The following is a 142,579-nucleotide window of genomic DNA, read 5'->3' as shown; positions in this document are numbered from 1 at the left end:
TCTGGCCACAATGCTGGTCTCCTCTTAATCACCAATAGTGTCTCAGTGCCAACTGACGGGCATCAATTGTCCCAGTAAAGTGAAGGTCACTTCAGGGATGCTGCCCTCTTGTTAATCACAGCTGCGTCTTCAGCCCCAGCTGACCCAAGCTGCAGATTCTTCATTCAAAATAAGTGATGGCTCTGATGAGAACCTCTGCTTCCTTCTGAAGTTTCACAAGCCAGGCCTCCTTCACCTACACCGCTCTCAGCTTTATCCCCTCTCTTCCAAGTTCTCACAACGGCTCCCCAGTTTGAACACTCGAAGGCTTTTCTAGCCTGAAGTTCCAAAGTCCTTCCACAATCCTCCCCAAAGGACATTCAGGGCTGTCACAGAACAGAACCTAGTACCAGTTTCTTAGTTGGGGTTACTACTGCTGTGCTAAATACCATGATCACAAGCAACCTGGGGAGGAACAGGTTTATTTGGCTCACCTATCCTGAATCACAATCCCCTGAGGGAAGCCAGGGCAGGAACTCAACCTGAACAAGAACCTGGAGGCAGGAGCCGATGCAGAGGCCATGGAGGGGTGCTGCTTACTAGCTTGCTCCTTGTGGACGACTCAGCTTGCTTTCTTATAAAAACCCAGGACCACTTGCCCAGGATGGCACCACCCCACAATGGGCTGGGCCCTCCCCCATCAATCACTAATTAAGAAAATTCTTCACCGGCTTGCCTACAGCCGGATTGTTTTGTTTTGTTTTGTTTTGTTTTCCGAGACAGGGTTTCTCCATGTAGTTTTGTCGCCTTTCCTGGATCTCGCTCTGTAGACCAGGCTGGCCTCGAACTCACAGAGATCTGCCTGGCTCTGCTTCCCAGGTGCTGGATTAAAGGTGTGCCAGCCGGATCTTATGTATGCATTTTTCTCAGTTGAGGCTCCCTCTTCTCAGATGACTTCTCAGTCAAGTAGACATAAAACTAGGCAGCACACAAATGATATGATCCCATGCTTATGGACCGGCAGAATTAATATTGTGAAAATGACCCTACAACCAAAAGCTTTTTACAGAAGCAATGCAAACCCAATCAAAATCACCATCTCGTTCTTCATAGAAATAGAAAAACTATCCTAAAATTCATTTGGAACCATAAAAGAGCCTGGATAAGCCAAAGCAATCCTGAGGGGGGAAAAAAGCTGAGGGATTACCATTGCAAATTTCAAGATATATTATAGAGCCATAGTAATAAAAATAGTATGATACTGGCACAAAAATGGATGTGTAGACCAACAGAACAAAATAGTTCCAGTGTGAGTACACATACATAAATATAGCCATCTGATATTTCACAATGATATCCCAAAAGACAGAATCTTGAACAAATGATCCTGGGAAAACTAGATGCCCACATGTTTCAGAATAAAATTAGACCTGTATCTATCTCGCTGCATAAAAATTAATTCCTGATGGATCAAAGATCTTAATGTAAAACCTAAAACACAAACAATGCTTCTTAACCTGTGGGCTGAGACCCCTTTGGGATCACATATCAGATATCCTGCATGTCAGGCGTTTATGATTCATAGCAGTATCAGAATTACAGTTAGGAAGTAGCAATGAAATAATTTTACGGTTGGGGGTCACCATAACATGAACTGCATTAGGAAAGTTGAGAACCACTGTGTTAGAAGAAAATATAGGCTACAAGATATGGATGTGGGAAAGGGCTTTCTGACTAGGTCTCCAGGAAATCAGTCCAACAATTGACAAATGCGACCTCAGAGAACTTAGAAGTCTCTGCATAGCTAAGGAAGCAATCAGCCGATTAAAGTGGAAGCCCAAAGAGCAGAGCAAGTCCACACTGGGGCTCTGACAGAGGGCAGAAGTCCAGACTACAAAAAACTCAAAAAACAGAGTCAAGAAAACAAACTGCCCATTCAAAAAACAAACTATTGAGCTGAGCAGAGTTCTCAAAAGAAGAAATAAAAATGGCTACAAATCTCAAAAAAAAAAAAGTTCATTATCATTAGCAAATAGAAGTTCATTATTGTTAGCAAATAGAACAATACACATCAGCGAGGCTTTGACGTTCTGTCTCATCGCAGTCAGAACGGCTAAGATCAACAGAAGAACTGACAGCAGATGCTGGAGAGGACGGGGAGGAAGGGAAGACCCTCATTCACTGTTGGTGGACCTGCAAACTGATTGCAGCCACTCTGGAAAGTGCTCAAAAAACTAAAAATAAACTTACCATATGACCCAGCTATACCACTCACTCCTTAGCATGTGACCAGAGGACTCGACACCCTACTCCATAGATACTTGCTCAGCCGTGTTCACAGCCACCCTGTTTGCAATTGTTAGGAAATGGAAAGAATCTAAATGTCCTTCGACTGACGGCTAATGAAGATTGGGGACATATCCACGGTGGAAAACTCTGCAGTTATAAAGAATATGAAATCATGACATTTGCAGGTCCGTGAACAGAACTAGAGAAGATTGTCTCGGGGGAGGACACCCAGACGCGAGAGAAACATGGTGCACGTTCTCTCTCATCTGTGGTTCCTAGCTCCAAATCCTCAGATGGGAGCATACAGCCTGGAGTAACTGCAGAATCCGGGAAAGAAGAAAGGGACAATGGAGTTGGGGGAAGAATGCTAGAGGGGGGACTAGCAGGATACAGTGATATGAGGGGGAGACGGTAAAATGGTGGTGGGGGACCAATATACAAGTGGGATGGAGAAGGGAAGAATAACACTAAGGATGTTTGAAAAACCCATAAGGAGGGCTGCAGAGATGGCTCAGCGGTTAAGAGCACTGGCTGTTCTTCCAGTGGTCCTGAGTTTAATTCCCAGCAACCACATGGTGGCTCACAACCATCTGTAATGACATCTGGTGCCCTCTCCTGGCCTGCAGGGATATGTGCAGACAGAACACTGTATACATAATAAATAAATAAACCTTAAAAAAAAAAAGAAAAAGAAAAATCATAAGGAATCATATTTACTTACTTAAAATGTTACATATAAGCCAGGCGGTGGTGGCGCATGCCTTTAATCCCAGCACTTGGGAGGCAGAGGCAGGGGGATCTCTGTGAGTTTGAGACCCACCTGGGTAGGCTACAGAGTAAGTTCCAGGAAAGGCGCAAAGCTACACAAAGAAACTCTGTCTCAAAAAAAAAGTTACACATAATACATATGGATATGTACACACACACAAATATATATGTTTTAAATGAAGTTAGGCCACTTAGGCTGACAATGCTCCCCACAAGAGGCAGAGGCTATTTAGTAAAAATCTCAGCACCCAGCATGAAAGACTCCCTTTCAAGTTGTTGGCTAGGTATGTCCAAGAGACTCCCAAAACAATATGGGTTATTGCTCTTGCCTTTGGTTGCCTCCCAGAAGTTGAAGGTGAGTCCCTATTGTTGAAGACATCGTGTACTTGAGACACAGGACTTGGAGGATTCAAGCTGGATCTGACTGGAAAGCCTCCTCCCTGAGGACCAGCTCTCACAGTACCACAAGATGTTATGCCACCTGCCAAGCAGCCAATAATCCTACCCAGTTTGTGACACCAATGGACCCCGTCAGTGACCAGCCTGATATGTGACTATATCAGTGCCGAGTGGCACTCATATCTTGGTGAAAACCAATAGCCCTCTATTTGGACTTAAGGCTCACTCAACAGGAGGGAAAGCATGCCTGCTACTCAAAGGCTAGCTAGCTACCTGGGGCTAGGGAGGTCATGGATCTCAGAGGAGAACTTTCAGTCACCACTTCACGAGACCAGCACACGTCCTATCTGCATTCTAAATACCCGTCGTCCTTACACCCACAGACAAGCATAGCTCTCACCCTCATCAACGAATCATCCCTTTGTAGCAGACAGAGACCATTGCAGGAAAACACAACTGGTCAACGTGCAGAGACCTGCTCATGGGCTGCCCAGTCCCAACAACTACATCTGCAAAACAAGTCCTGGACCTCGGGCCCAAGAAACATCATGAAGGAGAGGGTGGAAAGATATTCAGAACCAGGGGAATGCCAAAGTCCGTCATGAGATTGTGTCTCCTAAACATGACAAGGAAGCCGCACCCATGCTCTATCAACAATATGGCTGCCTAAACAAGACCTGAACAAGGACAATGCCAATATGTATACTAACTTGCTTGGAAGGCAGACTCTCATGGGGCCCCAGCTCTAGACAAGGAGCTACAGGCAACTAAAGACTTCTGAGAGAGGGAGAATTTAGTCCTCCCCAGGGATGAGTCTCCTAATTGGTTATCCAATATTAAGTGGTCAGCCCTGCAGACATATACATACAAGCAACACGAAACAGTCTGAGCAGGGTGTATTTGTATATGTATGTGTTTTGATTATGTAATATATTTCCATGATATGTTATATAATAAAAACACATACATACTATATTTATGTATACACATAAATATATAAAAATTAAACATGCAATATAAGTATACAAACTACATTTATGTATTTACATATACTTTATATAGTTATATGTTATATATAAAGATAAATATTTATTTAGGAAAAAGAAGCCATGATTTTGAAAGGGGGGGGCATGAGAGGGTTGGAGGGAGGGAAGGGAAGGGGAAGTGATGCAGTTGCATTTTAATTTAAAATAAGTCTGTTCTTATTGCAGCTGTGCCTGCCAGTGTGTGTACAACAGCACTCCTCATGTCCCCCTGTGTCCTGCCCTGCTTGATTTCCCTTTCCAGCCTGCAGCCCCTGATACTACACAGTTACAGACCGTCTACCCTTCTAGTTAGAGAATGAGCCCCTTGACGCAGGGCTTTGTTTACGTCTCTTCACCACCTAACCATGCCAGGCACAGGAACTCTTGGTATCTGCTAGCTGGAGGAAGGCATGAAGGAGATTCTCATATTCCTTCTCAGTCAGCGATGCTTTATTGGCGGTTCTGGGGTTTGCTTGTTGGAGGGACATCTTATAGGAGTCATAGTTGTCAATTTTCTATAATTTGTGGGTGCCCAGAGGCTTTGGGGCTATTTAGATGTGCTCTGAGTTGCAGTCCCAGAAGCAGTTAGAAATTCTGGGAAAACGTAAGCCTGCTCTGACTGGTTTATTAACCTTAATTGCATTTTCAAATGTGGGTGCAGCTCAGGTTAGCATTTTCGTTGTTCTTGACTCAGCTGCTCCACAGTTTTCCCAGCTCCTAGGGGATGACTGACTGTACCTGTTAGGGTTGCACAATATGTCGTGACCTAGTTAAGACGGCGCAGTACAGTTTGTATCCAAGTGTCTCGTACTGTCCCTGTGCACCATCTCCTTATCACATGAGCCAAGGCCCAGATCACACGGTCAGCCAAGGGCCCTTGGCAACAGACCACCTAGGCTAGTCTTTCTAAAAGGGGACATTTCTCATGATTAAAGATGACGCGTAGGATCCTTCAATCCAGTCACAGGCAGAATCAGAACCAGGCTGGGGAAGGGGCACCAGCTGCTGATTCTCACTTCTGCTTGTCTCTTTTCAGCTAAAGGTTTCCTGATGCGGACAGCCAGCAGCAGGGGCTCTCCATAGCTCCACAGATACAATCCTTCCAGCTGTTAGAATCTTGCTGTCTATCCATCCTTCTGTCTTTTTCTTGGGGGAGGGGGAGCAGGGTGGGAGGGTAGAAGGGAAGGTCCACCTTGCCATGGCCAGGAGGCAGTTGATGTTTTCAAGAAACCATGCCCTGGGAGTTGGCTTTTGATGGGGAGAGCAAGGCAGGAGGATGGTTTGTGGCTGACTGTCACCAAATGTGCCTGTAACATACAACAGTGTGTGATGCAGCTTGGCTTCTCCTGTCTCCTACGTGCCCAGGTTGACCTCGAACTTGTGGTCCTCCTCGACTCAGGCTCCCGAGTGCTCTTTCCATTGCATGTTTAGCTGTTCTCCAGCTGGGCACACTGGGGTCCTCCAGGCATGGATGTCACTAAGTTATCTCTGTTGGGCTCATCAGGACAATGAATATCAGTTTCAGTCACAGTCCCTTGACTTTAGGGTGCATTTCAATATTAGAAACTTGATGTGTTTCACTTTTCCCTAAGAAGTTAAGTACACCAGGTAGGCAATAAGTTCCATCTGTGATGCAAAACTAGAGAATTTCAGTAATTAAGTAACCTGTCCAAGTTCTGGTGGTAGTGAAATTAAGATTCCAGGCTACCTACTTCGGTGGTACTTTTGATATTTTTCAGTTGGTTTATTTATCTATCTATCATCTATCTATCTATCTATCTATCTATCTATCTATCTATCTATCTATCTATCTATCTATCTATCTATCTATTTGTTTATTTGAACAGGATTTTATACATCCTAGGCTTGCTATGTACACAGGAGGATGACCTTGAACTTCTGAACTTCTTGCTTCTACCTCCTTAGTGCTGGGATTCCAGGTGTGCACCCTCAAATCTGGCATCAGGGCAGCCCTTTAGAAGTGAAATCCTTTTGAACTACATTAACGGGGTTTGCAGCTATCACCGAATTCTCATTTCAGGACACTTACAGTCACTCTTCAGGATGCATCCCTGAAATACCCTGGCAACCATGAGCGTACTTCCTCTCTCTGTAGATGGGTTCATTATATCTCAATGGATTCACAAAACACTTGGTCTTTGTGAGTGACTTTTAGTTAGCTGAATGTTTTCAAGGTTCATTGAGGTTATTCTTTCTTTAAATATATAATTTTTTGGTTGGGGATGGCTCAGTGGGCACAGGCACTTACTGCCAAGCCTGACGATTTGAGTTCAGTACCCAAGGATGGTGGAAGGAGAGAATTGACTCCTGTGAGTTGTCCTCTGACCTCCACACAGTCACCCTAGCATGTGTGTGCCTATACACACACACACACACACACACAAACACACACACTCTTTCTCCCTTCCCTCTCTCTCCTCTCATTCTCTCTCTCTCTCTCTCTCTCTCTCTCTCTCTCTCTCTCTCTCTCTCTCTCATTCACACACACACACACAGAAGTAAGATATGATAAAATAAATAAATGTCATTAAACTTTCTTGGTTAGAATACAAAGAAATGGGCTTCCTGGTATTTCCATGCTAAGAATCATACTTTCTCATAATCCATGCCCTTCCCCCTGTTTCCTGTTGTCTTAGTCACTGTCCCATTATTGGGAAGAAACAACATGACCATGGCAACTCTTAGAAAAGAAAGCATTTAGCTGGGGCTGCCTTACAGGTTCAGAGCATTATCAGCCTGGCAGGAAGCATGGCAGCATGGAGGCAGACATGGTGCTGGAGAAGGAGCTGAGAGTTCTACACCCGGATCCACAAGCAACAAGAAGAGAGAGCACCTCTGGGACTGGCTTGGGCTCTTGAAATCTCAAAGCCCACCCCCAGTGACACATATCCTCCAACAAGGCCACACCTACCTCAATGAGGCCACACCTCCCAATCCCTTTCAAATAGTGCCACCTCCTGGTGACCAGCCATTCAAATAGATGAGGCACTAGGGGCCATTCTTATTCAAACCACCACACCTGGCCACTCTGGCTGCTTCCCTCTTCCTCTTCCTTCCAGATACCCTGGTTTCTTATCACCTGTACTCCATTACTCTCTCGATCCCTCCCTAAGATATCCCCTTTCTAGTTTCATGGTCTACACTCATGTACAACACAAGGTTGCAGTTCTTTACATGTTACCCCTTCTATCACTGCTTCATTTCTCCCCCACCTCAAGTAACACTCCATTGTGTGGACATTATGGCTTGTTTGCCTGTTCATTACTTATATTTTCTGGCTATCATTGATGACGCTACATATATCGGTGTAGGATTTCTGTTAGAAGCGTGTGCTCAATTCTCTTGTGTATGTACTTAAGCATATCCTGTGATAACAACATTTTAGGAAATGCTACACTCTTTTTGAACATAGACTACACTGGAACAAGGGTTCCACTATCTCCCACATTCTTTCCAGCACTTACAAGTCTTTCCAACTACAGCCACTCGACTGGATCCACAACAGCAGTTCATCATGGCTTTGATTTCTACTTTCCCGGTAACTAATGAAGGTGAGAACATCCGTGCTAATCAGCCATTTGTATATAATCTTTGGGGAATGGTCTCTCTAGCTCCTTTGCTCCTCAATTGGACTGCCTTTTTATTATTATGCTTAAAAATTCATATTCTAATAACAACTCCCTTATTAAATGTATGATTTGCAAATATCCCACCCTGAGTAGGGCATCTTCCCCTAGAATGAACTGGGAAATAGCCCTTATGCTTTTGGAAGTTTGTGAAGGACTGTTATTAGTTGTTTGAACATTTATTGGAATTCCCTAGTAAGACCATCTAGACTTAGCTTTAAAAAAATCGTATGCTTATTATTTTTTTTTAATTTAGGCTGTGTGCATGCTATAGCATGTATGTGGAAATCAGAGGACAACTTTGGGGAGTTGATGTTGCCCTTCCACCATGTGGTTTTTGGGGTACTGAACTCAGGTCTTCAGGCTTGGGAGCAGCCTTTAACCTCTGAGCCATCTCAGCAGCCTGGGCCCAGCTTTTTGTGGGATGTTTTGAAACTAATTGTGAGTGGGGTAATTTGTGTGTGTGTGGTGTGTGTGTGTGTGTGTGTGTGTGTGTGTGTGTGTGATGCTAAGATAGACTCCTGACTTGGTTTGTTTCTGAGGGGGGTAGCCGATTATTCTAACAACGCTTACTAAATAATCTAGCTGTCCCTACCCATTGTAAATACCTAAACGTAATATTTTGATGTTTTGGCCTATGACTTTACTCCTGATAAGACATGAAGGCTATTTGTTTTATCAGTGGTCTGCATGTTGTAGCCTTGAGACATTCTTGGTCCTCTTGGGATGTGGTTTGGAGGCAGGGAGCTGGGGCAGGGACTGAGACTTTGCTGCTGTCGTTGCTCATGTGGTGGTGAGGTCCGAACATGGCCTGCACACACTCCCGATTCTCTGCCTGCGAAGCTGGGAGCACATCCTTGGACATTTGATGCCCACATAGCTTCGGGAGCCAAGCCGGGCCAGAAGCCACACCCGGTTCTCTGGCCTGGATTCTTACCTCCGGTGACTCTCCAGACTTTGGAGTCTCCCTTGACCCACTGGGCCTATCTGTGTTTCCTGCCTCTCCCTGAATTCATCGTGTTCTCAGACCTTGGACTTGACCTTATTTTAGAGTGTATCCCTCGGCCCTTTGAGAACAGTGAGTTCCGAACCTCACTCAGATCCAGGACATTATCCTGTCAGCAGCTCTTAGCCCTCCAGTTCATGCCTCTGCTTATCCACGAACAATATGTTCTGATCCTCCCACGGTTGCTCATGATACGGTCTGAACATGTCTCCCCTGGCCTCAACACCCAGGAGATGTGGGCCTCTGCTTGTCCCTGCAGCACCCCATTCTCGTCGTCATCGTCACTGCTAAGTAGGACAGAAGCATCCAAAGCCGTGGGAATGCTGAAAGGGGATCCGGGTAGCCACACAGGGCAGCTACGTGCAGGGACCAGAGGAGGCACAGGCTGGGGGTGTGCCTTAGAGTTCCATTCATCAAGGAATTGCCCCATCGATTTGCCTACAGGCCGATTTGATGGAGGCATTTTCTCAACTTGCCCTAGCGCATGTTATGTTGAGAAAAAACTAAGCAGAACCACACTTGACTACATGAAGACCACAATGGTGACCTTATTGAATGTCTATCCCCATGGTCGGTGGGCACGTCACTGTAGAAATCCCTCAGGGCTCCATAAGGCCCTTCAGATACAATATCTTCAGCACTGTCTGCACGCCCTGGCTCCCTCCACACATAGATAGATCCCATGTTTTTTCTAGGACCGTGTGTGTGTGTGTGTGTGTGTGTGTGTGTGTGTCCGTGCCCTCTGCCTGAGCTTCTCTCCTCTCAGGTGCCCCTTTGGCCCTTTTTCACAAGCTCAATGGCCACCTCCCTCAGGAAGTCCTCCCTGACACTCTGGGCTGGGTGGCTCCTCCCTATCTTCCCATGGCATCTTGGTGTTGGTAGAAGCTTGGACATCCCCCCCACCCCCCCTGTCCTCTGGTCCGGTCTTACTCCATTTTTCTTGCACAACTGCAAAGAAGCTAGCTGTTGCTGCATAGTTGGAGGACCCAGCCGCCCTCTGCCCACATACACAGACACTAACGAGCCAAGTGTCGAGCCATGAGCCCCGGGCATCTCTTTTGGCCTTATGTGGGCCAAGCTTGACAATACCCTGGCCTCTGCATCTCTCCTGGGGTAATCCTGTATCAGGTTCCTCCCTCGTCTCCTCTCTTGGGTACTCACACGGGGAAGGGTCACTGCGAGACAGGCTTCTCCGGTTAGATCACTAACCTCCCAAAGGCAGGCATGTGCTTTCTCCCTGGCTAGCTGATCCCGTCTCGCTGTAGTCTACTTTTTTACTGGTTTCAGGGAAAATGGGCTTTTATATTCTTAGTAACGAAGGAGACAGGCATTCCAATGTCAAAAGCTTCCAAAGCATTCTGAGTAAGGTTCTTAGGTGTGTCCAGTAACTACGCAAGACTTTAACCGCTCACACTGGACCACTCCCCTCAACCCTGAGGCTGAGTCTCCTCACTTGAAGGCCAGGCGCCCCCTCGTGGAAGAACACAGTCTCTTCTGAAAAACCAAACACCAGGCCAACTTCATGACACCCAGCACCGAAGCTCGCCTGGGAGCACAAGGCAGATAGATTATTGTTTAAACTGTGTAATGTGGTAATATATATTGTTTCATTCCTGATAATAAAACTGTGCCTACTCATGTTATAAAATCTAGCATTTTTAGTGAATTATAATAAAGGGTCAAGGAAAAAGTCACCACAATTCCCACTTTCCAAAGAGAGCCAAAGGCAGTGTTTTTGGTGTATTTTTTCCCCTAGCTCTTTCTTCCTTTCTTCTCGTGTATGTGTGTGTGTGTGTGTGTGTGTGTGTGTGTGTGTGTGTGTGTGTATGTATGTCTGCCTGTGTCTCTCTGTATATACGTGTGTGTGTATCTGTGTGTGTATGTGTATGTAGGCCATAGATGGAGGTCACATGACTTCCTTGCACTCTCCACCTGTTTTTTGTTTTTTTTTTAAAGCAGGTTCTCACTGAACCTGGAGCTTGCTCATTCGGCTAGACTGACTGACTGCAAGCCTCTGGGATCCTCCGTCTCCATCTCCTCAGCGCTGAGATGACAGACTTGTAACCTCAGGGCCTCCTGCTTACAAGGCCAGCACATTCCCGAGTTCCTATCCCACCCCTCTTGTTCTTTTTCTGTAAAAACACCGAAGTTGGCCGTACATTACTCTAGTAATTGCTGCTCACCACCCTCTTGCAAAGTCCTCAATACAATATTCTGAAAATACAGGAAATATACAAGCAATCCACATAGGCATCTGTATGCATCATATACATTAACCGACACATTGAAAGCTGACGTCACTTCTCCATGAGGTGGCTGAGCCCATGGCCTGGCAGCCTGCTGCTCTAGTTAGCCTGAAACCTGCCTGCACCTGTTTTTGTTAGGGCTTCTATTACTGTGATAAGACACCATGACCATCAACAAATCAAGGAGAAGTGTTTATTTCATTTTACAACTCTCAGGTCACACTCTATCAAGGAGGGAAGACAGGGCGGGAACCTGGAGGCAGGACCTGGAGCAGAGGCCATGGAGGGATGCTGCTTACTGACTTGCTCCTCCTAGATAGCTCAGTTGGCTTTCCTGCACTACTTAGGACCACTTTCCTAGGGTTGGCTCCACCCATACCGAGCTGGTCCCTCCCACATTAGCTATCAATCAAGAAAATTGGCTTGCCCACAGGCCAATCTAGTGGCGACATTTTCTCAGCTAAGATTTCTTCTTCCCAAATGACTCTAGCTTGTGCCAAGCAGACATAGCACCAGCCCGCAATGTGTCTGCCTCCCCACCCTGTGGCTTTTCTTTTATACGACACTAGTTGCCATCTACCTACCACCGGCCTTCCTTCCTTATTGCTTTATTTAGCTCACTGTGTCTTGGGGACAGTGGGCTAAAGGGCTAAATAAATGTTGACTGCTCTGGCTGGCAGGCTCTATATCCTGTTTTGAATCTTTATTCTAATGAAGTTGAGACCAAATGAGGGTTATTGTATTTAAGAATCTTGAAAGGCCTAGAGAGCCTGGGAACTCCACGGTGGGCCTATTACCTCAAAACAGCCAGTTGCCAGAACTCAAGAGGCCAGGTCTCTTTCCCTCTAAAGACACTGGCTGCTGATTCTACTCTGGGTCACAGATTTCCAGGGTGAGGCCAGTGTGCCTGGTCACACCAGCAATAAGGAAGCCATGGAAGGCCACCACACGGACATCGGCTCACGATCTTGCAGGAGATGCTGGGCTGCTTGTGTAGAAAATGGGAGGTGAAGGCATAAACAGTTTGAGATTGGCCAAAAATTGGCAATAATTGAAGCATGGTTGAGATGTGTGTGAAAATTCATCTTCATTTTTCATGCATTTTGTCCGTCATAAAGTCCTAAAAAATAACAAAGTGAAAAGTAGCTGTACCCATTTTCATTCTGTGCAGGGGATGAAGGGATAATAATGATCCTTAAAAACAGCAGCATGGGATCGAAGCATCCTAAGGATCCACTTCACACTACATTAAACAGTTTTAAGAAATTCTTTTTTTTTTTTTTTGTGGTTTTTTTTGAGACAGGGTTTCTCTGTGTAGCTTTGCGCCTTTCCTGGGACTCACTTGGTAGCCCAGGCTGGCCTCGAACTCACAGAGATCCTCCTGGCTCTGCCTCCCGAGTTCTGGGATTAAAGGCGTGCGCCACCACCGCCCGGCTTAAGAAATTCTTATGTAGACTGGGAGATTAAAAGGTTGAGCACGAGGAGTTTTGAGTCATAAAAAAACAAACTGCAAGGACCTATTCATATAAGTATAAATGGATAAACCTGATGCTTAATTTTCATTGTCAGCTGGATTTGGAATCACCTAGGAGACACACCTGTGGGTCTGTTATAATGGTGTTTCCACTGTGCATAGGGTGCATTATCTCACCGGCTGCAGTCCCAAATGTACTGGGTTGGCTTTTTGGTTTGAGATGGGGGTCTTACTTTGTAGCCCTGGCTGCCCGGGAACTTGCTATGTAGACCAGGCTAGCCTTGAACTCACAGAAGTTTGCCTGTCTCTGCCTTCTGAGTGCTGGGGTTAAAGATATGTGCCACCATACCCAGCCATAAATACTTTATGTGTTTGAGTGTTTCACCTGCATGTATGTCTGTGTATCATGTGTGCCTGTTGGAGGCAGAAGGGGGCATTAGATCCCCTGGAACTGGACTCACTGATGGTTTAAGTCATCATGTAGGTACTGGGAATCGAACCCTGGTCCTTTGGAAGAGCAGCCAGCACTGTTGCCTGCTGAGCTCTCTCTCCAGTTTCCCAGATGAATTAAAAAAAAGGGGGAAAAGGGGCTGGAGAGATGGCTCAGAGGTCAAGAGCACTGACTGCTCTTCCAGAGGTCCTGAGTTCAATTCCCAGCACCCACATGGTGGTTCACAACCATCTGTAATGAGATCTGGCACCCTCTTCTGTATACATAATAAATAAATAAATCTAAAAAGGGGGGGGGGCTAACAGAGCACCAGCACTCATCTCCACCGACTTTCTGATTCTGCACACAGTGTGATGAGCTGTCTTCTATTCCTTCTGCTGTGCCGGCCACACCATGATTGACTGTACCTCCTCTGAAACCGTGTGCCAGAATAAATGCTTCCTTCCTTCCTTCCTTCCTTCCTTCCTTCCTTCCTTCCTTCCTTCCTTCCTTCCTTCCAAGTTGCATCCTAGGTGGTGGGTGATTTGGCTCTGTGGTAGAGCACCTCCTGAGCACAAATCTGTGAGCTCCGTCCTCAGCACTGAAGAAAAAGTAAAAGAAACATGGATTTTAAAAGTTGCTTTCTGGGACTGGAGAGATGATTCAACAGTTAAAAGCACCTGTTGCTCTTGCAGAGAACCCAAGTTAGGTTCCCCACACCCCATGTTGGGCAGCTCACAACTGCCTATAACTCCAACTCCAGAGCATCTGACGCCCTCTCCTGGCCTCTGAAGGTACCTGTACCCGCCCCCCCACACCCCCACACCCCCCCACACTAAAAAACATTTTTAAAAAAGGTGTGTCATGCATTTTTATCAGAGATGAGAGATTATTGAGTATAATAAGTAATGAAAAATTATAGCTTCAGTAGGTCAAGAGCTAAGGCTGAGAGGGAATTTAAATTCTGGCCAGAAGAAAAGAAGCCGCAAGATCACCACCACCACCCCGCTGTCCCCCAGCAATGATAGGGCGTTCCTGCCTCGGGGTTCCCCTCTGCTAGCTTTTGGGAGCAGGTCGGAAGCAAAGCCAGTACCCACAGAACTCTCAAAACCCACATCTGTGGGGCAGAAGACGAAGGTGACCTGCCCTGCCGCCGCCACATATCCAGGCTGCTGGGGGGAGTCAGCACTTCCTTCATGCAAGGACATGCACCATGGGAGACAGTCAGCCAGGCTTGTGACCCTGCCCCAAACGAGAGAGGAGCCAGGGTCACTGAGAATTCCCACTTGGGCACTTTCCCTGAGGTCTGCAGTACCCACTGAAAGGCTGTGTGGGGGCGCGGAGAGTGTTGGGGCGGGGCAGCCTCCCTCCTCTGGCACTTACCCTGGCCTTTGCTATCTTTTGGCCCTTTCCACACCCGCTGCTTCCTCCTCAAGGGTCAGGCCCTGGGCCCCAGCAGATGAGCCTCTGCGGTCCCAGGCCTCTGAGGGGAATGGCCACTCTAGAGAGCTGCCCAGGATTACAGGAAAGCAGCTTCAAAAATAGAAATAGCTGCAGTCAAAACTGTGGTCGGAGTTGTGACACACAGCGAACTCACTTTCTCTCTTCTTGGCAACTGATTTCTGAGAAATAGTCTTCGCTGTCGGATAGCAGGTTGGCTTCTGGTGGGGGATGCTCCAATTCCCAGAGGGGTACAGAGGACACGGGGGTCCTAAGGGTGGGTAATGGCCCTGCCCTCTTTTATCTGACCTGCTTTTATTCAGCAGACTTTCCCAGCCAGCTGGGCCTTTTCTGGGTGTGCAATTGGCTAAATACACATCTTTTAAATTACATTTACTCTTGTACGAAGCCGCTTGTTTTGTGGGTGTGTGGATGGAAACATAGTATCACAGTCATGCTGAAATGCATTTCTTTCCAGAAATCTTCAGCTTCTGGTTTTTGCTGCCCCACACCACGTTTTCCTTGTCATAATTGCAACAACTCCATTCCACCAGCTAGCTCCCCAGGGAGGGGCAGGAAGGCAAACATTAAGCCGCCTTTAATCCCAGCACTCGGGAAGCAGAGCCAGGTGGATCTCTGTGAGTTCGAGGCCAGCCTGGTCTACAGAGTGATCCAGGACAGGCACCAAAACTACACAGAGAAACCCTGTCTCGAACCCCCGCCCCCCTAAAAAAAACCATAGCAAACATTAAAAGATGGAAATCTAAATACTAAAAATTATAGGAAGGAAATCAGGGGAGTGGATCAGGACAAGAGGACAACAGATGAGCCCTGATTGAAAAACTCCCTGCACCTGAATTTCAAAATCACGTTCAATAGAAGGCCCTGCTAGCTTCTGGTAGAGAACGCAGTCCCCTCTTCTCACTCCATGCACATATTGGGAAAATCCTGAAAACTGGAAGGAGATGGGAAAGTGCACTGTAAATCCTGGAAGGGAGCCATGAGCAATCTGAACTGTGCATCTGGATGGAGTGTTGATGGCAAGTAACCTAAGATGTTCAGACACGCAAGGCTGCAAGCAAGCAGTCCCTTCCCACCTCCTCCTGGTCAGGAAGCAGATGCAGGATGTGCTCCAGCAGCTGAACAAGGATGGCAGACAAAAGAGGAGTAAGGCCAGAACCAGGAGACTCCACCGGGAGGAGAGGGGGTGGGGATCCCGAGTCTGGACACCGCAGGGACACTTCGGGGTCGGGTAACTGTGTACCTGGAACGGGAGACAAGGACAGGTGTGAGCAAACTGGGAGAGCCTGCAAGATCACATATGAGAAACCCGATGGAAACGAGTTTCTCCAGAAGAGATCGCCGCAGCTGTTAGAGAACTCAAGGATGGGTCATCAAAAAAGTTTATACAAAACTAATCGAGCAAGAAAGATGAAGGCAATTATTAGCTCAAGGAAAGAAAGTGTGAGAAAGAAACAATCTTAGCTGATTACATGGTTCAGTTCGGAATAGCATGAGAACTGGTAATATGGATAATGAATAGTGATTGAAGTAAAATTATGATATAATTACATTGGGTGGGGCTGGGGATGGCAAGAGATGGGTTGGGACTGTAAAGATAAAGATAATGCCTCAAGCTGGAAATCAAGAAAAGCCCTCTATTTAAAGATACGGGAGCTGGCTGGCTTGGTGGTCGAGGACATCTGCAATCCTAGCCAGCACTGGGAGGTAGAAGCTCAAAGGAAGGCAAAGTCATCTTTGGCAACATGTCAAGTTCAAGGCCACCCTGGGTTACCTAAAGACCCCGTCTCAAAATAAAACAAAACAAAAATAAAGATTGAGGCAGAAAGTAGAATAATCCGTGAGAGGAACAAGCAGATTCCTGTGGGCCTGGGGTGCGAGGGAAGACGAGATCCTGCCATTTCTTGTAACAGACCAGATTGAACTGTTTGATTCTTTCAATTAAATTACATATAATTTTTATGAAAAAAAAAAGACCCTCAGCTAATTCACAGTGGACACCTGTAAGTGTCTTAAAATGTGACCGAAGTCTTGTCAGGGTCAGGGAAACTAACTGGTTAGGCACAAACAGGCTGGAGAGATGCCTCAGCTGGTAAGCCTGGTGCTCCTACAGAAGACGGGCGTTTGGTTCCGACACCTCACAACTGCCTATAACTCCTGGTCCAGGGGATCCAAACCCCTCTTCTCGTCCCCGTGGGCACCCACACACATATGTGTGCACAGATACAGACACATGCACACACAGGAAAATCAAGATAAAATCTTAAACAAAACTTCTAGCCATTTAATAGAGCCTGTAACAACAGCTGACTAGCTCAAGGCCAGGCATGAAGGCCTCAGGGCACGAAGTACCATGTGATGGCTTCACAGAAGCCCTACCTGGCTGCAGAGAAGGGCCGAGGACATAACACAGACCCCTGGCCTGGTCTAGGAGAAGACTCTACTCTCTGGCTGGTACCGCCAAATCAGGGCACGTGGCCGCATGGTGTCCAGGAAGCCAAGGAGAAAGAAGTCATCTGCCATCTGTATTTTAAACGCACAAGTTGTGTTTCCCCAGGTCTTGCCCAGGTCTTTCTCTCCATTTTCCCTGGGAAGCGTGGAACCATGCCTTCATGGTTCCAACCAAGGAAGGAGTTGGAACCCCAGGTTGTTCTGGTGGGAATGTTGAGTGGTAGAGCTAAGAACAGTTCAGCAGATCTGCCCCACGCTGAGCCTGGAGTTATCACAGCGCCCAGCAATCCCACCCAGGAGTGCTGAGAGTCTAAGTCTGCATAAAAAACACGTAAAAGCACGCTCAGAGCGTCACATGCACACTAGCCGACAAGCGAGAGCCACCCACATTCCGGTGAGCTGTGTGTGGTAAACACGATGTAGCATTAGCCTTGAGCAGGAGTGAAGTCCTGGCATGCTACATCGTGCAGAAGCCTAGAAAACACTTGGCTAAATAAGAAGTCAGACACACAAACCCATGAGCTGTCTGGTTCCATTTATATGCAGTGTCCAGAAGAGGCAGATCCAGAGGCAGAAGGTAGATTTGTGGTTGCTGGGGTTGGGGAGGATCAGAAGAGTGTGTTAATGGTGTGGGGTTTCTCTTTGAGTGATGGAATTAAATAACAGGTGATGGGTGCACGATACTGTAAACACACGAAAATCCACTGAAGTGCGCGCTTTAAGATGCGGAAAAGAATTGTGTATTGTGTGAATTCTCTCTCAATACAAATGCAAGGACTAGAACTGTCAGGATGTGATGTTAGAATCCAGCCTCTGCCCAGGCCACAATATTTGCAGCAGCCTCTCTGCACTCACAGTTACAGACGACAGGCACCTGCTGAGACACTGTGAATCAATCTCTAGCTAACAGACCCCCCTGGGAGTCACCCTGCTCATCACCCTCTTCCCCCGCCTACTGCCTGGCGATCAGTCTAGCCGCAGGCTTGTACCTTCCCCCATTCTTAGAAAGGTATCAAAGAGACCCCCACTTCTGCTACAGGGGCCCCGATTTCTCTTCCAGGGACTCCTCAAATTGGAACTTCCCTAGGAATCTCATGGTAGGAAGAGGAAAAGGCGACCAAAGAGCTGGCTGAGCAGGTAAAGGCGATTGCCAGCAGGCATGATGACCCGAGTTCTATCCTGGGGAGCCACGTGGCGAAAGGAGAGAACCAACTCCTTCTAAACTCCAATTTGTACTGTGGCACACGCACACCCACATGCATGCGTGCACACACGTGCACACACTATAACTAAACAAAGCATAAATGTGGTTTAGCTGATGAGATGGCTTGGTAGGTAAAGGTATTGACCACCAAGCCTAACGACCCAAATCTGATCCCCGAGACCTACATCTCCAGCCAGAAACCTCGTCCTCTCTCTCTCTCTCTCTCTCTCTCTCTCTCTCTCTCTCTCTCTCTCTCTCTCTCTCTCTCTCTCTCTCTCACACACACACACACACACACACACACACACACACACTCAGCGTAAGCAGACTCAGTTTTATGAAATGCGAGTTAACAATAGCCAGGGAGGCTTGGAGGGGCACATTCCCTACCACCCTGCATGTTTTGAGTAGACTGGAGAGGGGAAGGGGGAAAAAAGGAGTGATTTCAGAACTTACATGTAGATTAAATGTTTCAAACAAAGCATTGTTAAGGCTGGAGAGCGAGCTCTGGCTGCTCCTCCAGAGGACCCATGTTCGATTCCCAGCACCCACATGGTGCTTACAACTGTAACTCCTGTTCCAGGGACCTGACACCTTCTTCTGGCCTCATAGGCACCAGACACATATGTGGTACATGGATATACATACAAGCATAATGTGAATATACATTATATAAACTAAACCCTAGTTTTTAATCAAACGAGACAAAAGGAAAGTGTCACCAATTAGTTACCCTCAAGAAAAGAGTTTTGCTGAACTAGAGAAAAACCCAGGGTTTTTTTTTTAATGCATACATTTATTAAAAATTTGAAGTTACTTTAAAAACATGGTTACTTTACACTATAAATTCAGAAGTCCCGGGAATTGGGCACAGAAAGATTTAGGTTTCCGAGGAGTCCTTAAGGTTTCCTATTGGCATTCCTCATCGCTCTGGGGTTTTGGCGCTTTGGGAGTCTCTGCCCTGGAACCCTGGTTATTGAACAGAGGCAGCTCAGGAACCCCAGAACAGATGGGAGAGGCTCTGGCGTGCTTATAGCCAAACGCAGACAGCCGCACTTTAGTGAGTGGATGTAGTTCCTTCTGGAGTTCTTTGAAGTAAGACCATTCCCCACTTAGTGAAGAGCCACTCAGGCCCTCTCCAAATACTGGCTCCATCACAACCCCGGGACTCCACGTAGCATGCAGGTTAAAAATGTTTCTAGGCAGGAGGATTTCCTCAGTTCTTATCCAGCCATCTAAAATTGTCCCTTAGAGGATCACAGGTAGGCAGGTAAAATCGTTCTACAATTTTAAAATCTAAATTGTTTCCAGACATACAGGGTGGCTGTTGCAATGAGGCAGTACAGAAGAGTCTTGATCACCAGTCTCCAAAAACAGAGTGGAAAGGGGCTCTTGAAGAAGTCGCAAAAGCCATCCTGCAAGGGGCAGAAGAGGAGAATTAGACTGACTCCCCACGAACAAACCTGAGCTCCAAATACACAGAAGTCAGGGCTGAAGAGACGGTTCAGCAGTTGAGGGCCTGGCCGCTCTTGCAGAGGGCCGGGGTTCAGTTCCCAGCACCCACACGGTAGCTCACAATTCTGTAACTCCAGGTCCAGGGGATCTGACACCCTGTCCTGGCCTCCCCGAGCACTGCATTACATGGCACACAGAGCACATACAGGGACTTAGCCCACACACAATAAAAATATCTAAATGAAAATTCACAGGAAGGGCTAGTGTGGGGCTTGGAGGTCAAACAGGTGATCAGCACGCACAAGGCCGGGGGGCCAATCTCCAGTATGAAAAAACACTCCAAAATACATGGGGAGGTCTAGATCCTGCCATACAATGAAAGGCATGTGGTATCAGACACCTCGTAGGATCTGTTCACAGTGGTTCAACTTGCATAGAAGCAACCACCTGACTGTCCTATATGGCAGAGATGCCTCATAACACCTCATACTTTACCTCAACACCGAGGAAAGACATCTAGGAGAACTCGACTCAAGCCTCTCTTTACTTTCTGATGCCTTCCCCACAACCTCCAATACAATTGAAAATTTTAAACCTTGGGCATTCCCTTTGACAGCACCTGTCTGTCTTTAGTTGTCTCTTTAACCTTGACCTTCCCTCTACAAATCAAATTCAAACTGGTTTCCAAACTCATCAGGGACCTCCTGGGTCATACCTGGGGTTACCCCTTTAATAACGATCTTGGTTCTTACATCCGTGGCCCCCCTCTTTAGCACACTGCCCACCTCAACTCATCCAGACTGCTGTGTGGTACATCACACAGGCTCAACATCCTTCCACTGTGCCCATACAGGCATCAATCATCTCTGACTCAGATATCCCGAGATGGGAGATGTGCTGTGTCTACACCATCCCAAGTCAGTATGTAGCAACTAGAGATTGAACTCAATGCTACCCCCAAACCAAAAGGCTGGGAAGGTTCTATTTGGACTAGAGTGTATTCAAGCCATGCTCACTTGCAGAAGCTGCTTTCTCTACCTACTCAGCTTAGACAAGAGAAATAGTAGACGCTCTGTTGAAAGCCAGCCTGTGAATTTATAAGCCTCTCTTCCCCCAAAGGGTGTTTACGAACCCCAGGCTACCCGAGACCCTAAGCAATCAGGGGCTATGGGCAGCAAATCCTGTGTGATGATTACACATTAACTTAAGGACCCAGCCTTTCCCTCTTCCCCACTGCTCTGGAATCAGTGACATCCCAACTACAAGCACAGAGTCAGCACTATGTGGCATGGGACCTCTCCTTCCTCTGGAACCTTTAAGAGGGGAGTCGGGCTTTGTCTCATAGACCTAACTCTACACAGGGTCCCGGCTATCCTGTCTTTCCATGGTATTACTCTGTGAATGAATGAATCTCTTACCCCAAAGAAAATCTGCTTCCCTATTCCTCTTGAACCCACCCAAGTCTGAGAACTTGAGGGGGGGGGGGAGGAGTGAGGAGAGAAAGGAGGAGAGGAGTGAGCCAGGAGGCAGAAGGAAAAATGAATACTGTCTTATGACCTCTTCAGAGGGCTCAGAGAGGGTTCTCACAAACCCAGCTGAAGGCAGTCCTCGGGCCCAGTGGAGACCCATACATCAGGAATTGCTAACACGCCACGTCACGCCACCGTTCTTTATCAGGTGGTTTAAATGCAGACTGCTGACAGGCAGCTTTGTTTTTTTTTTTTTTTTTTTTTGTGTGTGTGTGTGTGTGTGTGTGTGTGTAACAGGTTTTAATAGTTAAGTTACATTTATCCCCTAACATGGGTCACTTCAGTTTTGATCCAACCCCAATGAGGAGGAAAGTAAAGAAACCTGAGGCCAAGCTCGGCTTGTGAGCTAAACTAGGGTAGAGCTCTTCTTTTTTCTTTTCTGGTGGTGCTGGGGATCGAACCCAGGGCCCCACAGATGTTAACAGTCTGCTATCAACCTTTATTCCCATCCTGGGCGTTTTCTTTGATTGCTAACTCTGTGTAGCTAGCTGCCCTTTTTCGCTTACACCAGAGATTCAGGACCAGCAGAAAAGCCAGGGGCCTGGAGGCTGCCCAGCAGGGAAAAGTGCTGTGGCCCAGAAGTAAAGAGCCTAGTCAGGGTTCCCACTGCTGGTCACACACATTTCACAACCCCTAGGGTTTCAGTCTCCTAAAGGATTAGAGAAAGAGGAGGAAGCTCTGGAGAGCTTGGGCAAGACCACAGCTCCCTTTATGCTCCTTGGGCATATCTGACCTAATAAGCCCTCCCTGAAAGTCCCGAGGGTAAGGGTTAGGGTAAGCCATATGTGCCTGGCCACCCCTGAATGAATTTTTATGAGAACTATGGAGCAAGGGCAGTCTGAGTGCCTGTAAAGAAATCCTTGCGCTGGGGACCTGGCTCAGTGAGTGCTTGCCTAGCATGCTCAAAGCCCTGTGGGTCCACATCCAGCACCACAGAACCGCATCATAGTGACAGAGCCAATAATCCTAATGCTCCTGGAAGCAGGAGGACCGTAGTGGCAGGAGGCTATGTAGTGAGGCCAGCCTGGGCTACATGAGACCCTGACTTTAAGAGGGAAAATAGTAAAGAAAGGAAATAAAATCGGACTGCACAGTACAGCTGAAGCGCTCGTTCCTCGTCTCTGAGAGGTGCTCAGCCCTGCACCCTCCACCTCCCCCACACACACCATCACTCCCACACTCGCTCCGTGGTCTCACCCAGCCATCCTGAGCCTCCAGCCAGGAACGATGCTGTCCCAGGATCCGACTGCATAGAAAGTCCACTATGAGCTGGCAGTCTCGGGTCACTTGGGATTGATTCCCCCGACCACGCCTCTTCTGCTTGGTAGCCTTGCAAGGGCCTTGCTTCAGAAGCGTCCCTGCGAAGGTCAAGACCAACACCAGGCGGCCCCAGTTGATGGTATCGGAGAGCACCACATCCACCATCCGTGTCACCAGCTCCAGGCGGTTGCCCTGGTAGCCCAGGAAGGAGGAGAAGAATTCCTGGTAGTTCTCTTGGACTTCACCTGCCACAGAGCGCAGCAAGGCCGCCTCGGTCGACCCGGGCGGCGGCTCGGGGGTGCCCGGCTCCCGCGCACAGAACGTCAAGTAGTCAGTCAGCAGCCTTCTGGTGCGTTCCAGCAGCGGATCACCCATCCTCTGGCCTCTGCACCCGGCCTAACCCCAGCCGGCTTTCTAGGCTCAGCGGCTTCCTGCCTCCACCCCTCCCAGACCTTTGGGAATCTCACCTGCACCTGTTGCAAGGAGAGAGGCCTGTGATGGAGCAAGCAGGAGCCACGTGAGACCCATGGATTACTGCTTACCTTCCGGATTAAGAAACAGCCAGGGTCTGGAACTTTCTAGAGCTTGGCGGGCCTTGGCATTGTCATTCTCCTGCCTCGGCCACCTGAATCACTGGGATTACAGGCTTGTTCTATCAGGCCCCGCTAGAAGCTGTATCTTAACTTGCTACTGACTGGGCTGACGTGTTTGGAAAATGAGGATGTATAAATCATTTTGCAAAGTAGCTGTCCTAGGTTGGAGGAGGCAATGTGGCCCCAGCCCCTGACTCTTGCCTGTCTCTGACCTACCAGCTGTGCTCCCTAGAACCCCCGCCGCCGCCGCCGCCGCCGCCGCCCTCCTTTGAACGAGTCTCCAGTACAGTGGTCCGCAACATTCCCAGTGCTGCGAACCTTCACGCTGGGGTGACCCCCAACAATACAATTTTTTCGTTGCTACTTCATAACTGTAGTTTTGCTACTGTTATGAATTGAAAATACCTGATATGCATGGTATCTGTTAGGCAATCCCCGAAGGAGGTCACAGGTTGAGAACCACTGCTCTAGTAGGTCACAGGTCTGCTGGGTTCTAGCCTTGTGGGCCTTCTTGGGGCTCCTCTTTGACTTGCTGTGATGCTACCCAAAGTTTCCTCTGAGGCTCTTTCCCAGAATGTCACCCGTGCCCAGCTGTCCTGGCCCTTTCTGTATGTCCACACTCTCTAGAGACCTGCTTTAATTCAGGACCATCTCCCTGAGGGGCAAAGAGAGTTCTCTAGGGTGTCAAAGTATAACCCAGAACCATCGTGTGTCCCTGAGACTCTAAGGGACGTTTCAATAATACTAAGGACATAACAAAAATATATGTGGCATTTCTTACCCTCAGTTCCAAAGGGACTGCTGAAGTGACCGTGGCACCCTGATGGCTGGAAGAATGTCCTTTCTGCATTCTGAGGGTCTTTCTGGGGAGCAAAGGGCTGGGGCTGGGCCTACAAAGGTAAAGTCAGCACTATGCAAAGAGTCAGGCAGAGAAGGATAAGACAGGGGACCAGGCAATCTGGGGATACCCTACCCCACCCTACCCCCTGCTTCTTAGGGACATCAAATCTTTGGCTGGTCAGATGCCCAAGGCCACGCACAGTGCCAGTTTTACCCAGGAATGATTACCAGGGTCCAAGGTGACCTTTGTTTTCCAGTACTCAAAAAAAAAAAATCTTTTTAAAGACGGGGTCTTGGGGCTGGGACTGTAGCTCAGTTGTAGAGTGCTGGTGAATCATGCCGGACAGTCTGGGTTTGGTCCCAGCAGTGTGCCTCCAATTTTAGTGCATCCAGTGTGTGGTGCACGTTGACAAACCCAATTTTTCAGCACCTGAGAAGCAAGGGCAGAGGGACCAGAAGTTTACCATCTTACTTGGCAATGTAGCAAGTTTGAGGGCAACCTAGGATACATGATACTTTGTCTCATAAAAACCAAACCAGGGAGCAGTGAGCTTGTTCAGCAGGTAGGGGTTCTTGTTACCAAGCCTGAGGATCTGAGTTCCATGCCCAGGCACCTTATGGTGGAAGGAGCAAACAGACTCCCACGGGCTGTACTCTGACCCTGGCATGTGCTCTGTGGCATGTGTATTCACCTACATACACACAGAAGAAATGATTCAAATGATGAACAAATTAATATTAAAAAAAGAGCAACTGCCCCCCCCCCAAAATGAAAAGATGAGGTCTCACTATCTGGCTGAGGCTAGTCTTAAACTCTTGGACTCAAGCCATCCTCCTGTCTCTGCCCCCCCAAATACCCGGACTTACAAGTGTGTACCCATTACTTCTGTTAACGTGACATGTTACTAGATAAGGTGTTCCTAAAAGAACCAACTTCTACACCTTTAAAAGAAAAAAGGAAGAAAAAGCAGGGACCTTGTAAGAAGCAGCAGCCAGCAGCATCGAGAGGGAAGTGCAGGTTCAAATAAAGACAGGATACTCCTTTGATAGCAAAGACATTATTATTCACAACCTGCCCATCAGTCTGTACAGCCGCTGTGCAGGACACTCAAATATCACTTACATGGGTAACACCCACGTTAACATAGGCATTTCTGATAACACCACTAGTAGGCTTTTAAACCAATTTAGTGTCTTGTCTTCCCATGCCAGAAGGTTCTGTTTGTTCTCAGTAGCATTTGTGCTACAAGTGGCAACCAGGATTTCCCCTCAAGTGTAGGGGAATGCCCCACCCTAGACCACCATCTATCAGAGGATCACACAGTCAGACATATGGCCTGTTTCGGCACGCGTCTGCTTCATTTCTAAAGGCTCTCCCAGACAAAAACATTTCATCTATAAAAATACAACTGAACAGGTTGGGAGAAAAAAAGATACTTTTACATAAAAAACGGTTTTAAAAAGTGGTTCTGTGTAGCCACATTTGGAACTGGAATTTTCTTCTATGACAGACCAGTGAACAGTCATTCTTACAGTCCGTGTAGCTGGCATGTCCAGAGGACGGTTCTAGAACAGTCCACACCAAGAAAAGGTGGAGTTTAAAGTGCTCTGAAGACAGACCAAATTCACGGAAGCAACGGAGAACACTTTAAATGCCAATAAACGTGGAATTCTATCTGTTGGAATAACTTCCAAAACAGACACATTTTACAAAGTGTTTGAGATGAAACAGGGACTCGAAGGGACAGTTGAAGGGCCAAGACCCACAGGAGTACATTTCCAGGAAGGGGACGGCTTTTCATGGCAACACTGGAGGGGCTGAGTGAGTGCTGAGCTGTGAAGTCGCTCCCATGAGCTAGCCCGTGAGAATCCTGGGTTCCTCTAGAAGTCGTATCTACGTGGGAGGACACATGTTCTTCACGCACACTGTGAGAGGATTATGCCCAAACCTAGAAGACAGATAGATCATTTTTAGTCATTAGCTATTCATAAAACATGAGTTTAAAAGAGGAAATCAGGCTGTGCACACACACACACACACACACACACACACACACACACACACCCCTCACTCACACACTCTACCTACAGGGCTCTCAAGAGCTTCAGCATGCTTGACACCTACCCCCCAGTTCACTGTGTGCAGGGCCTCTACAGCCTGCTTACCAGCCACTGGTGACACCCTAAGATCGAGACCTGAACCATGTGTATCTTCAAAGCTCATTGTTGTTATCAACACCTCACTACTAAACTTTGTTTTTGCAACACTGCAAAAAAAAACCTTCTTATCTATGTGTCCTGAAACCAGGCATTCAACCTGCTCCCATTAAAATAAATATAACATGAAGGCCTGCTTACTTTCTAAGTCCTTATTAAAATGTTTTTCATTCATTTATGCTTTAGTGTGTATGTGTCTAACCCTTCAACAGGTTGGAGCTGGTCTCCCACACCGATGCCCACCTCCTTTTAGCTGCAAGTCTAATCAAAGTCACGAGGCCCCTTTCCTGGAATAGTCTTCACAGGGGCCTTCACAGCCTCACAGGGGCCGGTGACCTGACACATGAAATCTGTACTGGTATGGAGACCCCTTCAGCATAGGGAGCAGAGACTAGGAACCTGTGGCTTACTCAAGGCCAGAATCTCAAAAGATCAGACATCTAGGGAAAAACAAAACAAAACATTTGGGTTATCTAGCTCCATTATTCTTTCAGCACCACGCTGATACTCTTGGTTTCTCTGAACGCCTGTGGACGAAGCCCCTAACCTCCCAGAGACACCCCCTTGGCATCTGGAGTTCTGGCCATGAGAATGCTGGCTGACAGCCTGTCTCAGGAAGGCCACCGGTCCTTCCTTTCCTCTCACAGGAACACGGGACAGCTCTCTTACTCTTAGGGTGTGATCCCATGATCCCGAGCAGAATGCTGTCCCATCAGGAGAAACTCGGAGGGTGCTGACACGGTTTTCATGTCCAAACAGGATGGAGACCCTGGAGCCCTTAAGAACGTCCCAGACGTTGATGGTATAGTCATTGTACCCAGCAAAGAGCAGGCGGCCTGGAAGCAGAAGATACAATGGTTAAACCAGGTCCTGTTTTTCCTCCCTTGACTGTCGCTCACTCACTCGCTAATGAATTTCCCTATCCATCCATCCATCCATCCATCTATCCATCCATCCATCCACCCCCCTACCCCCTCATACCCACCCACCCATCCATCCATCCATCCATCCATCCATCTATCCATCCATCCATCCACCCCCCTACCCCCTCATACCCACCCATCCATCCATCCATCCATCCATCCCCCACCCCCCATCCCCACCCCCACCCACCTACCCATCCATCCATCCATCCACCCCCCCATCCCCCCCGACACCCATCCATCCATCCATCCATCCATCCATCCATCCATCCATCCATCCCCCACCCCCCATCCCCACCCCCACCCACCTACCCATCCATCCATCCATCCACCCCCCCATCCCCCCATCCCCACACACACACCCATCCATCCATCCATCCATTCATCCATCCAATAAAACATAGATTCGTCTAGGCCCACTGTGTGGCAGGCAATGTATGTTGCCTTTCCAATTCAGGAGAAAGCTGTCACTATTCTCTGTGGAAGGCATGGGACAGAGAGGATTATCACTGTAGCAATAGGTGGTAGGAGCCACCATGCCAGGCTCACATGTGTGTAGGATGCCGCCGGGCCTTAGAGGAAGCAGGCACACTCCTGCCATTTCTAAACCTTCAACTTGAGTTTACAGAGAGGAAAGCAAAGCAGTCAATGCTTTTGAGGGCTGAGCAGCTGAGTTGGGTAGAGGTGCTGTAGAGCGGCTGCAATTCTGTGTGCAAAGGCACAAACTCAGAACAGGGGGTGTCCCATCAGCAGTGGCTTGGCTTCTGCTAGCTGCCTCCCGGCTGTGGGTGGGGCAGCAGGGAGTTTCAGAACTCACAGGGGAAGGACCAGGGGATAAGGTGAAGGGAGGGGTATCGGAAGGGTCAGATGTGGCCTGAGCATACTGCTCCACGGAAAGCTCAGTGATTCAGGTTCCTCGTGGCTTTACCCAGCAGGTCCACATAGAGAGGATGATTAGGACCACGGGCCTGAGTGCAGGTGTCTGAGATGGTCTGCACTTGGCTGTACTGGGGCAGGGGTGGGGGTGGGGGTGGGGGGTGGAGGGGCAGGTCTTTTGCTCCTCCCCTGGGCGTCTCTATAAATACCCTGGGGCAGAGACAGTCAGGGCCCGTTGAAATAGGTTCCAGGCCCTCTCGAGGCTATTTTATTTTCTATCTGTTTATCTCCACAATCTAAATCCTTCTATCTAATATCTCCTGCTGCTCACACTCAAGAAAACTCTGGGGAGCTGTGGGGTTGGTGGGTAAACACCCCACAGTGGGAAGCTAGGTAGAGGGCTGGTTTGTTTTTTAGGTTTTGTCTTTTACAGTCCCGGAGAAGTTTCTGAAAGGAAATCTTACCACTGAGGGAGAAGTCCACACTGGATGCTCCGAATATGATACTCTCCTTGGAGTAGATGGCGACCTCTCTATCTGCCCGCAGGTCATAGAGGCGACACTAGGGTGGGAAGAGACAGACAAAGGTCTTCAGTTTCTCAAAGTGCAGACCACAGAGCTACGATGCGGGCCCAGCAGCTTCTGCAGTTTGAGGCATGACAGGAGAAAAACCTCTTTACTTTCTTCTCCTATTATTTTATCCCTCAGCCCGGTTTCCTGCTAATCTCCATGGGGCAGCAGAGACTCAAACAGCAACTCTAGAAAACTTCTTCAGGTACAGAGATAAACATAGAGCCCTACTTTCTTTTCCATGATGAAGCACATACAGTCATCATGGAACATTCTGAAATACTTAGAAATTCGTACACGAGGAGATGAAAGTCCACCCCAACCCTGTCCCGTGTTTTAGAGGTATTTGCTAATGTCTGTGATGTTCTTTGTTTTTGTTTTTTGTTTTATGTGTATGTGCTGGATACTTTTATGTCAACTTGACACATGCTAAAGTCCTCTGCGAGGAGGGAACCTCAATTAAGAAAATGCCTCCATAAGGGTGGGTTGTAGGGGTTGGGGATTTAGCTTAGTGGCAGAGCACTTGCCTAGCAAGTGCAAGGTCCTGGGTTAGGTACTCAGATCTGGGAGAAGAAAAAAAAAGTGTGGGTTGTAGGCAAGGTAGTTTCTTAATTAGTGATTGATGGAGGAGAGCCCAGCCCATTGTGGGTAGGGCCACCCCTGGGCTGGTGGTCCTGGGTTCTATAAAAAAAGTAAGCTGAGCAAACCATGAGGAGCAAGACAGTAAGCAGGACCCCTCCATGGCCTCTGCACCAGCTCCTGCCTCCAGGTTCCTGACCTGTTTGAGTTCCTGTCCTGACTTCCTTTGATGATGAACAGTGTGATTTGAAAGTGTAAACCAAATAAACCATTTCCTCTCCAACTTGCTCTTTGGCCATGGTATTTCATCACAGCAATGGAAACCCTAGGACGGTGTGGAAATTGATGGGGTGGCTGTTGCATTGCCGTCTGTCAACATTATGTGGTAAGCACTTTCCAAAATTAGTCTTCCAAGAAGATGATTTACATGTCTGTCCAATATTCTCCATGTGGCTCTGTCACAATCTGTCGGGCCATGGCCAGCTAAATGTTCTTCTTATGACTAATTTTCTCTTTTATGCATAATTCTATGATGAACCTTTTTTTGTGGGAGGAAAACTGATTTCTGAATATATTACAAGGGTCAACGGGCTGAGCCGTGACAACAGTGCCCATAGCCACGTGATAAAAATGTTTACGTAAAAATCTTGATATACATGTTGATGTCTGAAATAAAATTACATTAGCTTGTTAGGAGCAGAACCCTTAGAATAGAATTATTTCCAGAAAATGGCATGGCCAAAATGTGTGTATATATACATATACGTGTGTGTGTGTGTGTGTGTGTGTGTGTGTGTGTGTGTGTGTGTGTGTATACACACACACACTGTTGACACATAAGAGTTTTTAAAAAACATTTTATTATTTATGTGAATATGGATGCGCGTGTATGTGCATGCACGTGCACATGTGAGCACACAGACATGGGTACCTGAGGCTAGAAGAGAGTCAGATTTCCCTAAAACTGGAGTTATAGGAGGTTGTGAGCCACCTGAAATGGGTGCTGGGAATCAAACTCGGTTCCTCTGGAATGGCATCCAGCTCTCTTAACCTCTGAGCCCTCTCTTCAGCCCTAAGATTTTTCATTATTACCAAAACTCAATTTCTCTTGTAATGTCTTCCACAGCAGCAGCTCAGAGTGAAGCCTATTACTTAATGGGCTATTTGATATTTTTAAGGACAACAAGAAATGGCATTATGTTTTCTCCTAAAAACATATGTTAGCATAATTTGCCACTAGCAACAAAACTGTGAGAACTGAATCTGTTTTTAGGTAAGCAACTAATGCCTGAGAGTTTTAAATAGTGCGAGGCATGAAAATATTTATTTACAGCAAAGTTTGTTCTGTAGCCCAGGCTGGCCATAGCTTGCTATGTCTATGTAGCTAAGGATGACCTTGAACTCCTGTTCCTCCTACTTCCCTTGGGCCGTGATGACAAGCACTGTACCACTATGCTGGGATTTATGGCAGTGTTCTTAATGGGTGAGGGGGAGACTTAGGAAGAGCTCTCTCCAGATCGAAGACTGAGTACATGACAACATGCCAATAATACCAAATACTGGACAATGGTTAAGAGACTACATGAGTGAAAAATGCTTGTTAGGCACAGAATGTATACGAGCTGTTGTTATGTGGAAAAGACAAATATACAAATAGATATTGTGTTGACAAAGAGAAAGCGCATTCAGGATTCATTAAACTGTGTGTGGCTTTCCTTAGGAAAGGAGAGTAATTTAATTTCCTTCATTTTTTTTTCCCTCATTGACTACCTATGACTTCTGTGACCAGAAAAGAAGTTGTTTAAAAAATAAAATAAAGCACCAGGTAGTGGAGGTGGCTCACGCCTTTAATTCCAGCACTTGGAAGGCAGAGGCAGGCAGATTCAAGGCCAGCTTGGTCTACAAAGTGAGTTCCAAGACAGTCTGGGCTGCTCCACAGAGAAACCCTGATTCCGAAACCAAAACCAAAACCAAACAAACAAATAAAGATAAAGGGCTGAAGAGATGGCCCCACTGTTAAGATCACTGGCTGCTAATCCAGAGGATCAGGGTTTACGCACCCAGATGGCTGCTCACATTTGTAACTCCAGTCTCAGGGCATCCCAGTGCCCTCTTCTGGCCTCCAAGGGCACCACACATGCATGTGGTGTGTAGATGTACATACAGCAAAACAAAACATCCATACACATAAAAATACTTAAATAAAATTTGAAAAAAAATTAAAGCCTGATGCTTTCCTGTGGTGTTTTCTAGTTCCTTTTTTTTTTTTTTTTTGCTTTGCTTTAAATAAAATTTCCTTGTTACTTTTGCAAATAAATAAAAACAAGCTATTGTCATCTTTCCCCTTTGCCTTGAAAGGGCTCTCAGTAACCCAGAAACCTACCGTCGCATCATCTGACCCAGAAGCAAAGGCGTCTCCACTGGGGTAATATCTGCAGAGAGAGTTGGTAGAAAGCCTGTTAAGGGGGAACAGTCATCCCTAGCCACTGACACCCTCGCTCCCAGAACCCCTGGGATGTCGTCCTGGCTCAGGGTCTCAGACCCAGAAGCTCCACTTCTGGGATGCAGGACTTTTGCACAGGCCAGAGGGGAGTCTCATGTGGTCTGACCACCGGCCTCTCATGTTCCTCTGGTAAACCCGGGACAGCGGCACTACCTTGCAGAGAGGCAGGCTGAGAACCAAATGTCATAACTCACATTCACCCTAGGCACCTAACAAAGCAGGATTTGTACCTATCGCGTACCTAATTCCCAAAGTGCAGCTCAGAGCGCAGGGACAACAGAGTCAGACGGACAGAGCCACATCAGCTATTGGCACTGTCACGACAAGCAGCACTTTGGGCAATGACATCAGCTTTCCCAGCCTGGTTTCCTCTTCGGAAAAGTGAGGGTAATAAAGCCTGTCCTCACAGTGAAGATCTAATAGGGCAGTGAGTCCCAAGAATCCCGCATGCTGCCAAATAAAAAGCAAGCAATGAACGGTGGCTGTTCCCGCCGTCAGCTTCAGTAGGAAGTATGGATGTTAGATTATGAACCAGAAGCATGGGTGGAGCGTGGGTGTTCATTTATTTATTACAGATGGGGTCTCATGTAGCCCATGCTAGCCTTGAACTTCTGACCGTCCTGCCTCCACCTCCTCTGTTCTGAGTCCAGGAGTGAGCCACAACACCTGGTTTTATGCCATGTTAGAGAGAATTCTGCGTTCCGTGTGCATTAGTTAAGTACTCTACTAGTCGAGCTACATCCCCTGAATAAGTGTCTTTAATCCCTTCACTTTGCCCACACTCAAATGCATCCCATTCCTTTCAAGGCGTCTTCTTTCTCCACCCTACAGCTTGTCCTAGGGAGATGATAGTAAAAAAAAAAAAATGCTAATGAATAGGAAAGTTTATTTTTGTAATGCATGCATTTGTGGAGGTGTGCGTGCATCTAGAAGGTGGAGGGCAGCCTCAGGTGTCAATCTCAGGACCATGTCCCCCTCCTTTGAATCCGGTGCTCTCACTGACCTGGAGTTCACCAATCAGTCAGCCCCAGGGTATCCTCTTAGTTCTGCCTCCTCAGGGCTGGGGTTACAACCACTTGCCACCATGCATTTTTATGTGGATGATAGAGATTGAAGTTGGATCCTCTAATGCTTTACCAGATGAGCTAACAACCCCTCAGCCCCAGCAAGCTTGGTTCTGTGTAACTAACTACCTTAAAAATGTCTGATGGAAAGGGATGAGGACAGAAAGGTTGGAAGAAAAATGCCCGCAACGTTGAGCTCTGTCTGCCCCACACCATGGTATGGACGTGTGTGTGTGTGTGTGTGTGTGTGTGTGTGTGTGTGTGTGTATGTGTGTGTGTGTGTGTGTTAGGTTATGTTCATGTGAGTGCAGGGGTCCTGAGGAGGCCAGAAGAGGGTGTTGGATCTCCTGGAGCTGGAATTAGAGGCAGTTGTGAGTCATCTGATGTGGGTGCTGGGAACGGAACTCAGAGGAGCATGTCTAGTGTTTTCTCATCAAGAGCGATGGATTTCTTAGGACCCTGAGCAGAAAGATGTTTTATATTTAGCCATGGCCGTGGCTCCTTCTGAACAAGTGAAGTCCCAACCCTTTTCTGGAACCTCACACCCAGAGCTTGCTACCGACCGAACATCTCCACCAGGCTGCCGAGGGTTTTCTCAACTGAAGTAGCCCCGTGTGGGTTCAATGCCCAGCTCCCCTCTATACTTCCCCTAGCCTTCCCTGTCTAAACAAATGGGCTACTGCTTACTGTTCAGATTACTGCTTACTGTTCAGATTCGAGACTGGGGCTTCCTGAGCACGGAGCTCTTACAGTGGCCCATCTCACCTCAGTGCCCTTCCTTGTTAATTTGCAAGCCTGGTTCTTCACCCTCCTGGCTTCAGTCTCAAGGTCCGTCGGCCTCGAAGGAGCAGCCCGTCCATTCGCGCCTCTCTTCTCCCCTCCCCCACCGTACATGCATCTTTTGTATCTGGTTTGTTTCCTGAAGGGCAGTGGCAGCCTTGTATACTTACCATGCTGTAACCCTACTTCTGAGGAGATCCTTGGCATGTGTACACTCAGTAAGTATGTGAAGAATGGCCAAGAAATACTGGCTTGCTTAGGGAGGACATGGCTTGTCCTAAAGCAAGTAGATTAAGAGCTCCTGGGACCTGGAGTCTTTCCTGTTGAGGAGCGCTTTCTCCTCAGGTATCCTCTGGCGTGTGTGCGTGTGCGTGTGCGTGTGCGTGTGCGTGTGCGTGTGCGTGTGCGTGCGTGCGTGCGTGCGTGCGTGCGTGCGTGCGTGTGTGTGTGTGTGTGTGTGTGTGTGTGTGTGATCGAAGCCCGGTAAAGCCCCCCGGACAGAGGATCTCAAGCACATGACTCACTGACCGGACACTGTTGACATCAGATTCGTGAGTTTCAAAGGCTTGCACGCACTGGCCGGAGCGCATGTCCCACACCATAGCCCTCTTGTCACAGCTCTGAAAACAGAAAGCCGTCTGGTTACACACTGCAAGGACTATGTTCAGTCGGGGACGAACCTTCATACACGACTCTCCTCCACCCGCTAAGCCCGAGGAGGCAGACCCGACTGATCTCAGGGTAGAAGCGCAGGCAGGTTTCTCTACACTCCCCCCTTTAGCGTGCTCCCTTCTTTTGGGTGTCTCTGACCTCCGGTGTTTCCTCCCCACTTCCTCCTGGGCATTTCACTTTCCTTCACCCCTCTTCCGTTTCCTCCCGACTGCCCACTCACACGTGCGCACACACGCACATGCACACCAAAGGCAAGCAGATCTTGGTGCACGTGGAGGGGGTGGGGGTGCCCAGACCGGTGACACTAAGGGATGGGTTGGGGGCGCCCAAAAGCCTCGGCTTTGCTGGAGTTGTAGAGCCAGCCCTCAGAAGAGTTAGGAACGTGTGTGTGTGTGTGTGTGTGTGTGTGTGTGTGTGCTCCTTTGGGCCACCTGCACCTCAGCAGCGTGCCAACCTGGGAAACAGCTGTCCCAGGGCCTCTTTATAGGCCTGCCATTGAGCAACTGGGGGAGAGGGTGGAAAGTCACCCCCGACCCCTCAACCCTGAAAACTGCATGCTCTGTCTGAGTCATTCACAAGCCAGAGGCTTTCACTGTAAGTGAAAGATTTTCCATACCATGCTCTCAAGATTCTAGGAGCTTTTTGATAAATTCCCACAGAGCTTGACTACAAAAGGCATTCTCTCGGCAGTTAGATGAATTGATGGCATAAAGCATTCAAGTTTGTCGGCTTCAAAGGTGTGAAGAGGTACGGTGCCATCTTAGGTACAGGCACCTGTCATGGCGTACAGCCCCCTGAGAGTTTCACTGAGGTCAAAGACAATCCAATCCAAGTATCTCCAGCCTCCTAGTGGACGCTAAAGTGAATGGAGCTCGTGTATGCAAAGAGACAATAACCCACAGAGAGAATGGTCATTTCAAGAGAGCAGTGTGGTTGAGCAGGGAGGATGCAGTTATGCAAAGGCACAGAGACGAGAAGAAAACCAGGGTCTCTCCCAGTGAGCAATGGGAGGCTCCCAGGGGCTCGACTCCAGGGCTGAGGCCTGGGCAGCTTGCAGTAGAGAGCTACAGAAATCACCACCATCTCCTGAACATGGGAGGCAGGTTTGGGGGTTGGTACAGCCAGTCTAGCTGTATTATTCCAAATCTGCCCAGAAACACCCCTCCCAACTACACAACGCACGCTACAAACTCTTTCATCTACTGTGGGCATTATCTTGGGGGGACAGCGGGTGGGTGCTAGTGTGAAGTAAGTTAAGCTTCTAGATGAAGTCAGTTAGGGTCCAAGTATGCTGATTCCTGTAGTTCCTCTTCCGTTTCCTGCACCCAAGAGTGAGAGAGGAGGATGGTGGCCAAGAGATGTGGGAAGGGTGTGTTCCTCCCCTCCCCCACCTCCCCCCTACCGCTTGCCCAGTGATATCCCAGCACTGACTGGCTCATCTTAGCATGCATTGCGCATGCCCAGCGGCCTCTGGTTGAGCTAAGGTGCAAACTTTATTTGAGGAATCTTAGATACACGGTGACAGACACGCACCCCGAGTTGTAGCGTTCAAACAGAACATTCCAGATCTCTATAGAGACTTCTGGATGTCAGTGACAGAAGGGAGGGAGCCTGGAGACAGTGCTGGCATGGCCGCAGGAACTGGGGTTTCCAGCTGCAGGGAGCTGAAGACGAGAGAGACAGGACCAGACCCGAGGACAGAAAAGGCCTGACAGAGTCTATCTCCCTAGTGGACAAAACACCCCAGAGATTTTCCTTGTCTTTACCCCAGACACGAAGGTGTTTCCAGTTTCTGAGGGGGCCAGGTCCAAGCAGAGGACATCAGCCCCATGTCCATGGAAACTCTGCAATAGCTGCCCACTCTCTACGTCCCACAGGGCGCACGTCCCATCACCACTGGCTGTCAGGATCTGCGTGAAGAAGGAGAGTGTCGGGGAAGGTTAGCTAAAGGCTTACCCTTCCAGAGTACAGCAGGCCATGCACACGCATCGCACGCACATATACATGCACACACACACACACACAGACACACACACACACACACACACACACACACACACACAACTGAGGACAAGCACAGAAAAGTCTCTCCTACAGCTTGGAAGGCCAGCATGTGCGGTTTCTCTGTGTAGCTCTGGCTGTCCTGGAACTCACTCTGTAGACCAGGTTGGCCTTGAACTCAGAGAGATCCACCGGCCTCTGACTCTGTCTCTGCCTCATGAGTGCTGGGATTAAAGGCGTGCACCAATAGGGCCGCGTCCAGCGTGCTTTTAACATCCCCCAGTCCCTAAGTCATGGGTCAAACACTTTCCGCAGAGCTGAAATCCCAGTGGTCTCGCTGGTGTGCTTCCAGGGCACCGTGCCTGCCTTGCCGGTAGGAGATGCTCCCACTGTGGTGCAAACACTCGAGTGTTCTCAGGCATCAGTTTGCGCACAAACTGCAGGGCTTTTGTGGATGTCACACATCTGGGTGGGACCTGAGCATCTGCTTGTCCCTGAACTCCATGATGAGGCTGCTGAGGGTCACTGAGCATGGAGGATGGAGGAGGCCTTGGTTACACACTCCTGTGGCTGCTTTTCTCTGAGCAGAGCACTGTTCTGGGGCTCCCTGTCCGCAGCCTCATGTAACCTCTGCCTTCTGCTGCTGTCCAGCCTTTGCTAAGGTGTTCGAGTCTGCAGGAAGACTATGTGTTGGTCTCTGTTCTCCTGAAATGCTTAGAGGCAGTGAGAATAAATGCAACGTAACTTGCTGTCACTGTGCCAAGTGATCCTGGGACTCAACAGGCTTTCCTGTTACTATCTCTTACAACACAGGCCGAGCAAAGAGGCACCTAGCTGCAGGCTGGAGGTAAGGCTCATTGCTTAGCAGGCATGAAGCCTAGGTTCGAGCCCAGGGTTGGCTTGTTTAGGGCTGGGGCCATCACTGAGTTGGTAAAGCGCCTGCCGTGCAAACACGGGGGACCTGAACTGGAGCCGTGTGAAAAGCTAGGCATGGTGGTACACACTTGTAATCCTGTGTGGGGAGGCGAAGACCGGTGGGGCCCACGGTCTTGCTGGATGGCCATCCTACCCTCACTGGGGAGCCCCGAGGCCTAGTGAGAGACCCAGTCTCAAAAATAAGATAGCTGGCTGGGCGGTGGTGGCGCATGTCTTTAATCCCAGCACTCGGGAGGCAGAGGCAGGTGGATCTCTGTGAGTTCGAGGCCAGCCTGGTCTACAGAGTGAGGTCCAGGACAGGCACCAAAACTACACAGAGAAACCCTGTCTCGAAAAACCAAAAGAAAAAAAAAAAGATATCTGGCTCATAAGGATCAACATCTGACTCTAACCTCGGGTCTCCACGTGTATGCATGTGTACACATGCATGAACACACACACACACACACACACACACACACACACAAACACACACACACACACAAACACACACACACACACACACACACAAACACACACACAAACACACACACACACACACACACACACACACACACACACACACACACACACACATGCCCTAGCTGCTTGCTCTAGGAAATACTGTACCTGGAAGAAAAGAGGAGGCCAGCCATACAACTGAATTACCTAGGTCAACAGCTTGAACACCACGTCTCACTTCATGACCCTCAGCTCGCTGGGCTTCCAGTCCAGCACTGTCAGGTCCTAAAGCAGGTTCCTGCCTGCCTTGCAGGTCTGTATGACTGAACCAACTGTGGGAGCAGTCACAACCCGCCAGAGAAGCGCAGTGGCAGTGTTGACCTGCGCTTGCTGTGGCAGATGCAAAGCAGGGCACAGACTTAACGCCCGCAACATGTTGTCCTTGCTTTTTTAAATTAAAAGACTTTTTTATGTATGTGAGTGTGTGTGTGTGTGTGTGTGTGTGTGTGTGAAGGTGTGTGCATCTGTGTCTTTGAGTGCTGAAGTCAAAATAAAGTGTCAGATCTCTCGCAGCTGGAGTAATAGGCATCTTTTGGGATGCCCAGCTTCTTGTGCACCATCTCTCCAGCCCCAATTTTTATTTTTATTTTTTAGGATTAGAATGTAAGGGCTGGAGAGATGGCTCAGAGATGAAGAGCACTGGCTGCTCTTGCAGAGGACCAGGGTTTGGTTTCCTGCACCCACATGGCTTACAATTATCTATAACTCCAGGGGATCTGATGCCCTCTTCTGGCCTCTGTGGGCACTGCATGCACGTGCTACATACGTGCGGGCAAACCCTTAATACACATAAAATAAATCAATCTAAAATGAAATTTCAAAATTAAAGTGTAAAACACGGACAGGGAGATGCATGCAGAGCACAGCCCCGAAGCCCAGCAGCTGAAGTGAAGTGTTAGGCTCCTGCCTTACAGGCTGCACTCTGCCCTGCACCCAACCAAAGCAGAGCGCTGACCACAACACCCAGAGCCCACCTTAACTCTACCTCAGTGCTCCTGGTTTTCCTCTTTCTGATTTTACTAAGAACAGTGAGCAAGGAGAGACGACCTCTGGAGCCTGCACCACACCGGGCATGACTTACTGTGCAGTTCCCGGATGTGCTGTGCAGGGGAGTGCCCCAGGGTGATACGAGCGCTCACCTGCATGTCGGAATTGGTGAAGCTGCAGGCTGACAGGTAGTTGGTGTGCATAGCGACCGACTTTTTCTTGGCAGCCATGTTCTCGTTTTTGTCAAATGTCAGAGGATACACGGAACACTTATTATCCAGACCCCTAGCACAGAAGACAGAGGGACCGAAGCTTGACGCCGAAGGATGAGAGACATGCAGCCTTTCTCATTGTTACCGACTCTGCCAAGGCTTTTCTTCAGCAGTGTCTTACATTAAAACCTCTCCCTCTGGACTCTGAAGTCCTTCTGATCTACAGTCAAACCCACACATATGAAACTGGAAATTCCTTTCCTTGGATTCACAGACAAGTGTGCAGGAGCAAATGCAGAACCATCTAAGTGCAAGCATGGTTATTTTATGTCTACATAGATCAAGGTGCACATGTACGTCTCCCCCAAATAAGAACATTCCTTATGTATCTCCTGCATCTTTATCACAGCTGAGAGATTAACAAGGGTTCCCTATCAGCTAATAAGGAGCTGAGGAGCTAAGGACCTAATGGCTGGAGAGATGGCTCAGTGGTTAAGAGGACTAGAGGACCCGGGTTCAATCCCAGCAACCACAGGGCAGGTCACAACCATCTGTAACTCTAATTATAGGGGCTTCAAAGCTCTCTTCTGGCCTCTGAGGGCACCAGGTACACATATGATGTATAGACTATACAAATACTCATAATAAAATTAAAGAGGCAAAAATTAGCAAATGCAAAATATCAACAAAACTGTTAGAAAATGGATATCTATCTATCTATCTATCTATCTATCTATCTATCTATCTATCTATCTATCTATCTATCCATTTATTTTAAAGAGGAGTGCTTGTTGCTTTTGCAGAGGATCCGGGTTCATTTCTCAGCACCCACATATTGGCTCACAATCATCGGTAACATCAGTTCCAGAGGATCCAATACCCTCTTCTAACCTGTGTGGGGGGCACTGGGCATGCACATGGTGCACACAGATACATGCAGGTAAACACTTACACAGAATAAAATCAATAAATCTAAATTTTTTAATTGAAAAAGTATTATTAGTGTGTGTGTGTGTGTGTGTGTGTGTGTGTGTGTGTGTGTGTAAGAGAGAGAGAGAGGCAGAGAAAGAGAGAAGGGGGATGCACCACAGCACACATGTGGAGGTCAGAGGACAACTTCCAAGAGTCAGTTCTCTCCTTCCGCAGCGGGATCCAGGGACTGGACTCAGGTCATCAGCTTGCACAGCAAACACATTTTCTCTCTGAGCCGTCTCGTGGGCCTCTGTCCAGTGTTTCATGTGGGTGATGGGGTCTGAATTCCGGTCCTCATATTCATTTATCCCCTGAACCACTACACCTGGGCCTCTGTCTGGTTTCGTTGTTCAGAACAGCTCTTGGCCAGCCATTTCTAAGGGCCACTCACTCTGGACTTAATTGTTTTTCATGGTTAGAAAGTACAGGGATCTCTGAGTTCGAGGCCAGCCTGGTTTACAGAGTGAGTTCCAGGACAGCCAGGGCTACACAGAGAAACCCTCTTAAAAAGAAAAGAAAAGAAAAGGAAATAAAAGAAAAGAAAAAGAGAAAAGAAAAGAAAAGAAAGCACAAGCCTGTGTCAGAAATGTTTCGGATCGTTTGGATTTTGGAATATTTGCCTATACAAAGCAAAACAGTATTTTGTGGCTAATGGGACATTTGAAAAACTTACCCACAAGCGATGGCACATCCCGATGGAGCATAAGCACACGCCATCACCCACGTGCAGGGCATGGTGACCGCATGCTCCTGAAACATTAGCACCAAGCAGGAGTGAACAACAGGCACTTCCTCACGGGCCTTACTGTCTGAGCTCTTACAAAATAACCAACACCGAGTCGCCACCGATTTGTCACTGTTTACACGGCAGTGGCACCGGATGAAAGTGGACTTCACACTGATGGGGGGCTCAGCCTGCCTGTACAAACCAGGTCTCAGCTAGTAAGAAACGGCAAGGCTTTACTTCGTTATTTTTTACCATTTGCCAGGGGCCTGACCATGAGGGACTCTGCCCTGGAAAACGGCCCTCACTTGACCATGGCATGCCCCTGCTGCTGACCACGCCTACTAACATGTTTAATAATGTAGACTATGCGCTAGGTTCCCCTTCCTACAGTGAGAAACAAGCCTTTCTTTCCAGACAGATGTTGACGCCCATACTTAGCACACGGCACTATCTTGTACGGATGCTGGTGGGCTCCGGCCGGCAACCATACCCGCGTTTAGAGTTTTGGTCTTTATCTCATGGAAACGGTCTAACCTTAGATCTACCTGAGGTGTGTGTGCCCAGAGTACCCCTGCCTTGGACTCAGACTGCTCCACCCCACAGTGTGTGGGTCTGATCCGGCTGCAGTCTCCTTCCTCACCAATGTGTGCTCATTTCTACAGTTTTATGGGCTCTGGCCAGAGGTAGAGACCGGAGAGAAGACAGAATTTGGATCCTTTTCATGATCACTCAGAGGAAAAATTCAACGCACAGATGAATGCGGGGGTTTAACAGGTTTCTCTCGCTGTGCCCGATCTGGTCGGGGGGTGGACCTATGTGGTCCTCTGGGGGTCAGGCTCGGGGCGCTGGCAGAGGTGCTGTTTCCATGGTCATTCACAGGGGTCCCAGAGGGCAGTCAGGCTGAGAATCCCAGGATGTGGCTAGGAGGAACGCCTCACCTTGTTAGTCGTGAAGGAGTCCCACACAATCACCTTCCCGTCCTGCGGAGAGAAGAAACGGACAGTTCAGTGATGGCCTGGAAGTCCTCAGAGTTGTGTCCCGATAGGCAAGCCAGGGAGGCAGCCGAAATCAGGATGATCAAGCCCCTCCCACTTATGTGAATGAAGGGGGTGAGGAAGTGGGGGCCGGGTTTTCCAGAGAGCTTTATGAAGGCGTGGCTCTCTGTTTCACACTTTTTTTTTTTTTTCCTGGATGGCATGAGAGAAAGCAAGACTCTGATACTTTCTTTCCTGTTGGACAGAGGCTCATGCGGCCGGAGCTGGCTTAGACCTTGACCGGATGACCTTGAACATTGGATCTGCCTGCTCTCTGAGTGCCGGGTTTACAGGCATGCACCACCATGCCGGCTCAGGCTCAGGTTGGTAATCCCTCAAACCATTTGCAAGTACAGGTGGTGAAGGAGGCTGGGGGCGGGGGGTGGGGGTAGGGGGTAGGGTGGGGGGGTGGGGGAATGACCTGGGAAATCCCCCAGAGGCAGAAGCAAGGTCTGCTGTCAAAGTGACAGAATCTCTCCGGACCACATCTGGTGGGAGGAGTCAGGGTAATGAGAGGAGAGGCTGAGGTCAAAGGGCATAGTTTTATGCAGCCCTTTAAGATCCCTGAGCTCACGTGTCTCTGGAGCTAATTTTTGGCTAAATGGCCAAACAGGATGCACAGGATGGTTTAGGAGAGCCACACACTCTGGAAACAGGAACACTGATTCAGTGTGGCGATTTCCTCTGCCTGCCATTTCCCTCCGCCTACCCACGGTGCACTCCGAAGTCTCGTTAAACTAAATGTGCTCTTCCACAAGCTGATGTACTTGCCAGGCGCCCACATACCTGGAGAGAATGTACCTCCACCCCCAAACCCTGTTCCCACGCACCAGGGTGATCAATCTCCTTTGTGACAGCGAGAAGGTTGCTGGGGATCCGAAGATTGTTCCAGAGTCGTCGGTGTTTCCAGCCTCCATCCAACACTTCCACGCATACCCCCCTACCTCGCTTGAGCAGCGGTGGATGCGTGGAGGGTACTCAGAAGAGGCCATGTGGCCTTGCTTCCCCTCCCTTCTCCAGTAAGAGAGGCACACGAGGCCTGGGGTTTGTAAGTGAGTCCCTAGACTGCTTGTCTGGCATGCATGAAGCCCCGGGTTCAGTTCTCAGCACTTCACAAACTGGGTGTGGGGGTGCACACCTGTGACCCTAGCACTTGGGAGGTGGAGGCCGGAGGGTCAGAAGTTCGAGGTTATCCAAGGTAACAGTGCTTCTGAGGCCAGCCTGGGAAACAGGAGACCCTGTCTTTAAAAGGGAGGCAGGTGAGTGACAGGAAATCCCCCACACTTGGATGCTTGCAAAGATTTAAAAGTCAAATAGCTGAGTAGCAACCACTTTATGTAAGTAAAGACGAGACAGAAATGCACTCAAGTGGTAAGCTGGATATGGCAACATGAATCAGCACCTGAGAGGCTGAGGCAGGGGAATTGCACATGTGAGGACAGTTTAGCCTACAAAGCAAGACCTTGTCTAACAAAACTGAACAATAAATAAAATTGAGTTAAGATAATGGTTGAAACAGAGGAGTGAAAACTCTGCTCCACTTTCTGGTGTTTTTAATATGGATGGGGGATAAATTGGTTATGGATATAAAATAAAAAGCAAGTGCAACATGACATGTTAGATCTACAGGTCACACAGCAAATTAATAACACTTGTCCTATCCAGCATGACCCTGATAGAGACATTAGACCAGGGGTCATCCAGAGCATGTACATTGTCTTTTTAAAAAGATTTTTGTTTTTACGTGTGTGTGTGTGTGTGTGTGTGTGTGTGTGTGTGTGTGTGTGTGTGTGTGAGAGAGAGAGAGAGAGAGAGAGAGAGAGAGAGAGAGAGAGAGAGTATGTGCATGTGAGTGTAGTGTCCACAGAGGCCAAAGGAGGTTGCTACATCTCCTGGAGCTGGTGTTATAGAGCATTGTGAGCTACCTGAAGTGGATGATGGGAACTGAACCTAGGTCCTCTGCAAAAGCAATACAAATCTCTTCATCCCAGAACACGTACACTTTCATACTTACAAAGGTTATTAAGAAAAGATGAACCCTTGTTTGAAAGACCTGATCCACAGGCAGATGTGTGGGAAAGCCTATACTGATCATAAGAGTCTGATCTACAGACTATATTAGTTCACAGGTTCCTGTTTGTTTGAGACAAGGTCATAGGTAACCCAGGCTGCTCTTAACTCATGTAACCAAGGATGACCTTGAACTCCTGACCCTCCTGCCTCCACCTCTCAGGTGCTGGTATTGTGTGCTACCATACCTGGTGGCAATTAATAAGAGACCAGCACCACTGAAACAGAACTTTCTGGAAGTGTTTCCTGAGGGTTAGCACATGGAGGCTGTGGTCCAGAGGCAGCCAAGGTTGCACCTCATGCTGGCAGCTGAACTTGGTAATGTGTAAGAGTCACTCAGGTGGTACTGGTTTTGAAGGCACTAAGGGGTCATGGAGAGCAGCTGAGGCCTGACACTATGTGGCAAGGCTGGAGTCCTGGAAGGAGAGGCCATCAGAAAGGTTCAGCCTCCTTAGCAGAGAAAGGCCCAGGATCGAAGGGGTCATAAAGAGAAGTTAAGGCATGCCACCATGCAGCACGTGGCAGTGTTCTAGGCCCTGAAGAAAGCCTAGAAGAGGCTACTGGTGAAGGTACAGCCAAGTGGCAGAGGAGAAACCAACATTTTGGAGATGCCAGTACCATGAGACAACCACCAAGGACAGCAGCTGTGGCGTGGAGCTGGCTTGAGTCTAGGAGCAAGCCAGGAAACCATGATTCTTCGTTGCCTGTTTCAGCTCCTGCCTCCAGGCTCATGTCGTGAGTTCCTGCCTTGCCTTCCCTTAGTAGACTGTGACTGGAGCAGGTAAGCTGAAATACCCTTTCCTCCCAAATTGCTTTTTGGTCCTGGTGTTTTATCATAGCAATAGAAACCCAACTAAGACAATAGCTAACCTAAAAATACATTAAAAAAAATATATATGGCTGAGGGAGTCAGTTTCCCTCCTTACTTTATCAGGGACATTCCATGTGCCCAATACAACATAACAGAAAAATGGAATGCCAGTTCCAAGGCTAGGTCACAAAACAGCACTGCTCTGCTTCTGTGTCCCTCTCCTAGGTCACCTGCTGGAAGGGAGGTCAGCTACCGAGTTGTGAGCAGAAACTATGGGAAGGTTCACACGTCCAGAAACAAAGAGCAGGGCATCCTGGGAGCTGTCACACAGTCAGCCAACTGTAACCACACCTACATCCTTAGCAACCTCGCGGTGGAGTAAGAACCAATGCCCAGGTGTCCAACTCTCAGAATCCTGTGATATCTGACGTCCTTGTGCTAGGCTGTTTAATTTGGGGGTAATTTATTTCAGTGCTGGAGATGGAACCCAGGGCTTTGTGCTTGTCAGGCACAGGCTGGACCTCAGAGCTAAATCTTCTATCTCAGTTTTGGGGTGATGTGTTATGTAGCAATGAACATAAGATACAAAGAGAAACTGCATAAGGTATACAAGAAATTATACATTCCAAAGAATTATGTTAAATTTCTTATTATTAAGCACAATAAGAATTAATAAACCACTGGGTGTGGTGGTGAATCCCAGCACTCAGGAGGCAGATGCAGGTGGACCTAAGTTCAAGGAATGAACAGAGTGAGTTCCAGGACAGCCAGGGCTACGTACTGAGACCCTGTTAAAAAAATACACTGTTGCCAGGCGGTGGTGGTACATGCCTATAATCCCAGCACTTGGGAGGCAGAGTCAGGTGGATCTTTGAGTTTGAGGCCAGCCTGGGCTACAGAGTGGGTTCCAGGAAAGGCGCAAAGCTATACAGAGAAACCCTGTCTCGAAAAACCAAACAAACAAACAACCAAACAAATAAATATACAAATAAATAAAGTAAAACCAAACAGCAACAAAAAATATACACTGTTATATTTTAAAAAGCCATTAGCAGGATCTCAATCGTTTATGGCCCCCTCAAGGTAGGGAAAGACTTTTAAAAATGGCTTCACTCACAAATGAGACCTTGTTATATGCTTAAGGAGAAATAATTTTTCATGCTTCATCAAAGGAGTTGGGCACAGTCTGGAGTGTTTCTTCTATCACTGATTCAAAATCAGTGGTATCTCCAGGGTGCCAGAGCACCTGTCTGTCCAGTGCTGGGGATCAACCCCAAGGCACAGCGCATGTCAGACAGGGGCGCTAACACTGACATACACTCTCAACGCTGCAGGGGGATGCTCTTGACTCACATCCCTTGGAGAGTAAGCAAAGTCCTAAAGAGGAGACGGGCCGTGGACTGGACGGCTCTTTCTTCCTGAGCTGTGTGACTGGAAACCCACTCACACCGAGTGCAATGTGGTAGCCTCGCGCAGTACCTGTGAGGAGCTCACGATCCTCCGCTTGTCCTTGCACCAGTCCATGCAGAGGACTTTGTTTCCATGGCCTTTGAGGGTCCTTCTGGTCTTCATGACAAACTGGCCCAGGGCTTCCACCCGCTCTGCCACCTGGTGCACTGTAATGACAATGCCACAGTCAGTTCTGTCCCCCAGGTTAGAGAGTAGAGGTGCCATGGGGCTCTCTTCTGTTCCCAGAGTATTTCTGCATGCATGGCTCCCAAGACTAACAAGACTACTTCACATTTCTAGAGCACTATGTAGACTTTCTTCTTGGCCCGGAGAGATGGGCAGAGCAGACAGCAGAGTCAGGCCGCTATCTCCGTGTAACAGGTGGACACCAAGGCTCACGCAGACTCTTTGGATAATACAAGTCCATACAACTTGCTGGGAGCCAGGCTGCAACTTGAGGATTTTACCTTTCGGTGTGCATGTGCATGTGTGTGAGTGCTTGTGTTTGCCAGAAGACAACCTCGGGTGTCATCCTCAGGAATAATATCTACATCTTTGAGACAGGGTCTTTCACTTGGCCTGGAATTCACCAATTAGGCTAGATGGGCTGCCAGGGCTCTTCCTGTCTCTGCCTCCTCAGCACTGGGATTAAAAGCACATGCTACCACACCAGGCAGGTTTATAGGGATGCTGGGGACTGAACTCAGGTTTTAGTGCTTCCGTGGCAAGCACTTTGTGGAAGGAACCACCCATTCCCAGACCCTACCTTTTTCTACTCACAAGGAAAGCTGACTTGATTAAAAACCCGCCCACACTGTGCACCTTGCTGCCTGGCAGTAAGCTGCATCCAACTGTCCCTGTGCCTAGCCAAGGCCCGGGGCATAATGGGAGCTGCAGGAATCACCAAACAAGCGCTGAGCAATGATGACCATGCGAGGCTGCTGAAGTTCATAGTTCACAGAAATTGACACTGTCCTGAAAGTCTGGACAGAATCCGTTCATGACATCACTCTACCAAGGCAGAGCTCCATACAGCAGTCTCTCGGGGGCTAGGACCTGTGTCCTTTTCCTGAGGCCAAGAAACAGCTCATGGGCCTAGAGAGGTATGGCTGATGCTAGTCAAGTAACGGCAAGGAAATGAACAGTCCATCATGAAGCTGACGGGAGACAGAGTTTGGCCGGGTTCAGGGGCTCCCCTCCACGGGAGGCAGCTGAGGGGTACCACTCTCTTGTTGGTTAGTGGTTGAACCAGGATGGGCCTGGGCTCCTGAGCCTGTCTGCAAGCAGGGGGAAGATGGGACCGCTCAGGGAAGGCCTGGTTCCTTCTGTCAGGGCAGTGGGATGTTGAGCGCTCCTCCATGGGAGGAAGCTGGGGCAGGCTGATGGGGACCGCCCCCTTCCTGTAGCCAGGGCTATGACAACTGTGCTCCTCATGGACATCCCCCCTGCCTCCCTTCCTGTGTTCTTACCTCCCCGCTGAGTCCAAAGAGCTGTCTTATAGAACCATAGTCTAGTGGGTCACATCAGGAAGTAATGCTGGCTAACCTACAGGCCTTGCTGAGCTGAACTACCCGAACAGCACCCTTCACAACAAAGGTAAGCTTAAGGTCACTCCCTGCATCCCTTGGGGCCCTTCGGTCCCTGTCTGGTGCTCACCCATGATGAGATTCGGCCCAGGTACTCTTGTCAGGAACCCCACAGGGAGACAGACAATTGACTTTCTAGAGGGACATGCTACCGTCTGTCCCTCTGCTGTGGACGGTGACTTTGACCAGTTGGTGAAGGTGGTCCACCAGTTACCTTTCCCACCTTCTAGCATGAAAAAGTACCTTATGGGGATGGGTTCTGAGACTATCTAAATAGGGTGCTTCTCCTCCAACTTTTGGGGGAGTGCTTCTTAGAGAGAGTCTCGCTTAACTCAGGCTGGTCTCAAATTTGCTGCGCAGCTGAAGAGGGTCTTGACCTTCTGATGTTCCCGCTTCCACTTCCCCACTTCTGGGGTGACAGACATGTGCCCCCATGCCTGGTTTATGTGGTGCCTTGTACATGGAGGCAAGCGCCCTGCCCACTGAGCTTTACCCCCAGACCTCTGCTTCTCCAGCTCCAGCGCCCTCATGGCACCACGCACTAACAGCTGTCACCACACTGCTGGTTGACAGCTGGTGATTTCCCTAAGCCCTTCATTCCTTCTACACCCACTGGCTGCTTTCCCCACCTGGCCCAATGATTCATTATTGACAGTAGTGTGGACTCGATGGATTCCACTGTGTTCACCAAGTCATAACCAGTTTCTATTACTTCTTTTCCCCATGCTGGGAATGAGTCTAAAAGCACTCTACCACTGGGCCATATCCTCAACCTTGGGTGTGCCAGGAAAGTACTCTACTACTGAGTGACTTTCTTGACTTTTCTGTGCTGGGCTCCAATGCCCACATTGTCCTCGTGACCCAGGAGAGGGCCCATCAGGCAGGCACTTAGGACTCCCTGCCACATTTCATTATCTCTGGGAGCTCCCAATCCAGGCGTCTTGCACTATGCCAACCATGAAATTAGTCATTTCTCCAAGAAAGCCCGATCCCTGTGAGTGTCCCTTGAGAAGAAGGAGCAAAGGCGTGCAAAGAGGTCCCTATGAAAACACCAAGTGTTTCAGCATAGTGGTTCACGCCTGTAATGCCAGCAGTCACGAGGCCCAGACAGGTGGATCTCTGTGAGTTTGAAGCCAGCCAGAGTTAGATAGTGAGAACCTGGCCCCCAAACAAAACAAACACACAAAGCAAAGATACTGAAATAAAAGAAAACCTCAATGGTAAAAGCTCTTGCACATTACAAAATACTGTGACGGTGCTCAATGCTTATGCTGAAGAACCCACCGAAATGCTGAGAGCCTGTTCCACAAACAGCACACCAGCAGCCTCCTGCAGACACAGGCCTTTCAAGACATACTGGAAAAGTTAAAAAACAGATTCAACTTTCTGAATTCTTACAGGCCTTTTACACAAGCCTCCACTGTTAGGGAGCATGTCCTATTTAATTCCTTTTAAAGATTTATTTATCTTTATGTGTATGAGTGTCTGCCTACATCAATGTATATGCACCAAGTATATGCAGTGCCGGCAGAAGCCACAAGGGGGCATCAGATCCCCTGAAGCTGGAGTTGCAGACTGTGGTGAGCTGCTGTGTGGGTGCTGGGAACTGATTTGGGATGCTGTGGAGGAGCAGTCAGTGTTCTTAACTCTTGAGTCATTTCTGTAGTTCTGTTTAGTATTTTTTGTTTGTTTGTTTTGTTTTTTGAGACAGGGTTTCTCTGTGCAGCTTTGCGCCTTTCCTAGAACTCGATGGCCAACCAGGCTGGCCTCAAACTCACAGAGATCCACCTGGCTCTACCTCCTGAGTGCTGGGATTAAAGGTGTGCTCCACCACGGCCCGGCCTGTTTAGTATTTTATATTGAAACCCCTACCCAAACTCCCGCAGCCTCCCTTGCTTCAGGATGAGGGGAAGCCTAGCTTTCCAACATCCCTCCGCAAAAACAAGACGTCTCACCAACTAAAAGAGGGCCCTCGTTATATAACTCCAATTTTAACACATCCCAACTATCAATTATCCTTTCTCTTCACGTCTTCCCTTCCCACACGGATTCACTCCCAACCCACTCCATCCTGCTTCTATCTGCCAAATCTTGCAAGCATTGAATTAAAGAATTACAAAAAAATTAAAGATCAGGAAAATAAAAGAAAATCTGGAAATGAGCTAAATATGTATTTGTGGGGCTGGGCTGGAGGCAGGGATGATTTCTACTTTGCCTTCTGACAGATTGTTCCTCCAGGATGATATATATATATATTTTAAGAAGTGTTGAACACTCTGGTTTCTACAATAGGAATGCTAACTGCTTAGGGAATCTGGCTGGCAGGTAAGCTTCAGGAAGCCAGCAGTGGGCTCTGCTTGAGGCATCTGGGACTAAGAACCCTCTCTTGGCCACACACACACACACACACACACACACACACACACACACACAGCCATCTGCCTTCCGGCAAGTCACCTCTCCTCTTGATGGCTTGGCCCCTTATCAGTCCCTCTTGAGAGCTGCTCAAGCCTGGCGCAGAGGGGACTCTTGCTAACCCAGAAATCAGGACCCAGAGTCACCAGGGGCTGTTGGGGGATGTCTGACTCAGAGACTGAGACCATGTAAGGGGCTCTCAGCGGGCCTTCTCAGCTACGGAAAGCAAAAGCCCAAAGCCGTGACGCAGTCAGGGACAGCAAAGAGACTCATCACAGAGGGCAGAGAGATGCAATGTCTGCACCCCCGTGATGGCTGTTATCCGCTGACCGTGGCCACTGTCGCCAGAGCGGCGCAGATCTATCTCTTTGTGCCTATCCCTGGCTGCAGCATGGAATAGTGAGGACACTGAGGAGGGAACCCAGCCAGGGGACTGCTCTCTTTGGTAGAGCTCTCTGCAGAGACCACGTGCTGTGTCACGCTCCTGTGGTCCCTCTCAGACATGCCTGCCACAGCCTAGATGCTGATCCACAGGAACCTGTTCCCTGAGCGCCACGTCCAGGGTGTCCGCTACCTTCACTGCCTGCCTGCTCGGCTGGAGCCCAAGAAGCTTACACTGCTGAATATTCGGGACAAGCGTAGTCAGAACCAGAAGCCGCGGCTGAGACTCCGAAAGAGGGAGACAGACGTGATCAGCTGGTGTTAAGGACCATGCCAAACACCTCGGGAGGAGAAGAAGAAGAAGAAGAAGAAGAAGAAGAAGAAGAAGAAGAAGAAGAAGAAGAAGAAGAAGAAGAAGAAGAAGAAGAAGAAGAAGGAGGGTCCCTGCTCTAAGGAGGCTTACAGCCTGGAACTAACAGGCAGGGCAACACCCAGGCATCAAGCACTCTGTAGTGTGACGGTGACTAACAGGTTGTCATATGCGGTCAGGGAGCCACAGGGTGGTCCGCATCACTTGCTGGCAGGCTGTCAAAGGTAATGCCATTAAGAGCATGGATTTAAAGGGGGTATAAAAAGTGGGATAAGGGAAGGACAGGTAGGAAGCTCCCTCCCTCCCTCCCTCTCTCCCTCAGACATGTGCCACCACACCAAGGCTTTTGGTGTATTTGGACAATATCCCCCGTTTATGGCATTGGGGTTGGGCAGAGGGCTTTATAACAGCTTGAGAATACAGTCTTAAAGTTCTATTTCTACAGGCGAGAAGCCAAAACTCAGAGGTGCTGAGGACTTTCTGCACACATACTTCGGCCCTTGAGAACAGGTATACACCTTCAACAGTGGGATCAACTTTATGCAGTGTCTGGGAGTTCTTGGAAAATCAAGGACGATGGCACTCAGGCATGGGAGACACCCTAACCGTGAATTCCCATAGGGGAGCCAGATCAGTGGGGTCACAGGGTTAGCCAAGAGATTGCTTGGTCCTAGCTTGACCTCTGTCTGGTTATGGGAAGTTAGATCAGAATGCCACAGTATGCACAATACACAGCTCCTGTAGTAACCAAGCTCTGTGCTGAGCTCCAGGTCGGCGGGGCTGAACGTGAGGGAGAGTCCCAGCGGCATGGAACCTGAGATCTGGTGAATACGGGACACACGCAAGGAAGAGTGGTTTGCAAACTTCCATTTCAGCTGCAGAAGTCTCCCTCCACTTTCTCTGAGAGGTGAAAACTTACTAGACGATAGTGTAGACGACACAAAAGGGAAACTGGGCTGCGAAATCACGAGGGAGGGTGGTGGGATCCAAGGCTAGCCACGCCAGCAAGGGGGAAGGCCATTGAGCTACACCGGCTCTCTTACTTCTCAGGGGAGGGCGGGGCTAATGGAACGGCATCATTTTCAATTCCATGGAAGCAATAGGCTCCTTTAAGCCTCGGCTGCCCACTCTGAAATGAAAGCATTTGAGTTATCAAGCTGGGCTCGTGGGAATAATCTCTCACCCTGGGAGACTAATCTCCCATCAGGGCAGAACTGCCTCTCAGCTTCCAGGCAACACTGAATAACTGGCCGTGGGGGTGCACACCTGGAATCCTGGCATTTTGGGAGGTGGAGGCATTAGAATCAGAAGTTCAAGGTCATCCTCAGCTACCTAGCGTACTTAGAGACCAGAATGGGATACGTGAGATCCCATCTCTCAGCTTTCTCCCCAGAATAGTCTCTCTTGTACAGAACAGGAGCAACTATTGGGTTAAATGTAAAACGTGTCTCAAATACATTTAATACGATCTCCTAAGAGCTTACCAAGTTATAAGCATAAAAGCAAGCCACGGTGTGCATCCAAACATGGACAGCGGTGCCGGCAGGCGGGGCTTGCAAGGACTCGCCTCCTTTGCTTTACCCGGCTGCCCCACAGGGAGTGTGGATGCTGGGAGGATCCATTAGAAAGACTTCCCTGGTGAGCTCCCTCCAAGCTATGACTGCACAGCAGTGAAGGGAAGAGGACCGGAAATGAAAGGCAGGCTGGCATCCTGCTCCCTCTCCAGGCCCCAGAGGGCGGGCGGATCAGTAGGCAGGAAGCCGTCTGCAGGGCACTGGCTTTCTCTCAGCCTGGGTGCTGGGGCTGTATTTCCTCAGCACATAGAAAAGCGACGGACATGTTTGCTTCAGGTCTGTCTAGAGTATGGCTTCCCCTAGATCTCCCTTTGATCCGTGAGATCGGGGCTCCAGCTATGGAGTGAGAGGAAAACCTTTCCCCAAACCACATTTAGAAAACAGACCGAAGAGTCAGTGGCCCTCACTGGTAAATCCTGGGATTAACCCAAATGGAGTCTGGATTTGTACACTGAAAAAAATCACATAAATTGGCTTTCGCAGCTTTGGTCCTTAACAAAATTCATAGCTGTCTCAAGAGCAGCTGGGACTCTGGAAAAAGCTCCCACAGCCCAGGATGCTGTGACCCGCCAGCATTTCCCGCTGTCAGCCTGCCTTCCAGATCATTCCTCACTCCAGTGGTGAGACTCTAATGTTGAGCTGTGACCTCCTCCCATTGTCCTTGACACTGTCTGTCCCCAAACTCAGTCCTTCCTACAGCACAAGAGGGAGGGCTCTTAACGTGAAGAGCACCTCCACACCCCAGAGACCTCTCAAGGGAACAATGCATCCTCACAGACATTCTGTGCTGACTAGACCACGGTGCACATACTGACCAGTACTCGGTCTTTATTCATTTTGCTATTTTAACAAAAAGCATCTCTGCACTCAAGAACACTACCAGAAATCTTCCTTGGCTTTCCTCCAGAAGCTTTGGCAATGCCAGCCTGAATGTTACCCCTCTGCCCTCCTGGGCCTCACGTGTGTTCTCATCTAGAATGGGTGGTAGAAGAATAATGCTCTTTGTATCTGGGGCCTGAGGCTGGAGAAGGTGATCCTTCCTGATCTAAGGGCCATTGGTAGGCCAAACCCATGGCTCCCGATGAGGCTCATCATATCCTTAGGAACTGTGAAGGCGCCACCTTATGAGGCAAAGGGGCTTTGCAGATGGGAAGATGTCGAAGATTTTGAGATGGGACTGTGATCTGGGTGGACCCAGTGTAACCCCCGGGGGGTCCTTCTAATAGGGGACAACAAAGCGAGTCAGAGAGAGTGATGTCAGAAGCAGTGGTCAGACTAAAGTGACCTGCGAGCCAGGAACAGCCTCTAGAAACTGAGAACAAAGCCGGGCGGTGGTGGCGCACGCCTTTAATCCCAGCACTCGAGAGGCAGAGCCAGGCGGATCTCTGTGAGTTCGAGGCCAGCCTGGGCTACCAAGTGAGTTCCAGGAAAGGTGCAAAGCTACACAGAGAAACCCTGTCTCGAAAAACCAAAAAAAAAAAAAAAAAAAAAGAAAGAAAGAAAGAAAGAAAAAAGAAAAAAAGAAAAAGAAAGAAAAAAGAAAAAAAAAAAAAAGAAACTGAGAACATAAACTCTAAGCCCAAGAGCAGGATGTCCCCAGGCTGTGGATGTAGGGACTGCCTCTCCCCAGAGCCTCTGAACCCACTGACCCATTTAGACTTCTGACTGCCTGAGCTCACACCTGCCAGACTGTGGGACTCTGCAGCATGGGGTAAATAGACAATTAACACAAGCTGTGGCTGCGTGACTGTAAAACGAAGCAAGCAACCCTCATTCTCAGCAGATGGGGGTGAGCTGGGGGGCTCTGGGGAGAAGGACTCAGCAGGAGGTTAAGGGAGCAGGAGCTCCTGGCTGGGCAACTGAGGCAGGCTACTCCCTGTTCTACAAGCCATCTGAGTTACTTCAGGCATGTCACGTTGGCCAAGGATCTGGCTGGGGATGAAGTCCACAGAGAAGACACGGGTCTGAGTGTTGAAGTTACGGGACTGAGGAGAGTTTGATTCAGGAATCGCTCATTCCCTTCCCGTTTCTCGTCTCCGTCTGTTACTTGGACTTACAAAATATTTATTTACGTATCTGTTTGTTTTTGAACAGGGTCTCACGCAGCCCAGGCTGGCCTCAAACTCATCATGTAGTTAAGGATCACCCTGACCTTCTGATCCTTTTGCCTCGACCTACCTCCCAAGCGCTAGGATCGTAGGCCTGCATTGTCGTGCCTGGTTTACGTGGTGCAGAGAATGGAACCCAGGGCCTTATGCATGGGAGGCACACCCTCCACCAACTGAGCTCCAGCTCCTGATTGATTTTCCATTCGTCTTTAAATTTCCTTTAAAATTACACTGATTTCTCTCTCTCTCTCTCTCTCTCTCTCTCTCTCTCTCTCTCTCTCTCTCTCTCTCTCTCTCTCTCTCTGTGTGATATGTGGACCTCAGAGGACAACTCTCGAGAGTTGGTCTTTCCTTCACCACACAGGTCCTAGGGATACAAGGGTCCTCAGACTCGGCCCAAACCTGTTGAGCCATCTCATGGCCCCACTGGAGGGGTTTAAAACAAGTCTGACTTAAAAAGGACCACCGAGCCTTCTCTGTTCTGTGGGAGTGTACACCCACAAGTGAACAAGTCTGACTTAAAATGGACCACCGAGCCTTCTCTGTTCTGTGGGAGTGTACACCCACAAGTGAAGATTTGAAAAGTGACTTAAAGACTAAGAAACAAACATCCCAGTGGTTCACTGACTCAGGCTTTTTAAAAGCCCAAGTCCTAGGTCTGAGGAGATGGCACACATGTGAGGACCTGAGTGTAAATAAAGTTGGCACAGTGGCGGGTGCTTGTCATCCCAACGCTGGGGAGGCAGAGACAGGAGGATCCCCGGAGGGCACTGACCCGCCTAGCCTACTTGGCAAGCTCAAGGTAAAGGGGAGAGACCTGTTTAAAAAGCATGGCGGGGGCTGGAGAGATGGCTCAGAGGTTAAGAGCACCGACTGCTCTTCCAGAGGTCCTGAGTTCAATTCCCAGCACCCACACGGTGGCTCACAACCATCTGTAATGAGATCTGGCGCCCTCTTCCGTATACCTAATAAATAGATCTTTTAAAAAAAAAAAACATGGCGGACAGCATTCTGAACAAGGAAAGCTGAGGCTGGCCTCAGGCCTCTATACGCGCACACACACACACACACACACACACACACACACACACACACACACACACGCGTGCGTGCGCACACACACGCACACACACAGCACCCAAGACCTCACGGTGTCCCACCAGGCTCCAACAGCCTCCCCACTGTACCCCACGGCCTACTCTACCCCTGTGTATGTCTCTCCAGACAGGGCCCCAGCTTCCCCTCAGTACAGCAAACATACTCCCCTGCCTCAGCTTTGGCTCGCTACAGCAAACACCCATCCCCTACACACAGCCTTGCACTGCTGTTTTGTTTCAAACCCTCTTCCCTGTGACAGCCTATGCTTTATACAGGTAAGGAATCGGCATTCAGATGTCTTTTCCAGGAGCCACCCTGGGTCACGGTCTCTGGGGGGAGTTTTTTTGAGCTCCCCCACGGCTCATTTCCCACTTCCTTCCTCTCTTCCTCCCTTCTCTCCAGAGCACATATCCAGCCTACCATTTTATTTTACCTATTGAATGCATGACGCCCACCCGGCTTTGCACCAAAGCCCTCTGAGGGAACATTCTCGGCTTGTTCACTGCAGCGTCACTAAGGTCAAGCACACCCTGACACACCAGGAGCTGGCACACTGTGTGAGTGAAGGAAAGGTGCGTGTGCATGTGTGTGTGTGTGTGTGTGTGTGAGAGAGAGAGAGAGAGAGAGAGAGAGAGAGAGAGAGAGAGAGAGAGAGAGAGAGTGAGAGAGAGAAAGAGAGAGAGAGGCTCTTGACATAGAGGCAGGGGACAGAGATGGAGGGAAAACTCAAGGCAAGGTGGGCAGATCCTAAGACCTGACCCTAGACAGGAGGGGCCGGGTGTGCAAGAGGGTTTGGATCTATAAACTCAGGGGCCAGCTTTCTGCCTTCCATTTTCTGAGGGGGAGGAAGTAAGAGGGTCAGAGACCTTCACAGAATGGTAAATGGCTGGCAGTTGCCAGGACAGAGAGCTGTCTGAAGACACTGCAGGGTGACCTAGCCACCGGCCACAAGGGCCTCCTGGTGCCTCCTCTTCAGCAGCCTCAGGAGTTCAGCAGCAGGAGGAGGGGGAGGGGGACCAGGAGGGGGGGAGGGGAGTGGGAGTGGGGTGGGGTGGGGGAGTGGAGCCGTCCTGGGCTGAGGAGGCGGCAGGAGGGCCAGAGTCAGGGTCTCTTGGCAAGACTTTCAGAAGTTGATCAAAGTATCTGCTGATGCCAGGGAAGGGATGGAAGACAGGGCAGGGCTCCTGAGGACCCCGGAGAGTCTATGTCAGAGGTGGGACCCTAAGTAAGGCACGGAGAGGATGCAAGTCAAGATTCCCCGTGTGGGGGCAGGGCTGGGCTAGAGTGAGGGGCTCATGGCACAAGGGCCACCCCTGTAGGACTTCAAAAAGAGCACCCAAGCCTCAGGGCTAAGAAATGTCTCCATTTCCTCGGCTGTCAAAAGGAGCAGTCTGGGGTATTAAACCCAGCTTGGGGCAACATCACCACCTGCAGCATATAAAGCCCTGAAAAGGGAAGGGAGACCCCAGTCACACGCCTCTGATACCCACCTCCCACCTCTCAACTTTGGGGTGGCAATGTGCCTAGCCTGGCCCCCCTTTTCCCAAATTCCCTGGCAGGGGCCACAGGGCCTAGTTCTGGCCAATGAAGTCCACACAGAGGGATTCTGGGAATTTTTTTGCTTTCTCCCTAAGAAGGAAAAGAGCCCGGGGGAAGCCACATTCTCCCTTCTTCCTGCTTTGGATACAGAGGCAAAGTGTGGAGCCGTGGCAGCCATCATGGAGTCACTGGGTCAATGCCAATGGTCGAAGGTGTGGAAAGGCCTGGGTCCCTCAGAGCACCAAGCAGCTGCACCAGACCTGATCTTGTTACCAGAAAAACGACTCACAGTTTAGCTAATTACATCTGGACACATTTCTAAACCACACAGGAGTGTGCTGCCCTTCTAACAAGAGAAGGCCCCTGGAAGGCACAACCAGGGTTCTGTACTTCCAGCAAGTCTCAAAGAAACTAGATGCTCAAGGCCCCATCCGGAACCCCAGTTCCCTTCTGCAAATGGAACTTAAAGGCTGTGGCCGATAGGAAGGCGGGGACACCGCACTTAAGTGTGTGCGGGTGTGTGTGTATGGGGGGGGGGGGGGCTGGCAAGCCTTGCTCAGTTAAGGGAGGGTGAGCGGATAAGACCACTGCCCAAGCCGGGTCCCCACCCTGAGCTCTGCGGAGGACCAGGCCTCTCTGAGAAGGGGGACCCTCCTCTAGCCGAGAGTCCCTGGCCCTGTTTGTGAACCGGGATGCGGGCACGCTGGCCGGTTTATTTACACCGCGCTGGCCCTTTTCTGTCAACCGCGGCATCCATCAAACGCTTCTCAGGGGCCTGTGGATGCAGAACGCGTCTCTGCGTCCCTCCGCCATCAGGCTCCCTGCCCTGCCCGGGGACAGAGGAGCCACGGGAAAGGGACCTAACCGGGGGGGGGGGGGGCAGAGTCCCCACGAGGATCAGCCCAGCGGTCCCGCCCCGGCACACCTGCTGGCTGTGCCTCTCCACCCGCCCCCTGGGAGGGGCTCGGCATCCTCCCATCCCGGGCGATGGAGCCGGTCCCACGCGGGTCCGCCAGCCCCATCGGAGGGTCGGGCCCACCAGAGCTTCCCTTCCACCCCCCCCACCCCCCCCACCCCCCCACCCCGGCTCGCACTCACGCTCCACGTCATGCAGCTTGGCCCGCTCCTCCTCCAGTTTGCCCTTGAGGCTCTCGGCCTCGCTCTTCAACGACGCCAGCGTCTCGTTCTCGTGCAGCCCATCGGTTGCCATCTTCGTCGGGATGCAGCCGGGAGAGAAACGCAAAGCCGGAGATGGAGAGCCGACGCTGGGGGCTGGCTGGCCGAGAGGGCGGGCGCAGCAGCAGCCACCGTGACCCCGAACGCCTGTCCGGGTCCGCCCCCTCGGCGGTGACGCGACCGCTGCGGGGACAGACTCCCCTGGCTCCGCCCTCCGCGCCCTCCCTGAGAACCAGGCGGGGCTATGCCCGGGATGCGGGGTGGGGATGGGGAGTAGGGAGGGCTGGGGGGGGGGAGGCTGCGGGGGGGGACGACGACACGACTGAGGCTCAGAGGACAAGCTGTGATCCCAACTCTGGTTTCCTCGCTCCAGGAGAGCCTAGTGAAGTCGGAATGATACAATCCAGCCCTCTGCATCCCCGGGGCCTTCCTTGGGGCAGGATGCTTTCAGAAACCTGTCCCACAACTCACTAACCAGAAACATTCTTTTAAAAATGAGTTCTGGCTGCCCGGGTCCCGGGATGGGGCAGCAAAAGCAGGGGTCGGTGGCACACCCTGCTGGGGTCAGGGGCGTCCTTTTCTCCGGAATGAGGTCTTGCTTATGTTTCCTTAAACTTAAGAATTTGGTCCCTCTTTACCTACGCTTCCCTGGGCTCAGGTTCCTTGGTGAATCTTTTGATGCCCACCGGAGTCGCTCTGAAAGGAATCTTAGACATCCCCCCCCCACACACACACACCGCGCGCCTCAGATTCAAAATAGTCACAAAAGGCAGCGATCATTAGGCTTTCACACTTCCAGAAAGAGGGGAAGGTAGGGTTTGGACCCAGGCGGTCTGGGTTCAACAAAAGGCTCTGTACTTAGGCCTCCTTCCTTTCCTCTGTGACCTTTAGGATGGGAAGGAAGATCAAGTTTGAAAATTCTGGAAGGAACAGTGCCAAAGCCGTCTCCAGTGTGGCCTTCTGAATCGGAGAAGGAATTTGTATTAATGGATACATTGTTACCTTTTAGGTAAGATTCTGAGAGCCTCCATGTCCTTATCTGGAAAATCTATTTCCCAGCATCTACATCCCAGGGCTTTTATGAGAATTATATATTGTGTAGGATACTCTAGGCGACGTCTCCAGATGTGGCTGCCAGCTCCCTTCTCCTTCAATACATGGTTATCCCCTGTCCCTCTTTATTCTGTCTCTGTTTCTCTCTGTTCCTGGCTCTGTCTCTTTCTTTGTGTATGCTTATAATGTGTACATATAGAGAGAGTAAGGGGCTGGGGTGATGGCTCAGTGGTTAAGAGCACTGACTGTTCTTCCAGAGGTCCTGAGTTCAATTCCCAGCAACCACATGGTGGCTCACAACCATCTGTAATGAGATCTGGTGCCCTCTTCTGACCTGTAGTCATACATGCTGCATACAAAATAAATAAATGAATCTTTAAAAACAACAACAACAACAACAACACTTGATGCTCTTCCAGAGGTCCCAGGTTCGATTCCCAACACCCATATGATGGCTCACAACCCTCTGTAATGCCAGTTCCAGGGAACCCAGTGCCTTATTCACTGACCTCAGTTATGTTCCGTGGTGCACAGACATACGTGCAGGCAAACCTCCAATACACATTAAATAAACACACCTTTTGAATTAAAAATTTAAAGATTTATTTATTTTTGTTTTATGTAAGTGAGTGTTTCGTCTACATGTATGTCTGTGTACCACGTGTGTGCACAGCATTTACTCCTGTTGGATCAGGAGACAGTGCAATACCACCTGTCACCAAAAGGGGGCTCTAGTGAGCCACAGTTTTGAGCGCAGCCTGGTGGATCTTCTGAGACAGTGACCGATTCCCAGGGCTGAGGACATTTTTTGGGGGTGATCTGAAGCCTGAGAATAGCCACCTCTGGCAAGGACAGGATTCGATGTACTTTGAAAAAAGAAGTCAGGATTTCTGTCCAGTTCCTACCCAGCCCAGCAGGCTTGGGCTCAGGAACACTGGAGTTTAGTTTTGCTAAGGCTGGGCAAGATCAGCCAGGCTGTCTAAACAGCTAAGACAGGTCCCCTGGGACTGTTTATATACCAGAATTTCTTCAAGCTTGGTGGCTTGCTGGACAGACCGGGAGGCGACAGAAGCCAAACTCATCATCCCCAGGAATAACAGCTTGTTAGGAGTGCGTTGGATGCCTTGCCATAACCTCGCATGACCCTCACAGAGTCCTAGGGTACAAAGCATTCTTATTTCATAGGCCTCTGGAGATGGGTGACGACCGGTGCCCCCACTGCCTAGGATAACAAGCAGGCCGGGACCCAGGAGCCTGGGGACACAGCCTCTGAACCTACTCTAGGTAACTCGTCTGCCACGGGCTTGCATTAGACGTGGTTTGAAGGCAGGAAACCCGAAAGAACAACACGAAGAAAACCGCACTCACAATCTCCGCGCACGTGGAGCAGTAGTTGAGCTGCTGAGATTTCTTGAACACGGGCCTGAGGGCTCTTTGTTTGAAGCATTTGTCGCAGGAGCCGAACACGTTCACCAGGAAGGTCTGGTCGCACATCTCGCCCGAGATGGGGCTGAAGGACAGGAGAAAAAAAAGAGCCGGGTGTGGGAAAGAAAGACAGCGACCCAAGCCTCTTCCGCACGCCGCCCCCGTCCACACCTCCACGTCGGGGCAGAGCTCACGGTGAGTGCTGACCTCTGGTTTACTGCAACACTGATCGACCAGAGTCAGGCAGCCAGCTTTCAGAAGTACCCAGGGTTAGCTGGTGGTTTGGGCAGCTGGCCTACACCCTTACAACTGATCTGTGGAGCACAGTGGAAAACATTGTGATGCCTAATGCAGGTAATGTCTTAACATTATCTATCTTTTTTTTTTTTTCATTTTTATATGTTTTCATTGGTGTGTGTGCACGCACACTCTCACGCGCCACGGCACAGGAGGTGAAGGTCGAGGACAACTTGAGGGAATCAGGGACTAGATTTCAGGTCATCAGACTTGATGGCCGGCACCTTTGCCCACTGAACAATCTTGTCAGCCTTTTCTTATTTTTGATACAAGGTTTCATGTAACCCAGGATGGCCTTGAACTTGCTAAGTATCAGAGGGTAACCTTGACCTTCTTGACCCTCTTTCCTCTAACTCCGGAGTGTCGGGGTTACAGACATGCGCCACCCCACCTGGTTTAGGCAGGCGCTAAGAATGGAACCCAGGGCTTTGGGTGCGCTAGGCAAGCACTCTGCCTACCCGGCTATCCCCGGCCTGGAGAGCCATTTTAAAACTTTTATCAATGTTCCTCCCCTTGGTGTAACATTTTGGATTAAAGACAAATCAGAAAATGGGCCCGAGCCCAGCCCAGAGGGAAGAGGCCATTTGTGTGGTATTGGCTTCCTGCAAAGTAGGCGTTTGTAGCTATTAAACATGGCAGCCAAATCCTCAGGGCCCCAGCCTGTGGCTGCATGAGCAGACTGGCTGAGACCTAAGAGGACAGGGTCTTGGGTAAACAGCTCCACCAGGGGGCTATAGACCTGGGCTCCTGGCTGCCCAGGTGTGGGTCCCTTGCTGAGGCCAGTAGGCATGGCTCCCCTGAAGCTTTGTTCACTGATATATCAAATAGATATCTTTAAACCAACCCCTGTAGCGTTGGCATGGGACTCATAAGATGCAGTACTGTAAGTTGCACTCAGCTCCAGGCTGGAAGCTGTGAACCATTCAAAACCCTGCTGGCCTGTGGGTGGGAACAACGGCAGGGGTCGCAGCAGCCTTAGGAAGGAAGAGGGAAGAGCCAGAGGAGGCTGTGGCCAGACATGAAGGCTGGCTAAGACTCTGGACAGTGTAGGGAAGACGGGGAGCCGGGCTTGAAGGGGAGCCAGCTTGGAGACCGCTGCAGTTTCTTTTGGGAGGGGCTGTGGTGCATTGCTGGACATGGAGGACTGGGAGGTTAACAGGCAAGGGAGCACACAGCTCAGCAGTCCTGCTGATTTAATAGCTGTCCCAAAGACAGCCCCACCTTAAGAGTCAAGGAAATTACCCATGAGCACGTTGCGGGGGCACTGGACCGAACGTGCCCACAGAGGAGAATTTGAGAGAGGTGTGTTTTGGGTGGAGGTGACACTGGGGACACTTGGGAGGGAGCGTGCTATACAGATGTCACCACAGAGCCAGAGAAGGAACCAGAAGCTGTGGGGTTGGGCAGAGGTGTGGCCACCACAGCACCTGAAGATGAGGGGACAAGGGGGTGGAAGGCAGACCCTCAGGGACAGAGATCACAGGGACCAGACACCGACTGCCACAGAGGGCCTAACTGACACCTCCCACAGCCTCTTCGGGAGGGCAGCCATGCTGTGGAAGCCGAGGGAACAGAGGGATCGCAGAAAAAGAGACCTTGACAGATTGCTAACAGCCCAAGTTTGAATAGAGACCATGCTACTTTTCTTAGTCTAAGTTCCAAGCCATGGGAGGTGTTTATAATGTTCATTATAAATAACTGGAGACAGAAGGACAGGGGAATAACTAGGCCTCTGCCCTGTAACTGCAGGGCCTGGGCCCGGCCCCTTCACGTTCTCTTGCTGGGTCTTCATGAGCATAGCCCGTTTAAACAACTGGGGTGTGGACGGGCTGGTGAAATGGCTGAGCAGGCAGGTGGGGCAGGTGCCAAGCCCGAGTTTGATTCCCAGAACCCACTCGGTGGAACTGACCCCCAAAAGTTGTCCTGTCCTCCACACGTGTGGCATGCTCATGTCCACACACACACATACACGCAGAAGAAAATGTAAATGTCAGAAAAGAAGGGGAGGTGAGGCTGGGGCGTATCCATTGATGGAACGCTTGCCGTGCGTGTGTGTGTGTGTGTGTGTGTGTGTGTGTGTGTGTGTGTGCGTGCGCGTGCGTGCATGTGACCCAGAGTGTCATTTCCCATACCCCTCCCCCTCCCCGACCTGTTCCCCTGTGGCTTTTGTCCCTAGAGATGCTCTCAGCCGTCAGTCCTTGAGTCACTTCCTCTTAGAACATAAGCTCTTCCTCTGGGTCGTCTCTCTGTGGCAGTTCTCTCCCCGACCTACTTCTGGGAGAACAAATCCTAGATGATGAGCTTGAGTAGTAACTTTGCTCCCTAATGCTATTACCTGATGTCTCAGCTTGACCTTGAGACAGGGCAGGAGCCCCTGCAGGGCTGGGAAGTAGAAAACATTCACCAAGCCCCGAGCTCTTTGTGTGTGTGTGTGTGTGTGTGTGTGTGTGTGTTCATGGGTGCATGCGTCATGGGTGGGGGGGTGTGCTCATGGGTACACATGTGTATGCATATATGTGGACATCCTTAGGCACCCTTCCTCAGATACCATCCACCTGTTTTTGAAATAGGCTCCCTCTCTGGCCTGTGACTAGGCTGGCTGGGCAGTGAGCGTCAGAGGTATGCCTCTCTCTGCCTCCTCGGCCCTGAGGTAACAAGTACCACACTGGCCCTGCTTGGATTCTGGGGATGGAGGTGAAGCCGTCATGCTCACACAGGAAGAGCTTCCCTGACGGGCCTATCATCCCAGCCCCCTTTTGTTTTCTGTGACTCGCTCTTCGTGACAAGCCTCACGGTTTAACCGTGGTAGCTCTGTGGGCGGTGCTACCATTCAGACTCAGCCTCTCTCTCTCTCTGACTTTGAGACCACTGCTCAGTCCTTCTGTTCCCTGGGCTTCCACAGCATGGCTGCCCCCCGGGAAGAGGCTGTGGGAGGTGTCAGTTAGGCCCTCTGTGGCAGTCAGTGTCTGGTCCCTGTGGTCTCTGTCCCTGAGGGTCCGCCTTCCACCCCCTTGTCCCCTCATCTTCAGGTGCTGTGGTGGCCACACCTTTGCCCAACCCCACAGCTTCTGGTTCCTTCTCTGGCTCTGTGGTGGCAGCTGTATAGCACACTCCCTCCCAAGTGTCCCCAGTGTCACCTCCACCCAAAACACACCTCTCCCAAATTCTCCTCTGTTGGCACGTTCGGTCCAGTGCCCCCCGCAACGTGCTCACGGGTAATTTCCTTGACTCTTAAGGTGGGGCCGTCTTTGGGACAGCTATTAAATCAGCAGGACTGCTGAGCTGTGTGCTCCCTTGCCTGTTAACCTCCCAGTCCTCCATGTCCAGCAATGCACCACAGCCCCTCCCAAAAGAAACTGCAGCGGTCTCCAAGCCGGCTCCCCTTCAAGCCCGGTTCCCCGTCTTCCTTAACACTCTGTCCCCAGCACTGAAAAAAAAAAATGCAGAACAAAAATAAAATGTCACATAGAAGAGTGTTTGAGCCAGGCGTTGGTGGCGCACGCCTTTAATCCCAGCACTCGGGAGGCAGAGCCAGGCGGATCTCTGTGAGTTCGAGGCCAGCCTGGGCTACCAAGTGAGCTCCAGGAAAGGCACAAAGCTACACAGAGAAACCCTGTCTCGGAAAAAAAAAAAAAAAAAAAAAAAAAAAAGAAGAGTGTTTGAAGCAGCATTATTTTCAGGTAAACAATGCGAACAACTCAAACGTCCAGCAAGGGAAGAAGAGGCAAACAAACCATGGTTTGTCCGGGAAGCAGTTATGTGGCAGTAATAAAAAGTGAGGCTCTGAATCTCCCTACAGTGATGAACACCGGAAACGTCTAGGTGTGAAAGGAGCTGGACACAAAGTCCACGTGGTACCATTACATGAGTGTCCAGGACACACAAGACCATCAAAAGTCCAGCTGTGGGTGATGGGGCTTGGTGAACGGAGAACTCTTAGTGATTGATTGCTCAGAGACTATGGGATTAGGGGTAATGGGGTACTTGGAGTCAAATTACAGCCAAGGCATCATGCACATCCTTGCACACAGGTGAAAACCCACCCAAACATTTTACATTGATGACTTTTATGTTTGGGGCAGTACAGCTCAATAAAAATTATTTTTAAAATGTGCAGGATACTGCATAAAATGTGCAGTACTCCTCAAATGAGGCTAGTCAGGTAAAATCTGGTGCAAAAAGATGATACATAGAATCATTTGTCAAAGACACAAATTAAATCCATAATGTGACACTATTAGCGATACATGAGAATTCCTAAAATTGAATATATTTAGTGTGTGTAGAGGTGGAAGGACAACTTTTGGTAGTCAGTTTTCTCCTTTTACATGTGGGTCTTCGATATCAAACTCTGGTTCTCGGGTTTGGTGGCAAGTGTCTTTACCTGCTGAGCCATCTGGCTGGCTAGGTTAGAATACCAAAAATTTAAAAAACCGATATACAGGGCCTGGAAAGATGACTCAGTAGTTAAGAGCGCGTGTTGCTTTTCCAGAGGACCCAAGTCCTGTTGCGGACACTCATACTGGAGGTGGGCCAATGCTGTAGCTCCTGCTCCAGGGGACCTAACAACCTCTTCTGGTCTCTGCAGGCAAATGTAGTATTGTGCCCACTCACCCCTGGGCAGATGCCTAATTAAAAATAAATCTAGAACAAAACCCCCCTGCTACACAAAGTGTGGGCGAGGATGTAGGAACATCTTTCACTGCCAGTGTGGGTCACAAAGTGGTGCAACTACTTTGGAGAACTGTCTGGTAGGACTTCTTAATGGTAAGCAAACATTGTGTGTGTGCGCGCACGCGTGCATGTGTGTGTGCGTGTGTGTGTGTGTGTGTGTGTGTGTGTGTGTGTGTGTGTGTGTGTGGTGCATGACTCAGCATGTGTTCAACAGAAATGCACACTTATTTCTTTGAAAAAAAGGTAAGACTGTCATAACAGCTTTGCTCACAAATAGCCCCAAACTGGAAAAATCCCCATGTTCACCAGGAGTGGACTGGAGTCAAGCAATAGAATGTAATGAACGGGGGTTAAGGCAGGAGGTGGATCCCGGGGACCCGTTGCGGTGGCTCATCTGTTCCATCAGTTGCACTTGGGGGCTTTGGTTGTTATACTGCGCCTGTACCAATTTTGAAGACCAATTAGATTATTTTAAAGACCAATTAAATTATTTTAAATTAGATTATTTTAAGTTAGATGCTTAATTTTTTTACTGATGCCAACACTAACCTATTTAAAATCTCTTTATGATTTTGAAATAAAGTCATGAAGGCTGTAAAAAATTAAAGTATACACACACAGAGTAACCAAAACACAAACACTCCCCACTGGGCACCCTCCACAGAGAGATTCCCATGACCTTCCCATGGTCTGTAGGAATCCAGACATGGCTGCATTATTGAGAGCCCAAGTTCCCTGAGGTTGGAGAGTACATACCTTACAGAGTAAGAGATTCCTGGGACGGTCGGGCGGGAAGGAGGGAGGTTACTGTGTGGTGTGAAGGTTTAAGCCACTGATCACCTAATCTCTTTATCTGGACTTCGCAGCTCAGAGACTTCCCATCTGCACACCTACGCTCACTTTGGGCCACTCACTGGCACACACTCCCTCTGCCTCTCCACATGGTTTGGACTTCTCTGAACTCCGATAGATTTCTTCCTGAGAGACAGAATTCAATTCATTTGACCTTGTGAATCTGCCTCTTCTCCATGGAGCCAGCCTGCCATCCCTACCTTTTGTGTTGAGATCATGTCTCAGCACTGCTCTTCCTTCCCACCTTTACAGTGATCGAGGCCATGGGGTAAGCGCCTTCCTCTTTCTCCTCTGTAAAACTTATCAGCATCCTTAAGTCTCTTGTCCTCAAGCAAGGTCCCCACATTGACTCCTCCTACACTCTAACCTTTGCCATCTCCAGGGGACCTTGCCAATTCACTTGTCTCCCAGCACCCTAGCATACAGATGAAATGTAGAATAAGATGGGGTCCCGCCCTCTAGGAACTCACAGGTCAGCAGAAGGCATGGCCAAGGTCATTGGTGTACAACCCAGGTAAATACTAGAAAGTGCGTGTGAATCCCGAGGCTGAATGTAAGCCGAGAGGGACAGGAGTGGGCACTGAGGTCATGAGTGAGATGCAGAAACCCAGCCAACTCCATCCTGCAGCCTCCCACTCGATAGCCAGGGAGCCCCAGACACAGCCAGTAGACAGCCTGCCCCCAGTGTCTATTTACTTCAAGTGACACACTGTGCATTGGAGGATTCTCCCATCTTTCTCTATAACCCTCAAGGAAGGGCACAGAACCGCAAGGTGAGAAGATATGTAATCTGCAATGGCGGAAATAACTGCATGCGATTTGCTCAATAATTTATTTTATTGAAGTATTGTAACATCCTATTGTCGTCGTTTGGGGACTGTTTGGAAAGGCATCACGCGTCAGTAGGGTGGCCCACATTGTGGCACTGCTTCTTAGTCCCCCAGTCTCCCCAGAGATGACCCTACTGTGGGGTCACAGCTACTGCCTGAGACCATCAGACTGGAGGGTGGTCAGGTGGCATAGGGTGACGGAAGTGTTGGGTCTCAGCTATGGGGCAGGGTGCTCATCAAAGGCCTGTATTCTGAAGGGAAGGGAAATAGTTTGGAGAAAGGGACAGCCAGTTCTCACAAGATGAGGGAAGATTAGATTTCTCCAAAGGGAGAACTTGCCCAAATCTTCAGTTTCTTTCATGAGAATATTTAAAAAGCATATTAGAATACTGATTAGATAGAGAAAAACCCTCACAAGTTGTATGTGTGTGCATGTGTGCAAATGTGTGTGCCTGGGTGTGTGGTACTTGGGTTAACTGCTCCATCACTGAGCTCCAACCCTACAACTAAATCTAGTTTTAAAAGAAGTAGTTGCATTTTAAAAAATTAAATGAGATTATAAAAATTATGTTGGCTGGGCAGTGACCATACTGAGGTGTCCCAGCACTCAGGAGGCAGAGGCTGGTGGATCTCGGTGAGTTCGAGGCCAGCCTGCTCTACAAAGCAAGTTCTAGGACAGCCAGAACTGCTGCACAGAGAAACCCTGTCTCGAACCCCTCCTCCCTCCCCCAAATTATGTTGGGGCTGGTACGGTTTTTTAAAATTTCAGAAAAGATGATTAATGGCATAAAAGTAAGCTTTGGTAGTCAATTTGTTTTAAATAGATATTTACATAAAACATTTTTTCTTCTGAGATGGGTTCTTACTCTGTAGCACAGGCTGACACTGAACTCAAGGTAATCCTCCTGTCTCACCTTTCTGAGTGCTGGGATTACAGGTGTGTGCTCCCATGCCCATCTCTCAGATGAACACTCACTTAGAAATGAGATAGTCCAAAGTGAACAGGACAGGAAGACTTTGTTCCAGGGGCCAAGTGGGATTCTTTTCTGGAAGGTGTAGGCAGGGAACTCACCTGTGGCTTTGGAACTAGCTCTTGACTTCACAGGAAACTTAAAAACCTGGGGAACCACAGTGCCCCTAGATTTCACCCTGTCTGTGTGGGTGGGGGAGGTCCCCAATAAACAAAGGCACTGGGACAATAATGGAGCCTTCGGGAGTTGCAGCAACAGCCACTGAGATCAGGAGCAAGAGCCCTTTCCAGCCCAGCTGGCCACATGGCATCTCTGGAGACAGGTGGGCGTGGGCTTTCCTTCTTAACTGGCAGTCCATCACAAGCCCAACATCCCTCCCTCCGCTGGACCTTCACTCGGGGATCCAGGGGGACCGATATCCATCTTTTCTCCTGCTACAGTCTCCGGAGAAAGCCGAGCTTGAAGCTGCTGGGGATCTGGGTCATCTCCAGGGCGTGCGGCGAGGCGGTGAAAGGAAATGTCACTTGAAAAAGGTACTTGGTGTCCAGCATCAGCTGGGATGAGTCACCCCGGTTATTCAGAAGAGCCTGAGGTCAGAACCAAGGGGAGGGAGTCAGGGAACAGGGGCTTTCTGGTTTGCCACTAGCCACTACTCGGAGGTCCAGAGGCAGGGAAACGCAACAGCTCTGTCTCCTTGAGAGAACTCTAGCAATCAGAGGAGAGGGCGCCCTGGGCAGTTGAACACACAGCTCCAGGGCGAGAAGCCTATTCGGGCCTCCCGGTGCAGTTAGTGCCCAGGAAGTCACTCAATGTTTCACTCCACAAGTTCATTCCCCATAGGACAGGCTGACTGTAAAGGTTTTTACCCTTCAAAAAAATTACATTTAACCACATGTATGTGTTGGGAGGTGGTGGTTGGACATCAGAGAACAACTTATGGAAGTCTGTTCTCTCCTGCCACAAAGGTCCTGGGGATCAAACTCAGGTCTTTAGTCTTGGCAGCAAGCACTTTTACCTGTGGAGGCATCTTGCTGGTATGTTTTATTCTTATGTATTTATGTACATATCAAGGTTTAATTCTAAGCTCAGACATGACTGGATCTCAAGTTTTATGTTTGTTTATTTTTTAAATCTATTTATGTCTTTATTATTTGTAAATTTTGGTGTCAGGATTGCTTTCTACTCTTTAAATTTTTAAAAATTTCTGGGTGGGTGGCACATGCCTCTAATCCCAGTACTCAGGAGGCAGAAGCAGGCAGATCTCTGAGTTCGAGGCCAGCCTGGTCTACAGAGTGAGTTTTAGGACAGCCAGGGCTACACAGAGAAACCCTGTCTGGAAAAAAAACAAATAAATAAATACATTTTTAAAAATAAAAAAATTGCATGTGTATATGTGTCTATGTGTGTACACCCCATGTGTGCAGTGCCCACAGAGGCCAAAAGGGGGCATCAGATTCCCTGGAACTGGAGTTACAGGCAATTGTGAGACTCATGACGTGGGTGCTAGGAACTGAACTTGTGTCCTTTGTAAGAGCAGCAAGTGCTCTTAACTACTGAGCCATCTCTCTAGCCTTATGTTATATTCTTAATAATTATGAGGACTCCAAAGAGCTTTTGTATATGTGGGTATAACTAGTGGTATTTACCATATTAGTAATTAAAACAATATTTAGATATTAATAAATTCATTAAACTGAACGTAGCATTTTTTTTGTTGAAACACAGCTAAATTTTCAGAATGAAAAACAAAACCCAAAAGACAACACAGTGGGAGCAGGCAGTTTTCTGTTCTATGAAGCTCTTGATGTCTGAGCAGGCTTGAGACTTGTGTGCGCCACCTGCTTCTGTATTCAGTGTGTTGAGATAAGTTGGTCTGGATTGAGTATGAGGAAACTTTACCTCATCCAGGCACAGCTCTGGCAAAAAGCAAGGGTTTTGTGGACTCCTGAAAGGGTCTATAGGATCCCCAAAGTCCCTGGGGACCTTGTTCTCTGGGACAGAAACTTTGGGGATGGTCACAGAAAAATGGGTCCATAGGTCTGTTTCCACTGGTTTCTGCTCATTTACACTACTTCTCAAAACAGCCCAATGGGTGAGAGGGCTCCATGGGTAAAAGGAGCTTGCTGCCAAGCCTTGACAACCTGAGTTCAATCCCAGGAACCCGCAAGATGGATGACGATAACTGACTCCTGTCAGCTGTCCTACGACCTCTATTCACACATTGTGGAATGCATGTACACACACTGTGGTATATATGTACACACACACACACACACACACACACACACACACACACTAATTTTTTTAAAGAGGGCTGAAGGTCATGGCACTGGGGTCTCGCTTTATGTGTTTCCATTCTCTCTTCTCATCAGGATTGGAACGGGTCAAAAGACACCAGCTCTCTGTGAGCTGGTGTTTCACACGCTTGCCCACCGTGCTTTAATCTTGGGCTGCATCATTTTAATGGGGTCCCAATGTCTGATAGAGTGTACTGGGGTCAGATTAACACGCGCAACCCCTGAGGGTCTCACCTGTACTTTGCGAACAAAGGACGGAGCAACTCTTTTCTCGAAGTCATCTATAGGTGTGTACGAATTAAGGATCTTTATGATCTGTGAACATTACAGAACATGGGGTCAGACCAAGAAGACAAGAGCAAACAGTCCTGGACATTAAGAACCTTCCAGAAGCACAGGTGGTCCTCCTGTACTAGAATTTGTCTCTGGAGCCCTGTGCTGTCTGTTCCCAAGAGAACGGACTGCTGAGTGCACACGGACCAACCGCACAGTCAGATGGCGGCAGTGAGGGACTCTCCCCTCCCAGCCTCCCAGCTCCCACTAGTTTAGTGCCCAGGAAGATTGCATATACACAGTTACGCCCTGAAGCCTGCAGGCAGTAGCCACCAAATAGTTACCAGGTGAAAGAGAAGCCACTTAGGGGTCAGGTGCACCACACAACCAGCTAGGCCGGCAAATGCCTCAGGATCTGTCCTTCCAGGTCCCGAGAGAGGCTAGACTGTCCTGCTCACCTGCACAGCAGACAGGGAGGTGCAGCATTCAGAGATCTCCTTGGCGTCACTCTCCGTGGTCTTCTTGACCTGGAGCAACCAGGCTGCCTGGGAGAGGGGCTCCAGCGTCTCCTTGGCTGCGCTGTTCTGCAAATTCTTATCTTTAAGCCATTCTTCTAAGTAGCTGATGTTGCACCTGGAGAAAGTCAGCGGGACACTTCAGGGAAGAGCGTCAAATCCATCGGCATGTCCTAGAGGCTGGTAGAGCTCACGGCGTGCCCAGGAGCCAAGTCCAGCAGTCTCACTCACAACAGGAGGGGAGGGCTTGGGAGATGGCTGTCCAGATCACCGCCGTCATCTGTACGACAGCTGGGACATAATGGGACCGTGTCAAGAGCCCTGTGTGGTGGAAGATGCTGAACACACCACCGGACCCAGTGATGTTGACTCTATATAGGTTGTGAAAGAGGTAAGTATGTAGACTTTGGTCCCCAGAGCACCCAGCAAAAAAACAACACAATTAGTAAATTAGAAAGATAACAGAACGTTCTAGTGTCACCAGAAAGGCAGACAAAGGAAATCAGAGGAACAAAGTAGAATAATTCGGCAGGGGCTGGAAAGATGGCCAGGGCTGCTGCCCTTGCAGAGGACCCCATGCATGATGGGAGTTCCCAGCATGTGGAGGCTTACAACTCTCTAATTCCGACTCCAGGGGCATCATTGCCTCCGGCCTCTGTGGGCACTACACTTGCACACACAGACCCCCAACACGGACACACACACACACATACACATAATTAAAAAAGCAGTAAAAATAAATTGTAAGGAAGAAAATAACACGGTAGAAAAAAACTAAATATATCATCAATTACATTAAATTAAAATGGTCTAAATTCCTTAATTAAGAAGCACACTGGTCTGATTGGATTGAAAAAGAAAACATGACCTGGGCTGGGGAAACAGCTCAGCAGTTAAGGGTGATAACTGCTCTACAGAAAAATCTGTGTTTGGTTCCCAGCACCCACACCAGGCTGCTCACAATTGCCTGGGACTCCTAGAGCAGCAATTCTCAACTTTAATACACTTCCTCATGTGGTGGTGTCCCCCAACCATAAAATCATTCCGTTGCTACTTCATAACTGTAATTTTGCTACTGTTATTAATCGTAATGTGAATATCTGATACGTGACTTTAAGAGGGTCACGGGCCCACAGATTGAGAACCACCATCTAGAGGAATCTGATGCCCTCTTCTGGTCTCTGTGGGTACTGCATCGCACGTACAAACTACCCACCCCCCAATGCATGTAATTTAAAAACCAAGTCTTACAAACACCAAGACATTTGTGTGTCTATCTACAAGAAATACAAATATGATGTAAGAATGTTAAAAGTAAATGTATAGAAAAGATATGCTGTGAAAATACTAAACAGATAAATCTGGAATGGCTCCAATCATTTTAAAGAAGACTTTAGAGAAAGTGACCAGGAAGGGATAAGCAGGACACTACATAATGACAAGAGGGCCAGTTCACCCAGAGCTCTGATGCTGTGATCGAGCCCCTTGGTCCCTGGGAAACAGTCCAATTTATTTCTAAGTGCTTAACGAAGTATGATCTAAGACAACAATGGAATTAAACTAAAAACAACAGAAAGGTGAGCACAAGATTCCATGGTGCTGGGAAGGAACCCAGAGCTTTGTCTACGCCGGGCAGGCACTCTACCAGCCCAGCCACATCCCAGCCCTCTGCCTTGCCTTTCGGTAGAAGCTTGTTCAGGCTCACAGCCTGAACTTAAATGTGAAATGCTTAGAGCTTCTTTTCCCTTTCTCAGTGAAGAGCAAAAGATGTGTAAAGGCTGGTCCCCGCAAGTGCCCCTTTGCATCTAAAAACTGCAATATGGTGTCATGGGATTTTGTCCATGCGGTTTATTTGAAGTCCAACTCCAACATTCACGAGTGCTAAGAAGGCATGGTGGATTCTTTACAGGTATTTCTTGGCATAAGATAATTTATCTTCTCCCTCAAATCATAGCACACACCTATAGTCACCTCCCCAGTCCCTTATAGCACACACAGGTGCCAATTGCCTGAAAAACACACACACACACACACACACACACACACACACACACACACACACACACACTATCTTAAGCATCTCTCCTATGCTATGTGTTTCCTAATCACAGGCTCCGTGGCTCCTCAATTTAAGATAGGGTCTACGGTCCTTAAAACTGTGTGTTGTCTTCAAGATGAAGCCTGAATGCTTTCACTGTATTCTAGATGCTCCTGGTCTGGGTCCAACCGCTCCTCTCTACAGCAGTCCTGTTGGGTCCTGCCAAACAGATGGACCGCTGCTGCTTACTCCAGGCAGAGCCGGAGACGGACCGCTGCTGCTTACTCCAGGCAGAGCCGGAGATGGACCGCTCCTTTGCCTTCATCCATCTCCTGCTTGGAGTGCTTCTCATTCTCAACCTTGTCACCTAAGGCTCCTCTCTCTGGTGTCCTCAGTACATCTGTCCTTAGTCTCATTTGTCCCTGAGCATCCCTGTACCACCTGCTTGGGACTAACCGTTTGGTCTCTTGGACCACTACTCAGCTGTTCTGAGCCTCTCCACACTTTGCTGGGTTCTCTGCCTGACTGGGCCCGTCACCAAGCAAGCGACTGGTAGAGTACATGATAACCTTGGAAAATCAGAATCTACACCATATGAAGGCTATTCTCATAGGCCAGAGCAGTAGAGTACGAGGGGGTTGGTGTGGAGCCACCAAAAAGCCACACTCAAGAGGCTCGGCAGGGGTTGGGGGGTGGGGGATAGGAGTGTGAGGCTGGAGTGGGGGGATGGGGAGTTGCAGTGTACATAGGATGGCAGTGAGGGCTGAGCATCAGCACACTGGATGGCTGAGGGTCCAGTATTCCTTCCTGCTGGCCTCTCCGGGAGCTGGGAGGTGTGGCGTGTGGGTTTTACCTGATCTGCATCCCTTTCCTGCAGGAGCACATGTCCTTCCGCAGGAGGAGGCTGTTGAGGGTCACCGCCCCAATCAGGTAGAACAGCTGTTTCACCGCCTGCCTCACGAGCTCGGGGTCCAGGCCGTTCTGACACATGGTACTGTAGAAGTAGCTCAGCTGCTGCAGGACAGACGTCATGGTGTAGGCATCTGTGTCATCGATACTGGATGAGCGCTTCCGGAAACCAGTGGGCTTCAGGCCGGAAATGCCCTGCAGACTCTCGTACTCCAGCATGCCTGGCACTGCCGGACGGGTGGGAGGCTCGTTACACAGGGGTCGCATTAGGACGCACACCCCATCACCTCAATGTCTGTTTTTTGTAGTTGATAAACATAGTTGTGATAGAGCGCAGTGGTTAATCTTGGTTGTCAGCTGGATGGGATTTAGAACCACCTAGGAAACAAACTTCTGAGCTTCTAGTGGGATTCTCTCAAATTAGGTAAATGGAGGTGGGAAATCCCACCCTACGTGTAGGGCAGCGGCATTCATGCACTGGGGTCCTGGACCAAATAAAAGGGAGGAAGCCATCTGATGACCCATGATCGTCTCTCTTTGCTTCCTCACTGTGGATGCAAGATGGCCCGTTGTCTCATGGTCCTGCCAATGGCCATTTTTGCCTTGGTGGAATGTGTTCCCTGAAACTCTGAGCCAAAGTAAACTAGTCCTTAAGTTGCTTTTGGCATAGAAACAAACAAACAAAAAAGTCCTAATACTTGAAAAAAAAGAACTGAGTATATTGGGGTACCATAAGATGCCAGGGCATGGACCATGGCTTACAGAAGGGCAGAAGTACCTCCTGGAGGCTTGAAACAGTGGTCTCCACGGGAAAGAGATCAGCAAGTAGCTCAGAGTCTGGAATTATCAAAGCTTGAGGTATTTAAGTTTCAGAGAGCTGAGTAAAGTCTACACAAATATGAGTGGGATTTGAGGATTTCAGAAACACTCGGTACAGCCAAACAAGAACCCAGAGCAGCACATAAAATAAATAGCGTAACTTCTCCACAGGGTTCCCTCGGGAAAAGGCATCCTTACCCAAAGAAAATGGCCAACTGTGTGCTATTATTTATGGAGCTGCTTTAAGCACACTAAGAATTAAAAGGTAGACATTTATGGTGATTGTGTTTTCCTAGCTTTTCAAGCTATGTTATTCACAATCACATACACCACATACAAAATTTCTATTTTAAAAAGTCCCTTGGGCTGGAATTGTAGCTCAGTTGGGAGAATGTTTGCCTAGTATGCATGAAGCCTTGGTTGGATTCTCAACCAGGCATGGTGGCCCATACCTATAATCCTAGCACTCAGGAGGTACAGGCAGAAGGATTATGAGTTCAAGACCTGCCTTGGCTATAGTTACATATCAAGTTCAAGGCCTGCCTGGGCTACAGGAGACTCTGACTCAAAACGAATAAACAAACAGCTTTGATGTTGCTCTAAGTGTCTCCTGGCCTTAATTACTTCTCTCCTTACCTATTATTGGCTGGATGTTGTTTTCCATTACCACGATGAACTGGTGATAAATCCGAATAGCCACATCACTCAGAATTTGTCTGTATTCTGTAAGATCAAAATTGTTCAAGCAGTTCTTATTCTGCTGTGGGCTGTTATACTTCATGAATTCCTGAAACCAATGTGAGCATAAACATGAGAGCGCTGTAGACAGGGAGGAAACTGAAACGCTATCCATACTAAGGATGCTATCATCCGCACCTAGGGTAACTTTCACAGTTTAAAACTTAATGTCTGCTTTTAAAGGAGTTCTTCAAGTTTATTTTATATGACAAAACCCCAGCAATTTATTGTCTACCCTCAGTCAGTCACAGCTAGAATCACAGCATTGGCCCCAAAGCAGAGAGCTACAGAGGCTCACGCTCAGTGTCCCACTCTGGCCTCTGCACGTGGAGTAAAAACAGCCCCAAAGCCACTTGGTTGTTCTAGCTCAGTGAAAAATGCCCCAGTGAGGCTTGAAGGACACCTTCGTGGTGTCGCTTCCTGGAGGGATTGTTGGGGTATAGAGGTCATCTACTTATGGACTATGGAAGAATAATCAGAGTCCTCTACAGAGTACACTTAGCAAAATGAACCAGAGGTTGCATTTTGGGTCCTCGTACTGAAATCCACAGAACATCACCATCAGAAGGAAACAAGACCAGCACATCTTCCATTGGTTCAAAAGCTGAGGAGAGTGACGCTTCCCACTAAGCTCTAGGTCTGAACTGCTCGGACATACCACCCAGGCACGTGGCAGGTGACACACAAACAGATCAGCGAGCCAGCCGGCCCAGAGGCTGTGTGGAGCAGGGAGTCACAGATGAAGGGCTCCCAGGATGCCATCAGCAGGACAGACGTGCATCCCTACCTCTTCTCCGCTGTATTGCTTCAGGCAGTTGAGGAAATGGCAAGTGTTGGACAGCCAGAAGGAGAGCATCTCCAAATCTTCAAAATGTTCCTTAGACAAGAGAAGATAATGCTGGGTGGGCGTGGGGGCACATACCTTTAATCCCGGCACTCGGGAGGCAGAGGCTGGGAGATCTCCAAGCCTGAGGCCAGCCTGGGCTACACAGGGAAGCCCTCACTCAAAACAAAGAAACGAACAACAAACAAACATTAAAAACCAGCTTAGCTGGTAACTTCTGATCTGTGGGCCACACCCATGCGGGTCCCTAGTCACGGAGCAGACAACTATGGGCTGTCTAGCTGTCCGGTAATTCTGATGAGCACAGCTAGGGAGCGGCATTCGGCAGGCTGAGCGGAGCCTGGGGCCCCATGTAACCGTGTGGGGGCAGAGCCACCCTCCAACCTGGATGAGTTCATTATGGGAAGGTTAGGAGCACAGGAAGGATCTCCCTCTTCTTCAACACACTGCATAGGAGTGGGGGAGGGGCGGGGCGGGAGGGGTCTCAGCTACAGTATTTTAACCGTACGAAGTCACTGGCCTAATGAACACCTGGTTCTTCTTTTCTAGACCAGGAAAAGCAGTAACACTAGGTTTCCGTTTAGAATTTTATTTTAGGCATATGGGTGTTTCGTTTGCATGTGTGTCTATGTACCATGTGTGTGCACAGTGTCCACGGAGGTCAAAAGAGGGCCTTGGATCCCCTGGAACTGGAGTTATGGAAGGTTGTGAGCTATCATGTGGGTTCTAGGAATCAAACCCAGGTCTTCTGCAAGAGCGCCCAATGCTTTTAACTGCTGAGCCATCTCTCCAGCCCCAATAATAATGTTTTAGGCAGGATAATCATATATGTGGCAATGGAAGAGATCAACAATCGTCCAGTTTTCCATTTCCCTTACTGCTACGTGGGTGGAGCGCACATATCCCTCACACATGAGGGGGTGCAGTGGTGAGGCTGGTGGCTACCAGGCTGGAGCCTCTCCACAAGTCTTTGGGGATCACTGGTGGAGCCTCGCCCATTTGTCCTTCCTTAGTAGCTTTGCTTCTCAGAGGCCAAGGGTGGACAAACACTGGGTGTCTGCGCATTTCCCAGAGCTGTTTCCGAATCAGACACCATGCCAAGGACCAGCCTCAAAGGCGACGCCTACCTTAACCACGTGCTTGATGCCGCTAATGGCACTGTTCATGAGGGACTTGAGCATGTTGGCATCGTTCAGGGAGTCCGCGTACCGCACACACATGAACAGGATGTGAGCTGGCAGTCCGGGGATCATGTTGACCACCACGCCTCGGGGCTTCAGGTCTGTAGCAGAAAGAAACATGCTCTCAGCTGCTGGTGAATCTCTCCGCCTATGACGGCTGCTGGGAGGGCTGGGGTGGGCTTCCTGGCCTTTCTGTGCTCGGGTGGAGTCTGAGAGCACAGTGTCTCTTCTCTCTGAGAAACTCAATCTGGGTTCTTACTTAGCAAAAGTGAACGGGGTGGGGGGGTGGGGTGGGGGTGGGGTGGGGGGGGGTGGGAGTCACCAGCTCGCCTCACACCCCATTTGTAAAGTGCTCTCTCTGTTAAGAGGCCAGATAGGAGAAAGAAGTTGTAATTTTCCCTGGTGAAGAGGCTCTAGACATTGGATCCCCAGTGTAAGAAAGGAACCCAAGGCCCAGGTACCTCACCCCCAATCTCTTTGGTAAGGATGGGAGCAATCTCAAGCCACAGGAAGCTGTCTTGAACACTAGTGACCAGCAGTACTGTAGAGGAGACAAGCTAGCCTCAGGATAAGAGATATCAGAGTGGGACCAGAGAGATGCTCAGAGGTTAAGAGCACTGACTGTTCTTGCAGAGGACTCAATTCAGTTCCCAGCTTCCATGGGGTGGCTGACAACCATCTGTTAACTCCAGTTCTATGGGACCTGACATCCTTTTCTGCTCTCCATGAACACCAAGAATGCTCAGGGTGCGCATACATACATACATGCATACATGCAGGGAGACACTCACACACATTAAATAAGTAGTCTTAAAGAGAGAGAGGTGAGAGACAGAGCAGGGGTGAAGAGAGAAACCTCACAGGGAAGCGTATGAATGGAAAACAGGACCCTCCGGTGGCCAAGTTAAGACAGCCCCAGAGAAGAGGTCCCTTTGTGTCGATACAGATACAGGTAGGGCTGTGTTAGGGTTTGAATCTGAAATGACCCTTAGAAGCTTATGCTTTGAACACTTATTCTCTAGCTAATGGTGCTACTTGGGGAGGCTGGTACCTAACTGGTGAAATTAGGTCATTACAATCCCTGCCGCCATCTCTGTTTCCAGCTGCTGTGATGTGAACAGGTTTTACCTCACTCTCTTACCACCATGAACTCAACAGGCCCGCCATGCCAAAAGAAATCTTTCCTCCTGCTGTTTCCATCGGGCATTTTGTTAACAGTGATTGAAAAGTAATCAACAGCCTGATCCTCTTGTTCTCTTGGGGGGAGGGGTCATTGCAAAGCAGAGGAATCAAGGCAGCATCTTTTTCTTTAAGGGTCTTGGGGAGGATGGAGAGAGAGAGTTGCAGCCAAGAGCACACAATTCTTTTGCAGAAGACCAGAGTTTAACTCCTAGCACCCACACTGGGCAGTGAACAACTCCCTGTAACTCCAGCTCCAGGGCATCTGGTACCCTCTCTGGCCTCTGGGGGTATGTGTATGCCTGTGCACTCACACAAACACATACACACATGCATTAACATTTTTCCCCTAAAGGTCTTGGAACCAGCCATCTGCAAGGCAGTCTTCACTTCCCTTGGAAGAGTCATGGTGAAGACGGGGTAGTAAGATTGGTTCCGAGACCACTGACATCTGAGGAAGCACTTTAGGACATTTCTGTATCTAGGGTATAACTGGGAAGCCCATTTGATGGCTGCAAATGGATTTCTCAGCAGAAGTCAAACAGAGCACAGGGCCACCGTTACCTCTAGCATGGAGTTTCTGCTGAGAAATAAGGATGATCAAACGTGCCTTGGATTTTTTCCCCTTCTTTCCAGTGCTGATGATCAAACTCAGTCCTTGTGCACACTGAGTGCTCAACCACTGAACTACATTTCTGGCCATTGGTTTTGTATGAGAGAGTCTCGTATGTAGTTCAGGCTGGTCTGGGACTCATAATATTTCTGCCTGACTGCTGGGATTACAGGTGTTCCCCACTATGCCCAGGGCCAAGAGCTCTGTCTTCCATCCTGACCCCATGATTAGACTTGGGAGAAGGTTGGGGCAGTGATTTTTAGCTGAGGACTATCTTGGTTCCCCAAAGGACACCGGCAGTGTCTGTGAACCCTGGAACTTGACACCAGCTTCTAGTGTATGCAGAAGTGAGTGATATGGTGCTGTGGTTCATAGTGCACAGACCCTTCCCTCAACCAAGAATCGCCTGGTCAGGGCTGAAGCTGGGAAGCTTCAAGCTAGGGAAGAAACCATGAAGGAAGAGAGAGAGAAAGAAAGAACTGCCCCTCCCCAGGGCTTTTGAACAGACTGATATTCAAGTTCTCAAAGAGAAGCATAACCCAGGGGTATGACTTTGACTACCAAGAATGAGGTTTTGGATGATCTTGGCCTCATCTTCTTTCTTGTATTCCAGCATCCCGAGGTACTCCTTGGGTCCTGAGGGCAGGTGCACATTGTTGGCTGCAGACAAAGGCAAACAGTCAACGACATACACTAAACCACACTCCCCGATTTCACAGTGAGGCTAGTGTCTGAGTTTACCCTGTTCACAAGCTGCTGCAGCTTTCAGCTATGCTAGGACCGTTGGGTGCTTCGGATTTCTCCCTATAGTGATTTCTGCCTGTGAGTACGGCCACGCTGAAAAGGCCAAGATGTCCTTGAATGAGGCCTCATTCATCTCCAGTACAGTGGGGAGGGAAAGAAGCCCAAGATAGTGCCCGGATGTTATCTACAGTGAAGGGTGCAAGACTCGGGGAACAGAGTGCTGAGACACGTGTCTTGACCACAGGGGGGCATCTGCCCATCTCCTATGGCCCCTGTGATAAACCACCACAAACTCAGTGGTATTACTGTTGGGTTGCTAAGTTTGGGGTAATACATTATGTAATGATGGATAACTGATTCAGGCAGAAAAGAGTTCTGATTTAAATGTGTTGAGCTGGAAGGAAGTAGTGAAAGACAAAATGAATCTGGGGCTCAGGAAAAGAAGATTAAATATGGGTTTGGGTAGACATTATATAGAGAAGTTAGCTCATTATTTTGTTCATCTACCCCTTTTTGTCCATCTGTCCATCATCCATCCTCCATTGATATATCCATACACCTATCATCCATCTGTCATCTACCCATCCACCTATCATCTACCCATCCACCTATCATCCATCCATCCACCTATCATCCATCCATCCACCTATCATCCATCCATCCACTTATTGTCTATCATCTATCTATTCATGAATCATCCATCCATCCATCAATCCATTATCTAGCCACACATCTGTCCATCCAGCAATTCTAATAGAGACATAAAGGACAGGATATCTAGACCTGCCCCTTGCTCCCATGATGCAGATTGGCACATAACATCTATTATTGACTGGGCAGTGGTGGTGTATGCCTTTAGTCCCAGTATTTGGGAGGCAGAGGCAGACAGATCTCCGAATTCGAGGCCAGTATTACTACATAGAAAGTTCCAGGACAGTCACTACTACACAGAGAAGCCATGTCTTGAAAGACAATGACAAACTCCCCACCCCCCAAGAACCCCCAAAACCAAAACCAAAACAGACATCTATTACTGAAGAGAAAAGAGCCTCAATTTGGCTGAAGATATTTCAAATTTAAGTTGAAAATGGAGTACCTAAGAATAAAGGAGGTCTTCAAAGGAATGAGCACAGAAAGAGAAAGGGATGCCTGACAGGTACCGCCTGTGCAAGCAGAGATGGGACGAAGAGGGAAAGTGAGAAACGCGGCAGGAGCCGAAGACTGGCATGGGCATGGACTCCGAAGCAGAGGGAAGAAATGTGGTGCTTCCTTCCCATGGGCCTCATGGGGCCAGGCTAGACATGCCATTCAGCTGAGGTCAGGAGGCCATGTCTGTCTTCTTCTCCTCTACTTCTCTCCATTAGTAGAAAATGGATACTCACGGATCCAGTATCTGCGTGTGAGAGGTGGCCTTCAAAATGATTAATTGGATGCTCCTTCACAATATCATTTTGAAAGTGAGGCACTAACAGAGGAAGGGGATAACGTATTTGTTTCTGGGTGTCTCTTGAAACAACGTCAGTGTTCTTGCTATGTGGTGCAAAAAGCTGCTCTAGACCTCAAAGCTTCTCTAGCCTGCGCCTGGATCCTCACCTGACCAGCTGAGCATCATTCCTTTGGCTTTGTGTACTTTGGACACAGGACTGGACGCACACTTCAGAACACAGTACCTTAACCTGAAAGCTCGGAAGAATAAGGACATACCCCTCCTACCTTTTTCAATCGTCTTGGTCAAAGTCTTGACTTGATCCTGTAGCCTTTTAATCATTCTGTCCTTCATGTCTAACTCCTCCTCAAGGTCCTTCAGAAACCCAGAAACAAGGACTCTTCTTAGAAATAGCTTCTTTGGCTTTGATTTTTGTTAATGGCTTTATGGCTGTGTATTCCCCATACTGTAAAATTCACTCACACACATGATTTGCACAGCAGCTGCTTTCTGTATTATCCAGTTCCAGATATCTTCAATGTTCCCCTACATCTGGGCTGCCTCAGAGGGTCAAGGGGCTTGCCTCCAAGCCTGTGCTCTGAGTTCAATCCCCAATACCACATGGTGGGTCCTGCATGCTGTACACACACACACACACACACACACACACACACACACACACACACAAACACTGTCCTAGTTAGTTTAATTTTTTTTGCTAGCATAACATGAGCTAGAGTCACTGGGAGGAGAGAACCTCAATTCAGAAAATGCCCCCAGCAGATTGGCCTGTGGGGAGTTTTCTTGATTACTGATTGATGTACCCCATTGTGGGTGGTACCATCCCTGGTCAGGTGGTCCTGGATGATAGAAGAAGGCAGGCTGAGCAAACCATGAGCAATAAGCCGGTAAGCAATGTTCCTTTACGGCCTCTGCTTCAGTTTCTGCCTTGCGTTCCTGCCCTGACTTCCCTCCATGGTGGACTGTGATGTGTAACTGTACGCTGAAATAAACCCCTTCTTCCCCAAGTTCCTTTTAGACATGTTGTTTTATCTCATCAATAGGAACCTTAAATAAGACACATACAAATGTAATTTAAAAAAATTAAAAACCCTGAAGCCATTAGCTTTCACTCTCTAGTCTATTTCTGTGGTCACCAATTGACTGTCCCTGTGGGTTTTCCTATTCTAGCTATTCTGTACTACAGAAATTACACAAGATGTGACATTTGATTTCTGATCCTTCCACGTATCACCCATTTCATATGATTAATATCTTTTTGCAACCTCCTACTTTATGGATGTAGTACATCTTGATCTATTTCTTTGATTATAAATTAACGTCCAATTCAGACTTTAAAAATCAGAGCAGGGAAATGGGCTCTTTGGCTGTCAGAAGAGGGCGCCAGAGAGACTGTTCAGGTTTGGGCATCGCTTTCCCTTTCCTGTAGAGTGTTCCGGTTCTTCTGAAAGTGACTACTGTTATTTTTTTCCCCTTCTCTTTATGACTGGGTCTCACACATACCAGGATGTTCTCAAACTCCCTTCAAGGATGACCTTTAACTTCTTCTGATTCTCCTGCCTCCACCCCCGAGTGCCGGGATTACAGGCGTTCACCACCAGGTCCGGACTGTGCGGTTGTGCAGATGGTGAGCACTCTACTCTGAGTTTTATAACCACCGGTCTTTGAGATAAGGACCCAGATGCTCTGAGGAAAGCCTGTGAGGTGGCACACTTCCCTGCTCAGCAACGTCGCCACCCAGGAGCCAATCATCCGTACTCCTCACCCTGTTTTCCAAAGACAGCCCGGACGACGCCTCTTGGTGGAGGATACACCTGACTTCCCCTTCAGCTTCTGGTTGCTTCTTCAGGAACTCACTGGCCTCCTGCAGTTCTGGGATCTTATCCCTCAGCCTCTCTTTTCCTGGAGCCGCCACCGCCCTGAGGAAGGGACAAGGGGCTCTGGGCGTCGGTGTGACCACCCTAGTGTTGGTGTCTGCACAGATGGGCGAGGCTCCTGGTCAGTCCCCACCAGAACACTCACTTGGCCTGCGTTCCTTCATCTTCTCGGGCTTGATTTGGGTGACCAAACGGCTCTTCCAGTTTTCCTATCATGAGAAACCTGTCAGTGCTGTCGGTGGTCATCCGTGCCACTGAGCTCTACTCTGGGGCTGTCATTATTTTCCCAGCTCTAAGGTCCTAATCCACCCACATCCAGTCAGAGATTAGGTTTTACTTGGTCTGAGCAAGGCTTAGGGCTTTTGTTTGTTTGTTTGTTTGTTTGTAAAGTGTTATTTAAGAGTGACATTTTATTTGAACATCTAGGTTTCTGGATTCTCTTTAAAAATAGTAATAGCAGGACCAGGGGCTACATTCCCACTGTGCCAGACACCCACGGAACTTAAAGGAAGCCGCCCCTTTAATACTGTACCCATTCTTGTCCTCCACACAGCGATCCTCTGACCCCTGTGTTACCTGCCTGGCCCCGGACCACAGCTTAACACCCCCAAAGCCGTGGCTTCCCATGCATTTCCTAGATGCTGGAGTCTAAGAGTAGGACAGGATGATTCCATTACCTTCCATCTTCTCCGTCTGCTCCTTCAGGCGGGATTCAAGATCCTGCTTCTGCCGCTCCAGCTCTGAAATCTGCTGCTTGAAGTCTGGGATCATCTTCAGAGAAGAGTAATAATTATTAGAATAACCAATGCTTGAGTCTGGACTTTACACTCTCCCAAACAAACACTCACCTGTCTCCCTGTTCCGTTTGTAGAATACACAGTTGTGTAAAGAGGCCAGCGGAGGCACTGGGATTTATTGACATTATGTCCCCCCCCCCTTCATCTAAAGACCGACACAGTGGTCTCCAAAAATCCCAGCATGCTCAGAGAGAACAGTTCTCACATGGCTATCCTGGGAAGGAAAGAGGTGCCAAACTGCACCCATGCCTAGCAATGCCTTCTCACCTGGAACAGGACATGCACTACTATCTGGGAACATTCTGTAGCGGGAACCATCCAGGGCTCTCCATAATCCCTTCTCCTTTGTTGTGTTTCTGTTCTCTAAGTTTATACAGACACCCAGGCCTCTGAAGCCCAAGCAAAGAATACCTCGGAGCGTATCTCACTGTGGGTTCCTCATTAAAGTTTATCCTAGGGATACACAAGCCTATGAAGCCCCTTAACTACTCCTGTATCCTCCCTGGGGGTGCTGGCCTGAGAGTCCCAAGTTATAGTCTGGCCAGAGAAGGAGGGAAGAAGCAAAGAATCAGTGGCTTGTGAGGTAGTGATCCCCTGGAATCCCGGAAGCAGGGGAGCAGCCGGCATCACCACACATTGCTGAGGGGCACATGACAGAATGGGGTGGCTGCAGAGAAAAATGAAGGATGTGTGGGAGAAGGATGGTTAATGAGCTTTGAGAAGACCCATCAGCTCACAAAGAAGTGAGATTGTGACCGAAGGATAAGGATCAGGATGTGTGTGTGTGTGTGTGTAGATCTTGAAAGTGTTGTGTGTATATGTATGCATGTTTGTCTGTGTGTATCTTTTGTTTGTTTGTTTGAGACAGGGTTTCTCTGTGTAGTTTTGGTGCCTGTCCTGGATCTCACTCTGTAGACCAGGCTGGCCTCGAACTCCCAGAGATCCTCCTGGCTCTGCCTCCCGAGTGCTGGGATTAAAGGCGTGTGCCACCACCGCCCGGCTCTGTGTGTATCTTAAAAGCACTCGGCGTGTATCTTGAAAGCATTATGTGTCTCTGTATGTGTGTGTCTGTGTATCTTAAAAACATTCTCTCTCTCTCTCTCTCTCTCTCTCTCTCTCTCTCTCTCTCTCTCTCTCTCTCTGTGTGTGTGTGTGTATGTGTGTGTGTGTGTGTGTGTGTGTGTGTGTGTGTGTGTGTCTATAGATCCTGAAAGCATTCAGCAGTTGCAAATGAGAAAAAAGGACCAGATAAACACAAAAAGGAGAAGATCCAGGGGAGATATAGGGGATGAACAGATGGACTGACATAACATATACCCTTCTCAAGAGCCACACTTTTGCCTTGGTCTGTTTTGGGTTTCTTTGCAGGGATTTGGGGTTAGAATTAAATCTATGAACATTCACAGAATTTGAACCCATTATGTGGTAATCAAACACATGGTAAGTCTAATCTGAGTGTTCTCCAGCCTGGGGACATTGTATAGATTTATCTTCTAACTTAGTTATTTACCACTAGAGAACTAGTTGAAACCAATTGTTTGGCTGCAAAGAACTGATTTTTGCTCCACCAGAGAATAACGTCTGGGACAATGGACAGTGGCTGCATGCCATGGCCAGGCCTACCATGTTCTCTGATGTCAGCCTGGTGACTTCGTGACGGATGCTTTCATTGATGCCCGTCTCCTCTCTGAACAGCTTCTGCAGGTGGTTGATTTCCTGGCTCAGATGCACGACCTTGAAGTTCAGGCCTTCAATCTCTTTTTCGTAGCAGTCCTTCTGAGACTGGAAATGGCTCTCCAGAACGCTGTTGGAGGAAGGGGAGAGGAATGAGCCCATGGTCTCCGTGTTGCTGGGCTGACCGCAGAGGGGCCACCGTGCCACAGCCAAGAAAGAAGGGTCAGTGCTTCACCCTCAGGACTAAAGCTGACAGTGCCTTCCCAGAGAGGAGGGAGGGAGTCGGGAACTGTAACCAGAGGACCCTGCCCACTGTTATAAAACAGTGTGTGTGGGTAACACGCAGTGAATGACAAAGACATTTCATTTCAGTAATTCAGCTGTGCTTTTAGTTAATAGTTTAAAACCTCTGCTCTGCATGATTCAGTTGGAATGATGTGTCCTGTACACTTGTGAGGATTTACTGAGTGTACAAGATGAATCCTTAATGTGAGCCTTTTGTGGGGGGAGGGCCCTGCTAGGTCACCACACACGGTCATATGAGCCAGTGGGGAGGCTGCACATGATATTGAGGTATATATAAGAACTCTTTTTTTTTTGTTTTTTCAAGACAGGGTTTCCCTGTGTAGCTTTGTACCTTTCCTGGAACTCACTTGGTAGCCCAGGCTGGCCTTGAACTCACAGAGATCCACCTGACTCTGCCTCCTGAATGCTGGGATTAAAGTGTTCATTCTCATATTCTCTCTCTCTCTCTCTCTCTCTCTCTCTCTCTCTCTCTCTCTCTCTCTCTCTCTCTCTCTTCTCTCTCTTCTCCTCCTCCTCCTCCTCCTCCTCCTCCTCCTCCTCCTCCTCCTCTTCTTCTTCTTCTTCTTCTCTCTCTCTCTCTCTCTCTCTCTCTCTCTCTCTCTCTCTCTCTCTCTCTCTCTCTCACTATGTAGCTCTGGTTGTCCTAGAACTCCATATCTAGACCATGCTGGCTTTGAACTCAAAGAGATCCAACCGCCTCTGCCTCCCTAATGCTGGAATTAAAGGCATGTGCCATCATGCCTGGTGAGAAATCTATTTTCAACTCAGTTTGCCGTGGACCTAAAGCTTCTGTAAGACAACAAAGTTCATTAATTTAAAGAAATGCAGAAGCGTCCTCAGTTCAATCAGCTGCTTATATAACAAGGTTTTGTTTTCCCTTTAAACATTTTCATGCATTTTTATTTTGTGTGTGTTTGCCTGCATGTATGTATGCATGTATACCATGTGTGTGCACTGCCTGTGGAGGACAGAAGAGGGCATCTGATCTCCTGGAGCTGGAGTTATAGATGGTTGTGAGCTGCCGTGTGGGTGCTGGAAATCTAACGGACCTGGGTCCTTTCCAAGAGCAGTCAATGTTCTTAACTGCTGAGCCATCTCTGCAGTACAAATTTTCTTTGCTTTTTGAGGTAGGGTCTCTAGCCCAGGCTAGCCCCCAACTTTTTTGGTAGTTTACAACGACCTTGCATTTCCCCATTTTGATTTCCAAGTGCTGGGGTTACAGGTGAGCTCTGTCACGCCCCATTTATTCAGTACAAGGGATGGAAACCAGAGTTTTATGCACGCCAGGCAAGCACTCTCCTAACTGAGCTACATGCCCAGCCCTGTAACCAGTTTTTAGCAAACAGACTACAGGTTTGATCATTAGGTCTGCTCACCAGGCAAATGGCTGAATTCTTAGAAAAGTCTTTCTAGGGGTTACCAGATAATTTTACCATAAGCATTTCATTCACATGTCAAATCTAGGTAAGATGACCTTCCCAACATTGTATAGTCTCTGGAAAACAACAACAACAATAACAAACAGAGCCCAAAGGGAACATCTAACCGAGTTGCTTTCTTTAGTCCTTCATAGGCAAACCAAAGTTCTCCGTCCTCATTTAAGTGTTCCAGATCTTCCACAGAGAGCCTGGAAAATAAAACAAAGAAGGCACACATGTCCAACCTTGCTCATGCATTCATTACATGGTCTGTGTGTGTCATTCCTACAGAACTATTCACCTTGCTTTTTAAAAGATGTGTGTGTGTGTGTGTGTGTGTGTGTGTGTGTGTGTGTGTGTGCTGGTGGAGACCAGAAGAGGGCGTCATATTCTCCCATGGAGCTGGAGTTACAGGTGGTTGTGAGTCATTTGACATGGGTACTGGGAACTGCTGATCCCTGGTCCTCTGCAGGGGCAGCAAACGCTCTTAACCACTGAACCATCTGTCCCTCCAACTTCTAATACCATTTTTTTGTTGAGGCAGGTCTTTTCACTGGCCTGGAGCTCATTGATTAGACTAGACTAGCTGGTCAGTAAGCCCAGGGATCCGTCTGTTTCTACTGTCCCAGTGGTTGGGACATCACAAGCATGTAACACCTTGCTTAGCTTTTCTCTTTCTTTCTTTCTTTCTTTCTTTCTTTCTTTCTTTCTTTCTTTCTTTCTTTCTTTCTTTCTTTCTTTCTTTCTTTTAAAAAGCATAGGTTGTATGGATCAAATTCACATGCTAACACTTTGCTAAGACCACCTCTCCAACCTGTTTTTTGTTTGTTTGTTTTGTTTTGTTTTGTTTTCTTCCAAGACAGGGTTTCTCAGTAGCTTTGGAGTCTGTTCTGAATCTCACTCTATAGACCAGGCTGGCCTCGAACTCACAGAGATCCGCCTGCCTCTGCCTCCCAAGTGCTGGGATTAAAGGTGTGCGCCACCACTGCCCAGCTTCTACAACCTGTTTTATGTTTGTAAATGTCTGATAATGTAAAACTGATTACCTGCTTCTGACATCTTCAATGTCATAGCTCTCCAGAAGCTGTTTGGTGACCTCTGACATCCGTTCTGGAAGGAAAGGGAGAGCGCATAAATCGAATTTGACCATGACTTTCTTCCCCATGGCCTCTCCAGAGTGGTTTCTTATAGTCTGCTGCTGAATAACCAAACAGCTGGCTACCAACCCATTAGACTACCCTCCATACCTCCCACTAGCCAGCCCATGTCCCGTACCTCTCCCCTGCCCACTAACCAGCCCATGTCCCCGTACCTCTCCCCTGCCCACTAGCCAGCCCGTGCCCCGGTACCTCTCATCTCCCGTTTCTGTGACTGCACGTGTTTTTCCACGTCTATCTTCTGCGCCTGCAGCAGCTCTATCTCCTTCTCAAACTCAGAGATGGTCTAAACCAGAGGCACGAACAAACCAAGGGCAGAGAAAACAGCCGTTACACTTTTCATCAGACAAGGGCACATCCTTGTCCCGGGACATACGGAGCCCAGCGGCCGGCCTCCGTGCAGTTTCCCGGCTGGAATCTTAGCCAGCTCTCACAGCCTCACAGCCTGCCCTGAAGCAGCTCAACTGCTCCGAATGCGACTGTTCCCCAGCTCTACTAGGTTGCCGAAATCAGCTTCCCTACTGTCAAGGGAGAAAACAATTACGGGTTTGCCATGAGAAGGGCTGGGGCCAAGCTGAGGTGAATAGGTACTAAGATTGTCTTTCAGTGGACAGTGAGCCTGAAGAGACAGTGGGTGGTGGGGAGGGATAGAGGTGTGGGGGCGTGGAGGTAAGGGTGCCGCCTTCCTAGGAAGCTTTTGTCTTCAGCTAGGCTGAGAGGAGAAGCAACTGGGGGTGGCGGTGGGGGGGGGGGCGCTCAGCACCCTGGGAGGGCCACTTGGGGACAGTTTCCTACAAGCATCTCTGCTGGTCAAAAGGCTGCACCTGCTGCTGTTCACACTGCAAGCTTAGCTCAAGGAAGACTATGGGTTTGTGTGTGTGTGTGTGTGTGGGGGGGGGGTTGTAGACAGAAACATTCTCGGGGATAGCAGAGGTGAAAAGCCCTCTTAGAATACTCTAGTACTCCTGAGTATTGACAGGCCGCAGCTCCTGACTCCACAGAGGAAGGGGATCAAACATTGAGAGCTCAACCTGGACACCTAACTGTCCTAACAGGCCTTGAGGTGAGGAGAAGAAGCCGAGCCCTCATTGACTAGAAAATGAATCTACACTAATTGAAGGCCAAATGACACCTTTGGGGTCATGTGCCAAGGACATGGGAAGCCAAGACTGTCCAATCTAAGGCCTCCGCTCTCTGTGATTCTTTACATATTTTAAGGTAATATTTGCATTTACTGGCAATCTTCAGACTGCCTGTAACACAGAGAGCTTGATGATGATGGTTAAGATCTTTGTAAGCCGGACCTCTCAGTGCATTAGAAGAAGTGAGTGACATCTACTGGCATCTCACGCTAAGTGCAGGCTCACAATTCCTCCAATTGAGATTAGCCTGGAGAGATGACTCAGAGGTTAAGAGCACTGGTTGCTCTTCCAGAAGACCTGAGTTTAATTTCCAGCACCACATGGCAGCACACAACTGTCCGTAACTCTGGTTCCAGGGGATCTGATGCCCTCAGGCAAAAACACCAATGCCCATAAGATTATCCAGTTGGTATTGAAACCCAGCAGTCACGGAATTGACTTCCCAGAATAGACAAGTTAAAGGATTATGATCATGTGATCCACTCTCCCCAAGTTCCCCACATTTAAACAACAGGAGACCAGTAGACTACTGGCTAGAGCAAGGTACTTCTATAAAAAGATGGAAACCCAGAGGAACGTAGACGGACAGTTCTGATGGAAGAAGCTCTTACAGAGCACACATGTCTGCCCCACAGTCACACAGGACATAGCAGGGCTTTCTAACATGTGTTTTACATGTTTAGTAGAAGCTTGACATCTTTCTGACTTTAGAGTGAAATTCTCTGCATTTGAGAACAGGAAGCAGCTGGGCGTGGCTCTATGATTATTCCCTGTAAAGAACAGGTGTGCTCTTCCTGTCCTCTGCACACATCGGAGATCTGCATTCTGAAACAATACTCTGTACTGAACGATCAGACGATCAGACGGGCACTACCATTAGCACTTGGGAGGCTGAGGCAAGAGGATCCTGAGTTCAGGGCCAGCCAGGGTGACATATGGAGAACTTATTTCAAAATAAACAAATCCTCAAGACAACAGGGAGACATTTGGTTATGATTTCTAGTAAGGAGTCATTGTCTATACACAGCTCACACATGGCTTATTGTTGTTTTTAAATTTTATTTCTCTCAAGAACTTTTTATTAAATTTCTATGAATGTTTATGTATTTTATGAAAATATAGACAGCACCAGTATTTTAATGTTTGGTAAGTTATTAAAATATTCTTCTAAGTGATTTTTCTTTCTCAGCTTGTAAATTTCATTTTTTAACTTTTATTATAGATTGACAAAGTATAACCATATATGTATATATATGTTATATGGGTAACAAAGTGAGGTTGTGATTTATGAATGTAATATGGGAAATTAAGTCAAGATAACCAGCACATCTCTCTCTCTCAAACATTTTGTAGTTGAGAATATTGAAAGTTATTTTCTTAACAATTTTAAAGTGTGTAATACTCTACTATTAACTGTACTTATTACCACTCTGGAACAGATTTCTTGAGACAGGGCCTCATACAGTCTAGTATGGCCTCTAGCTCCCTCTGCAATTGAGGATAGCTTGAGCATCTCCTGCTTCTCCTGCCTGTCTCCCCAGGGCTGGGATTACAGGAGTGAAACACTACACCTGAACTCTACTGACTGGGCTATCCCCAGGCCTGGGCCATGACTCGTGTGAATGTTCTGATCAGTGGAAGATCCTAACAATTTCACGTTAGTACAGGTATTCATAAGTTTATAATGTGATAAATAATAAGGGTGCACCTGATTTTATAATTTAAATTGGAAGTATTCTTTTAGTCAGCCTATTCAAATAACTGTATAATTACAACCTGAAAGTCAGAAACTGGCTTTTCAAACATGAAATACGGTTTCAGACAGCCCAGAGGCTGGGACGTTGGGGAACAGAACCCTCGGGTTCGGTGTGCCTTCGGTCTGTGTGGCTGTTCCGGTTGACTGATGTCTTGGGAACACAGAGATGCTGTAAGACTGAGCTGGGAGCTGCTAGGGCCACACTCAACCTGCATCAGCCCTTTTCACTCTCTCAGCTGCTGTAGAAGAGAGGGCACACACACACACACACACACACACACACACACACACACACACACACACACACCCGTGACCATGACTCTGACTCTGACTTCCCCAAAGATGTTCCCAAGCACCCTAAGCGAGCAGAGGCTGCAGGGGCACCTCCTGGATGATGGACACACCCTACTTAGATGAAGGGCTGGACCATTGCCACGGCCCCTGCCACCCAGGAATCTGAGATAACCTGACTACAAGCATATAGTGCTGGCTCCTCATCTACACAGCACGGAATCTCCTCAAGCTGCCCGAATCCGTAAGAAGGGTACCCCCCAAAAACACACACCATGCCTCATCTGAGCTCTCTTCAGAACACCCCCACCATGCTGTCTATGATACTATAAATATCTTGCCAAAAGGACAGCCCACCTGGGGTCCCTCTTGAACCCCAAATCTGAGGCCTTTCCACTATCTCCGTGCAGATCCAGGGCATCACCAGAGGTCCTAAAGCCAGCACACCCCACCTTTGCCTGCTTGCTCAGGCGGGCCACCTCCCCCTTCAGGCTGTCAGCGGTGACCCGTCCCTCCTCCAGTTGATGATGGAGCTGCGTCTTCTCGTCCTTGAGGGCTTTAATTTCTTCTCTCAGAGACTCTATCTGTTTCTCATAGGCTTGCGTTTTCAGCTCAAAACTCTTTTCAAGAAGTCTAGACAGCAAAAGAAGAAAAGGAAAACTAGCTTAGATTTGCTTATATAGTCTTTGAATAAAATATATAATATTCTGGAAATATTGAGAGGAGACACCTCCACGCCAAAGGAGGAGACAGGTTTGTCAGGGCCTCACACCCAGAGTCTCACACTGCTGGGATGCCGACCCAGAACCTTGATCAATTTGCTTTGATAGCACCAAGGAAGAGGCTCTGAGGAAGAGCCATGCTCCACAACAATTTTAGTCTCATCTCCTTTTGTAGATATTAATAAACCTTTAAACTTTGTAAATTCCTGCGCCCCCAAGCCCCCCAAATCCACTACAGTATTTTCAAGAGGCCAGAAAACAGACAAACAAGAAAACCCTGCAGCCTGAACCGGTTGGGTCTGTCAGTAGTTTGTGCCTCTGAGGACTGTGACAGGTCAAGCATACACAGGCAGGGGACCAGTGGCCAAAGGAACCTGCAAGGAGGACTAAGACGGATACAGTTTTGCTCACTTCTGAGGAGCTCAGGGTGACCTGTGCAGCTGGCTCCTCCGTCTTTGGAAGGCTCCTTACTCACCTCCTTACCTAGACCGTGATTATTCCGCTAACTGTATAGGGAAGTGGAACCTCGTCATCCCAGGCTGCCCTGAGATCTTGTCTCCCTAGGAACATGACAAGAATCTCCCACATCTCCCCATCACTCCATCATGCCCCTCACTTAGATCTATAAACCACTGACTCCTTCAGAGAAGAGGAGCCCAGACTGGAATCTCGGGGAATTAGCAGATGGTTTATAATTGAGATGGGAAGGAGGCTGGTCCAACCCAAGGCCATGGGGACCAGTGAGGGTCCATCAGCGTGGGAGTATGGACAACTCCAGAGCATGGGCATCATTTGAGGCTGTACTCTGTAGAGCTGAAGCCCTCAAGACTAAAATCCCCACTTTTTAAAAATATCCACACCCTGCCCGCCTGGATCTGGATTATGCTAGCTGCAAGCTGAGAAGCCAAACAGAAAGCAGCAGAGAGCGGATGGGGATGTAGCCCCGTTGGAGGGCTGGCCAGCAGTGGTGGGGCACAGCTGTAATCCCAGCGCTGCTGAGGGAGGGCTATGAGGGTCAGAGGTTCAAGGACATCCTTGGCTAATGGAGGAGGCTCAAGGCCAGCTAGTGATACCTGAGACCATGTCAGAAAGAAAGGAAGGAGAGAAGGAAGGGAGAGGAGAGAAGGGAGGGAGAGAAAAGGAGAAAGGGAAGGGAAGGACAGCTCAGTGGGTGGCGGCATTGAGGCAAGGGTCTCTTACAGTTTCTGCTGTTCCTCTTTTTGCACGTCATCGAACAGCTGCCTGGTGAGCTTGTCCATTTTTTCTGTGGACAGAGAACACTCTTTGAAACAAATCTGCCAAGACAATGTCTTCATTGTTTCATGCTTCAGAATCACCGTGGAGGGTTGGTTCAGCTCAGACTCAGAGTGAGGGCGTCTGCCCTTCGTAAACCAGATACGTAGGTGAGGGGGCTTCAAAATAGCAGCTCTATTGAAATTCCCCACCCAAACGTGCTACTGGCACCACCAAATAGGCAATTCTCCAGCTACACTTCTTAGAACTTAATTATTCTTGTGGCAACCTTCACGTAAAGAAGTTAGGACCCCCCCCCAACAACTACTCAAGGGTAGTGCAACAAAAAGCACGTAAGGAGGTGAGCCCCTCCCTACTCAGGCTCCAGCTACTCCTTGGCCTCTCTGCTCCTCACTGCCTCAGTGGGCCCCAAGGCTGGGCCACAGTCAGGGTGTGCCTTCTTGCTGGAACCCCACAATCCTGTCCTAACCTGGAGGCACTGACTGACTTCCTCTCCATCTTGGGCTGCTCCTCCACTCTGCCCTGTACCCCAGGCCTGGTGCCCTTTGGTCCACATGCTGGGCAGAGCGTGTGCAAGGTCCCGCAGGCCACTCACAAGGCTCTTAACACACGTACATACACTCCTATGTTCACAGACACTCTTAAACACACTCATACACACATCTCCACATACACACTCATGAAGGCTCATGAATACTCCTTCATATTCACTCTCTTACACACACACTCATCCACTCACACTCTTATACACTCCATATATTTATGGATACTCTTAAACACACACATTTATACACCTCAAACTACACACTCACACTTATACACACTCACACCCTTACCACACTTGTGTCCCCACACTTACATTTATCTACTCATACACATGTTCATACTTTTATGTACACACATCCTCACACTCATACACAACTGCAAGCTCTTAAACACATACATACCCCACACACTTACACTCATGAACACCCATAAACTCTTGTACACGCGCTCTCTCACAAACATGTGCACACTCACTATTGCATTCATACTCTTCTGCACACTGATATACTCACATCCATTCATACTCTTACACACACACTCATACACAAATTCTCATATACTCACACACTCTTACACACACACTCATACACAAATTCTCATACTCACACACTCTTACAAATACACTCTCACACGCACACTCTCACCACTCACACACACAAAAACAACACAGTACACACACGCATACCAGGCACCACACATTCACATGCTCTTCCCTGGGTAAAACCTCAGGGCTGCTGGCTGTGAGGCGCAGACAGGGTGAAGCAAGCGCCTTTTAAATGCACTCATCCCCTTGATGTGTGATGCACCAAGGACACACAGAGGCCCCGCCACACCCACACCGCTGAGTGACACCCAGTGCCGGCGGCTACCTTTCAGCTCCTCGGTCTTCTCCTGCAGCGTCAGCTCTGCCTGCTCTCTCTGCAACTCCAGCTCTGCATTGTGCTTCTGCAGCTTTGACAACCTCTAGCAAATGGAAGGGACATAAGGAGACCTTGGTAAAGTCCCTGCCACAGGCCCTTGTGACGAGCCCTGCACAAGGCTCTTCAGTCACGTGTGCTTGCTCCGTCTATGTCCGGAGGGAAGAGCCTGCACCGGTGGCCGAATCAGGGGCCCGAGGGGACTTCAAAGCAGACACCAGGCCCACCTACCTCCCCAGCCACGACTGACAGCTGACACCTGGGAAAAGAGCCCAAGTCCGAGGACTGTCTCAGGCCTCTCCTGAGCTCTGGATACCCGGGGCAGTTTATTAATTAACTGTGGTGACAACGGCTTAGTGCACAGCACACACGGGATTCACTTTTTCAGACTGCTGTGACTCAGAAGGGAGGGGGCAGGGCGGAATCTGCTATTGCGGTCTCTCTTGATGAGAGAGGCCTGCGGGGCTGCAAGTGTGGGCACCTTGATGGTGATGGCCATGACTGGCAGAGCTGGCAAGGGCGGCGGCAGCAGTGTGGGCACCCCCCCCCCAGCACTAGGTCACAGGGAGGGCAAAAGGGAGCCCTCTGGGTGCTCATGGCTACCAAAGGTGGGACGCCTTTGGAACGCACGGGAGAACAGACAGTCATGAAAGAGACTCAGAATATGCTAGAACGCCCCTGCTCGTGCCTGTGTGGGGCCCATGCTGGGCACGGGCTAAATGATGTCCCGTGAAAACGTCACTATAAATCTTTTTCTGACTCCCTTTTGTCATCTCTATTTTAAACATGAGGAAGCTAACGTTCAGCTAAGGGTCAGTGACCTGGCCAAGCTGCACACTAGCCAGCAGCAAAGCCAAGATATGAATCTAGGATGTCGAGATTCCTCACTAGACCACAGAGATAAAATCTTCCCCAACTTCTGCAGCACAGGTCAGGGACGGGTGGCCTCCAGGGCCCGTGCGGGTGGACAAGGGACAGAGGGAAGAGAGGAAGCCGCCAGCCGTGTTCTTCGGGCCTCGTGTCTGCTTGGAAAGGTGGACAGGGAGAGCAGCTGATCCTGTCCCTAAGCACATGATTCTCCCCAGAGTCCGGGCCTCTGGGCTCCCTTTGTCGGGGCTGTGAAGTCCTGCTTTATTCAGCACGAGCAACATTTGCCTCCCCTGCAGAGGCAGGGACGTGGACTCCCCCTTGTGGACTCCCCCGTGTTGACTCCCTCGTGTGGACTCCCCCCCCCCCCGCCCCCCCCCCCGTGTGGACTCCCCCGTGTGGACTCCTCTATGTGGACTCCCACCGTGTGGACTCCTCTATGTGGACTCCCCCCCCCTGGTGTGGACTCCCCCGCCCCGTGGACTCCCCCCCCCCGTGTGGACTCCCCCCGTGTGGATTCCCCCCGTGCGGACTCCCCCGTGTGGACTCCTCTATGTGGACTCCCCTGTGTGGACTCCTCTATGTGGACTCCCACCGTGTGGACTCCTCTATGTGGACTCCCCCCCCCTGGTGTGGACTCCCCCGCCCCGTGGACTCCCCCCCCCCCCCCCGTGTGGACTCCCCCCGTGTGGATTCCCCCTGTGCGGACTCCCCCGTGTGGACTCCTCTATGTGGACTCCCCTGTGTGGACTCCTCTATGTGGACTCCCCCGTGTGGACTCCCCCGTGTGGACTCCCCCGTGTGGACTCCTCTATGTGGACTCCTCTATGTGGACTCCTCTATGTGGACTCCTCTATGTGGACTCCCCCATGTGGACTCCTCTATGTGGACTCCCCTGTGTGGACTCCCCTGTGTGGACTCCCCCGTGTGGACTCCCCTGTGTGGACTCCCCGGTGTGGACTCCCCCGTGTGGACTCCCCCATGTGGACTCCCCCGGGTGGACTCCTCTATGTGGACTCCTTTATGTGGATTCCCCCATGTGGACTCCCCCATGTGGACTCCCCCTGGTGTACACTTCTGACCTCCTTCACCGTGTCCCTGTATCGCCTGCCCTTCTCTTCGTAGCTGAGTCGGTGGGTGGCTGCCTTTTCCAGCTCGGCTTCCAGCTTCTGAACCTTCTCCAGGTCGCCAGCCCGCAGTGCGGCCAGGCTGGTCAGCTTCTCCACCAGTCCGTGGTTCTCTCTGCTCTAGAGAAAGACTCAGAGGTTTGCTCAGAGCGAAGCAGCTGCTGCCTTCATGCCTCACGCTTCCACGCGGACCACAGTCACACTGACCACAAGTGACGTTTATTAGCATCTTCCCACGGAGCTGAGTGAGGTGGAATCTCTCTGAGCCAGTGACTCTCGTCACGTGGGTCCCATCCGCTACCTGGGACTCTGCAACAACTCTAATACTAGAGGTTGAATTGTGTTTACCTCAAAAGTCATATGCTGGACCCTCCTCCATGGGCCTGGGAGATGACTATTTGAAAAAAGGACTTCTAAAGAGGGAACTGGGGATCTCTGGAGGCCACTGGGTGGGCCCTGGGCAACACAGCTGGCGCACTCAATGGGTCAGGACGGACTCACAGAAGGCAGGTAAAGGCAGGTGGCAGAGGCCTGGGGAGGTGGCTCCAGGTTAAAATGCTTGCCTCCGGAGCCAGAGTGCTAGAGTTTGGGTTCCCAGGACCCACAAAATGCCAGATAGTCACGGTGGCCTGCTTGTAATTCCAGCCTTGGATGGTACAAACAGGGGATTCCCAAAGGAAATTGGCTAGTAGACGCCACGAGCCACATGGGTGGGCTCTGGGTTTGACTGACAGTCCTTACTTCAAAAAGAATAAGGCAGAGAGTGATCAGACATGCACACTCACATGTACATTTACACAGTGAACACACGTAAACACACACGCGTACATTTACACATACGAACATGCATAAACACACACACACACACACACACACACACACACACACACACACACACACACACACACACACCCCTACCTGGTCCTCCAGCTTCTTCTGCAAACGCTGGACCCTGTAAGTCAGCTGAATGTTGAGCACAAATCTGCGGATGTTCTGGAATCTGCGCCGGGCCAGCCATGCCCTCGCGTACTTCTGAAGGATCACGGCCTTGTGCTCCTGCAGCAACTGGAGACGGAGCTTCGTGAAATGTCAGCCAGACCTCTTGTCTCTCTCTCTCTCTCTCCGGGTCCTTCATCACCAGGAGAGCCAGCCCAGGAGCATTCCCACAGTGCAGAACAGGAGTCTCCCACCATTGACCCACGGAGCCCTTCATCCCAGACTTCTGAAGCAACGCCTCAGGCAACCCTCAGGGCAGTGAGGACGCCTCTCTCACCAGAACCCCTGCACTGAGGAAGGCACAGTGAGGAACAGCAGCCTGAGTCCACTCCATACCTTCCGGTACTGCCTCCTGGCCAGGAAGCCCCTGGTGTGGGCCTGGATGGTGATGGTGGCCACACGGATCAGCTGGTACAGGTTGCGGACCAGGTACCCTCGGCAGTGTTTCTGGAGGATGATGGCTGCCCAGGCCTCCTTCAAAGCGGTGGCAGTGATGGCCTTCCTTGGGTGAAGAGATGGCATTGTGAGTGGGTGGCCAGAGTCTCAGCCTTCACCGTGAACCAAAACTATGGGCAGCATCTTTCAGTGAGGGGAGTTCTCAGGTAATTACTTCTCTACCATTTAGTGGTTCATTCAGATGCAACTTCGGGCCTATCTGCGCATAACCTGATCTCAGTGTGGGTCACTCTGGCACGGAGCAGCCAGTGAGATCTCCCACATGAGCCAGCTAATCCACAGGCACACCCATATACCGGTACACAGCACACGTCCGTCCAGGCTGTGAGGATGACCCTGCCCTGGAACCCCATTTGCTCATTCATCCATTCGTGGAGAGATGGGTTGGAAGTTGCGGATCTGGAGCTGGCAGACTATGATCTAAGGGTCAACTCTGCGGAGACCATCCAGCCTCCGTTGAACACACTTGTGACTGCTCTATACACACTACCAACAGCAGCTGATGTAGCCGGAGCTGGCCTTCTTCTGTGAGTCCCCGCAGAGTTCATATGCTGGACACCTGGCCCTAGTTGTGATATAAGGGGTAGCCTGGTGGAAGGTGGGTCACTGAAGACGTGGCCTCTGAATGGCTAAATATGAGTCAGAGCTAAGGGGAGGTTTTTATCCTTATTATTTTTTATTTTAAAATTTACTTTATTTTTGTGTGTATGTGTGAGTGTGATGCCACGTGCACAGGTACGTGCCCACGTGCACATGGAAGCCAGAGGAGAATGTCACATTCATGCTCACTTTCTGCTATAGACAAGGTCTACTTGTTGAACCTGGAGCCGGGTTGGTGGCCGGCGAGCCCCAGCAATTCTGTCTTCATGGATCCATGTGTGGACAAGCCCAGCTGTTACCATGGGGTGCTTGGACACAAACTTAGCTGCTATACTTTGCAGCGAGTCCCATCTCTTGAGCCCTTGTTTACTTATTTATTTGGAGACAGGGGCATTGCCACGAACTCTTGACTGGTCTAGTACTCATCATCGCCTCACTTGGCCTCAGACCCTCAGCGTTCTCCTGACTCCGCCTCCTGAGTGCCGGGATTCCAGGGACACAGCACCACACTTAATGCGAGTGAGTTTATATACAGAGAGGGAGTTCCATGAACCTGGCCCCTTTCCCACACGGCTGTTTCTGGCTACTTCTTCTGTGGGAACTGTATCACAGCAATGGAGGCCATTATCAGAGGCCAAAACAATTCATACTCCCACACTGTGAGCTGAAGAAACCTTTTCTTTATAAAGTGTCAAGCCTCAGGCCCTCCCTTACAGCAAAAGAAAACAGATGAATGTGTCTGCATTCAGGCTACAGCAGCAGAAGCTGCACCAAAGATCACGAACTGTTGAAGCCTCCAAGAGTTATTATCTGGTTCGGTACAGGAAAGTTTAACATCAACCTAAAGGTCTGGAGGTGAATGCAGAACCTTCAGAATGTATAAGCCCATGGAGGAGGTGGATTTGTGAAAGGCCAAGAAATATAAGTAAAACAATTATGAAATAATCGCTATATTAGATGATATGAAAAAGAACAGTCATCCTGCCTGGGAAGAGCTGGCACACGGGACAGGCCCTTTTCATATCCAGGCTCATGTTCATTGGTGGGGACCCCCCCACTCACACCTTTGTCCAAGGAGCAAGAGAAAGATCTTGTCCTTAGCTGCCCCTCCTTCTGGGTCTATCAGCTAGAAAGCCGTATGATCTAGCTGTTCTCCATGGATCCAGCATACCCCTCTGTTGACCCGGGACATGATCAGTATGACCCACTTACCTCACTGTTTGCTGACCCCGGAAGTACTGCTGGATTGTCAGGGCAGCTTGTCTCTCTCGGAGGAACTTCCTTCTCTGCAGCCAGCCCCGCACATGCTTTTGAATCACAATACAACCCTGCCTCAGTTTATCCAAGCGGAGTTTCTCTAAATAAGCCACCTGTCCTGCTCTGAAGAAAATCTTGGTTCTACCAAACTGGTACTGGTTAGAATCCTGGAGGAGAAGAAAGAGATAACTTAGAAATAGGGCCTTTTTGACCCTGAGAGAGTCGAAAGATTTTTACACCATTGCTATTACCTAGGCACAAGACAGAAAACCCAGAATCACAATCTAGAAACTTCTACTTCAAGGTGCATATTGTTTTCTGTCTTGGTTTTGGGTTCACATCTCTATCCCATTTCCTGGCCATCATGACTTGCCATCTTAATGTCCCTGTCCCATTTCCTGGCCATCATGACTTGCCATCTTAATGTCCCTGTCCCATTTCCTGGCCGTCATAGCTTGCCATCTCTTTCCACCCTAACTCATCCCCTCAGCAATAACCTCAATCCGTGCTGAGTGACGTGACCACTAGGCTTGGTTACCACCTCATCTGGCCATGTCTTAAGACCCAGGTCCATGGAGGATGGTATTGGAACTAGGGAGAATGAGGCAGGGGGTGAGGGAGATGGCAGTGGAATCCAGCGATGCCCGCTGTTGAGTGAGCATGGCTGCTGCTGACTCACTAGCATGTGAAGGGACAGGTTTGAGAGTCACCTGCTGGAAAGAGCCCGGGACCCCAGCAGGCGAGACCAACCTGGATGAATCTGTGCAAAGCCGCCTTGCACACCTCCTTCTTATCGCTGAGGGACAGCTCCTGCTGGGTCATGAGGATGCCATAGCGGCTGTAGAACTCGAGGTATGTCCACCTGCAACGTCAGAGAGACCTGGGGGAGTGTGTCAGGGGGGAGGCTCTCCATGCAGTCACCTGTGTCCCCCCACACACACAATGGGGGAGGTGGTAGAGTCTGCTCTGGTGTCCTCCCCCTGTGTCAGTGCCCGAAGCACCCAGCATGTGCACCTTCTATGGGAACCGATTCAACCAACCCTCTGTCCCTCTGTCCTTGATCAGCTCCTGTCCTGTCCTGACAAGGCAGCTGGGACCATCACCAGCACCTGAGACGGGGGCCTGGGGTGCTTCTGAGATACCCACAGCACCTCTGTCACAGTTCAGACATTACATGTTTCCTAAAGGCTTAGATGTGGAAGGCTAGGTCCTCACTGCAGTGTTCGGGGGTGAGGCTCTTGAAAGGGATTGGATCCTGAGAGTTCTGGCCTAATTCATGGATTAATCCATGGATGGAGTCCATTGGAGGGGTCGGGAACCACGAAGGACATGGGGCTGATTTGGAGGATGTAGTTCACTGTGGGTCTGGCTTTGTCCCCGACCCCTTCTTGTCCCTCTATCTGCCTCCTGCCTACAGCGAAGTGAGCCACTGTGGTCCACATGTGCCCCTTGGCATGAGGCTGTGCCCGGAAACAACAAAGCCAAATGGCCACGGGCCAAAACCTTCGAAACCATGAGCCAGAACAACCGTGGTATTTTGTCACAGTGATGAAAGGTGGGTATTTCTCCCCCGGCCTCCCTCTAGGATAACGCATCTTACAAAATGCAAAGCATGTTTAAAAAATATTGCCACAGTACCCTCCATTCTCAGCAAACACTTGAATGAGGACAACGATTAGGTCCAAAGTGAACCCCTGCCCCCAAAATGGCAGTGCCTTAGGATGCCATTTAGATGGCAGCAGGCTGGACTCTGATTGGATAAACAGAAGGACTACTATTGAGTAAACAAAAACCTAAACAGCCTTCCTCAGAAATCTTGTGAAGCAAGTTTCTGTTTGTCAGGAAAAAGCCTTTGCTTTCCTAATCTGTTCCGACAGCCAACCACCTCTGGCAAAGGGCATCCAGTTCCTGTTTAACCCGAACAAGTCCACAACAGGTCAAAGTCCACACCCTAGCCCCCAGGCTGGACCCACACCCCATCTCCCATCTCCCCTGTATCTTTCCTCTACCTGCCCCCATAAAACTGACAAGGCTTCCCCCCACCCCACCCGGTCCTGTTCTACACACACACACACACACACACACACACACACACACACACACACACACACACACCAGTAAACTTTCTACCAATGACGTGGTCCCCTTTGGAGACTTCACTGTGTTCTCGCTCACAACAACCTACCTGGAAGGGTAGCTCTGGGCACTGATGCGGATGGTTTCTAAAACGCCACAGGCTCGCAGCTGCTGGACAATTCGTTTGGAGTCAAACCTTGAAGCAGTTTTACAATGTGTTCAGTCAGGCCTCATAGCTACTGAATGTCCCAGAACATGTGCAGCAGCAGGGAGGCTTGGACTTGAGGGTCCTGGACAGCAGGATCCAACCCTGTTGTCCCTTCACCCTCAGCACATACACAGAGTGCCAGGCACACTGCAGATCTGCAGGAACATCTACAGAATGTTCTGGAACAGCCTCTCCGTGAAACAGTCTAGAAGCTGGGGGTGTAGGTGGGTGTGGGAACGAGCTCTGACTGAGGGAGGTGAAGGGGAAAAGGCCACCTTGTGGGGGAGACACCTGGACTGAACTTCCAGGTAAAAAGAGATGCACAGGTAGTTACATTCCAGTGCCCATCTAATGGAGGAATGCCATTGACCAAACATCTTACAGAGGCTGAGGGCACAGGTCTAACACTGTTGGTAGCCCACAGACACACTTAATACCTCCAATGACAGCCAGTGGGCTAAAAAGGACATCATGATTTACATTCTTGGCTAGGGGCTTTTACCCCAGGGCCCCGGAGAACATCTGATGTCTCATGCTACATATCAGGGTGCTTCTGACCCTCAGCCACCCTCCTTCCTATGCACGCATGCCCCCTGTACAGGCAGAGGGGCTTGGGTCCCGGGTGTCTAACTCACTTGGAGACAATCATTTCAAACTCAGCTCCTTTGCTTAGCCCTGGAGTTGAGGTGGTTTAACCAGCGAAGTTCCGCTAACTCATTAAAGGCAACACAGTTTCAATCATCACAGAACTCAGAAACAGGGTAAGGTTCATGAAGAATCTCAGCAAACTCCAAAATCCTGGTCATTTGAATGCGAAAAGCCTCCCCCAGGCTCAGATCAGGGTGGAGCCTGTTTGGGAAGGTCATGGGATCTCTCCAAGCTGGAACCTTGCAGGAGGAAGCACAGGGGTGGAGGCAGGCTTTGAGAGTTTATAGCCTTGGCCCATCTCCAATTCACTTTCTCTGCTTCCTGCATGTGAAGGGAGACATGAGGTCTCAGCTTCTTGCTCTGGCTGCCTGCTGCCAGGCCTTCGTCCCCCTCCAGAGTCCCCCTCAGGAAGCCTTAGCTCAAAGGAATTCTTTCTCCCTTGAGCTACCACTGGTCATGGTAGGATGGAGCCTTGGCAGGGCATCCTCGACAGGAATACTTACTCGAAGGGCAGCTTCCCGTCATTGGGCTTGATGCACCTGACGTAGTGGGGTGTGGTGGCATTGAGAGTTTCCATGAGCAAGTACAGGGAGCTGCGGAACTAGGAAGCAGGGCCAGAGGTCAGAGGCCGCTCTGCTATGATCTGATGCTTAGATCAAGGCAAATAAAACTGATCAGTAAGAAGAGGTAATTTTAGGGCAGGGCTCTACAGGAAGACCCGAGTTTTGTTAGCAGCACCCACAGTAGGTGGTTCACAGATGCCTTTGTAACTCTAGCTCCAGGGGATCCAACACCCTTTCCTGGCCTCTGTGAGTACCTGTGTACCCCTCCCCCCACCACACCCCTACACCCTGACAAGCTCCCCTGCAGCAGAGGACTAATGAACTATTTGACTACGCACAGATGGGGAGGGGGCTGGGATGTGCTGAACTGGAGTTGGGAGTGTAACAGAAGGGCTGGAAGAGGCCTGTCGTCTGCAGCCAGGCCTGGACTGTGGGTCCCACAGGTGTCTGGCTCCCCAGAGCCCGGCCCTACCGGTGACCACCTCCCACCCTGCTCCCCTGTACCTTGCTGCCTACTGTGGTCCGGAAGTGCTTGCTGTTTGGTTTGATGACCTGCTTTGCAGATTTAACTGTGATCATTGCCCCAAAGGGAGAAGACGGAACAGGGTTTTCTTGAAAAAAGGTGGCGCAGAGATGAAACTGGAAGGAACAGAGAAGGTTTAAATGTCCCCAAGCGTTGACCGACAGTCCTCCCCAGCACAGACCAAATTCACAATCACAACAGCCATCCTAATGAGAGGCCCCAGAGTGATAGCCCCAGCCACCTCTACGGCCAGAGCTCCATTGAATAGGCAGAGCCTTCTTGATGGTGACAGCCATGGCTTCCTTCCTGGGACTGGGAGAAAGGACAGATGTGCAGGTGTTTACATGTATGCACTGCTCCATCAGGCAGAAGAGACATCTACTACCCCTACCGAGCCCGTTGGCTCAGCTAGACTTTTCTCAGCCCACTAACTTCCCCTACAGATCCAAGCCCTGCTCCAGAATCAAGGCTGTGACAGTGTCTTCCAGCCACGCCCTCCCTACTCACAGTGCTGAACCCACACCCCTACCTCAGTGTTTATATGTGGATGTGTTTTGTGTATTATTGTGTGTGTTTGTGTGTTTGAAGGTGCATGCACACATGATAGACATGCATATGGAACCTTAGGTTTGGGGCTTACGCAAATCAGAAAACAGGAAGACCAGAAAATGCGTTCCCACCTCCCCACCTGCTGGGGTTATGGACGTGTGTGTAGCGCTGTCCCTGACTTTTTTTTTTTTACATGGGTTCTGGATCCGTCTCAGGTTCTCATTATTGTATGGTGAGCACTTACTGAGCTACCTCCTCAGACCCGTTCGTTTTTGAGGCAGGGTCTCACTATGTAGCCCAGGCTATCCTAGACCTTGTTATTAATATACAGCCCAGGCTGGCCTTCGTCCTGCCTCTGTTCTCTTATCTTTATTTGCTCCTCTTTTGAGGCATCCGTATTCTGCTGTCCATCAGCTGTGTCAAGTGTCTGTCTTCTGTCATCATTTCTTCTTTTAAAGTGGACCCTGGCATCCTCCTGTGCCTCTGGGCAGGGACTGCGTCTGGAGTTCCCACCTGTCAGCTCAGGAGACTGACCTCCTGCTGCTTCTGTATCTTCTGGATAGGACCTGAGGGAAGCTTGGGACTGAGTAAATAATGAACAAGTCAACTAACTCTATCACAAGACGCAGTCCATCTCAACACTGAATGCTCGCTCTTTCGTGAGCCACTTGGAAGAGAGTGGTTGTCTCCAAGGGGCATTTGGTTATGATCATTGGTGCAATGGCCTGGCCTCGTTTAGGAACCTGTCAAAAGACTTGAGCATTTTTTTAAGCAGTGGATTGGATCTTCTAGAAGAAGGAAATAAATATAGGTCAAATTATTATAAGATGAAGGCCTATCTATGAGATACCGTCTTCTCAAAGTGTTATAAGGAAATGTTTGAGCCACGAGTCATTCAGGTGGAGCTAGTGTTCATCACACAGAGCAGTGGGGTCTAGGACCTAGTGTCCCAGGTCACACTTTCTGCAGCCATCCCCACACTTGGTTTGATCTTTTTTCTTTCTTTTGGTGTGTGTGTGTGTGTGTGTGTGTGTGTGTGTGTGTGTGTGTGTTGATGCTGGGTATGTTCTCTAGTCATTCTTTGCCTTATATTTTGGGACAAGATTTCTCACTGAACCTGGATCTTACCAACTTGGCTACTCTGGCTGGTCAGCCAGCCCCAGAGCTCTGCCTGCCTGCCTGCCTCCCCAGGGCTGGGGCTACAGGAGCACAGCGCCATGGTGACAGGTGCACAGCGCTACAGTGGCTATTTGCCGTCTGACATCGGTGCTGAGGATTGAACTTAAGCCCTCAGGCTTGTGGTCAGCCCTTGTACTGACTGACATCTCCCCAGCTCCTTTGTTTCTGTTTCCTGGAGTGCTGTGGGTACCTCTCACACTGCTTGTTTGTGTGTTGAGGGACATGGCTTCCTCTAGAATGTGGGTGCCCCTGGAAAGACTTGTTCGTCTGTCATGTTCACTGTGGTGTCCCCAGAAGTGAGGATAGGGCCTTACCCATAATCCTTTGTGTGAATGAAGGAGCCAAATGTGAACTGTGCTTTCTCAACCAGCCGTGATTAGCGGTCCTCCTTCTCTGTCACCTGCCTGTCCCACCTCATGTATACAGTTTACAAAGCTTTTAGATACTACAATGTACTTTACCTCCAGCTCTAAGACAAACACAATGTGGTATGTGCACACACTGGAATCCTATTCAGCCGTGAAAAAGAATGCAATGAAAAGAGCTGCTGTGAGCCGCTGTTACCCAGGGGCTCCTCTCTCTCTCCAGCCCCCACTTCCTGTGTTGTCTGCTGCACAATGAGCCGCAGCCTGTGCCTCGGGGTGGGGGTGGGGGGCCCTGCCAACCTTGCTTGCTCTGAGGGTTTCAACCAGCATGTCATAGACAGTGTCTCTGTTCTTCTCCAGGAACCCTTCACACTGGTACTCCACCTGTGCAGAGAGAAGCCAGGGCCCACAGCATCAGCTACAAGCTCACCTCTTCCTTTACATGCCCCTGAGCTATATTCCCAGCCCCGCCCCCCAGGCTTCCCTCCCCGAGCTGTTCTCTACTATCTCTTCTCTTGCTCTCACTCTTCCCGTTCTCTTGCTACTCTATTGCTTTCTCCACTCCTTTCTCCTGCTCTTCTCCCTTCTCCGGAAGTTAGCTCTGGCCCCTTGTCCAGTCTGCTTCTTTCGCTCCCTGCTCTGGACTTCTCCAGATGCCTCTGAGCCCCAGGGGATCCATCGGTCCCTAATTCCCTAGGGTTGATGGGATTGCAGCTATGCGGCACCACGCCTGCATTTGAACAAAACAAAACAAAACAGGGTTCTGGGGATTGAACTGGGGTCCTCAGGCTCATAGGGCGAGCACTTCACTGCCTTCTCTCCCCAGTCCCCCTCAGTGGGGCTTGAACCCAACCCCAGCAGAGACACCCCATCCTGGATAGGGAGCATTGCTCTTCACTGTACCTTGTCAGCGAAGTGCTGGATGACAAAGGATGTGTTGGACATTCTAGGCTTTTCGAATAGAGCGTTCTTGTTGACAAAATTGTTGTACAGCTTCTGAAGCCAGTTTTCATCGGTTCCATGAGGCAACTGGAGGAGGAGGCAGAGAACAACTCACGTGAGGACACAAGGTGATAGATTACTGGAGGGGGGAAGAGGCTGACTTTGGGGTACCAAGGCCGTCCGCTCCCTCAGGGAGCCCCTCCAAGTCAGAGGCGCTTCTCCCTCTGAGCGTTCATCTGACCTTAAACTTTATAGACAGCTAGCTACCTTTTATTATGGACAGGTAATAATTGTGGTAATACATGGAATATTTGCTACAGTATTTAAATGGCTATGCCGGTGTCCCTTTAGAAGGGAAATGGTCATGTCATGACTTAGGAATAAAGGCGTGTGTAACACAGAATAGGCAGCATTTTATTCTTCTTCTCACAGAAGCCTCACAGTTCAAGGAGAGAGGGAGCCTGACTCGACTCTGAGTGATGGGAAGGACAGAACCAGGTGTGTGTCTTCCCTACCCCATCCCAGGGAATGAATATATATATATATATATATATATATATATATATATATATATACACATACATATATATACATACATACATATATATACATACACACACACACACACACACACACACATATATATATATATATATATATATATATATATATATATATATGCTTTTCTGCCTCCCAGAACCAAGATCCAGCTAAGCTCCTGGAAACCCTGTTTTTAATGCTGGCATTTAAACCCTACTGGTTAAATTCAACCCAAACAGAGTGAATTCTATACCCCATGGAGTCTCAATGACATCTAGGCCACCTTAGGAGAGACTTCAGTATTTACAAAAACTTAGAGTCTACCTTGTCCTCTACACTCTTGCCTCTAGAACACTCCAGAACACCAGCTGGATGCCTGCCACAGCTGGTGCACAGATGGTACTTGGGAAACGATCAGGAAGAACCGTGGAACCAAGAATTCCAGGAAGGAGCCACCCAGAAGCAGTACAGAAATGCAGACACGATGGATCCAAGGCACAGTTGAGGGGAAGGTTTTTTATTGTAGCTCTGAGGGAGAGAACAGCCAGAGGCAGCTGGAAGAGTCCAGAGCAGCGGGGAGAAAGTAGTGGACTGAACACAGCCAGCAGACGGAACCTGGCCATGAGAGGAGCGGGGGGGGGGGGGGGGGGGGGGTGGGGGGGGGGGTGGGGGGGGGGAAGGAAGCCAAAGGAGGCCTAAGGGAGAGGGGGCCATGAGAGCTGGCAGGGTAATAAGGGAAGGAGAAGCTGGGGGAAGGGCAGCCCCCCCCCCCCCAGCTGGAGAGGTTTAGGCCAGAGGACAGGATGAGAGGAGCTGAGAGCCTGGAGGCCCGAATGCCGCTTGCTAATAGGCAGGCACCGCTGTTAGCTCTTTCTTTTGGACCTGACATATTGTATCATTATTTTTAAGCAAATAAGTCTTTGCAGGGGGGGGGAATGGCTGCTCCAGTGTCAGAAGTTACTGTCCGAAGCCCATTCACGCTGTCCTGGGGGTTATCTGTTCTTGGGGCAGGCACACTGCTGGCTGGATCTCCTTCCGGTTGCTCCTCCCAACGGACAAAAATAACAAGACAACTCCTAGAGACTCTCTGGAATCGATGGTGTTGACTGTTCACTCCCTCTCCTGGTGACTCACAAGAACCAGGAAGAAGGAAACTATGTCATGGGTTAGCAGTTAACACAGGGTGGAGCCCTTCACTGTGTGCCCGGACACCCCACTACATGCTGGCCTCAGAGACACCTGACTGCTGGATGTGACCCTGGGGATTGTGCATGAGACCCTGTGAGGTCTCAGACTCAGGGCAGACGGCTAACGGAGGTGTCTATTTACCGTATCAGTGTGGACTCTGCTCAGCAGTCTCCCTCAGTCTCTACTCACTAGCATCTGTTACAGCGTCATCCTGGCTGGCATACCCTCCCCCTCTCCAGCCCCCCCCCCCGCCCCCCCCCCCTGCTCTTCTCTATATAACTCAGCCATGCTGGTCACGTGGTCTTGGCCTCTAAGCCTTTTGGTCCTTGGCTCCTTTCTTGCCCGACTCTCTCTTCTTTTCCCCTCTTGCCCCCCTCCCCACTCTTCCTCCCACGACCCAATTCAGTCTGGACCCTTCCAGAAGCCTCTGGCTGTTCTCTCCCTCACATCTACAATAAACCTTCTCTCCACCACGCCTAGGAGTGACATCTCCTCACGTGTTTTTTCATTCATACTCAAGGGCAAAAGTGTGCTAAGGGACCAGGGTGCCAGGTCCACATTAGTATCTCAGAGTTAATAGCCAACCAAATGGGTAAGCTATCCCGACTTTACTCTGCGGTGTTTGTGTGAAGCTGGTTGTTTTGAACGTTACCAAGCATTCTTCGTCCAGCAACTCCAAAATGCCCATTTTTGCTTCAATCAGGTCAATAACAGGTTGATTGTCATAGAAGTCTATCAGAGTCCAAGGGATGTCTTCCTTCATGTATTCTTCTTGCTCAAGTTTAAAGACGTGCTGGGGATCCCAGAGATAAATCGGAAATTAAATAACATCAAAGAGAGTATATATGAAGGGCAGGACCAAGCCTGAAAGATGCAGATGGAGGTCTGACCCTGGAAGACTGGCCCGCCCTTCCCAGAGATAAGGCCACCAAGCTTCTCCCGTGGGCCTGGCTGTCACCCCAACACCAGCCTGAGTGGATTCTCTACTCCTGGTGTGTCAGGCCTGGGCCACCCTGGGCCACCACCAACACAGCTCCCTGAGTCTTTTTTGCTGTGGCTGTGGGCTGCTCTCTGGGAACAGAACCAGCCTCCTCAGCCTGGAGCAGCTCAGCCAGGGCAGGGCAACCACAGAGCATACTGGCTATGTAGTCAGTGGGCAAAACCTATATTAGAGTTCAGGGTGTCAAGGAGGCTTCCCTGGGACCTGGTTCAGGCTCCTCCCAGAGGATGAAGGAAACAGGTTACAGATGGGGAGGAAAAAGGTCCTAAGTTGGCTCAAAAAAGAAGCCGAAGATGGGGCTGCAGTTTCAAGAAACAACCACTGGGTGGCACAGGAACTCCCTGTACAGCTCTATCTATCTCTCCAGGGATGCATGCAGCCTTGAGTCAGGGATCAGGACCGCGCCTGCCTCCACCCCCCACCCCCACCCCCAAGACAACACGTCACCTACCAGGTTAAACTGCTGCTGCAGCTTTTCGTTAGCATAATTGATGCAGAACTGTTCAAAGCTGTTGACATCAAAGGTCTCAAAACTGAAACACAGTGGAACAAATTAAAATGAAAGCAAGCACAGGACCCAGACGTTCATTATAGCTTAGCAGTTTTTTTTTTTTTTTTTAACGATTCCATAGCTTAAGAGGCTTGCTATGCTGTCGGCAAGTTTAAACCACTTCAAAGTGACTGGTCCCTGCTAAACTGGCAGTCAGAGTCAGCTGACAAACTGCCCTTCCCCACCCTGCTTGTTCCCTGGAAGGAATCTGACTGTACATGATTCACCTTCCCTAAGCCAGGCATTACGGTAGGCCTGACACATGGGATGTATCGGTTAATCCGGGGAACACGGGTGTCAGCATTACTGGCCTTGCTCTGCAGAAAGGGAAATACCCGAGAGTAAGTAAACTGAGCCTGGCTGGCAGTGACGCCTGAGCTTTGCATCGGAGACCCGGAGACACATCTCTCCCTTCTCCCTGCCCATGGAGGGGACACGCAGGCCAATTCTGCTTTCCCAAGGCTGGCTTTCAGAGTTCCTGGAACAAAACTCCGAGGTCACTTCACACCTCAGCCCAGCAGGAAGCCACACACACATCCCCGCCTTGTTTTCAGGCTTTAATAGCGGTCTCCAGGGTTACCAGGGAGTTGTAAACTCCAGAGCCTGGAGCAGCCCGGCAGGAGACAGCAATGGGGGATTGGCTGGTTATTATTGCACAGCAGTGAACCCCTTGGGTCCTGTGACAAACAGGATTGTCTTAAGAACAGCCTCACTTAGCTCTTGCCAGCTGTGGCCACGGATGGAGCCAGGCCAGGGTTTCCCAAGAGCTGATTCTCAAGAGGACGCAGCAGTGTGTGCTTTGCTATGGTGAACACTAAGTCCTTTGCCTGGCCAGGTGAGCGCCCTGCTGGGAGGAAGCCTGAAGCCATGCCTGCCATTGTACACCCCACCTCTCTTTGCTCTAACTCTGCCTCAGGTGGAGGATGAGTGTGACTTCATTGTTACACATGAGGGTCAGCGTTCCAGAGGCGGCAACAGAGGCAGCAAATGGTGCCCCAAAGGCCGCTTGAGTCCCCGTCCTCCACCCTCTTCCCCCTGCTCAAGGCTTTCCCCCCATGGCTCTGGTCCTCTGGGGTCACTGCCAACCCCACCAGAGGTTCCTGGACGGTCCAGGGAGACTGAAAGCTGACTGTACCAGCTTTTTGCATCATTTTTAGAGCGCCTGAAGTGGAGTCTGGCTTAGACCTGGAGGCACCTCAGGCCAGGGCCTAGAGCATGGCTTCCCATAACAGGGCAGAGTGTCAGATGATGATACTTTTGGGGCACTGTGGGCTGAAGTCTGTGACAATGGCTTGCATCGGGACCAGGACCTAAGACTCAAAGTGCCTCAGGGACTTCTTCCAAATGACTTTCCCGACAGTCCTGCAGGAGAGGTCCTCAGAGCTCTAAAAACTGTGTAGCTGGAGTGCTGGAGAGCTTAGCCCAGAGGTCTAACCTCAGACCCAGACACTTCCAACCCTGGTCCAAAGAACATAAACACAGGGCAGGCCAGGGCATCAGAAATCATCCTTCACTTTGAACCTCAAAGCTCCCAGCTGTAGTTTTAGCTATGTTCAAGGGTGTTAGCTTTCCCGCCAGCCATTGCCATTCCGGTTAAGCTGAGCTCAGTTCCCTCAGGAGCCACAGGATATGTTAGGACCCGGATGAACACAGAGGCCAGAGACTGGAGAAGGAGTCACCCTTGGCACAAACCTGCCACTTAGAGGGGAGCCATGAATCCATGCACCATTTTTATAACCGCTGTAGAAGAGTTTAGTGTAGAAATTTTAATGGACTCTAACAAGTTTTTCAATCTGCGGATACTCTTATCATGTAATAGGCCACTTAGCTGCAAAATCCAAATTCTTCTTTACAGTTCTTTTCTGGAACTCTGTGGATCTGAACCCCTCTTCTATCCTGCTACTCACCCATTTTTCTTCCTGTCTTTACCCCTACTTACGCTACACACAGACACACACATACACACACACACACACACATAGACACACATATAGACAGACACACACATACACATATACACACATAGACAAACACACAGATACATACACACACACATAGACAGACGCACACACATATACATATACACACATACACACATAGACAAACACACACAGATACATACACACAGACACAGACAGACAGACAGACACATACACACACACACACACACACACACACACACACACCCTTTATTCTTCTCACAAGAGGCACCCTGCCTCCTTCACCAGTAAAATGAAGTCGCAGAGGTCAAGGACCTTTTATCACACAGTACCTGGCAAATACTTATTTGTTAGGTAAAAGTATAAAATAAGGGGCCAGGGAGATGGCTCTGCAGTTAAGACTGCACTGTTCTTGCAGGGGACAGAGCTCAGTCCCTGGGGCCCATGTCGGGTGGCTCACAACTGCCTGTAACTCCACGCCAGGGGATCTGACGCCCTCTTCTGGTCCCAATGGGCATCAGCACTCACACATGCACAAACCTACACACACACACACACACACACACACACACACACACACACACACACACACACAAATTATAAAAATAACATACATCTTTAAAAATATGAAGAAATATACTCCTCAAGTAAAAAGTCTGTTATTTTTAAAGGCAAGTTCAAGAAAATACAACAATCACTTCCCACCTCAATGTAAGAATTTTAAACCAGGCTGCTAATTTTTTTTTTCAATTTTTTTCACTGGTTACTCAAATTGTTTCTTGGGCTAAGGTAGGGTAAATAATTTACTAGCCTATCCCAGTAATGTGTCAGCACTTTCAAACTATTGGTATGTTTTCATTGTGAGCCATGAGTCGTCACTAAAGACCTACATTAAATAGCCACTCCCTTGAATATCTCATTTTACCTGGAACAGGTGTAGGAACAGCTGCGGGCTTTCTACCTGGGTGAAATTTCAAGGACAAAGTGCTGCCCCGCATCCCTCTGCCCTCTGCTCTTTCTCTCTGTGGGCAGCGGCAGGCGTGTGAAGGCCCAGGCCCTTCCCTCTGTGTGGGGAAGACCCCAGCTGGTGGAAACCACGATGCCTTTCACGGACCCAGTCTTCCGTGTTCCCCCGAGAAGCCAGGTGTGGTCCTGGAGACTGGCAGAAACTGGGACGTGAGAGGCCAGTTGCTAACAGCCAGAAAGCTCCTTGGGGTCCCTCCGCAGCAGGACGGGGCAGGGAGAGGGATGAAACCACTCCAAGGTGGCCCAAGCGTCGTGTTGTATGAAGGAGGGGTGGAGCAATTGAAGGAGGGGTGGGGTGAACCAGAGCCCTGATCACCCAGGAGAGGACAGGAATGTCGGTGTGGGAGGGCAGGAGGCGGCAGGCCAGGCAGACTGGGAGGATGCTATGCTACCCTACCCTAACTGGCATTTCCCTGGGGAACGGGAAGGGATTACAGGACTCTGCAGCTCACAGGGCTGCAGGGGATGGAAGGAGAGACCACAGCCTCCTGCCACAGGACCAGCTGTGAAGAGCTTAATTTCCCAAACCTTGGTTGTTACATCTCTAAAGTGGGGGTGCTTCCAGGAGGACTGAGAAACCACTTACCACAGGAACGGTTTACCCAGTGAGGTTTGCTGGCCATCATCACGTTAGCATTTATTGTATATGTGTGCTCATGTATGTGTATGTATGTGCTCATCTGTGTGCACACATGGAGGACGTAGGCTGATGTTAGGTATCTCCCTCTGTGGCTCGCAACCTATTTTTTTGAGACAGGGTCTTTAGCTGAATGCAGAACCCATATGTTGAGCTAGGCCGGCCTTCCTCTGCCTTCCCCGTGCTCTGCTGAGCCTGGCCTTTTATGTGGGTGTTGGGATCCGAATGCATGTTCCTATAGCAAGGGCTTTACCCGCTGAGAAAGCGCCCTACCTAGCCCTTGTTCGTCATTTATTTAACTCTCTACAGAAAGGACACTATGACCCAAGAGTTGTACTTAACATCTCTACGTGAAACACAGAAGAAAAAAAAAAAACATCTTCAAATCACACAAAACAAGTGGAAAGAAGCAACCTAAAAAATAACAGGGCATTTGACATTTCAATGAAGAAAGGCGGGCACACAGAAGAGAATCTTACCCATAAATGTCCAAAACACCAATAAAAGTGTGCTGCTTGCCTGAGAAGTCCAGTGCCTGGTTGATTCTCTCTACAATGAAGTCGAACAGGTGAGCGTAGATCTTTTTGGCCAGTGCATCCCTGGCATTGATGGCCTGAGGCCTGGTCATGGGCTTGACCACCGTCTCCGAGGCGGTCACAATTTTTCTATTGCACAGCCACTGCGCCACTTTGCTCGTCTCCAGGCCCAAGAGCTCACAGAACACCATCAGGTGCCTGTCATCCTCCTTCAAGAGACAAACACAAACCCCGTCAGAACCACCCAGCCACCCATAGTTAATACTGCCCCATCCAGCCAAGGCCCCTGTGCAAGAGAGGAGAAGGCGTGTGAGATATCCATGCTGGCCCCTCCATTCTTCAGCCACACTCTGGTCAGCAAAGGATTGTGTACCAACCCTACCCCACCTAATGTGGCCCCTAAGTGATCGTCCCTGAAAGATGCCTAGGTATTGCCACCAGACGGACTTGGTGGGAGTCCCCAGCCTCAGGGCTGGTGGGAGACTCTCCTGACACACAAAACGACTTTTTTCTCTTGAGTCTGGACATGAGAGATACCCTACTGGCCTGCAGCGGGCGTCAGGGGATGGTATTTGCCTTTAGCCAGCATGCACTGCCTCCGGCTCTTGTCACTTGGCCAGGGAGTGTGAGTCCATGTGACTGAACGACAACCTTCCTCCCAAGGCAGGCAGAATCTCACACCGTGAGTGCCCTTTAAATGCCCAGAGAGTGGAGGAAAAAAAAGAAATCTAAACCCCAAACGGTCCTGCCATCTCCTCCCTGCTCCCCCCCCCCCCCCCACACACACACACATACCCTTTCGACAGCTACCACACCAATACTCAATACTTCCTTCTGGCCTAGCCTGACCTCCTCTCTGGGGAAGGGGTTGGCAGAGCCCTTGTCTAAGAAGGGACCAAAGCCTTGCAGTAAAAAGCTTCATCAGAGGGGCGGCTGGGCAGGAGATGCTGGGCAGGAGATGCGCAGAGGCGGCAGCCTGCTGACTTCAGAGGGGAGCTTCACCCAAGCTCAGCTTGTCTGGTGTTCTAAGCTCCTGAGATAAACGAGTTGTACGTTGTACCAAAGCCAGGACCAATCATTATAAGCTTCACCTTTTCTAAAGTCTCAACTGGGGCTTGAGAAAAGGCACAGCGGTTAAGAGCACTGGTTGCTCTTCCCGAGAATCCAGGTCTGAGCCCCAGCACCCACACGGCAACTCGTAACTGTCTGTAACTCCAGTTCCAGGGGATCTGACACCCTTACTGGTCTCCCGGGGCACCGGGCATGCAAAGCGTACACAGACATACATGCAAGCAAAACACTCATGCACATAAAATAAAAGTAAATCTTTTTTAAAAAAGTCTTAGAATTCTTCCTTCTCCAAGATACCGCCTCCATGGCACACCTGGTACGACAGAGCTCAGTGTGACCGTGTCTGTGGGGTGGGAACCATGTTTACTCTGTGGGAGTTTGAGAGGAAAAGGTCAGAGGCCAGCTTCTTTGAGGGAGTCGTAACGACATTATAGACAGCTCTCCCAATATCCGAGTCATCTGAGGACTGGCAAACTCTGTGAGGTCTGGACACTGGTGGGAGGGGCAGAGAGTGTGAGAGGTGGGGGACGGGGAGAAGTACATCCTGGTCACCTGGTCACCAGGAGAACGGCAGAGCTGTGAGGAGGGAAACTGGCTACCTACCCTCAGCCTATGGTAGGCTTCCTTACTCTCTGCACATCACACCTCCTGCAAGGTCAGGGCTTCTTTGGTTTGATGTTGCTTCACAGAGCTTACAACAACCCCTGGCACACGGCAGGCTCCATGGATAGTTGTCGAATAAAAGAACATATAGCGTGTGCACACACACACACACACACACACACACACACACACACACACACACGCACTGTGACAACCGAGTAAGCTTTCTTCCTCGTTCCTGCTAAACCAGTCTGCCTAGCATGGCCAACCATGGCTGGTGCTGGTCCATGAAGGCCAGTGAGCCATGAGCTGTACCCCTGACCTTCGCACCCAGGAAGAGCAAAGCGAACATGGCTCTTACACTGACTGAAGACCTCTCGTTGCCCATGGTGGTGACCTGCACATTACCCAGATGTAGGATGGCAGCGAGGACCTTGAAAACATCCATCTGGAAATCTTCCTTGAAACCTGAAAGCAAACGTTCTCCGAGTCAGGGCACTGCTATTCTTCTGTGCTTTGCAATACAGCACCTGGATTCTTCCAAGACTCTCCAGTTCCAGTGCCAGGACTGGGACAGGGGTGTGAAGTGGGCTTGTCATGGGGCAGGGGTGTGAAGTGGGCTTGTCATGGGGCAGGGGTGTGAGGTGGACTTGTCATGGGATGTGGTGTGAAGTAGACTTGTCAAGGGGCAGGGGTGTGAGGTGGGCTTGTCACGGGGCAGGGGTGTGAGGTGGACTTGTCATGGGATGGGGTGTGAGGTGGACTTGTCATGGGATGGGGTGTGAGGCGGGCTTAGTGACAAGCTGTTCCCAGTTCCTCCCTTACAAAGAATGCTGCAGTGCGGCCTCCCCTCTCCTGGGCTGCTGGCGAGTTCAATGTATCTCTCAGGCTAAGGGTATAGCTTAGTTGGTAGAGTGATTGCCTGGCACACAGGGAGGGGGCCCTGGACTTGATTCCCAGCATCCCACAGGCCAGGTGTAGTAGAATATTCCTGTAATTCAGGAGGTGGGGGCGGGAGGGTTAGAAGTTCAAGACCATCCTACACAGCAAGTTTGAGGCCAGACTAGGTTACCTAAGACCCCATCTCAAAGAAAAACAACAAACCCCAGAGCAAAACAACAACAACAATGAAAACAAAAACAACGATCTAAGCAGCTATTTTAAGTCAGGTTCCAAGGAGTCTAGGCTCTGGTGTAGTTTCTACACTTCATTTTAAAGATTTTCCTTTCTCTTTGCTCATGAGCTCCCAGAATCCTTCTTAAGATGAAATGATGCAAAGATTCCATCATTTGCCCCCAGGCCCCACAGACAAACCACTGTGGACCAAGGCAATGGGCTCTTGTGTCCTTGGGTCTCTGGCTGGGTCTGCTCAGTGGAGAGCTTTGGAAGGAGATCAAGGAGGAGGAGAAGGGGCAGGAAGAGGAGGAAGAGGAGGAGGACCAATAGGAAGAGCAGAATGAGAGGAAAGAAGGATGAGCAGAAGGCAGAGCCAGAGAAGGAAGCTCTGAGCATGTCCTCCCTGGCTCTTTGGAGCAGTGTGGCCTCCCAGACAGAGGTCTCTGTTCCTGGCCTGGCACTGAGTTTACCTAAGTCTCCTCTCAGGCTCACAGAACAACAATGAGTCTGAACAGGCAGAAGCAAAGAACAGTTCTGCCACTCTTCCTGGGTCCCTGCTGTCTGTGGAAGCTTCTCTGGACCTCAGTCACATTCTCTGTGTTGGTTCTTTCATAAACTCTCCCTCTCTGGTCCTGTCTTGACGTTGCCATATAATACCCCTGGGATCTTGACTGATACATGTGGCATACACAGAGAGGGAATTGGCCCGTTTTCTGGTGCCGAAAATAAACCAAGCCAGCTGCTAGGAGGACCATGTGTCTAGCTGCCAGCCGTGAAGTGGGCTGTGCTGATCGGGATGCAGCCATGCGTGATTGTGGCAATCTGTGAGCATGAAGAGATGCTAGGGCCCTCCCATCACTGTCCACGTTCCGTGGTCCATGCTGGAGGGAGAGCAGAATGGAGGCCAGCACCATCCCTGCTACCCAGCAAAACATAGGCCCTGAGTGCCAGAGAAGGGCAGCTGATGCCACCTAAGCTTTCTGTGGAGGGAACCTTGGAGTGCTGGATCATCAAGGTCCGATTCCTAAAGGATCCCAAGACCCTGCAAATCTTCCCTGCTTTGCTACCCAGGCCCAGAACCAGGGCTATGAGTTGACTCACCCCAACATCCATCCCATCTAGGATCTGCTGGAGCAGTGAAGGGGCCGGTCCTGCAGACCCAAAGCTACAGAATCTCCATGACACAGGACAGCAACAGGATATCCAGGAGGAGCCCCAGCGAGGACCCAGCATGGATGGTGTAGCAGAAACCAGAGGCCTCGAACCAGACCAATGACTCTTGGCAGTGAACACTCGCAAGTAAAGATGTGTGGACTAAAGGGTTTACTGTGTGACCCACTGTGTCACACTACAGCTTCTACGATGAGATTTTTCTTTTCTTTTCTCTCTTTTTCTATTTTCTTAAATTTTATTTTGTTTTATTTGGGGGCGGGGGTGGAAGGGGCAGAGGGCAGATACAAACGGACAGGGAGAGGGATGGGATCAAGATGCATGATATGAACGGCACAAAGAATAAACAAAATTAAAAAACAAAACAAAAAAAACCTTCGCTGTTCCCAAGATGAAAGATACCAGCCCATAAACACATAGAGGATTTCAGTTCAGGAGTCTGGGAGCTGAAGGACAGGTGAGCCTGGAGAACCTGCAGGTGGTTGATTTGACAAGTGACACATAAATGACCGAGAAAAGGAAAGGAACCGCAGAGCCTGGAGTCCCCCGCTGGCATGCTGTGGTCTTTAGGCGAATCTCTTGGCCACCAGGCCTTTCAGAGACAAAACATGCAGCCTCACCAGCACTGAATGTGGACGAATTTTAAACCTCGGTAGGTCACGAGGTTTCCCGAGACAAAGTCACCCCAATATCAGACGCCAGGGAATGAGCGTGCCAGGTCTCGTCCCTGGAGCCTGAGGTGTGGACTTGTTGACAGAGACCAAGGGTCACAGTGGCCGGTTCATGGCAGGGAGGGAAGGGAAGGGCGGCAGATGGCAGGAACGGGGGCAACCATCTATCTCTGTGTGTCTAACATGGCGGTGCCCAGGCAATGCGAGGAAAGAGCAACCAGCAGGCAACAGCCTTGAGTAGCAAGCTCATTGGAAACAGCAGATTCCATCCCTGTCACTGGCTGCGGCATTTGACACCTCACACACGACAGTGGTGGCCCTGGCCATTAGCAGCCCTAGTAGGTGGCAGATCAATGGTCTTTGCTTCTCTGTATAATGCTGGGAACCGTGTCTATGACTCTAGGATTGTGTGCAGGGCTGGCGCTGGAGAGAGCCAGGTCAGTGTCCCCTGATCATGTTCTTTATCTTAAAATTTGACTTATTTTATGTGTACGAGTGTTGGCCGTGCCCTCGGAGTTCAGGAGACAACTCTGATTCTCTGGAACCGGAGTTAGAAGTGGCTGTGAGCTGCCACCTGGGTGCTGGGCATCAAACCTCGGTCCTCTGGAAGAACAGCCAGTGCTCTTAAGCACTGAGCCAGCTCTCCAGCTCCCCAGCCATGTTCTTACATGCCCCGGGTGTGTGCACTTCCTTGGTTGGCATGATGTCGCTTACCCAGTAGTGTGAAGGTCTTTCGCGTCTCCAGCATGTCATCCCTGTCATTTACACCTTCAATGACAGTGCTACCTCCCATTCTCGTGTAGTTGAACTCTTCAGCGCTCCCTGGGGCAGAAAAGACAATTAATTCCACCCACAGCTCAGAAGTCTGGACATACATGGCCATCAGAAATTAGAAAAGGCCAGGCATGGTGGCTTTCCTCTACTTCCCAGAACTAAGTTCAAGGCTAGCCTCTCGGACTACATCATAAAATCCTGTCCGAGAGAGGGAGAAAGCTGGGGGTGGGGAGAAGGAAGGAGCAGGAAAGTAAGTTCATATTTAATGGGCACTATCAAACATTTTACAATCTGAGAATCAGGAAATCGAAGGCCTCACTTACGGTCCCACATTTGACAGCAGAGCGGGGTTTAAAAGCAGGACTGGGCGAAAGCTCTGGTTTTCGTTCCTAACACTCCTGTTTCCACCTCTCCTGGGATTACAGGCATGTACACCATGCCTGGTATTTGCAGGGCAGGGAACTGAACCTGGGGCTGCATGCATGCTGGGTGGGCACTCGACTGAGATATATTGGCTGCTCTTCCAGAGGACCCGGGTTCAATTCCCAGCACCCACATGGCAGCTCACACCTGTCTGTAACTCAAGTTTCAGGGCTTCTGACACCCTTACACAGACATACATGCAGGCAAAACACTAATGAACATAAAATAAAAATAAATTATTAAGAAAAAAAAATATATATATATTCCTAGTCCTTTCTCTTTTCTTTCTTTCCTTTTTTCCCCCTGACAGTATTATATTCTGTAGTCCTAGGTAGCCTTGAACTTGTGGTGATCCTTGTGCCTCTGCTTTCTGAGTGTTAAGACTATCAATGTACGTGCCACAGCTGGCCCAATTGATTTTCCCAATGCATTCCTTTCAGCTCTAAAGCCCATTCTATGTTTTTAGAGAAAATAGTTCTTTAATTTGTGTTATAATAAACTAAAAATTTAAAGGCCTTCAGAAAAGAACCCTTTCATCCGCACCCCCCCACCCCCGCCACATACCTAGTTTCAGGTGTTTCAATTCTGACTGCTGTGCGCATGCACACAGCTGATAGAAGATGTGGTAGTTCCGCTCATTTTCTGACTGCAAAAGGAAGAAAAGGTCCAGATTACACCAACCCTTTAACCAATGAAATGCCAGGGTTTCAACTTGAGGCCAGCCGCTAGATGCCAGTCTGGATGGCTGATTCCCTGGGGATGGACCCGGCTTCCTCTGGCCAGCTCACAGCTGCCTATCCTTGTCACCGAGTAAGAACTGGGGGTGGGACATGATCTTCAAGCAGAAGGCCCAGAAAACCTTATTAAATGATAATATCCCGTGCAGAGGAATGGTGTGATTTTCATGAGCAGAAACTTCTGAGATGTCATTGGGCTGCTCAAGGCTTCCCGTTGCTCTGGCCAGTGTGTTTAAGGAGTTTCTCCCTTTTAATCACAGAAAAGTCTCCCTCCCTCCCCATCCCCTCCCGTCAGCTCTAATCCTCCCACAGGAAAGCCAGGCTGGCCGCTCTGCTTGCTTCAGTGTATGTGTTCGAAAAAGATACACTTGATTTTTAAACTGAAGACTTTTCTTTTCTCCCCAATTAAAAAACAGTAACCTTTATTCTTAATTCTTCAACACACGAGATTGCATCTATGTATCAATCTTTGCTTAAAAAAAAAAAAACAAAAAACCCAAAAAACAAAAAAACAAGCTTGGCAGTGGTGGCGCACTTCTTTAATTCTCAACACTTGAGAGGCAGAAGCAGGGGAATCTCTATGAGTTCGAGGCCAGCCTGGTCTACAGAGTGAGATCCAGGACAGCTAGGGCTCTATGGAGAAACCTTGTCTCAAAAACCAAAGGAACAAATAAAGAGCCCAAAGGGCAAAGGACAGCCAGCCAAACTTGATTGTTCAGGACCTTGTGGGTTGTCTCATGAGTCTATGCACGCGTTTAGCGCTGGCAACAGGGGACCTGACACTCGTCCTTACCTGAAAGACCACTCTGGACTTCTCCAGGAGGTAGGTTCTCATATTGGCACCAAGGATCTGATTTCTCTCGTCAAAGCTGATTTCTGTGTATTTCCCAAACCGACTGCTATTGTCATTTCTGGTTGTCTTGGCATTTCCAACAGCCTAGAACACAGCATTGAGCATCACTGGAGCGCTGATCAGGGACAGTCCTATCTCAAGCAGGGGGGCTGGCCAGCCTGGGGAAGGGCAGCCTGGCTCCCCTGAGTCTGAAGGAACATGGATTCTGGGCTTCAAGGCCCTGAGGTCCGTTTCTGCTTTCCAAAGAATGCCATAAAAGTTGACTTCCTTTTCCACATCTTTCCCTCCTTGTAATACGAGAACTAATGCATCTTGCAGTTGTGGACTGCATGTGCCCCCCACATCCACGTGATTCTTTTAAAAATTATTTTGTGTATGTGTAAGGTACATGCACATGAAGGAAACTTCGTCCTAATCTTCTTCCTCCTCCTCTTCCTCTTCTTCCTTTCTCTCTCTTTTTCTTTTTCTTTTCTTTTTTCTTTTTTGAGACAGGATTTCTCTGTGTAGCTTTGTGCCTTTCCTGGAACTCACTTGGTAGCCCAGGCTGGCCTTGAACTCACAGAGATCCGCCTGGCTCTGCCTCCCGAGTGCTGGGATTAAAGGCGTGCGCCACCACCACCCAGCTCTCTTTTTCTTTTTTTTTTTTTTTTTTTTTTTTTGGTTTTTCGAGACAGGGTTTCTCTGTGTAGCTTTGCGCCTTTCCTGGGACTCACTTGGTAGTCCAGGCTGGCCTCGAACTCATAGAGATCCACCTGGCTCTGCCTCCCGAGTGCTGGGATTAAAGGCGTGCGCCACCACCGCCCGGCTAGCTCTCTTTTTCTTAAAAGCAAGTTTTCATTATGACCGGGCTGGCCTCAAACTTACCATCCTACTGCCTCGGTCTTCCAAGTGCTAGGATTACAGGCGGGTGGGAGGCCTTTCTTGTGTACACACACTACCCTTCTTGCCCAGATCATTATGGCTTCTGTTGGCCTATATCTGCTGTGTACCTACTATAAGTCACAGGTTTGGTCAATAAGAGTGATCCTAACCCACGTGGTCCCATTTTCATGGCGTTTATAGTCTGGTGGGAACACAAACCTTAAATAGCTCTACAGTCATTCACTAGGCAGGTCACATGACACTTCCTCTGGACCACCTTCCTGTTACTCTCTTGGATGGGTAATCTATGTTCCCATGTGCCAGCCTGTGCCTCTACTGTGCACTTAAGGCTTGCTCAGTTCCCTCTCTGTCTGTGTGGTTATTCCGTTTAAAAACATGCTTCCGTTAGCACAGAGTCCTGATCTTAAAGACTGGGTCTTACTTATTTCCATTATGTTGGATATTGCCCCACAATGGTCTAAACAAAGCAGGCAGTGGAGGTCTCTGAAGGTTCTGATTTGAAGACCAGGGAGCATGCTCTGGGGTCACAGGCTGCACTCTCGGCCCTTTCTCCACAGTCCTCTTCTCATTTTTTGAGGTATGCAGAGTTGGCCTGGGGGGTCCCTTGTAGTGGGTAGCTGTCCTGTCTATGACCTTGAAGCACCGCCCCTAGAGATGCAGGAGGTGACTGCTCCATCTGCTTATGACCTTGAAGTACAGCCCCTGGGGTGTGGCCTCGTGGACCCTTAAGACCTGGGATGCTCGTAGGCAGCTGGCTCTCCTTCATGGTTTTGGATGCTGAGACGGACCAGGCAGAAGAACAGCATGGACCATAGCTCAGCTTTCCAGGACCCCATGCTGTAGTGAGTTTTTATCCCCCAATAAATTCCTTGCCCTTTAAGCGGACTCTGTGGATTTCTCCCCATATCTGGCATCCAGTGTGGGTGGGCCCTGGCCGTTTTTCATGCAGATAAACTTCCATTGGCTCAGATCCTGCCCACAGACTCGGTTTCCAAGCCACGCGCCGGGTCCCTCCCTCCCAAGCTGTAGGTAGAGAACACTTTGGCAGTCACCACTCTGCCTCACCTCCTCCAGTCTTACCGCAGAACTCGTATCCCTGATCTCCCCACACTCGCTTCTTTGGTCTTTAAAGGCAGGAAGTTCCATGACAAGCACAGTTCATGCACAGGGCCACCCCGAGCCGCCAACCCTCAGCATCTCCTGCAGTGGTGCATTGCCCACCTCAGTAATGGGATTGGATGCCAGGACTTTGTCCTCCACGTGGGCGTTGCTGCTGGATTTGCTGACAGTGGCAAAGTACCTCATGGCGTAGCGTGCAGAAACAGTCTTCCCAGCTCCTGACTCCCCACTCACGATTATGGATTGATTTCTATTGTTCCTAAAACCAACACACAAGAGATGCATTAAGATATGCCGAGACACGTTAACTTTTCTCCATGGAAAGGCAGCAGAGTTCAAGGCCAGTCTGGGCAACGTAGCAAGACCTGTCTCTGGAAAAGAATTGATTAGGGGTGGAGATGTGGCTCAGCCAGTACAGCATTTGCCTAGCGTCTATGAAGCCCTGGGTTTGACTGTCAGCTTCCTATAAGCCAGGCATGGTGGTGCACCCAGGAAGCAGAAGCAGGAGAATTTCAAGTTCAAGGTTATCTTCAGCTATACAGGATGTTAGAGGCCAATCTGGACTACATGAGACCTTGTCTCAAACAAAGAAACAATAAGAACAAAAACAAACCAAAGCAAAACAAAAGGCCCTATCATCTATCTATCTATCTATCTATCTATCTATCTATCTATCTATCTATCTATCTATCTATCTATCTATCATTCATCCATCTATCATCCATCTATCTATCTATCTATCTATCTATCTATCTATCTATCTATCTATCTATCTATCTATCTATCTATCATCCATCTATCTAATCTACCTAATTTATAAAAAGGTCTGGCAAACTGGAAGGGAACTGTCTCACGGGTTCAAACAGTGAGCTTCCTAGTTTTTTCTTATATGTGGTCACAGAGAACACACACTGTTCCTGCTATATCCCTTGTTCCTTTGTGTTGAGGTTCCCAAGGCCAAGGTCAGCACTCACTAGAAGGATGAGGCTTCACAGTCAAAACCATAGCTAGGATTGACCACACCAAAGGATTCCGAGCAAGATCAGCCAAGGGAGAAGACAAGGTGTGAAGACAGGAAACCAGGTGTAGACTTCCCAGGAGCCTTCCAGCATTGTGTTACAATGGCCACGTTCCTGCCTCGGGGAATGGATTTCATGGCATGTGTGAAGTTCTGTTTACCTGGAACCCATACATCCGGGGCTCTGTGCTTCCCAGAGGACTGGGAATTCAGCAGGTTCCCAGTATCAAACACACTGCTTATATAAAGTGTAAGCTTAGGCATAGAGAGTCATGTTTATATGAGAGAGTGAACTGTCCCAAAATTAGTCAGCCTCAGACCAGCTTTCCAAGGGGGCTCTAAGGACAGTTCCCTCAAGCCCTGTTAGCAACTTCTGCACATCCTACTGACATTATTTTAGGAGCAACGATTCAAAATATATTTGGGGACATATGTGCTCTATAAGCCTACACACTGTTACATAATGTAGCTACTTTAAAAATAATACCGTAAGCTTCTCAAGCCACAGGACTATGGTGATATAATGTTGCCATGGCGTTAGCACTCCTTACGTGGTAGACACTGGGTGGACACTTCACATATGTTCCCAGTTTTGCTTCTCAAAAGGCATAATTATCATAATTTCACAGTTGTGTGAGACAGGAACTCGGGGGTCACATGAGTTGACCTGGGGCACGCTACATACAAATCCCGTGGTGACACTGGAGTCCCTGGTCCCGTCCTTTCATTTCAGAAGAGAGGAAAGAATCTAGAAAGGTACCACACATGCATCTCTCAAGACAGGCAGATGGCTGTGCCCAGCACCGAGCTGGTGTACCATGAGCCTGCTTGTCTTCAGTCCATTCATCCCAGTGACACAGATTCAAGCTGGGCCTGGCATGGTCCTTCCGTGTCCTTGACCTCACGCTGTTCATGACCAGACTGTGACCTCGGATGCTGGTCATCAGACTGTGCTTTCGGGGTTTCTGAAAGGCCTTCAGCAGACAGAAAGTTCCAGAGGCAGGGTGTGCTATGGTTGGAAGCAGTCTTGGTGCAGCACAGACATCCATCCTTCCCTCCTTGTTGGGAACGTGACCCCCATTGTTAGAGGCTGAGCGACTGCCCGAGTGGAAGGGTATGCCAGCCTTATCTGGCCATGTGGGTATGTCCCATGAGTGGTGTTGCTCCGTGAGGGCTCTGTCAACTGGAGAACAACTCCTTCTCTTGATCCCTGAGACTTAGAGACTCCTCCTCCATAGGAGATGGCCAGGCACTGGCTTGGCCCTGTGGATAAGGCTCTCACTGAAGGAACAGGGGAATGGGGTATCATTCAGTCTCTGACGACTTGAAAGAGGTGAAATTTAGGCTCAGACTGTCCACCAGGCTTCCCTGTAGGGAAGAACCATGCCTCGTTTATGTCACGGCTTCCTTTGTCAAAAGCCCACAAGAGAAATGAGCCTGCTAGAGAGTCTGGCTCACAGATGAGGACCATGCAGCTGCTATACCTGGAATTATGAGGCACACAGCAGAGCCCATCCCTCAGTTTCTCATGCTAGATGGGGGTAATGATGGCAGGACAATGGACTACAGTGTGGGAATACCCTAAGGAGACCACTGTGTGTGAAGACTCCTCTGCCAACTGTCAAGTGTCTGACAAAGTTATGATGGTGTTTTGATTCTCCAGAATCTTACAGACAAGGGAAATGGAACCATAAGAAGACAGTCAAGGGAATCAAGGATATCTGGGCCCAAATCCCAGCTCTGCCCTTAGCCCACTGCCTACTCGGAGGCAGAGAGCACTCTGGGAGTTAGATTACATGGATCTCTCGGGCTGTCTCAAGGGTACGGAGATGATGCTGGAAATATGAACCTGGTGTTTCTGTTACAGGAGGATTTATGTAAATGTTCAGTAGCAAAATCGGAATTCTACAGGATCATGAAAAGCAAAGTGAGGATAATCAGTTTAAAATCCAAACCTGTGGCTAGAACCTGTGCTTCTCTGGCAGTGGATTCTGCCTCCCTAAGTAGATAAAACCCAAACCATACACCATAAACATCTCACAGTGCCGAGTCAGTTGGTCCTCCCCCAGCCAAACATGATGCAGGGAAACATAAATGAAAGCCTGACTCGTGACCACCAAGAAACAAAACCAGAAAGTCTCTGGACTTGCCAGCCACCCTGTGCCTGTCACCTGCATCTATCCAGCAAAGCGCCCACCTGGCCTCACAGTCCCTATTAGTGAGGTGAACTCAAAACATCATCCTTTCACTATGAGGGCTGAGCAAATGCAGGGAATTCTGGGAGAGCGGAGGAGGGCCAGTCTGGAAGCAAACTACCTGGCCATCTGCTTGTAGGCCTCCTCTGCAACTGCAAAGATGTGTGGGTCCATGTCACCCATGTTCTGTCCACTGTAGGCATGAATGATGGCATCCCCGTATATCGGCAGCTGTTTGTAAGGATTCATGGCCACCAAGATGATTCCTGAGGAAAGAGGTGAGGCATGGTCACCAGACTCTCACGGGGTTCACCCCATCTGCTTCCTTTGTGGGAGACCCTCCTTGAATACACTTCTTTTTAGATCAGACTCTTGATGCTTATGCAAGCCTTTGGCTTTACTGCCCTCCCCTGTCCACTTTTGTCCCCCCCCCAGAAGTCAGTGGGTTGGAAACTTAACCCCCTTCACATATATATATATATATATATACACACACACATATATATATATATACATACACACACATATATGTATATAATATAACACTTCTTAAACATTTCACACCAAGTCACCTTCATCTCTGGGCTGTTCTGATGGCTGGATGGGGTAACACATGGGAAATGAACTGCATTTTTGCAATTCCCAATGTAAATGCAACAATAATAACAATGTCCCAGGAAGTAATACATGTGTGGGATCTAGTGAGAAACTTAAACACAAGCCCATGGTGTTCACTTTCTTCATAATCTATCTTCGTTCCCATGAGAGATTCTCCCCACGCAAATGGCTCTTTTTACACACACTCTCAGTGCTCAGCATAAACACGGTACCCGGCATGCTCGCGACACTCAGACAGCCAGCCTTGGGGTCACGTGAACTCCTTACCACTATAGGTGTAGATGAGTTTGGACTCTGCAAAGCGGATTCTGAGATTATGCAGCACCGCTGGCTCATGGAGGTAGCTGAGGGCGGTGAGGTCATTCTCACCCACAAGGATGTCCGGGTTCCGGAGTGGAGGCAGCGACCCTGGGTCAACAGGGTAATCCAGTTCCTGGGAACAAAGATCGCTCTAAACTCCTGGAAAGAGAGGACCTTTGGTGTGTCCACTAAACAGTCTCCTTTCTCCTATCCAGCTCCCATAGAGACATTCCTCACACAAAAACCAAACCCAAACAACACAATATTGCATAACTTTTTCAGAGGTTTTTTATGTGTGTGGGGTGCTGCTACTGCTGCTGCTGTTGGTGGTGGTGTTTGCCTGCTTGTGTGCATATGCATGACATTTATGCAGTGTCTGCGGAAGCCACAAGAGGGTGTTGGATCCGACAGGAGTTACAGATGGTTGTGAGCCACCATGTGGGGGCCTGGCTTGAAGCTGGATCCTCTGCAAGAGCAGCGGGTACTCTTAGCCACTGAGACATCTCTCCAACCCCCACAACTTGTTTTTGAGACAAGTTCTCCATAGCTCTCCCAAACTGACCTTAAACCCTCGATCCTCCTGCCTCAGCACTACTGGTGAGTGTCAGCACACCCGTCTTAGAAACGTTAAGTAGAGAAAAAAAAGAAATTACCCTCCTAGGTGACTCTGGGTAATGAAAAACTGGGAGCCAGGAACCAAAGCACTGACTGTGTGTCTTAGAGCAAGTCTAACTGTGTATCATGCAACAAGTTCCCCCACCCCCTGACTTTCCTCCTCTGTGAAGGGGTCCTCAGAGCTGGAGAGGCTGTAATGAAGGGTGATAAGAAGCCAATGAGCAGGTACCCAGCGGCCCCACCCTATGCCCACCGTAGGGGCCATGGGAATGTCCATCTGGAAGGATGCTGCTGCTGAGACAACCCAGGCTAAGGTGCCTCATGGCTTCGGAGCTGCCAAGCGTCTCCTCAGCTGACACACCGGGGGATGAGAAGTGTCTGAAGGAGCCCTTGTATGGGGCAGTCTGTGCCAGGGCTACCCCCTGTGACCCTCAACTGTGGATGAATGACTTCCCCAGTCAGGAGGTAAACCTCGAATTCCCCGAAGCATCTGCTGAGCAGAGGAAGGTGATGTTGGGGTCCCTCATGGTATCCAGACTAGGGAAGAATGGACCCCACAGTAACAACAGCTTGTCGATGCCTCCACCCACCGTTTTACTATCAGGGGAAGCTCAGGCCAGAGAGTTTCTGGGCCTTGAGGGAGGTTGGACAGCTGGCCCGTCTACCTTCTCATTCTCAAGCTTCCACCCTGGATGCCTAGTCCTGGACCAGCTGCCTCCTGGGAAATGCTAGGCCTTCATCCCTGATGGTCTATGTATGCTTCCATCCTGCCTTCTGAGGAAGGCATGGCTGGCAAGGTGAACACTGAACAAGACAGGCCAAGAAGACAGGTACACTCTCTGAGAACCTCACATCATCCGCAGGGCTTGGCCCACACTCTCTCCATACCTCACATCACCCGCAGGGCTTGGCCCTGTAGGTTGGTCAGTTTCCCATCAGGAGAGAAGCTAGGGGAGATCAGGACACTGACCAAGAGTCCCTGGACCAGATCTTGATGACCCTCATCGAGGTAAATCTGCCCTGCCAGCATGCACCCTAATCCCATGCTGTGTTTGTAATATGAGGAGAGAGAGAGAGAGAGAGAGAGAGAGAGAGAGAGAGAGAGAGAGAGAGAGAGAGATGCATTTCTGGAGGAGGAGAAAAGAGGAGATCATCAAGTAGAGGCAGAGGTGACATTCTCCACACAAAGCAAGCTTTGTCCTCTGGTACAAGGAAGGGTTAAGGTAAGAGGCCCTGGCTGCTTGCCATTCTCTCTGCCTCCCCGGCCAGGGGCACAGCCACCTGGAGCCTGCTAATCGCACAAGCAGCTGCTGTCCCAAGACTTCCCTCCCTGGGCCCAGGCACCTGTTTGATGCCCAGTCAGCGGCCCGAGGTGCTAAGCAGCCTGTGTGGCACGCGGTAAGGGCTACAGGGAGCTACTGAGGAGCGAGATGCCCTGCACTGCAACGCCCTGGTTGTGCTCTTATGTCTGTATGGGCTCACAAGGACGGTCCCTGGCCTTCAGGGCCTGTGACAGCATGGTCATCAGCTCCTTTCCTGTCTGTATGTGGAAAGGAAGGGATACAGACTTAGCAAGTGGTGTGCCTGACCCCAGAGCACGGGCCCTTCCTCCTCTGCAACTTCTGAGATCTCAGGAAATGCCTGGTATCCAGGACCAGATGCCTGGAAGCAGCATGTGGTGTCTCTAAGTATATTTTGTAAATTCCAGCATTTAGCGTTTATAAGCAGTTCCCAGATTACCACCCCTGATCCAACGGAGCGCACATCGCTGGCCCAGCTCTGCATCTAACACTTGAGTCTGGAAGTACAAAGTCAGCCTTGGCTATGAACCCAGAGGGGTGACTTCTTAAAGCCCATACAAAATCTCCAGCTGCTGTATCATCAAAAGACTGGGGTGGCCTCTGGCCGTAGCTCCGCGGCAGCACATCCCACTGGAGCCTTGGCCGAAGCCTGAGCTGCCTCCTTTCTCGCCGTTGCCGGTTCTGTCTCTGTGCCCTCCTCACACCCTCCCAACCCTTGTATGGTCTGTACATCCCAGACTGGCTTTCTAGCTCTCCAGTCTCCTTCCGCACCTCCTCCCTCTCCCAACGTCTCCCTCTCGCCATCTTGATTGTGCCTTGGGATCCAACCACTTCCCTGCAAGTTCCTCCCCTGCCTAGTCTCTACTGAGTGAGACCCAGGAACCGAAACAGCGGATGGCTTTTCACTAAACACACTGGGCACTTGGAACACAGCAAGGGCACGTATCGGGTGACTAACATGGAAGCCCTTAGAGATGGGCCGCTGGTGGGGGGCAGCAGGAGGGCGCGCACGCACGCACGCGCGCGCGCACACACACACACACACACACACACACACACACACACACACACACACACCCAGGGGATCCTCAGCACTGGCTGGCCTTCCTGGATATGGTGTCTGTTACACTGCTTTGCCTGCACGGTCCCTCAGGACTCTTCTGCCCCTGTGATGAATACATCACTCTATGCCCTGGGCAGCGGAGACCCTTACCGTTCCATCCTCCAGCAGGAGTTGGAGGACTCGGTCACCAGCTCTGTAGTCCTTGGCAATTTCAGCAGACTTCCAAACTTCTTCAGGATCAGGGATCCAAACCCTGTTGTACTGACCACAGGATAAGACAGGTTTAATCTCAACACGTGAAAACCCCGAACGCAAATCATCAGATTATCCAGACCCAGAAAGCTTTCATTCTGCCAACTGGTTCAAGTCCCACATGAAGAAGACACTCAGAGCTAGGGGATATTCCGTGGGTAAGGTGCTTGCCATGTTAACACAGGGACCTGTCTAATCCCGGCAAGCACGTAAGAAACCAGGCGAGGTGTTTATAACTGCGGTGAATCCCTAAGGCAGGCTGGTCAGCCACCCCAGCCGAACAGTGGGCTCTAGATTCCAGTGAGACCTAGTCTCCATAAACAAGGTGACAGCTCCAGAGGAATGATAGGTACCCCTCTGGCCTCTACATGCTCATGCGCGCGCGCACACACACACACACACACACACACACACACACACACACACACCTTCTCCTCAGAATCCTTTCACCTCCTTTCTTGCCATGAGGAGGTGGTGTATCTACAATGCATCACCAGGCTCACAGTCTGGTTTCATAGGCAGCAGAACTCAAAATTTCCTAAATACACCATGAAAACTGCAGCTTGGGGTGGGAAGGAAAGCGAGAGATCGATCCCTGGTAGGAGCTGGGGCTTTCTGCGAGACTCAGGCAGAGGGATTTGGTTGGCATCCATCAATAGACTACTTATTTAATTTCTTGTACCCCTCTTTTTACTCATAAAATGGTACAAAATCCACTCCACAGGGGTGCTAAGTAAGAATATGAACTGGAAAGCATTTGGGGGCTGGACATTTGACTCAGAGTGGAGTGCTTGCCTAGCATGAATGAAACCTTGGGTTCTGTTCTCAGTACCGGATAAACAAGACACGGTGGTTCACGCATGTAATCATAACACTCAGGAGGTGGAGGTCGGGGGATCAGGAATTTAGGCCCACTCTTGGCTACATAGTGAGTTCGAGGCCAGCCTGGGACCCACGAGGCCCTGTTTCTAAAACAAAACAAGCAAATAAATGCATACTAGGAAGCATTGTTACAGCAGCATTATCTTGGACTGTTCTTATTTTGAGACAAGGTCTCAAGCATGTTTTCCAGGCTGGCCTGAAACTGGTAATCCTCCTGCCTCAGCCTTCTGGGGCAAGGATTGTAGGCACAACCATCACACTTGGCTATCGCTCAGCTATCGCCGGTTACATCACAGCAGCCAAGGATTCCCACCTTGGGAAAGGCAAAGACCCTAGGCAGCTGCTCAGCTCTCTTCCCAGCAGGCTACTGGTGCACATGTCTCAGCTCTGTGGAGCAGATCCTACTGTGTTTTATTGAACCGTGACATTCCAGAACTCATGCATCAAAGTCCCGATCCCTGATGTGACTGAAGATTGGAGCCTGAGAGGGTAAATGGAGTCCTAAGGGAGAGCCCTGACCTAATGGGACTGTAGGAACAGCCCTTATAAGAAGAGATACAGTAGGGCTGGCAGGATGGCTCAGTGGATAAAGGTGTTTGCCACCAGGCCTGGCAAACTGAGTTCGATCTCCAGGATCCACATGATAAAGGGAGAGAACCGATTCTGAAAATTTCTTCTGACTTGCACATATGCGTCATGGCACACACGCATCCCCTAACAATTAAATGAATGTCATATGAGAGAGAGAGAGAGAGAGAGAGAGAGAGAGAGAGAGAGAGAGAGAGAGAGAGAGAGAGAGAGAATGAATGAGAATAAAGGACTACCCAGAAGCAACCAGGCAACGACCCAGACCTGTACCTGTACGGAGCCTGAATGGAGCCTTCGGCACACAGACACGCCTCTTAGGTATACACACACCCACCACATACATCTTTGTCGCCATGACCACACATTTCCTACCTCAGATCAGCTATTAGAAATGTTTTTTTAATAATCTGATAGATCACAAATTATTAAAGTACAATATCACAACATATCAAGAACTGGTCATTATAAAAAAAATGTTCAGGGCTGTAAGTATCCTCGGGATGATCTACTGCAAGTTGTCTGTCAAGCTGAGAGTTCCAGACAGCTTATTTCAGATGCTGTGTGAGGCAGGAGAGAGTTGAGGTTCTGAGAGGGGAGCCCTGCTGGTCCAAACTTCCAGAGGAACATGGGGCCCTGGGAGCTTCTGAATGATCCCTGAGCTGGCCAGTTCTTTCATTTTACTGATGTTCCACCTCAAACCCAGAGAATCCAAGAGCGCACCAGAAAGAATCTTAAAGGACCACCATGCCAGCAGGGCCTATGACTCCTGCCTTGAACTGGCTAATTAACTGAGTGTGGCCCGGAGGATGACCCTGACACACTGTCTGCCTGACAAACTTTCCAGACTCTCCTAGGGACTTCTGGATTCATCCCAGCTACAAGTATCATCCAGTGGCAGGCAGCGTTAAAATGCACGTGACCACGCTCCTCTTCTTTGCCGCCCCTCAGTATCCTAGGTAACCATACCTGCTGGTCCTTGTGTCCCTGTCAATTCAACTGAGATCTAGAATCCTGCACCTGAAACCCAGCCTGCTAAGCAAACACTCCAGTTCACGCAGTTCCATGGACAATCTATTGCCTCTCCTCCCTCACATTCCTCTACCCACAAGGCAACACGTTAAACCATAATGAGAGTTAACTGAAGCGTTTAGGTAAATACACACAAGCTGTGCAAACAGAGTGACCAGCTCTCACATGACTCCTGCGAGCTTCTGGCCTGTGAGACAGAAGTCTCCATCCTGGAATGGCCAGCCAAGCTCGCTGCAGGGCCAAGAGCCAAAAGGCTGTCTCTGCTGGGCTTCTTCACCAAGGGGCCTAGAGAATGGAGCAAAGCTAGGACCAGAGGTCGAGGAAGCAATATGGGCTCAAGAATATGGCAGCTCCTCCCACGTCACATGCACAGGTGAGCTGTGGCCCACCTGTCTGAGGGGTCTTTTGGCATTTGTCATGCACGTGGCCTGAAGGCTGACATGGGATGTGGAGTGACGGAGCTTTCTCCTGCCCCTACTTCCTGGGTTGGAATCTCCATGCCCAGGGCACCTGAACCAGACAGGGGACACCATAACTCCTTTTCCTTCCTCCCCACTCTCCTTGTAGGCCCTTCCCCGGAATCGCCGTCCCTTCCATGTGACTACCCATAGAGCAGACAATGGTGGCTGAATCTGGCTTCCTAGACTAAATGAGAAAAGGGAAGACAGTTAGAAAGGCTAAATTGTTTCTGGAGAGTTCCAGCTACTTTCTCAACTGCCCCAGAACCTGCATCTTTGAGACCACAGCCAAGGGCTTTTTGTTTTGTTTTGTCTTGTTTTGAGACAGGGTTACTCTGTGTCACTTTGGCTGGCCTGGAACTCACTCATTCTGTAGACCAGGCTGGCCTCAAACTCACAGAGATCTGCTCGTCTCTGCCTCACAAGTGCTGGGATTAAAGGCGAGTGCCACCATGTCTGGCTTCACAGCCAAGATCTTACAATGGATCCCTAATGTGCATCTCCAGCACCTTCAGATGCCAGACCTCAACATCCTTGACAAGTCACATAGACCAAGTGGTGACATTGCTTGTCCCTCTCTCCACTTTCTCTTCAGTTGGAACCCAGAACTGTGGGTTCTCAGCCTGTCCCTGCCCAGTCATCCCTAGGTGCCGAGAAGCTGAGATTTTAAGCAGCCCATCACTCATCAACCACAGACAATCTTCAGCATGCTCCAACAGCTGTGCACACACAGACACCCTCACCCACATCAGCATCCACAGCATACCACAGCACGAGAAAAACTGAAAGCCATCCTAACGGTTTTGACCAATAGCCTGGGAGCCACTCTGCTAGCCGATTCCTCTACCCAATCTACTCTGTCGGCAGTCACCACAAACCACCAGCACTTTCTAGAACATTCCAAATCTTCCCCGACTCTCTGCCTGTTCTCCTGTTCCTCCCACCTCTAACCCCACCTATCCATCCACACTTAGGAGCAGGAGAACACCCAGAGTCCCTAGTTGTGGCTCCTTCCTTGGTCCCTACCCAACAGGCTTGATTGAATCCTCTTAAAAGCTCCCACTCCTCGTAACCAGCATCTGAGTGACACCAGCCTCGTCTTTGTGCCTGGGACCCTACACAGCATGGGGTCTGCTCCATTCAAGAAAAGTTCAAATGCCCAGCAGTTCCACTGTACCAGAAAAAAAAGAAAGAAAGAAAGAAAGAAAGAGAGAAAGAAAGAAAGAAAGAAAGAAAGAAAGAAAGAAAGAAAGAAAGAAAGAAAGAAAGAAAGAAAGCAAGCAAGCAAGCAAGCTGGCATTTGGCTTGTTGACTCTTTCTCATTTTTAAGTTTTCGAACTACCCATAGATCGGACAATGGTGGGCAATCGAACTGGATGAGAAGGCTGTTAGAAAGATCAAATGGGAACATCACTAGCATGAACATTGACCTTCTATGAGATAGGGACCTGGACCGCGAGTCTTCAAGGTACTTCTCCTGCCCTTGCTCCCTGGGTTTCAGCCGACCCTTGAAAATACCAACGAAGTCCTCATGTGCCGACGGCCACACCATCCTGGCATTCCCAGTCTCCCCTGTGAGTTCTTCACACACGGTCGAGACAAGCGCACTACTAAACGACTGTGCCTTTCTGGGGAAAGCATATGCCAGCTCCGCTCACAAAGAGGCAGCGCAGGAGGTGGATCCCACAACCCACAGGCTGAGCAGCTGGTGGAAGGCATCACCACCGTGAGGATGGACAAGGACACACCGGAGCTCACCAGAGGGGCTGGCTGGAGAAGGACCGGGAACAGCTCTTGCTTCTTCCACCTTTCTCAGCAGAGATTTATCATGCATTTATCATGCACGTGGCCTGAAGGTGCCCTGTGACGTTCTCATTTCTTCCCACACCTTCCCACCTTCCCATCCTGGACCCCCACCATCCCCACACCTCACGGTGGTGTGCACAGTGGCCGCCTTTCCCACTCTAGTACACTGCGCTCATCTCCTGACCCTTCCCCTCAGTCATGTCGGAAGCCTTTCTTCCTACAGGTCCACGGAAAGGCGACACCCTGGTCCAATAGGAGACATCTGAGGGCCTTCCTCAGGGCCATCCCCCTTGATGTCTCTGAGGGCAGCAGAACTAACCTCCCGGTCTTTAGTCATTTGCCTAGACATTATTTGCGTTTGTCACTACAGCGCGAACAGGTTTGGGATGCTTGCTCTTCACAGGCCTTTCCCATGCGGCTGTGAAGGTCGGAGGCAGTGTTTATGTGGCTTTCCGTCCTTCATCATGTGGGTGTGACTAGCTTTTCTCTCTCCTGCTGGATATTGGGGTTGGTTCCATCTAATTATTATAAAGAATAATGTGACAAGTTAGCAGGTGTGGGCAGGTAGCTAGAAAAGAGATGGACTTCCCATGGGTCCACTGTATGGGAAAAAGTTCGATTCCTTGAATATGATAAAGGTGGGGCCCAGGTCAGGGCATCGAGAGGCATTAAGACCCTGACTCTGTGAAGTCTGTGTAACTTAGACAACCTCCTTGATCTGGCTCTGTACAGAATGGGGTGTGAAGGTTTAACACATAGATTATTTTTCTTCAGATTATTTCAGATGCAGAGAACGTTCTGAGGATGATGTCTGGTACTTAGAAACATTCAACTTTATCATGCAGGTTAAAAATAAGCATCCTGCCCACAGCTGTGGCTGTAAGCACAAACACCCGCTCCTGCATGCGTGCACAGAACATGTATTTAGAGCGCGCTCACCGCACCCTGCTCACCGCACCCTGGTCTTTACGAGCTAATGGCCAGCAGAGGGGACGCACAGTTGACCGTGTTAACAGTGGCCAGGGTGCTGGATGGAGGGCTGGCTGCAGGCTTCTCAAGAGTCTGCTCAGACGGAATCTGAACGGTGTGCCTGCTCCTGAACAAAGCAGTGTACTAAGCCAGTGGTGAGCACGCAGGCCGAGCTGGGAAGGACAGACAAAACATGCCTGGCAGGGTACGAGCCAGCTAGGAAGAGAGTCGCAGGGTCTGGAGGAGGACGCGGAGGCAGAGCCTTACGGCAGGGTTGGGATCTGAAAATGACAAAGGCCTCATGAAGGTTTTAAGTGGGGATTGGTCAGACCAGTTTTTCTCAAAGGGATTTTAAGTAACACTGCTTAGAACATTTCTGAGGCCTGCTGCTGTGGGGAGAGGTTGGGTCGTTTTACACTTCCTGCACCCTAGCTCTCTCTCAGGAGTCCCCTCTCCCTCTGGGGACCTCTCTTCCTGGTTCTGCCCAGCCCTCCTGCCTCCCCCCCCCCCCCCCCCCCCCGCCTCCCCCCTGTGATGGCTCATCTTGGACTAGCAGCTGGAGCTGGCTGCTTCTCTCTTGGATTGTGGGCACCCCTCTGCTCTGGCCTTGGGGTGGTAATGGGGTGATCCAGCCTTGGTTTCAGTGACCACATTGGGTAGACGACACCCCTGCCCCAACTGAGCCCATTCACTAGAGACACCCAGGCTGTGCGCAAGCCACTCACTTTCCCTGGAGTCCTCTCAAGCTTCAACACCCTTGCTGGTTAAAAAAAAAAAAAAAGAAATGTGCTTCATGACCTCTCTCAGAAACACTTCCTCCTCCTAATGGCTCTAATACCACCCACACACACACACCCTGTTCTCAATCACACAGACGCCCGTGTCCATGTCATCCTTGGTGTGTCCCTTGTCTGAATAGTCCCTGGCCACTTTCTCCTCGTCTGTCTCCACCCTGCAGGTCCAGGACTGCAGATCTATCCAGAGCCCTGAATGGCTGGGATCCTGATGAGGCCACTCACCTACCCCCCTCTAAACCACCACCCCATCCCCCCCATCCCAACTCAAAACCCCCACCTGTGTTGAAAGGCCTTTCTGCCTCAGCTCTGAACCCTCTCATACTCCCTAGGCTTCAGCAAACATCTGCTTGACATATCTCACGTCAGGGAACCAGAAAATACCTTGGCAGGCAAAATAACAACTCTGGAATAAAACGAAACCTTTTTTCCTCTGCTCCCCCCGAGCACAGTGCTTCCGCCTGCAGAGAAATCCCGACCCCACCACACTCCAGCCAGCCTCCCTTCCTCCACCCCACAACGTCCTCGCTTATTTTTGAGAAAAAGCCTTGGTATTTAGCCCTCGCTGCCTGGAACTCACTATGTAGCCCAGGATAACCTAAAACCCAAGGCAATCCTCCTGCTTCAGGTCCCTGAGTGCTGGGATTACAGGCACTGGAGATAGGGGTAAATACCCCTGTGTATTTTTGCTTCAAGAAAAATGGTTACTGAAAACAGGTCAGTGACCAGCTATCTGTCCCCAAAATGCCCAATAAGGTGGGGGTTTGTTCAAGAATTGTCTTTTGTTGTTAGTAACATGAAGGCTTAGAACCCCTGCTGGGTACCTGATCTCTCACGTTCTTTCTGGTAAACTGTTCTAGATGAGGGGTGTAGCTCTGTGGTAGAGTGTCTGCCTAGCAAGCAAGGCCCTGGGTTCAGTCCCCAGCTTGGGGCAGGGGAGGGAGGAGACGCTCCACAAAACAGTTAGGCCACGGTTTGAATGCATCAGAGGGATATCCTCTTTGACGTGTGCTTGTAATTTATTAGACAAAGTAGAAGGAAATCCCCCCTCTCCATGCAAAGATAATCATAAAACACCTTTTAAATTTAAGGTATAAAGATGGGGCCAGGCGGTGGTGGCACACGCCTTTAATCCCTGCACTTGGGGGGCAGAGGCAGGCGGATCTCTGTGAGTTCGAGGCCAGCCTGGTCTACAAAGTGAGTTCCAGGAAAGGCACCCAAACTACACAGATAACCCTGTCTCCAAAAACAAAACAACAACAAAAGCTGGGTGTGGTAGGGTACGCCTGTAATACCAGCGCTTGGGTAGTTGAAGCAAGACCTCCACAAGGCTAGCCCCTGTCTTAAAAACAGGGTGGAGCATGGAGGCCACACCTTTAACCTCAGCACTCTGGAGGCAAAGGCAGGCAAAACTCTGTGAGTTTGAAGCCAACCTGATCCACATAGTGATGTCCAGGCTAGCTGGGGTGACACAGTGAGACACAGTCTCAACAAACAAAACCCAAACCCAAACAATAACCCCCCCCTCACCCCCCACTCCCTGCCAAATTAAGCTAAGTTCACGTGTGTGGGAAAAGTGGTCCGACAGAATCCATACTTGTCGCATCTGTCTTGAAGGGGGTCTAAATTTCTCCTACAACAGTGTAGGATCTGTTTTTACGGCTATTTTATTTTTACACATGCTTTCCTGGGTGAGGGGGAAGCTCTTAAGCCCTGGAGGTTTCCCAGAGTGCTCTCATTGCTCAGGGTCCGGCAGCACCCTTGTGCTCAGACCAGACAGCTCCAGGTGGAGCCCCGGAGGAACTTCGCCAGCATTCTAGACAGCGCGGCCAATCTTGCCGGAATCCTCCAGGCTCTGGAGGCCTGGAAGGTTCCCGCAGCTAGACGTGCTAGATCGAAGCTCCTGCCCAGTGCGGGACTCAGATTCCATCAGTTAACAGGAGGAAGGGGCCAGGTGGTCCAGCCACCCGACGTGGGAACAGCGGCCCTCCGTTGGCTGTGCCCACCCGCCAGGCGCCCGGGCCGAGCTCGCAGCTGCTCCCGGCCTCCGCCCCTCCAGGCGCCCGGGCAGGTGCACCCCTACCTGCGCGTAGAGCTCAGCCACCGCCATGGGCCTCGGCACTGCTGTTACTGCTGCAGGGGACCGTGCGCGCCCAGCCGGTCAGCACCGGGCCATCTTGCCAAGTTTTCTCAAGTGCCACGGCTCCTTTCCCCGAGGGCTCGGGCGCGGGGAGTGGGGAGTAGGGGCGGGGGCGGGGAGAGGGCAGCGGGATTGGTGCTCGCCTGCAGGCCCGTGCTGCCATTGGCCCGGCCCAGGTAACAGGTGAAACTTCTAGGGGTCCCGCCCAAGTTCCTGTTCCCTTACTGCAGCGGGCAGAGCACAGACAGGCTTACACAGAAAACCCCAAAGAATCAGTGAGTCAATTGAATTTCTAAACTGAGGAAGGGGTCGGATTTAAAAAAAAAAAGAAAAGAAAAGGTCTTTGTCTTGCGAGCATTTTATATGCAATAAAAAATAAGACACAAGATCAAGGAAAACGCATCCTGAGATTACGATTACGCCAATAAAAACCTCATCTGACCTTTAAGGAGAGCATGCTTCCATCTGTCTTAAAGGGCACAAAGGAGGCCTCAATAAGTACCGGCAAGCTGTTTGGACCGATGGGATTAATTTAACATTCGAAAGGTGTTGGCTCCACCCAAATTAACACAAGAGCCCAGTATATGGGGTTAGAAATCCTGGAACACTTTTGTATATGGACTTTATTTTTATATTTTATATGAGCTAGAAGTCCGTGGATAGCTAAGACTATTTTCACAACAAGGAGAAAAGATATCTCTGCTGTCCTTTCTCGGGAGCAGCCCACTTTTTGTTTTAAGGATCTGGGTTCTGGGGATCTGGGATCTGGGAGGATCTGGGGTTCGCTGAGTAGGTTAGGCTGACCTGGTGGCCCCGGAGTTCCTGTGTCTGCCTCCTCCTGGCTTTACGGCGTCAGCACACCTGCTTTTTAAATCAGGTCCTCAGGCCTGCGGTGCAAACACTTCGTAGCTTGAGGCCCAGCCCTGTCCTGCCATATCGTATATTCATGGGCACAAAGCCATGGCCAGTAAAACCGCGTGTACTCATGTAAGAATGGATACGTGAATAATGGAGTCCATCCGCAGAGCCCAACATTGTGAGACATAGAAAAGCAACAAAAGCAGATCCATGGAAAATAAAAAAACAACACGTAGCTTCACGGCTAGAAATTATGAATAACCAGGTATGGTGGCAGAGGATGGTAATTCTAGCACTGGGGAGACTGAGGCAGGCAGGGTCCAAGCTTGGGGCCAGTCTGTTGGGTTTTGTTCTTATTTGATATGCTGTGTGACAATAAAGATTTTCGAACAGTATATTTTATTAATTTATGAATAGATATACATTTGAGATGGGAGACTCAGTAGGTTGCCCATTCTGTCCTCAAACTTGAAATTCTCCTACCTCAACCTTTCAAGTATTTGCGATTACAGGTCGTTTGAATGTAGTTGGATCCCATGCTCTCATAGGGAGTGGCACTATTAGGAGGCGTGGCTTTGTTGGAGTGGGCCCGGCCTTGTGGGAGGTAGTGTGTCACTGTGGGGGTGGGCTTTGAGGTTTCCTGTGCTTGGAGTATCAAGCGCCCAGTGAGTTAGTCAACTTCCTGTTGCCCGCAAGATGTAGCACACTCAGCTCCAGCACCATGTCTGCCTCCACACTCCCAGTCATGATGATAATGGA

General features: G+C 49.6%; 3 protein-coding genes across 8 annotated transcripts; all 3 read right to left on the bottom strand.

Annotated features, from left to right (window-relative positions):
- Nucleotides 1-19,173: 19,173 nt before the first annotated feature.
- Nucleotides 19,174-23,206, bottom strand: Bcl2l10 (BCL2 like 10). The gene is made up of 2 exons (XM_006973789.4): nucleotides 22,561-23,206; nucleotides 19,174-19,794 (listed from the first exon to the last, which is right to left on the bottom strand). Exons 1-2 carry the CDS (start codon nucleotides 22,996-22,998, stop codon nucleotides 19,669-19,671), a joined length of 564 nt encoding a protein of 187 aa, XP_006973851.1. The 5' UTR covers nucleotides 22,999-23,206; the 3' UTR covers nucleotides 19,174-19,668.
- A 1,890-nt stretch (nucleotides 23,207-25,096) lies between these two features.
- Nucleotides 25,097-60,748, bottom strand: Gnb5 (G protein subunit beta 5). Of its 2 annotated transcripts, XM_076576701.1 has the most exons (12): nucleotides 60,608-60,748; nucleotides 58,109-58,220; nucleotides 45,970-46,106; nucleotides 41,514-41,555; nucleotides 40,522-40,598; nucleotides 38,817-38,949; nucleotides 36,006-36,149; nucleotides 34,096-34,187; nucleotides 31,604-31,652; nucleotides 28,537-28,633; nucleotides 26,943-27,109; nucleotides 25,097-26,005 (listed from the first exon to the last, which is right to left on the bottom strand). In XM_076576701.1, the coding sequence occupies exons 1-12, from the start codon at nucleotides 60,731-60,733 to the stop codon at nucleotides 25,994-25,996; spliced, it is 1,188 nt and encodes a 395-aa protein (XP_076432816.1). In that variant the 5' UTR covers nucleotides 60,734-60,748; the 3' UTR covers nucleotides 25,097-25,993. The 2 variants fall into 2 exon arrangements, with proteins under 2 accessions (XP_076432816.1, XP_006973814.1); XM_006973752.4 differs by lacking the exon at nucleotides 60,608-60,748 and having other exon boundaries at nucleotides 25,099-26,005; nucleotides 58,109-58,408.
- Nucleotides 60,749-68,115: 7,367 nt separating this feature from the next.
- Nucleotides 68,116-141,063, bottom strand: Myo5c (myosin VC). Of its 5 annotated transcripts, none has more exons than XM_076576697.1 (41): nucleotides 140,906-141,063; nucleotides 132,195-132,305; nucleotides 129,033-129,198; nucleotides 128,269-128,413; nucleotides 125,037-125,193; nucleotides 122,874-123,017; nucleotides 121,908-121,989; nucleotides 120,861-120,968; nucleotides 117,551-117,657; nucleotides 115,459-115,724; nucleotides 111,278-111,359; nucleotides 110,479-110,619; nucleotides 108,060-108,185; nucleotides 107,457-107,540; nucleotides 105,045-105,179; nucleotides 104,481-104,578; nucleotides 103,231-103,317; nucleotides 101,796-101,907; nucleotides 101,001-101,212; nucleotides 99,069-99,234; nucleotides 98,655-98,801; nucleotides 97,692-97,856; nucleotides 95,695-95,788; nucleotides 94,226-94,289; nucleotides 92,756-92,936; nucleotides 89,307-89,400; nucleotides 89,004-89,067; nucleotides 88,086-88,166; nucleotides 86,183-86,363; nucleotides 84,440-84,533; nucleotides 83,908-83,971; nucleotides 83,651-83,825; nucleotides 82,152-82,239; nucleotides 80,256-80,354; nucleotides 77,849-78,003; nucleotides 76,665-76,754; nucleotides 75,776-75,926; nucleotides 74,265-74,547; nucleotides 71,317-71,491; nucleotides 70,820-70,900; nucleotides 68,116-68,875 (listed from the first exon to the last, which is right to left on the bottom strand). In XM_076576697.1, the coding sequence occupies exons 1-41, from the start codon at nucleotides 140,930-140,932 to the stop codon at nucleotides 68,723-68,725; spliced, it is 5,235 nt and encodes a 1,744-aa protein (XP_076432812.1). In that variant the 5' UTR covers nucleotides 140,933-141,063; the 3' UTR covers nucleotides 68,116-68,722. The 5 variants fall into 5 exon arrangements, 3 of the variants coding, with proteins under 3 accessions (XP_076432812.1, XP_076432813.1, XP_076432814.1); XM_076576698.1 differs by having other exon boundaries at nucleotides 83,651-83,804; XM_076576699.1 differs by lacking the exon at nucleotides 140,906-141,063 and having other exon boundaries at nucleotides 129,033-129,224.
- Nucleotides 141,064-142,579: the final 1,516 nt, after the last annotated feature.

This window comes from Peromyscus maniculatus, chromosome 7 (assembly GCF_049852395.1).
Source record: "Peromyscus maniculatus bairdii isolate BWxNUB_F1_BW_parent chromosome 7, HU_Pman_BW_mat_3.1, whole genome shotgun sequence".
Taxonomy (NCBI): domain Eukaryota; kingdom Metazoa; phylum Chordata; class Mammalia; order Rodentia; family Cricetidae; genus Peromyscus; species Peromyscus maniculatus.
Note: the sequence above shows the minus strand (reverse complement) of the source record. Positions and strands in the feature narration are given on the sequence as shown.

Coding starts and splice junctions, on each gene's coding strand:
- Bcl2l10 (XM_006973789.4), bottom strand. CDS start 22,998: ATGGGTGATCCGCTGCTGGAACGCACCAGAAGGCTGCTGACTGACTAC. Junction 19,795..22,560: donor TGGAGGCTCAGGATGGCTGG/GTGAGACCACGG, acceptor TGCCCCTTGCAG/GATGGCTTTTGCGACTTCTT.
- Gnb5 (XM_076576701.1), bottom strand. CDS start 60,733: ATGTGCGACCAGACCTTCCTGGTGAACGTGTTCGGCTCCTGCGACAAA. Junction 58,221..60,607: donor GCTCCACGTGCGCGGAGATT/GTGAGTGCGGTT, acceptor ATCCCGACGAAG/ATGGCAACCGATGGGCTGCA. Junction 34,188..36,005: donor GAAACACCTTCGTGTCTGGG/GTAAAGACAAGG, acceptor TTCTGTTTTCAG/AGCTGTGACAAGAGGGCTAT.
- Myo5c (XM_076576697.1), bottom strand. CDS start 140,932: ATGGCGGTGGCTGAGCTCTACGCGCAG. Junction 115,725..117,550: donor ACGAGAGGTCTTCAGTCAGT/GTAAGAGCCATG, acceptor TGTCTCTTGAAG/GAGGATGACAGGCACCTGAT. Junction 80,355..82,151: donor GACCAAGACGATTGAAAAAG/GTAGGAGGGGTA, acceptor CTTTGTCTGCAG/CCAACAATGTGCACCTGCCC.